Source organism: Sporothrix brasiliensis (assembly GCF_000820605.1).
Source record: "Sporothrix brasiliensis 5110 chromosome Unknown Cont22, whole genome shotgun sequence".
NCBI classification, from domain to species: Eukaryota; Fungi; Ascomycota; class Sordariomycetes; order Ophiostomatales; family Ophiostomataceae; genus Sporothrix; species Sporothrix brasiliensis.
The window spans coordinates 1,941,573-2,060,106 of NW_024467141.1; the positions used below are offsets into that span (position 1 = coordinate 1,941,573).

Below are 118,534 nucleotides of genomic sequence, written 5' to 3' on the forward strand. Positions count from 1 at the left end.
TGTCAGCAGTTGGTGACCATGACGAATCCTTAGGCGAGCAGCCGTGAGCTTGCGAGAGAGCGGCGACCAACGGGTGCTGGGAAGATTCGCGATCATTCCCATATTTCAATTAGCATCGGCACCCGGACACCGGACGACAAAAGCTTCTCCTGTGTTCTTTCTCGTCATTGCATACTTTCTGTCACTTCCTCAAGCGCTCCCTCCCTCATCTATAAAAACGATCACCACGATCCACCTTGGTCCGATGAAGCTTCTTTCGATCCTGCTCTCCATCCTCACAGGCATCTTCTCGATCTTCTTGTTCAGAAGCAACTTTCCAGACACTTTCGACACAACTCTCAACCACATTCACAGCCTGGTCCAGTCGCTCGTGAACAACAGCACCAGCAACACGACCACCTCCACCCACAACATCACTTCTTTCTACGACACCGCCGACACTCCCCTTCCCTCCACAATGACTTTCCCGCGTCACATCCGCAAAGTCTTCGTCGCTCTCGAGCAGGCAGAGGGTGCCGGTGCCCGCGTCCGCCGGTCTATTGGCACACCGGCGCTCCGCAACTTCTCGCCCTTCCTGATGCTTGACCACTTCTCGATCAAGCCCGGCGCAGGCTTCCCCGACCACCCGCACCGCGGCCAGGAGACCATTACCTACCTGCTGAACGGCGGCGTCGACCACGAGGACTTTGCCGGCAACGCGGGCACCATCAACTCGGGCGACCTGCAGTTCATGACCGCCGGCAGGGGCATCATGCACGCTGAGATGCCGCGGCAAAACCCGGACGGATCGGCCAACGTCGGCCTGCAGCTCTGGGTCGACCTGCCCCAGGACCTCAAGAACTGCGAGCCGCGGTACCGCGACTTGCGGGCCGCCGAGATCCCCACCGTGGACGTCGACGACAACAAGGTGCACATCAAGGTCATCTCGGGCGAGAGCCACGGCATCAACAGCGTCAAGGACCTGGCGTACACGCCCGTATGGATCCTGGACGTGACCGTCCAGCCGGGCGGCAAGGTCGCGCAGCCGCTGCCGGCCAACTGGAACGCCTTTGCCTACATCCTCGAGGGCAGCGCCACCATCTCCAACGGCGAGGAGGCGCCCACCAAGGTCGAGCAGTACAGCAACGTGGTGTTTGGCCCCGAGGGCGACGGCGTCACCGTGAGCGTGGACGCGTCGGCCACAGAGCCCGCGCGGCTGGTGCTCGTGGCCGGCACGCCGCTGGACCAGCCCATTGTGCAGTACGGCCCCTTTGTGGTCAACTCCAAGGAGGAGGTCTACAAGGCGCTGATGGACTACCAGACGCACACCAACGGCTTTGAGCGGGCCGAGGGCTGGCAGAGCGAGATTGGCAAGTCCATGGCGCACTGAACAACGGTGCGACAGCGACTGTGGCGCCGGGTCCGGCTGCCCATGGCTCCGATCGTGGCGGCCGCCGTCTTGGCTGCGGCCAGCTGCGGCGTTGTTCACGTTTTGTTTTCTCTTTTGGCATCGCGTCCTTTCTTTGCATCTTAAGACGGCAAACAATGATGGCATTTTCATTATGTATTTTTTTCTCTCTCACGATCGTTATGTATACTACCAATTTCTGGCGCCTCGGTTTTCAAGATATGCGGATTCTTTTGGGTACTTTTTTCGTTTCTTGTTTTTCTGGAGATATTTTTGTATCTAGACGGTTGACTACCAAATGCAGATATACCTTGGTAAACTCATTGTTCCAATGTTCATAATTTCCGTAGATCTAAGCTTCGCAATGGACAATTCGTACTGTGAGCAAATCGAATGAATTCGACGTCACGCTCCAGGCAAAGCAAATTGTTGGCGACAGCGAGATCGAGACCGAGCTTTGCATTGCCTCTTTTTTATTCTGGTGCCTAATACGCAGGGGCGCTAGCAAGTACAACTCCACACTGATTTGGTTGAGAGGTACATTATCAGCTCTGGCTTCACAAACGGTCTCAAACACAGCCCCTTTCTCCCCTAAAAGAAGACGTTAAGAAACGCGGCAATGGCACAGCGCTAGTGTGTAAGTCCCAGCCTCCACTTGTGGCCGTAGATGGAGTGACGTTGAACAGGACGCGTTGGCCATGCAAGGCACCGGGATAAAAGAAGTTGACAACCGAAACAGACGATCCATGATGAAAGATAAATAAAGGCGGTGCACGGCAGTTTGATGGAGTATAATTTGAAAAAAAGAAGGAAAAAACAACAACAAAATATACAGAGCATTAACACCTCCACTACAATCTTTCAGATATTTTCATAAACAGCTCGTCTACAGCACCGCAATTTCGGTTCATTTCACAATTCCCTGTCATCATGACCAAAGTCGAAATCACCGGCGAGCCGGCCGACCCCGAGTCGTATTACACACAGTACGCACAGCAGTACCAGACCGAGCCTCAGCGGCAGCAGAAAAGCACTTCTGTTCCGTACTATGATCCCCAAGTCAACGACAACGGCCATGGCGGCGACAACAAGAGCACCTCCGGCAGCACCTTGAAAATGACCAACGCCGCATACTATCGCTCCGGCCTCGCCAGCCGGCTGGCCGCCATCGGTGCCCGCGCCGCCTCGCCCATCAACATGCTTGCAAACCGAGTGGGCTCTGAAGGTTTCTTGCCGGAGACCATGTACAAGGAGTGCGAGAAAGCAGCGCGCATTCTGCAGGGATTTTCTGACCAGCCGACCCTGACCCGCATGTCGTCAGCCTCGTCGTCGGCATCTGCTCACTCCAAGAATGGAAAGAAGGAGCAGATCGTACCGCGCCGCTCCCTCATCTACATCCCCCCCTCGGTCCTTCAGCGTGCCGTTGGCCTTGCCGTCTTTACCACTGGCCGCATCGGCATGCACGTCTCCGGTGCCACTGGCTCGGGTGTCCTGATCGCCCGCCAGCCCGACGGCAGCTGGTCCCCGCCATCGGGCATCCAGGTCCACGCTGTGGGCGCCGGCTTTATCTTCGGCGCCGACATTTACGACTGTGTGCTCGTGCTCAACACGCAGGAGGCCCTCGACGCGTTTTGCAGAAACACGCGGCTGTCGCTGGGGTCGAGTCTGGGCGTGACAGCGGGGCCATACGGTGTCGGCGGTGGCTTCAATGTGGCGACGACGCCCTGCCCGCCCAAAGCAGGCGCTGCTGTCGAAGGTGGCCCGTCCGCTTCTGGTTCCTCTGGTGCCTCTGGTTACAACGGCGCCAAGAACACCCTCCGCCAAACCATGGACCGCGCCGCCTACTCGTACATCAAGTCCCGCGGCATCTACGCCGGCATCAAGGTCGACGGCACCGTCGTGACGTCGCGGCAATCGGCCAACGCGTCCTTTTACGGCGCGCCCGTGACCGTGCGCCAGATATTGCGCGGGGACGTTCCTGCTGGCCAGTGGCAGGCTGCGGCTCAGGTTCTGCTGGACGCTGTGCGGGTGGCCGAAATGCACGCCCAGCCGCCGGCCATGCCGCCCCGGCCGCAGCAGCCGCAGCAGCCGCAGCCCTATTACCCCCAACAGTACCCGCAACAGCCTGGCCAAGCGTACCCTCAACAGTGGTATGCCCCAGGGCCGTCGGCGTCGTGGGCCGCGCCGGCTGCCCAGCCGCCTACCGTGCTGTCGCCAGCTGCCCAGCCGAGCGAGGCCGCTGGTACTCCAGTCGTGTCGCCTGTTACAACGGCAACACCGGCAACACCAGTGGCACCGGATGCCCGTAACAAAGAGCACGAGGCGACCGATGAAGCGGCGGCGTCTGCGGGCGTTCCACCACCGACATACTCTACGGTTGACGAGCCGTCATCGCGGAACAACGTGTCGCCCGTGGCCGCCGATGAGGATGTGCCGCCTGCATATGCTGACAAAGGCCAGGTGCATCCTGGTACTGGTGACTCCAAAGGGGAGCATTAGTGTTGGTCGAGTGTGGATCGAGTATGGTGACTGGGCATAGCTGGCGTTCCTGGGACCTGCAGTTTTGTTAGTCTTTCGGTTTTCATAGTGACGCATTGTATTGATACATCTGATTGAAATAGACTGCGATGATTGGATTTGGAAAGAGAGCAGAAGTGACGTGATACAACATGTTGTAATAAAGTCGCGCCTTCCGTAAACAATTCTTCGCCCACCTTGTCACAAACAAGGAAAGTCCGTCGTGAGGCAAGTGCGTATCCACTTAGGAGCTCCTTCTCTTCTGCGGCAAAACAATCCCTTTGTTGCTGTAACTTCCCCAACAAAGCCCCTGAGTGTTTACCCTCTTAAAATGGGACTTTTGAACAAAAACATCATCGAAAACATAGTGATCACGACGACCGATCACTTCTTGCGCCTCATGTTCCCTAAAACTATGGGGCATTGTCCGTCAGCCCTGTGATGTACATTGCCGAGTGGGGCCACCCACAGCCCCAACGGCACACCGGACATATCGGCGGAATTTGCACTCAAGGTTGGGGAACGCTTCTAAGTCGGTCGTGCTTTGAGCAACGGTAGCTTTGCGTTGATAAGGTTCCTGCATATGAAACAACACGGCTTAATCTCTTTCTTATTTACGCGCCGGCCTACCATGGCGGACAGTGTTGCTCTCTTCCCAGATTGAGTGCGTCTCGCGACACAACAATCACATGCCGCCACGCACAAAGCGACCTTCACGGGCAACGGCCCCCGGAGAGGGAGAGGTGATTCGGGCGGGGCCTGCGAGGCCAGAAGCAAGAATGGCGACAGTGACCATAAATACGGCACCGAAGCGTGTGCAGGCCCGTGCTGCGGGCGGGAAACCGGGCGCGGCTGCAACAGTCGGGCGGGGGCCTATCTCGACGAACACCTCCAACAGCACGAACACGAGTCTACCACTACCCTCCGACGACAGCTCATATTCTGACACGCCAGCTGCCTCGCCCGTCAAGCGCCGCAAGCTGCGCAAAGGCACCTTTAGCTGCATCGAGTGCAAGCGGCGCAAAGTCCGGTGTCGGTTTGCTGAGAGTGAGGCTGCAGCTCCCGACAGCGGTGGTGGCCGCTCTTCTCATGCTGGCCCCTGCCTCTCATGCCAGCGACACGGCACATCGTGTGTCGGCCAAGAGTATGCTGCTCCCTCGCCGTCGCCTCGCCGCTCACCCGACCCCCTTCAGCAGCGGCAGTACAGCGATGTCGGCAAGCGTATCGCCCAGGTCGAGGCTATGGTCGGCGAGCTCGTCCGGCGGCGTGTCAATGCAGGCCACGCCACCAGCAACAGCGTTCTAGGAGATGGCGACGCCGCGGATGAGCCTGCGCGCAGTCCCTCTGATCCCACGGCCGATCTGCTGGACCAGGAGCTTGAGTCCGTCCTCCAGCAGGACGCCAGCTGCTTCTCGCTCTGGTTGCATGACCGCTTCATACCGGCTCAATCGCCACACTTCCGTGCGCGGTCTACGTCGAGGTCGCAGTCTCTCTCGCCCTCGCCGGCGACAGCCTCGCCACACCTACGCCAGCCTCCCGGTTATCTCGACTCGAATACTGACACCGACACCACCGGCTGCACCACCGACCTCTCTACCGATTTCCCTGCCGGCAGAGCCCCACCTGTCGACGTCGACTCCAAAGGGCAGCTGCGCATCCAGCTCCAACAACTCGAGCAGGAACTCATTTCCAACCATTTGTTGTTCCCCACGGGCCCGAGCATTTACATGGGACCTCTGGAACACCAAACGCTCAGCAAGCACCTACAATCCATACTGCCGACCGCCAACGATGCCCTGCGCATCATGGACGAAGGTGCCTTGTTTACGTTGCGCCGCTATCGCGCGTTTCTCGCCGCAGACGCCGAGGCCGGCCATGACATTCACCCCCTTGAGAAACGCGATACGGGCCACCCTGTGCTGCTAGCCCGCGAGCTCATTCAGCTCGCTGTCTGCCTACAATTGATGCACAAGGACAGCAAGCTGAGCGATTATGGTATGTCCGGCAGTGTGACGCCCTGGGAGACGGCCGACCGCTACTTTGAAGTCGCTTCAAGTCTCGTTACCTCGCACGACGCCATGGTCTCGTCCCAAGAGGGGCTCGAAAGTCTGCTGCTGCAAGCGTTTTTCGTGGTGAACAAGGGCGATCTTCGGGCTGGGTGGATGACGCTGCGCCGCGCCCTCGGCATTGCCACGATCATTGGCCTCCCTCCACGGCCCTGGCACAACCAGCCACTCTCTCTCCACTTTGTCTGGACCCGTTTGCTGTTCTCTGAACGCTTCTTGTCCCTCATGCTCGGCCTGCCGTCGTTCAACATCGAAAACCACCACCCCTCGTCCCTTGCGCGGCACGCCGCGACAAGGAAACTGTTGACCTCCCGCGACTGGTCCAATAACGTCGAGTACTTGGCCCTAGACCTCGAGAGACTGAACGCTCTCATCATCCCGCGAATCACCGCCCGCAACGAACGCCTCAACCAGCTCGCCAACGCGCACTATATCTATTCTCGCACTGACCATGCGCGTCATATGACGATACTGAAGGACGACTACCGCGACACGCGCGACATTGACTATACCTTCTGCCAGGCCGCTCAGAGCCTGCCCACGAAATGGTGGGCCATTCCCGATCTCCTGGGAGGCAACAGAATTGACGGTGGCCGTATGGAGAAGGCTGAGCAAATTGAGGAATCGATGCGCCTCATGGGCCAGGCCAAACACTATCACTTGTTGGTGTTGCTGCACCTCCCGTACCTTACGGACCGGCGACCAGGCATCATGCCGGCGAAAGCACCGCCTCCGTTGTTGGACACAGTTCTGCCGGACGGGGCTTCATATGCGGGTGCGCAGGGGCCGAAGGACGAGACGAGTAACGTCAATTTACGAGAGTACGGCATGGCGGCCGGCACGCAAGCTGCATCACGGCCAGTGACCGACGACATTGTCTTTGCAGAAGACACAAGCCGCAGCCAGAGACAGTACCCCTCACCGCCATCACCACCATCCAACTGGTCCCCCATACCGGCCGCCACGGCGCAGTGGACCGGCGAGGATATCAACACCACAACCACATCCATCCTGCTCACACCACCGGATACTACCTTTAGCCGCCTCGGCGCCTTGGGTGCCGCCCGTGAAGTCCTGTCACGTTTCATGGTCTTTCGGAAATTCACTAGTGCCAATCCCGGCTGCCACGCCTTTGACTTTGAAGGTTTTGTCGCAGCCGTGGCCATTCTGCTCGCCCATATGGACGCTCACGTCCGCGGCGGCGATAATGTCAACCACTACCAGCGACCCTCGGATATGAATACCGTCGACAAAGCCATGGCTCTCATGGATCAGCTGCAGGACATTGCACAGGAGCCCGTCAATGAGCCAAGGTTGGCCATACTGCGGCGACTGATGGCCATTGAAAACGACGCCGCGGCGGGCGGCAAGTATGAGGTCTGGACCGAAGACGGGACACTGGGCCGTGGCGACGGGCGGCTGGCGGCGGACCCGGACAGTGCGGTGCAAACCATGTCCGTGCCATACTATGGAACCATCCACATCAGGCGTTTGGTCGGGTCTAGCCAAGACAGGACAAATGGTATCATCACTCGCGGCGCCAATGAAGTGTTTTCTCATTAGGGCAGATGAAGAGGCTAACTGTGCTGCCTACTTGTTTTGATTTGATTCTTACTTTGGGACACACTTTTGGAATATTTTGGACTTTACAAGGGCATTGGACTTTGGATACTGGATCACATATTGGTAGACAGAATGCATACGGCTAGTCGGCCAGGTGCCTTTGTGTGAAATACCAGTTTCATTTTTGATACTGACTTCTTGGGTCTCCGGGGGTATCATCATCGTACAAAGGTGTGCTAACAAAAAGAAACACAGGGAAGAAAAGATAAAAGAGAAAACAAAGAGGACAAAAAAGACAAGAAGAGAAGCGACAAAAGGAGAAAAGTAGACAGCGGACCACCTCGTCGCATCACCGGCGCACCGCTACGTCTCGAACGCCGCATTACTCTTCCGCCCACCACCCCGCAGCAGCAGCGCATACTCGGACCGTTTGCGGATAATGAATGCCAGACTCAGCATATAGTCCGTGTGGTACTGCCCGCCGTCCAACTGCATCAGCGGCCGCAGCACACGGCCTGCCAGCCGCTCTGCCGTCATGTCGTTGCGGTCGGCCGCGTCGGCAATGTCGCCCCAGAGATTGAGGAGCAGCTTCAAGAGACTGCGCGCCGGTCCCCGTACACCGCCCAGTGCCTCTTCCCAAAAGTCAATGCACTGGTCCAACCGCTTGGAGTACGAACCGGTGATGGTGGCCTGACGCGACAACGTCACCCAGCGGCGCGCAACGGAGTCCGAGACGAGCGGCCGGGGCAGCGCCTCCAAGTATTGCAGGATCACCGCCGCCGCGTCGTGGCGGCTGTACTCGGCGGCCATGGAGGCATCGTCGAGGTCCACGCCGTAGAGGGGCCCCGTCGAAAAGCGCTCCCGCAGCGCCCGCACGCGGTCAAAGTTTACCACATCAAAGGAATCGACATCGACGCCAGGCACGCCGCCACCGAAAATATCGGGCGTCTCCAGGCCGCCGTCCGACCGGATGAACGTGTAGCACCGGAACACAGACAAGGGGAACTCGCGCCGCGACGCGCCGTGGCCGCCAGAGTGGTGCGTGCGCGCGGATGCACCGGCCATGTGGATGCTTTTGCGGAGGGAGACGCCAAAAACGGCATCGGGCTCGTCGTCCAATGCGGCGCCGCGCTTTCTGTCTTTCTTTGCAGGGGACGACGCTGGGGCAGCACCGCCTCCCTCAATGACAGTCGTCACGGCCCAGGGCGCACGGAACGAGGCGGAGAAGCGGCGGCTGGTTCGGCGCTCGATGCCGTTGCCGTTGCCATTGCCGTTGCCGTTGCCACCACCACTGCTGCTCCCGCTCTGCCCGCTGCTGCTGTTGCTGTTGCTGCTGACAATATTGGTGAGCGGCGTGGGGGCGATGGACAGGCTCGACAGGTCGACAGCGCCATTCAGGCCTGTGCGGCCGGCACTCGCACCCGCGCCTGTCGCCGTTGACGGCCGCTTGTTTATCTCGGCCGTCGTGGTCGCCGAGGTGCTGCGGATGTGCCGCAGGAAGCGTCCAAAGCGGTTGTTGGAGGTCGAGGGCGGGTAGGCCGTCGTGGAGGAGGAGGAGGTGGTCGTGGTCGTGGTCGTGGTCATGGCCGCAAAATTGCCGTTGCTGACGCTGTGGCTGAGTTGTGTTGGCGCAGCGGCCAAGTACCTGCCGCCGTTGGCGCCACCAAGATGGTCAGCCTCGCCAGGCCGGAAGCTCATGGCACTGCTCCCTCTGGCCACAGCTTTGGGTGGCGGCGTGGGCGGCCGACTGGGCAGCTCGTCGCGGAGCTCGTCCATCAGGTTGTCAATCTCGTTGGGCGGCAGTAACGCCGGGCCGCGGGCAGTGTCGCGCGGTGGAGGCGTTGGCGGCGGCGGCATGGACGGCGAGGACGGCCTCGACTGACGGGACGGAGATGGTTGCCGGGAGCTGTACACAGACGAGCCGACCCTGGGCGCATCGACGCCAAGGGTGCGGGGAATGGGCAGACTGCTGCTGCTTTGGCCCTTGTCGGCCGCCTCATCGTCGAGTATCTCCACGGCACTGTCGGGGGCTTTGCCAACGGGCGAGGCGACGGCTTCGTCGCGGAATTGGAGGGATGGCGGATCGAGGTGCAGATCGACGCTGTCGTGGTTGCGGAGGTCCAGGTCAGCAACAGGAGCATCGTTGAGAATGATGCTGTCCTCGCGTTCGCGCTCGGGTTCTGTTTCTGGTTCTAGCTCCAGTTTCTGTTCCGGTTCAGGGGTTCGTTTCGCCTCTTCTTCGGCCGATGTGGTATGCCGCCGCAAGACATTGAGGTAGTTGAGTAGGATGAAGGCGGCATCGCCGTCGTTCAGATCGCTGCGCACGCGCGTGCGCAGGTGGCTTATCTCGGCCTGTAGGCGGGCCATTTCCTTGGCGTTGGCGTCGGGAACATTGGAAACATTGGAGGTGTCGGCTGTGTCCGGGTCTGCGGTGTGTGTCTTTTGTGTTCTGCAGAGGTCAGTACTGTTACAAATTTAAAAGGGGCGGCCATTCCATCAAGGGCAGACTAACAATGCCACCAGGTCCAGAGCCAGCCCGAGGGCGAGGCGGTACACTTCTAGGACGGCGCCGGACTCCTCAATGTGCGAGCGCAGGGCCAGCCAGCGCGCTCGTTTCTCCTGGGGTGAGACAGACGACGACGGCATGGGATCGTCGTCGCTATCGCCGCTGCCACCGCCGCCGTCGGAAAAGATGGCATCCAAGTCTGCCACGACCGCGCCACTGCCGGCGACGACAGCTGGCGTCTGCAGGGCCAGGTCGGCCGGAAAGCTCACGGAGGCGGCATCGTCTTTGAGCAGGTCGAGCACACCGTCCAGGGCATGCAGCTCGGCGGACAACGGGGCGAGATCGGCACGGGACTCGCGGACGTCGCGCACGAAGCGGTGGAGATCGCTGGCGGTTTTGGCGAGGGCGTTGCTGACGGCGAAGCAGCCGGTCGTGGTGGATCTGTTCGGTGTGAGCGAGAGCGAGCGACGCGCGGGATTGCGATGCACCGGCAACTACTTACATCCAGTCCATGATGATTGGTACTGATCGGCGAGAAGCGATCGCAGACGCAGTTATCCCAGGAGCGGGCTATCTTTGACCGTTGACGGGAACTGGGACAGCTGAAATATTTGAGGCGTATTTTGGGTCTCTTTCCTGTACGTCGATGGCTCCTCCTCTCGTCTCACTCCGCTCGCTAATTTTCTGTTGACGGGTTCACTGTCGCTTCACTCGTTCACGGCCCGGCAAGCTGCACCCATGTGCCACTTATCTGTCGTTTTCTGGACCATACAAACAGGGGTCAGGCAACTTGTGTTGCGGTGTCGGTGTTGCAGCCGTTTCCTTCTGTCTAGCGCGTGGGTGTTAAGTTACTGGATCCCTTGTCGTTCCGAAAGGAAGCGGTTTAAGTTGAGCGAGCTGGCTTTCCGTCTTTGTCGTTCTGTTCCACATTCACTGCGACATGGGACATTGACATGCTCAGGGACTGAAGAAGAGAGGGCTGCAAGGAGCTGAAAAGCGAGGATAGCGACAAAAAATGCAGGGGAGGATGAGAGAAAAGGGAAAGGTGAATGACCGGAATCAACGACAAACCGGGTGGGAGGATTTTGGTGTTGAGGTGAGCTTCCTCTTCCCTCGTTTTGATTTTCTGTTCCTTTTTCTGATCCCACGAGTTAGAGCATGGAAGAAGTATGGACTACTTTTGATGCGACTAGGGCCTTTGAAGCGGAAAAGGTGTGAGGCGGCGGCGATGCGACTGGCTTACAATAGAGGGGAAAACAGGATTAAGAAGAAGGGGAAGAGAATGCGGAGAAGAGTCGGCCACCGCCGCGAGCGACGCACGAGCAACAATCGAGCGCCACCACAAGGTACACCACGAGCGATAAACCGGCCAAGCTGTGGAGCAGGTATCGAAACAATTGAGCAAGGATCGCGGGGGAGGAGTGGGAAATCGTCGAAAATCACCTTTATTTTTAGTTTCGTTCCCCATTGCGAGCCAGGAGCCAGCCATCTGAGTGCAAAAAGATCGTCGGGCAGCTCGTGGGGAGACTTTCCCTCGGCTTTCCCTGCTTATTTTCGTGAGTAAAAAAGCCCGCCAGCTGGTGTTTGACGAGAGGATTAACGGCCGGGGGGTCTTATTGGCCCAAAAATGCAGATCACGGTTGGACACCAATTTTCTGTTTGTTGGAAAGCTATCCAATATTCAAGAATTATTGGCACACTACGATGCACCGTATGTGTGCTAATTACGGGTTTCAGCTGATTCTTTGTGCCACTGGTAAGTGCGCGCAAGGGCTCGTCAACAGCGATACAGCGAGTGTGGGAAGAGAGTGGCAATACTCGGCGTGCATATACCAGCTGGGCAAGAGAGCAGAGGGAATGGACGAGTGACATTTGGCAGAATCCTCACGCATCGGTGACCAGATTTGACAACCAGCCACAGGCCAAACTAAGAGACGAGAAAAGGCTTTGCTTGGATTGAAATCCTGCAAGGGCCTGCCTTACAAGAGAACGCTCGGACGCAGACAAAGGTCTCGGACTACAAACTACGTAGGAGGTGGCTATGCCGCCGTGGGACGTCGAGCGCCTGCACTAACAAACGTGCCCAAGCTACATAGCTGCAGGATTTGGGCTGTTGATGACAGGCCCTGGAAAAGCGACTTCGAAAGACGACAAAACGACTAAAACGACACAAGAGCTGATAACGACGGGAACTGGGCCTGAGCATCGTCCATGCCGTGGGAGCAACCACACTCGTGAGCTCTGTGCGTTTCAACGTGACTGGTTTTTTTGGTCAACGGCAAGGTCTCGACTGATGGCCCTCAATCGCCTGTTTCTGATCACTTTTTCCTCTTCTCCGCATATGGTCCTGGACACAACTCGTAGCGCCTCTTCTGTCTTCCGAGGAGAGTAAAGATCGCTGGGCGCCGTCGCGTACTATTCCACCGTAGTGAGCTGGCGGGACGGTGGGATGGCGACGATTTCAAGCAAAACTGAACTCACCTCGGTCAGATATGAGGAAGGCTCATTCAAATCCCAAAAACTCAAAGTCAAATTGCCAACTACGCAAACTACTTCCTGCTCGTTTCAGGGCATCCAAAACAGCAAGATCTGTCAGACGGGTAAGGCCGTATGGAAGCCCGACAAGTGACAAGGCTCTGAGAAACAATACGAGAGCGGACAAAGGAGCGCAGGCGTGGACGGACCGTTACGTTTTGTGCTATTTATTTATTTTTTATTTTGTTTCTAATTTGTGATGAAACAATTAAGTAAGATTGGAGGTGAGGTGCAGGGGCCGTCACCTATTCTTACTCACTATATTACACTAGCGCGACGCACGCATGTAAAGCTGAGCAAAACAGTTCTCCGTACGATATAATTACACAGCGTGAGCTGCATGACCAGCACCCAACACGCCCGCATACGGCGGTGATGGACCGTCGTTTGTCGGCGGATGTTCTTGCCGTCATTATGGGCCGGCCACTCCCGCCGCACCTTCCCTCCGTGTGCTCGGAAATAGCCGTCATTGCCGCCGGGCCGGTTGCAGTACCAAACCGGAGCGTAAACAGAAAGCCAAAGGACCATCATTTGCATGTAACTCAGCCCCAACAACACATCGCTCCCTACAGCTCATCATGTGTTGCACGTCGTTCACCCGGTGTCCATGGCGGGATCGCACCCTGGATAATGTCTAGCAAGAAGCGCTCGACAACCGCTGCAGACGGCAGCCCGCCGCCGCCGGTGCCGGCGCCGCCGGTGCTGCTTCCCGTCGGTGGGAAAGGAAACACATCGCCGTTGCTCGGGTTCTGCACGGCCAGAAGTGGTCCTGACTTGTGGGCGACGCTCGCCTGCAAACCGAGGGCCGTGGCCATCTCGTCCCCATACTCGCCGAGGTCGACTGTCGTAAACGCCAAGTACTCGCCGTACGTCTTTGCCAGCGACTGAATGGTTTTTGTGTACTCACGTCGTTCGTGCACGGAGGCGTACAGGTAGTGCACCAGGCTCTTGCCCTGCCCCAGGTAGTGCAGCTCGTTGCGGCGGGTGAGGTCGACGACGAGGGGCGCCGTGCAGAGTTCCAGAAAGGCGTCGAGCGCGGTCGTCGATGCGGCGAGGTCAGCGGCCATTTTGGTAATCTCGCCGTGGGAGCGGTAGCAAGTCAATGACGATGACGACGATGACGACGATGGCGATGAGGCTTCGACCTCTGTCGAGACAGCAAAGGTGTGCCGGTCGGCATAGGTGTGGGCCAGCTGGCTGAAGCGAGAGGGGAGAGTATCGTCTTCACGACTTGCATCCTTTCCATACCGCGCGACAAAAACGACCTCGTCGTCGCCCAGTAGCGCCGTCACATTCGCATCGTCAACGACCGAGAGGATGGGTCGAGCCGAGCGGCGCAGGAACGCAAGCAGGTCTGGCGCCTCGCGAGCACCTCGGTAGCGCTGTACGCCACGAGACGGATCCCGGTGGAATAGGCGGATCGCCGGGTAGGAAGACACATGGAGCTCGTCGCAGAGCCGAATGTCCTGTGTACAGTCGATGCTGACGACTGTGGCGGCTGTGGCTTCGCGGACGACCAATGTCCACTCGGTGTCAAGTCGTTTACATGATTCTCTGTGTGGGGTTAGTTCGGCGGCGCGGTACGTACTCGAGGACTGGAAGTGCTCTTACAATGATGTCTAAGCTGTTAGTATGTGCGTAAACGGGTTTGAAGTCGACAGTAAAGAACATACCTCGACGACTGTGAACAAAGTAGAAACGCAGTCTATGTTAGCCCCACGGCCAGGCTCGTTTTCAAGCCACTCCTTCTCGTCTGTACTTACACGCAACAAGAGTGCGCTCCTTTGTTTCAAGGGTCTTCCGAAAGCCGGCTGCCGACATGTGACTCCATGCTGCGGCGGGCGATACAGCGACGGCAGCCATGAGAAATGATGTGTTGGCGAGTCTCATTTTGTCGAGGTGTGATGATGAAAGTCGACGATGTCGACGAGCGAAGAGAAGCGGATGACAAGACGAAGAGATTGGCCAAGATTCTAGAAATATTTGCGCGTCTCTGACGTCTCGCACATCTCTTGTCAGAAAACCTGGCAGAAGGCGTTGTCTGCAGTCTGATGTCTACAGTCGTCTGTCGGATCCACGGCTGGCCCCTGTGAATGGTGATCTGTGCACCCAATTCACAACTCAAGACGTTTCATGACGGCATATTGACGTACCGAGGGAATGAAGAGGGGGTAACCAAATCATACGAAGAAGAAAAGCGAAGAAAAGACAAGAAGACAAAAGAAGAAGAAAAAAGAAATCAGAAGAAAAGTCTAATTGATTTTAAATTGTGCGTCTCAAAAACCCAAAATTGATATCGATGTCAACACCATTGCTGACTGTCAAAATGCCGACTCGACGAAAACACTCAATTGCTGGCCTCTGCGCACTGCTTTCGTTGCTGCGCCTGTCCCGAGCCGCATCGCAATCGGTCCTCACAGACGCCACCAGCGACGCCGCCGCCTACGTCTGCCAACATCCACCATACGAGGTCCACCTCGTCTCCTCGTCGCCCCTCGTTGTCTACCTTGCCGGATTTGTCACGCCCGACGAGTGTGCCCACTTGACGGACGCAGCGCACGATACGTTTGCCCAATCGGCCGTGGCGGACAGAGAAAAGGCCAACGGCCGCGTCGTTCTCGACAAGGTGCGCACGTCGCAGTCCACGAATGTGCCGAGGGACCACGTTGTACGGTGCATTGAGGAGCGCGCATTGCGGTTTCAGGGTCTTCTCGACGGCCCCTCGTCATTGACGACATCGTCGGCGTCCTCCTCGTCCCGCCTTGAACCGTTGCAGCTGGTCAAGTACGGGCGCGGCGAGCACTATCACTACCACACAGACTGGTTTACCGACCCCGTGCACGCAACGGCGGCGCAGGGCGGCAACCGGGTGTCGAGCTTCTTTGCGTATGTGCATGTGTCAAACGGGACGACAGATGACGGGCCGGCACCTGCTGCCCTCCGCGGCGGCGGCACGAACTTCCCGCTCGTCAACGCGCCCCGACCCACCGACCAGTGGTGCGCATACACGGACTGCGACGAGCCATGGGAGCGCGGCGTGACGTTCCGCCCCGTGCAGGGCAACGCCGTCTACTGGGACAACCTGCTGCCGCGCACAGAAGGCCAAGACACGCGCACCGGAGATCCGCGGGCGCTGCACGCGGGGCTGCCGGTCGTGGCGGGCGAGAAGATTGGGATGAACATTTGGACGCGCGAAGGGACTGTGCCGGCAGCCATTCGTGGGGAGGAAGACAGATAACACAAATACCAGTAGTTTTCATGGGAAAATGCACTCTATTTAACTGCTTTTGATGTCGTGGTATCGTAACACGTTGGTACAGCGCCAACGACAGCCGCTGACGCCCCTGCTCTTTCTTATAAGAGGGCCGCTCCAACAACGGCGGCCACGGCCAGGTTCTTGATGACGTCGACGGCCCGCCCGACCGACGCGGCATTCGTGCTCGCCGAGGTCGACGCGGATGTAGTTGTGGTTGCTGCCAACGAACCGCCCTTGGCACCCGCATCGCTGCCAGTGTCGCTGTTGGACGACGACGGTGGCGTGGCTGCCGTCGCCGATGGTTTGGCCGAGTTCGAGGCCTTTGTTTGTGTCGCTTTGGATGTGGAACTCGGCTGGGCCGCCGTGTTCGACGGCAGCGCCTTGCCCTTCGCGCCGCCTGCCTTCTGATACGGCGCCAGTACGCACTCGCTAAAGAGCGTGTTGTCCTTGTAGCTGCCGTCCGGCTGCAGCGTGGGCGTCAGGCTGAGCACGTACGTCTCGTCAAATTGGCCGGCGGCCCACGATACGTAGCCAATGTAGACGTCGGCGTTCTCGTTGATAAAGGCGTTTTGTGCGCAAAAGTCCGTCATGCACGAGGGTTCACTCGACGCGCCCGTCTCGCTAATCAAGCCCTGGCGCTTCTTTTGGCGCAGGTAGGTCGCCAGCATCGTGAAATTGCCAATGTTGTTCGTCGTGCACTCGGCATTCTGGCCCGAGTTGTTGTTGTCGAGGTACTTGTGGATGTCCAGGTACAGTCCGTCGGTCGAGCCGTCCGGGTTCGTAATGGCCAGCAGGGCGTCAGCGCTGCCCGTCGAGATGAGCGTCGCGGCGCTGTCAAAGTTCGTGCCCGGCAGCAAGATCATCTGCGTCTTGGCGCCGGCATTGCGTATGCCGTTGACGACCTTTTGGCACGTGGCCGCCCATGTCTCCAGATCCAGGTCGTGCGGCTCGTTGGTGATTTCAAAGACGACCTTGGGCTCGTCGGCGTACATTTTTGCGAGAGCCGCCCAGATCGCAACAAACATGTCGTCTGACGGCCCGCCCTGTCCGACGATGCCGCCATTGAACCGAGCAAAATTGTGCACGTCAATCATGCAATACGCACCGGTCGCGAGGCATGCCTTCACGAACTGATCGTAGCGGCCGGCATTGGTCGGGTCAAACGTGTCGCTGACTTCTTTGTCGTTGTTGATGAGGAATTGCCATGATGTTGCTAGAGGACGAGCCGGTTAGTGCCATAGACCTTTGACAGCATGCCAAATAAGAGGCAAGGACAGAAAGACAAAAAGCCATAAAAACATACGCAGCCGGAACATGTTCACGCCGTCATCCTCGACGAAATGCTTCATCTGGCCGCCGCCGTCGGCATGGCCCAGCTCCGTCAACGGCAGGGTCGCCGTGGAGAGTGGACAGGAGCCCTACAGTCGTGTTAGTTTGATTTGCACTGTGGGCATGCTCGTATTCAGGGTCTCGTATATCCGTCTTAGTGCAATTTTGTTGGACAATAGTGACGGGCAATTTGATGGGTGGATTTGGCATTTGGCGGAATTGACGTTTAGCGAGTGTGCTTGGGCGGGGCGGCCCAGCAAATCGTGGCTTGGCCAGGCTTACATCGATATCACACCCAAAGTCGCCGCCAGCCATGGCAACGCCCTGAAAGGAGCGCAGCAAGTCAGTATTTTTGTCGAAGTGGAGGTCAAAGCGTGTCAAAGTAGACACGCTTCGAAATGGAAGAAAACTCACCAGGAACTGGACGGCAGCCTGAGCATAAGCGAGGAAGCCCAAAAGGACGAGGGAAGGAAAATAAGACAGAGACAGCATTGCGAACAGAGGAATGCAAAGAAAGACGAGATGGAAACGACAAGAATTGCAAAATAGAGAGAATAAGACCGCGGGAAGGACGAGCAAAGAAATATTAAAAATGATAGGGTATATAAATGCAGCCTCGAAGAGGAACGATCGTGGTGAAGAGAAGCGAGGAAGACGAGATAGATGAAAGACGAGATCGAGAAAGGCAAGGTCGAAAGAAAACAACGCAAAGCCGAGACGGAACGGCCGGACTGGCTGAAGAACGCCTTAGAATAAAAAAATGAGTGACTCGATGTGCTGGAAGTAGGACGACGATGTACGACGTAGGAGATGCGAAACAAACAAGGATGAAAAGGAAAAGAAAAAGAAAATGCTGAGCGCACTTCTGTATTGATAATGATGGCGAGAGGATAGAAAAAGGAACAAGATGGTACAAAACTAGAAATCAAATGGGCAAAAATAGAACATAGAATAGGATTTCCGAGAGGACCACAAAAAAAGGCAGACTCAACTTCGCAGACCCAAAATACGAGCATGAGGCGGCGTTCGAAATAGGAAAATAAAATAAAATAGGAAATCGTCCGTGTTCGAAGGACCCTGACTACCCAGCAAAACCTAAAACCAAACGGTTGCAACCAAGAAGGTCCCCACAAGAAACGGCGCACGGTTTAGGGGCGTAGGGGGGGCGAAATGAGGGCGTCAGGACACGAGCGCCTACACGAATGACAGGAGCAAGAGGATGCTAATTGGGTGTTGTAGCGTATCTGGTTAGTGGCGGGCGTCGACAAAGTCGACAGGTTGATGGCGCGGCTGAGACGCGCGTGCTAGGCACAACGGTCAGCACTCCATCGGAAACCAACTCAGGCCAACAGTGCGAGCCCATCTTTCCAAAGCAGCCAAGTAAAATTACCTGGCGAGATGAGCAGATTCACAATAACAGAGAAAATAAATACGAGCCGCAGAAGATGCAAAGCAGGAGAACACGAGGGAAGAAAACAGGGCACCGATACGACAGGACAACATGTCAACACAAGCAGACGAGCTCGACAAAAGGTCAAACGGCCTGGGACGGCCACTGGGCTGAGCCTCCAAATCGACCCCTATTCCGTCGCCAAGGCCTTGCCGTAGATCACTGGGCCCAGTGCGGTGAACCAGGAAAACAAAAGCGATTGTGGATATTGGCGAGAAATATATGTTGTGTGCGTCGTAGATGTAATACATGGCAAATACGACCAAATGCAACGATATGCAATAATAAAATGCGCGGGCGACGATCGAACAACACAGGTTTCAGACCTCTCTGCACACCTTACTCGTCCCGGAAAATGCGCACCTGCACCTCACCGGCATCGTCGACCCACGCGCGGAACATGCCGCCGCTGTTGTAGTCCTGGATCACGGCGGTGCGGACCTCCCGGACATGGCCACGGTCGTCGTGCACAACCACGGACTCAACACCAATGATGCCGCCTTCGCCCTCGCCGGCGCGGCCCCAGCGATCGCCTGCACTCTGCTGCAACAACCCGCCGGGACCAGCCACGGCCGAAAGCGCGGAAGCCAACGAGAGCGGCTTGTACTGCGCCATGGCCGCGACCGTGTGCGCAGCACTGATGCGCAAAAAGGAGTCGCCGTTGCCCGTGCCAGACAGGCCGATGGAGCGTGTTGTTTTTGTGGACGACGATGGCGTCGACGATAGTGGTTCATAGAAAAGGGGTGTCGGCGAGGGAATCGGAAGACAATCGGCCAGCAGGTTGCAGAGAGCCCGAGACAGCTCGACAACCGGGCGAGCCGTCTGCACACCCCCTGCTGTTCTCGCTGCCGCTGCTGCGGCCGCTGCCGCGGCCGCCCATCCCGTCGGATCGCCGTCCTCGGCCCACGTGCCCGCCCACGAGCCTGCACCCACCACCGGCGTGTCTCCCACGCGGCCCGTCACCTTGTTCGTCAGGCCGCCCGTGCTCGTCGCACAGCACACCACCCCGTCCGCGTCTAGGGCCACCGCGCCGCACGTGCCTTGTGGGAGGTACTCGCTGGCCGACCAGGAGCCCGTGGCCGCCCGCCCTTGTTTCTCGGCCTCGAGAGCACGTACATGCTCGTCCCACCGCTGCTGCGTGAAAAAGTAGGACGGATCGACGAGCGGCAGTCCGTAGCGCGTGGCCAACACCTCGGCGGCGGCACCATAAATCTGCGTATGGCCTTGGGCGCCCGAGTCAATGTTGGGTCCCTGCATGTCCTCACTGTTCTGGTCCTCGCTGTCCTCGCTGTCCCCGCGGCTTGTGCGGCTCGCTTGCCGGCCGGCCCTCCCACCCAAATCAACATCGCCGTGCTCGAGCATCCGTCGTGCCAGCCGAATCGGGTTCCGCACCCGGCGCAGTCCCATCACGCCCACCCCCGCTTGGCTCGGCCCCGTGATACCATAATGCCTGCCTCGAGCTCGTTGAGCCCGTCGCGTGTAAACACGGCGCCATGGCCGCTGTTGAAGAGCGGGCAGTCCTCGAGCAGAACGACGGCGAACGTGGCCGTCTCAAGTGCAGTCGGACCCGATGAGTCCGACGGCGCAGCCGTACCCGATGCCATGTATTCTTTGGTGCGCGTAATCTATCGGTCAGACTTGACAGCGTGGCATTAATAGAGGACGGACGTCCGAGTCTGGAGTAAGTCAACGTACAATCTCCTTCAGGGCTGCTCGGTAAGCGATCCGCCGTTCGGGCGTCAACGTCGTCTGCGAAATGTTGCCGGCGCCGCCATGGATGATGATGCGCGGTTGGATTGGCACGTGCTGTCGGTGGCTGGTCTTGTCCAAGAGGCCGTTCATGTTGGTGGTAGCAGATCGTTTGTTGTCGTAAGTGTTGTTGTATGCAAGATGGCTTCGTTTAAACTCAGGGGCTATCGTAAATTGTGGTCGTCGGCCCCTTCCCGCAGTGGACGTTTGGTTGGGAGCTTGAGTCGGTCGCAGCTTCCCTGTCGCCGATAAATCGGAGGGAAATGTCGTCAGTTGTTGTGTCGCTATCTTTCCCCTCGTGCAATGCGTCCATGCTAGGCGAATTAGGAAGGCGCCCAATTGAGGAAGGCGCCCGATTGGACCTCGGGGGCTAAACAGCGACCGTTACAGTGTGGTTTGGAGACAGCGCCCTCTAATTACCAAACAAGGTCACAACCGGCGTACCAAAGGCCGACTGGCAAGGCTGTCGTAGGCAGTTCTCTTCTCGCGATAGCAAACAAGAAGCACGACGTAGCAAACAAGACATACAGCACGACAGACTTGTTATCAGACGGAGGATCGCACTCATCGCATCTTCCTGACAAACATGACGACAATGCCATTGAATTCAAAAGCAGAAAATGGCTGCATTAGTTGACACAATTCCTGGCTTTCTCGTCGGAGAAAAGATAGCTAACCGAACTGGGCATACCTCCTCTGCTGGGTTCTTCTTAAGCTTTCTCCGTCGAACTTCTTCTGCCAATATACTACGTCCCTACGATCTCCTTTGAGCACCTGAATTTGCGCCGTCTCGACTCACTTTAACTAGTATGCACCATATCCAACACAGTACACACCCCGACACCAAGCGACGAGGACTACTCGACACAGCGCCACAAGCAGCGCTACCGCTTCGGCATTGTCGAGTTGGCCTTGGTGCATTTGGGAGTCTGTTCAGCGGCGAGGACCATGATGGGCATCCAGGATCGAAAACGGGACCGACGCCGTACGGCACTGCTGGGTATGAGCCTGGGCGGATACGTTGTGAGCTACAGTGCCGCTGTGCCGGACGCTCTCGGTCTTGCATGGGAGACGGGCATCACATCGCGTCCCGAGCCGGCGCAAAAGTGTTACGCCGTCAAAGTCAATCTTTCCGACGTGCAGGTGCCGTTCCCGTCGGTGCTCGGATTGCATGAGGGCGGTCTGTGGAAGACGCGGCCATCTGGTCGCCCAAGAAACCGAAAATTTCAGTCGACTCCGGGACGGACGCCGATGTGCACTGTCAAGTAAACGTAAACGACACGCTGTGTATGGTCCAAGAGGTGGACGTCTTTTTATAAGATACGCCGTGTGGTATGCGGCAGAACTATGGGTTGGGTTTGTTCGGTTTGAGGGTATCTATTTCACTTCTGGCGTTCTGTCGGTTGTTAGCGAATCCAACCATCTCCCACCCGACCCATCGATTGAGGCGCCCTTGGCGCACTTAGCGTCTGTGAAGACAAGCATGCCACGCCACACGAAGCTTTGAGGAGCGCAGGAGCATTCCCAAGCGGATGGAAGCCATGGAAGAGATGTGGAAAACGCCTCAAAGCTTCTTTAGAACTGGCACTCTGGGGCGAGTCTGGGCTTGCGGTTGCTGTCGCGGCTCCGGTCTCCGTGCGGCGTCCATGCTGTCTGTTGTGCGCGGATGGCCGCGTTTGCTTCGTAAGAGTACAGCCTCACAGCCTGCTGTAAAGTGTTTTGGTGCATGTTCATGACTTTCGACGTCATTCGATCGCCCCTGCTACGTGCGGAGAACACTGTCTCTCTTTCCGTTTGAAGCAGGCTGCCAAGTGCTCATATACTGGAGGAAGCAGCGACGAGCAGCAACAGCAACTGCAACTGCCTCTTTTGGACAATAGGAAGCCACACGTACATCCACGCCTTCGTTCCTTCCCTTCCTTGCCACTCCACAACGGCAACCACGTTTTTTGCAATTCTCAAAGGCGATCTCGTTCAAGTCGACCGGGAATGTTCGTCGACAAGTCGTTAATTTTGTTTTGACCCATTCGACGCCAACATACATACTACATCAGAAACGGTCGGGAACATGGGTCTGTCTGCTTACGACATACTCGTCAACGCCGCGGTCGGTCACTCAGTCGGGTGGACCCACATCAACCGACAATGGACCAATACGGCAACCGCACCAGCACCACGTGTAAGTCGCATTCACGAATTGGCACCAAAAGAAGAAGGCACGAGGGATCGGCAGCACCAAGGCCCAGGTACAGGACAAAAGCTCACTCAAAGTGTGCATCGCCAGTCTTTATTTCCTTACGCTTTTCCTGTACTATATCGGCCTAGGGTACATGGACTGTCGCTTACGACCTTCCGGGGTTTTCCAGGACCCGCTTGCCTAGCTGTCATCTCGCTTTTCGCTTTGCTCGTCTTCCTGCAGCCATATAGTCTTGACGTTATTTCCAGGCGTCTTCCATCACACTTCCTACTTTGGGAGACCGAACGACCTTTATGCTTGGCCTGGATGTTTGTTTCCTGCCCCCACACCTTGCCTTGACCATGTGGGCAACTCACAAGTCAAGGCCAAACGACGAAACGACGAAACGACGAAACGACGAAACGACGAAACGACGAAACGACGAAACGACGAAACGACGAAACGACGAAACGACGAAACGACAGAAGAAGAGAGGAGAAATCGAAGGACCAATAGTGTCAATCTAGGTACGACATAGTCAACAACGAATAGCTAACCCGGTATTGCAAAGCCCTCTGTCCACGCCCCACGTTCATGTTTCCAAAGACAAGCTCTCAGGGCCGCTTACCTACATTGTTATACGGAGTACGAAATACATCTGCTAGATGCTTCTACAGGGAAATATGCTTGGCACCCCTCAAACTACACCGTGACACATTCTCCCAATGTGCGTGCAGTTGTCGTGTTGTCTGAACTCAGTTTTTACCAAAACATGTTTCGGCCAGTCATGAAGAAAACTTCAGTCATGGCACGTCGTAAATGTCTTGATCGGTTTGGATAGGCTTCTGCGGAGGAATACCCGGTTAAGGCGACTTACAAGTGTCAAGGTGGAAATAAAAGAAATTGCCCCAGAGGCACTAAGACACCAATACGCGCATGGCCAAGGCGGACGAGTGAACGCTGCAACACCGCTGGCCAATGAGCCGCGTGCTTATTCCACATGCGCTGTCCTGTCCATTGACAACAAAATGGTACACAAAGCTAGACAAAAGCTTAGGAAGCTGAAGGAACAGGGCCACGCACAAAAAGGCTTGGCAGCGTGCCGGGAAACCACTCGCAAGGCGACGCATGCACGACAGGGCCTGGGGGCGTGGCCTTGTCCGTTCTGTGGAACCCACTTTTTGTCTTCCCGTCTTGCCTTTCTGTCTTCTCGGTCGGTGTCGATTCGAGCAAAACCCGTTTTCTGGGGACCCAATGTGCCAATATGCGATCGCAGCTGTTGTCGCCGAACCCAGGACACCGGACGATGGACGAACACGCTCTCGACAGAACCGGGGTCATCCTAGCACGACATGCGTACGTTGTGCTGAAGTAGCTAGCAGTCCACTTCTTCCTCGTTGAGGACCTGTTTTGTGATGTGCGGCGCGGGCGATCGGCACCCCAAAAGGTCCTGTTCCTTACCCATAGATTGCCCGTGCCTGTTCCACTGCTGCTGCGACTTTTGTATAAACTCGTGCCAGCCCGCTCAGAAGATCGGCACGCTCTTTTCACCTTTCCGCCTTTTCTCCCTCTCTTCACCACCCACCCTCGTTTTTCTTATCATCTTCTACATTCCCTTGTGTTGTTCGTCACCGTCGCATCCCGCACGACTTCAAGATGATGTACACGCCTGCCCTTCTCCTGGCGGCGGCCACGGCCGTCTCAGCCGCCGCCGTCTCCGTCTCCGTGGAGAACACCGCCACGGCCGCCAGCGATGTCTTTGCTGCCCAGGCCACGGCCGAGTCGCGCAGCCCCGTCACCCACGTCAAGGGCAAGGCCTTTGACCGTCTGGCCATCATCTGGCTCGAGAACACCGACTACACCCTTGCTGCCGGTGATCGTGAGTGGCCTCCTCTTCCGTCGACGACGACTGTGTCCCATGTCCCATGTCGCTAACCGTCCAGCCAACCTGGCCTTCTTTGCCGAGAAGGGTATCAAGCTGACCAACAACTTCGGCGTCACGCACCCGTCCGAGCCCAACTACGCCGCTGCCATTGGTGGCGACTACTTTGGCATGGACAACGACAACTTCAACTTCATCGACGCCAACGTCAGCTCCGTCATCGACCTGCTCGAGGGCGCCGGCATCAGCTGGGGCGAGTACCAGGAGGACATGCCGTATGCCGGCTTCGAGGGCTTTGCGTGGGTCAACCAGGAGACCAAGGCCAACGACTACGTCCGCAAGCACAACCCGGCCGTGCTGTACGACCAGAACACCAAGCAGCAGAAGCGCCTGGAGCAGATGAAGAACCTGACGGGCTTCTACGAGGACCTGGCGGCCGGCACCCTGCCCCAGTGGATGTTCATCACCCCCAACATGACCTCGGACGGCCACGACACGTCCGTCACCGTTGCCGGCACCTGGACCCGCACGTTCCTCGAGCCCCTGCTCTCCGACAGCCGCTTCATGGACAACACCCTGGTCCTCATCACCTTTGACGAGAACTCCAGCTACAGCATCCAGAACAAGATCCTCGGCATCCTGATTGGCGACGCCGTCCCCGCCGAGCTCGTCGGCACCGAGGACGACAGCTTCTACAACCACTACAGCGAGATCGCCACCGTCGAGGCCAACTGGGACCTGCCCACCCTGGGCCGCTGGGACGTCGGTGCCAACGTCTACAAGGTCGTGGCCGACAAGACCGGCGACAAGCTGCGCACCTTTGACGCCGACAACCTGGCCAAGCACTACTTCAACGCGTCGTACGACGGCGTCTTCAACAGCAAGCCCACCTTCCCCGTCTACCCCAAGCCCAACCTGTGCCTCGAGCACAACGGCCGCAAGGTCGCCCAGAGCGTCCAGCGCAAGTGGTACGGCAACAAGAACCCCTCCTACTACAAGAACACCGTCGAGGTCAACGACGGCCTCAACCCCCCTGCCCAGTACGGCTTCGGCAAGTAAATGTGCCGGGAGTGCCTTTTGGTGAGAAAATGGATGGTGGAGACGCGTGTGCCAGTGAAACGATGGAGAGTGGGATCGAGGTTGGAAGGTGGCATGTGACATGCAAAGGTCACGGTCCATTGTCGAGCAATATGCTCCGTACGTCCGTACCGAAAACATAATATATAATTCAAGTCGATGACCGCCTCCTTGGGTCGACTCTAAAACACGGTATTCAAACTGTCCGCTTCGGTCCATGTGAGATGAGGTGACCTCGATGGAGGACGAGTCGCGGCTGGTCACGAGTACAGTAGTATTCGTAGCCAATACCAACGTGTCAGCAGTGGACAAGGAAACAAGCTTTGGCATCAGGCTGCAAAGTGTTAGAAGTGGCCATCACGCGGTGCAAGACCTAACGTTGCCTGCTTGGCTTGTGAAGAGGCTTGTGTTCGTCCAATTTCGTGATTTATTAGCACGGATCGATGGATAGAAATTGAAAAGATAGAGAAGAAAAGGAAGAAAAGGACAAAATTGGTAAACAGAAGATTTAATTGAATTAAAGGAGAGAGTTGCGAGATGTTGTGACGAGGCAAGCACCGCCTTCAATGGTGACGAGGCGTGATCACTCACGTGATAGTGCACGGGCCAGCGCCTTCCGCCGCAACCACTCAACGCGTGCCTGCCCCGCCATGGACGCGACGCGATTTTGCGCATTTGCTGTTGCGAGTCTCCGGCGACTTTCCGACAGCGTCGTTTCAACCTCACAACGACAACGACCGCCCACGTCAAGCTGACCTCCCCGCGTCCATCCGCAACCTCGTCAGTCCGACCTCGCTTGACTCACCCTTCGACTCCTCCACCCACCCCTTCCATCCTTCCATCACATACATCTGCCCCCCGCTCAACCGCCACGATGTCAGACGTCGAAGACATGGACGTGGATCCGCCACGCAACGACATCAAGTTCTCCGCCGACAACAGCAGCAAGGGCAAGCGCAGCACGGCGGCCAACCTGCCCGTCGAGGCCGAGGACACGCTGCCGTGGGTCGAAAAGTACCGCCCCGTATCGCTCGCCGACGTGTCGGGCCACCAGGACATTCTGGCGACGATCAACAAGTTTGTCGACTCGAACCGGCTGCCGCATCTGTTGCTGTACGGACCGCCCGGCACGGGCAAGACGTCGACCATCCTGGCGCTGGCGCGGCGGATCTACGGCGCGGCCAATGTGCGGCAGATGGTGCTGGAGCTCAACGCGTCCGACGACCGCGGCATCGACGTGGTGCGGGAGCAGATCAAGACGTTTGCGTCGACGAAGCAGATTTTTGCCGCCAAGCCGGCGACGGCAGCAGCGACAGGTGCTGGCGCTGGCGCTGGTGCCGAAAGCGCCAGTGGCCGCGACGGCGGCGCCAGCCTCGCCACGTTCAAGCTCATCATCCTCGACGAGGCCGACGCCATGACCAACACGGCGCAAATGGCCCTGCGCCGCATCATGGAAAAGTACACGTCCAACACGCGGTTCTGCATCATTGCCAACTACGCGCACAAGCTGTCGCCGGCGCTGCTGTCGCGGTGCACGCGCTTCCGGTTCAGCCCGCTCAAGGAAGCCGACATTCGCTCGCTGGTCAACCGCGTCATCGACGAGGAGGGCGTGCAGATCATGCCCGCGGCGGCCGACGCGCTGGTGACGCTGAGCCGCGGCGACATGCGGCGCGCGCTCAACGTGCTGCAGGCGTGCCACGCGTCGAGCACGCCGCTGCGTGGCCAGGACGACGACAAGGACAAGGACAAAAACGCACCCGTGGTCCGCGAGATGATTACGACCGAGACCATTTACAACTGCATTGCGGCGCCGCCACCGGACGCGGTCCGCGAGATTCTGCAGACGCTGCTGACGACGACCGACGTCACGTCGTGCCTCAACACGATCCATGCGCTCAAGGTGGCGCGCGGTCTGGCGCTGGCGGACATCGTCACGGCGCTGGCCGAGGAGATTGTCAAGGTGGAGGCAAGCCCCAAGGTCATGGTGGCGTGGCTCAGCGGGCTGGCGGACATTGAGCACCGGGTCGCGAGCGGCGCGGGCGAGACTGTGCAAACAGGGGCACTGGTGGGCGTGATCCGGAGCGGATGCGAGATGATGAGCGCATAATGGGTGTTCTGGACAGCAGCACACGACACAAAGACGGGTTAGGTAACATATGCGGCATATACCAGCGAATATCATTTTCACGTTGCAACGAAACCGACACGAGGTCGAGTGTGTGTGTGTGTGTGTGGTGGGAAACGATTTGGTCTTGTGTCTCAGCAATTCAACCGGGCGCGACTGTCTGCTGTCTCTTTGACGAAGCCTAGTTAACTTGCTACAGACACAGCCTCGGATTCCCCATTTTGCCGCCCTGCGTTGGTCTTGCCTGACCCGCATTTTATAATACAACATCACCCGCAGCATCATTGCCGGTTTCATACGCACCGCACCAATGCTTTCCAGCGCGTTTAAAATACCCCAGAAATGTCAGAAGAAAGCAGAGCAGGATGGATTGCCCCAGTGGACTGTGGTAGGTATAAAATAAGGCAAAAAGCAAAAAATTACATAGGTGCCTCCGTGCGCCAAAATCGCCGCATCGACATTACCCAACAAGACAGACCGCAGTCCCTCAGTAGGTGTACTTTTCAGCGGGCAGCTCAGTGACGGGCATGGGGCTGGCCAGTTCAGCAGTGTTGGGTGCATTCCCATGTACACTGCTGTGTCCGTGCTGGGGCCCCTGTGAGCCTCCGGTCATGTTGTTGTCGACACTGTTGTGGCGAAACGTGCCCGTGTGGTTCCAAGTCGGTGTCCGCGGTGTTGTCGTGAAACTGAAGCCGTTGAGTTGCTGCTGAACGTATGGCTGGTTTTGGCTCTGGTATGGCTGTGGCTGCTGAGTGAACGGTGGCGGTGGCTGGTGAACGCTCGATGACGAGCTGCGACGAATACCGCCAGCACTGTACTGCTGCTGCTGCAAATGCTGCTGCTGCTGATGTTGTTGTTGTTGTTGTTGCTGTTGTTGTTGTTGCTGAAGATGATGCAACTGTTCGTGGGACATGGGCGAGACCGTCTCGTCCTGCATGGCACTGGGATGGGGTGCGCCTCCGTGGCCGGCCAGTCCTTGTGTGTTGATGCGGAGAGAACGTACGCGCGTGGAGAGTGGCGATGGCACAGCCGATGAGGGAGGCAGCGACGACGAGGCAATGAGGAGCGCCTCTTTTTCTTGTTGCTGCAGCCGATCGACCTGGCGGCGCAAGTGCCGTGCCCTGCTGTACGAGAAGCCCAGGGCGACCAGAGCCGCCAGCAGCAGGGCACCCAGCACGCCGGCGACAATGACCGTCACCAGCCGCTGGCTGCGGTCGAAGTTGAAGCGGCCGCCGCCCCCGTTGCCGTCATAGCGGCCCGTGGGGGATGACGCGGGGCCTGTCGTCGTCGACGAGTTGTCTGCCGTCGGCACGGCCGTAAACTGCCGCACCACGGCCCCCAGTCCCCGCGCCAGTGTAAAGTTCTTCTGCGCACAGCAGTCCGTCTTGTTGCAGGACTTGCCAAAGCTGTCAAAGCAACAGCACCAGGCGCTGCCCCCGCACGACATCACAGTGTACGTGGGCTGGATGGGCGTGCCGGCCGTCACGTAAATGTTGGGGCTCGCGGTGCCGCAGTACTGCGGGCAGGCCGGGTCGAGTCCGGTAGGGTCGGTGCAGCCCTCGGCCCAAAAGGTGTTGTTGTCGGAGCGCTGGGTGGCGAAGCAGACGCCCGTGGCCAGACAGGCTTCCTGTTTGCTCTCGTCGCAGCAGGCGGCATGCGATCCCGACTGGCCGGTGGCGGCGGCGTTGCAGGGCGTGCCGGAGCTTTTTTGGCCGTTGACGGCATAGCACTGAGCATCGGCGACGGCGTGGGGGAGGTTGATAAGAAATAGAAGGCAGGCCCAGGCGACAACGGCCCTCGGCCGGTGGTGCTGCAGCATGTTGATAATGTTGGCGAGGATGTCGTCTCCGTGTCCCTCCACAGCGGTGTCTGCGGTCAGTGTGGAGAACAAAGGCAGAGGAGAATAAAATCCAGAAAATCAGAAGATCGGAAACCAGGAAACTGATATACCTGTCGCTCAACGGTCCATGGATGAGAAACTAGCGAGTTGGGGCTTGCTGTTCCAGTTCCAGTCGTGTGTCCACTGCCAACTGCCGTGCCTTGGCGTGTTTGGATCTGGTACGAACTCCTGTTTCCAGTTCGCGGTCTACATGAAGGCCGGGGACTGCCAGAGATGCGGCTGTGCATACGTGACTTGATCTCTCACCAACCTGTTCCTTAGCTTTGACCTACACTCTATGATCGCCATCTGCATGATCAGGGGCTTTTCCATTTAGCCAGGCCGATCAGAAGACGATGGTCTGAGCCGACACGGAGCCGCGAGGGGAGGGGGAAAAGGGAAAGGGAAAGGGAAAGCAGAAGGATGGGAGAGTACTCGAGAATGTTAAAAGAGAGGGAGAGTCCTTCTTTTCTCAGTGAAGAATGAAACAACGCTCTGCTCGTCGTGGTCTTTCTCGCCTCATTTCGTCAACGTTCTGTGTCGACACAGGGCACGTCACCGTGCAAGCAAAGATGTCTTTTCAATGCGCCAATAATTGTGTGTAGCACTAGATGTGATTCGATGCTGCACCACATCTCCAGCTCTCAAATGTACAACACTTTACGTCTGCTTCGCACTTGTCGCATTTGTCGCGATGTAGCCCGATTAGGAAGTTTTCCTGTCTGACTTACACGCTGTAAGGCAGCCAAGACAAGCGATGATCCCTAGTGTGGTCCTCTCTAATAGGGCATTCGACGTTGCAGGACGGAGCCCTACAGTCAGTGGGTTCAGCGGGTGATTCAGTGGATTCAGCGATTCAGTGGATCATAGCGCGGGATATAAAGTCAGCCAAAAGCCAACAATTTACTTGGGATTAATTTACCCGCTTTTGTGCAGTGTTGTTTCCTAGTTCTGTTTTCTATATTTCTCATTGTCATATTTGTCTCAATCGTCCGTTCTTCCACTTGTTTCGGTTTTTTTCTCTCATCCTTCTCGTGTCTGTATATTTCTTTCTTTGTCGCTTTGTCGCTTTCTCCTTGTCCGTAGAATAAGCTCTTGCCAAAAGCCGCTAACACGGACAGCGCCGACGACCAGTAGCACCTGCTTCGGCGTCGTCGCCTTATTGTACCCAGCCGCACCAATAATGGGAAGGCACAACCTACACGTGCAAATGCCATTGTCCGCCGAAGCCGGCCGGCGCAAGAGGCGGCACTGTGCTATGTCGTCTTTTAAGTCTTCTTTTCTTTTCTACGAGTCCCAATACGATCATAAACGGCAAGCGTATCCAAGCAAGGTATGTTGTCTGGTTCAGAACGTTAGGCGGGCATACGACTGGCATTCCTCGTCGATAGCTCCCTCGGTGCAAAACTACGCACCGGTTCATCCGAGGCATCCCGGCTGAGCGTCGTAATTCGACAGAGTGAAGGACGGGGCACCATCTGGCCATCCATCTTCTCATAAACGCAAGTCGCTTCTCGGTCAATAAACGAGGCATTTCATGACAGCGGCGCTTGCAGCAGAGGTCTTTCCTAATCCGTTCGAGACACTCCTGCCTTGCATCTTTACATCCCACTGGAAATGCATCATCGTCTTTCCTCTTTTGGTATGCAGCACACCTTCTTCGTTCCTTCCTCCAGCCTGCAGTCATGTCCCATCGCCTTCCCTTCTCGCAAGATCGGCGCACGTGGGACCAGGACGGGATGAACTGGACGGGACGAACAAGACTTGAGAGGCGGGGAAGGCGCGAGAGGCTTTATGGAGAGAATCAATAGTCACGTTGAGGCCAAATGTCGAGATGCAGGTCAATCAATCTACGCTCACCGACCACGGCTAGCCTACAGCTGCAGAGTACTTTGTATGTGTACCGCCTCCGACATCAATTACCTCGCAAGGTAAGCACAGCCCAGCACAGCGGGGATCGGCACTGTGCAGGCGTATAAATAAGCTCCATCCTCTACTCTTTGGTCAATTTATTTTCTCGCGATCTGCAGAGCACACTTTCCATATCTTTTCCCCCTCTCGCACGCCCCGTCCTACACACTTCTATTTCCTCTTCATATTCAAAGCGCCTCGTCGTTCGCTCTCACCATGAAGTGCCAGGTCGGCCTCCTTTCTCTGGCCATGGCCGGCAGCGCCGTTGGCAGCTCGCTGGCCACAGACCTCAACGTCATCTCGCGCTACTGGGGCCAGCTGTCGCCCTACGCCGACAACGACGAGGACTACTTTGGTGTCAACGACGTCGGGGTGCCGGCCGGCTGCGCGCTCGAGCAGGCGCACCTGCTGCAGCGCCACGCCCAGCGCTTTGGCACGGGCGAGTTTGACGACGCGCCCAACGATGCGGCGTTTGCCGCCAAGCTCGCCGCCAGCTCAAAGACGACCAACAGCTCGTTCACGGGCCCGCTTGCCTTCCTCAACGACTACGAGTACCTGCTCACGGAGTCCTACCTGACCGGCATCGGCGCCCAGACCGAGTTTGCCCTCGGCGTCAGCTTCTGGAACCGCTACGGCCGTCTGCTGTACAACGCCACCGCCGGCCAGGTTGCCTACAACGCCAGCAGCCCTGCTGCGCTGGACGCGTCAAGCCAGCCCGTGCTGCGCACCACCAGCCAGAGCCGCATCTGGAACTCGCAGATCTCGTGGGCCCTGGGCTTCTTCGGCCCCTCCTTCCAGCCGGTCCGCGTGCCGGACCCGACGCTCTCGAACTGGACGGCGCCCTTCCGCGTCGTCGTCATCCCCGAGGGCGGCACCGAGAACAACACGCTGGCCTCCTACGACAGCTGCCACAACGACGGCCAGGAGCCCATTGTCGACCTGGGCGACCGGGAGATGTGGCCGTACGTCGCCTCGTACCTGAAGGCGGCCACGGCGCGCCTGCAAAAGTACGTCCCGGCCGGCTTCAACCTCACCACCAACGACACCTACGCCATGCAGAGCCTGTGCGCCTACGAGACGGCCGCGCTCGGCGACTCGGCCTTCTGCGGCCTGTTTACGCTCGACGAGTGGGCCGGCTTCGAGGTCACGCTGGACGCCGAGTACTACTACGACTACTCGTACGGCAACCCGACCGGCCGCGCCCAGGGCATTGGCTATCTCCAGGAGCTGCTGGCCCGTCTCACCAACCAGTATATTTCCGTGAGCAACTCGAGCGTCAACGCCACCATTACCGACAACGCCAAAGATTTCCCCCTTGGCGCCAAGTTCTATGCCGACTTCACCCACGACGACATTATCATCTCCGTCCTCACGGCCATGTCGCTCGACTACCTGCGCGACGCCCCGCCCCTCGGCGCGCACGCCTGGCCCCCAAACCCCAACCGCAACTTTGTCCTGTCCCACCTCACCCCCTTTGGCGGCCACCTCGTCACCGAAGTCTACGGCTGTGCCAGCGCCGACCCGGCGGCCGTGACGGAGCACACCACTGTCTACCGCAACCCTAGTGTCGCCGCCGCCGCTGCCAACGCCAGCGCCGGCGCGCCGCACAAATTCATTCGGCTGCGCCTCAACAACGGCATCCTGCCGCTCCACACCATCCGCGGCGGCGCCTGTGCCGGGCGGACGGACGGCCTGTGTGCGCTGGACGACTTTTTGCAGAGCCAGGCGAACGCGACGGCGCTCGCCAACTATGCCTATGCGTGCACGGGCAACTACACGCTGAGCGATCCGTTTGACGGCAAGGATTATGACGGAACCATTTTTGCGTAACTGGGGGCCCAATTAGCTGCGAGTCCAGTAGCGGAGGAGTGAGGAGTGAGGAGTGAGAGTGAACGCTGCCGAGCGATGGGGGAGCCTTGCGACAGTGCCATTAGGAGAGCGCAGAGCGCTTCGTGAAAAAGAAAACAAAACAAAGAAGAAGCCAAAAAAGCACACGATTACGTACATAATGACCCTGCGTGGGGAACCATAGAATCGATTCATGATTGATGATGACACCAAAGATGCAATATTCGGCAGATAAAGAGCACATAAAAGGCGGACTTCCAGTCCTTATTTGCCGACCCATTGCGCTTGCCTCAGATACAGCCGTCGTAGTCTGCACCTGCTCCTTCCGTCTCACGTCGGACGGGAGTACGTATTTTGGAAAGAACCGCCCGGCCTTCGCAGGGCTCGCAGACAACTGGTATTACGAGACACCGTCGCACTGAGTCGCCACTGCCTCGGACTACAAAGTACTTCGTTGCCCACGTACGAAGTACGGCGTCTTTGTCGCAAAGCACCTTCCGGAAAAGGATGAAGACGCGGGGAAGGTCGCAATCTAACCGTTCTGTCCTACATGATGACTACACGGAAAGCGCGACCCACCCAACTGGTTTTGTGAGGAGCTATTCACGCTCCCACCAAAACACTCCACTCTCTCTCCAGATTAACATGCAGACCTGTGGACGGCGTGACCACAAACCGGACCTTACCGCCAGCAAACTGGCGATAAACGACGTTCCGCGACGAGATACCTCGATATTTCCGCCTCATACGCACACGCATCCTACCCCCGTCCAGTCGTAAGGCAGGAACGTAGATCCTTGTGCGTCTTGCCCTCTCCTCAGTGGACCTCTTGCAAGGGCTCAATTCCTCCACAAATGGTACTTGCCGGCAGTTTGGCCCCAACGACGTCCCATCGCCCTTTCCTATTTGCTGTGTCTCTGTACATCTCCTGCTCCTTGCCTCCTTCCCCGACACTTGCCTCGCACTCGCCATATTAACGTTGCACATCTCCTTCCTCTTTTGCCTTTCTCGTCTGGCCCCCTCCTTTCGTCTGCTCCTTCCCCTCATTTTCATGCCAGATCCTTTCCACGGCGCGAAGCAGTGTCGGCGTAGTGTAAGTCAACACATGACAGCCAGTGCAGCAGCTTAGATGGCTATTCTTGATTGCCCACACTACCTTCCCGACCGCCTTTCTGGTCTTGTTCCGAGGCCAATATACTTACCCCAGTACAGACAGCAATGTTCCTGCCTGTCTATATATGTAGACGTAAATACCCACACGGGAAGGAGCGACGGGTGCAAATCAAAATCGGAAGGGGCCAGCACAAATAATAGTTGAGACCGAGGGAAAGAGCTCTCGTGCCACGCCACTTTCCATTCAGCGTGCCACCTAGTTCCTCAGACGGGAACCTCGATCGCCACTGCCGTGGCTTTTCGTCTCTGCTGCTCAACAAATCCACGCCTTGTTTATTTTGTCTCTTTCTCCCGCTTTGCAGCTCGCCGACCTCTTTTCCCCTCACCCATCATGGTCAACCCGGTTAGAGAAGCGGCCTCACCAGGCGACGGGCCCTCACCGCTGACACCGCAGGTAGATGTGCTCGGCGCCCCAGAGATCTCTGCCGTCGACGAAGAGAAGCAGCCGCCGCAAGTGTCCGCCCACGAGCAGATTGGCGACCAGATCCCGCCTGAGCTGCTCGCCGAGCTGGCACCCAATGGCGAAGGAGAGTACATCCGCCGTCTCGTCAGCGAGATGACCGAGGAAGAGGCCTACGCGATTGTCCAAGAGGGCCTGCGCTTTCACAGCGACGACTGGAACTTCCCGTCTGACATGCGCCAACGCATGGAGCGCCTCGTCACCGAGGGCCCCAAGCAGTACGGACCCTACTACGACCGAGATCTTCGAATCGACGCCGTCATGCTGCGCCACTCCTCGCCTTACCCAGGCGTCCGTGCCGTGGCCGACCCCCAGGACGACGACAGCACCCACGTCGAGACCATCCGCGCCTACTTTTTGGGCATCGGCTGGGCCGTCATCGGCACCTTTGTCTCAACCTTTTTCAACAGCCGTTTCCCGTCGATTGGCCTGAGCGGCTCCGTCATCCAGATCCTGCTCTACCCGTGCGCCAAATTTCTCGAGTTTGTCCTGCCCGACTGGGGCCTCACCATTGCCGGAACACGCCTCTCGCTCAACCCGGGTCCCTGGACGTTCAAGGAGCAAATGTTTGCGACCATCACCTACAATGTTGCCATCTACACCACCAACGCCTACACGATGATCCTGGTGCAGCGCTCGCCCGTGTACTACGGTGAAACATTCATCACGGTCGGCTACCAGCTGATGCTCACGTTCTTTGTGCAGCTCATGGGCATGGGCTTTGCCGGCTACCTGCGCCGCTTCAGCGTCTACCCCGTCAAGGCCCTGTGGCCCACCGTTCTGCCCATCATCGCCATGAACCGCGCTCTCACGCGGCCCGACCAGCACCAGGAGTCGGCCCATGGCTGGACCATCTCGCGCTACCGCTTCTTCTGCTACTGTGCCCTTGGCATGTTTTTCTACTACTGGCTGCCCGGCTATCTCTTCACGGCCCTGTCCACCTTCAACTGGATGACCTGGATCGCGCCCAACAACCTCACGCTGGCCATCCTGACCGGCTCGTCGCTCGGCCTTGGCCTGTTCAACCCCATCACGACGTTTGACTGGAACGTTGCCACGTCGTCGTACGCCGCACTCGCGCAGCCTTTTTTCAGCACGGCCACCATGTACGTCGGCAGCTTGCTGGGCGGCATGGTCATCCTGGGCATTTACTACAGCAACTCGTACAACACGGGCTACCTGCCCATCAACTCGTCCAACGCGTTTACCAACAACGCTACCGTCTTCGATGTCAAAAACGTGATTGTCAACAACACCTTTGTTGACTCGCTGTACCAGGAATACTCGCCGCCCTTTTACACGGCCGGCTATATCCTGACGGTGGGCGCCAATTTTGCGTTTTACCCCGTGTACTTCTTGTACATTATGGTCAACCAGTGGAAGACGGTGTCCGAAGCCTATGTCAACTTCTACAAGGGCTTGCGCTACGGCCGCGGCAACTACGAGGGCGCCAACGACGTCCACAGCCGCCTCATGGCCCGCTACAAAGAGGTCCCCGACTGGTGGTTCCTTCTCATTCTCGTGGCCGCCGTCGTCGTGTCCATTGTGTTCTTGCATATCTACCCGCTCAACACGCCCATCTGGCTCATTTTCTTGGTGCTCGGCATCAACTTGGTGTTTGCTGTCCCACTGTCGTTCTTGTCGGCCACCACCGGCACCAACCTGAGCCTCGGCTCCCTGATCCAGGTCATGACGGGCTACCTGCTCCCGGGCAACCCCAACGCCTTCTTGTTCGCTCAGACGCTCGGCTCGTGGGCCCTCGCTGGCTACGGCGACAACTACGTTCAGGACAACAAAATGGCCCACTATGTCAAGATTGCGCCCCGCGCCGTCTTCCGCTCGCAGATCGGAACCATTATCATTACCTGCTTTGTTGCCGTTGCCACCCAAAACTTCATTCTGGACCACGTCAAGGGTTTGTGTACTCCTAACCAGCCCAGCCGCTTTACGTGTGCCAACGACGGCAATCCCTTGTATGCCAGCTCGCTGATGTGGGGTCTTTTGGGCTCCAACCGCATGTTTGGCTCGCTCTACCCGCTGTTCAAGTGGTGTTTCTTGATCGGCTTCTTGATCGCCCTCGTGTTCCTCATCGGCCAAGGCTATGGCCCAGTCTACCTGCCCCGTGTGCGCGTCTGGTTGCGCGACCGCGTGCTGTCGGCCCGCGTGTTCCGTGTTCTTGACGCAACTCTCTTCCCCACGATCGGATCCTTGCTCTGGCTCAACCCGGTCCTGGTCATCCAGGGCGTCCAGCACTGGGCCCCGTCAAACATGTCGTACAAGACGCCCGGCATGATCTTGAGCTTCATCTTCATGTACTGGCTGCCCCGGCACCGCCTCGCCTGGTGGGAACGCTACAACTACACCTTGTCGGCGGCCCTGACGGCCGGCGTCGCCGTAAGTGCGCTCATCATGTTCTTTGCCATTGGCTACAACCCGGTCAGCCTGACTTGGTGGGGCAACACTGTCAGTGGCGCCGGCATCGATGGGAAGGGCGGTGCTATTCTTCCGTTGCCGGAGCGGGGCTACTTTGGTCCCGCAAAGGGCACGTTCCCGTAGGGAATGCTGCTACCTACAGAGGTATTCAAGCGACGAGCTGCGAAGGAGAGAGCGATGGTGATGGGGATGATGTTGAGGCTGACAAGATTATGAAGGACGTCAGTACGATCTGCTCTAATACGCGTTATTCTATGCAATGATCTATGAATATACGGCTGCTTGCTTTCTCTTCTGTGTTTACTGGACCGTTGCCGCTGCAGGAACTGCTGCCTCTTTCAAAACGACTCGCATGGGCGGCGTATCCCAGAGGACATATGCTTTCTGATCCAGCCAGTCGAGCGAGTCTGGCGTCTCAGGCTCGGCCAGCGTCAGGTCAAAGTTGTACAGCACCTGTGCCAGCACCAGACGTGCCTCGGCATAGGCCATGTTGCGCCCGATGCAGTTGCGCGGCCCGACAGAGAACGGCTGCAGCGCCTCTAGACGGTCTTTGGCATATTTTGCCTTGTTCTCGCCCAAGAACCGCTCAGGCCGAAACTCGTTTGGCGCTTCCCAGTATCCGTTGGCGTAGTTCATTGCCATCTGCCAACACGCCACCGTTGTGTTCCCCGGCACAAACACGCCGGCAATCATGGCCCCACCGGGTGGCGTTACCCGCGGCATTCCGGTGGCGGACGGTGGGTACCGCCGCAGCGTCTCGTTGATGCACGCCAAGACATAGGGAATCGTGGCTGATGTGGCCGTGACCAATGTGATCTCCTGGGCCGAGGCAAACGCGCCGCGCACTTCGGCCGTGGCACGGGCCATGGCCTCGGGGTTTTTGAGCAGCAAATACGTCGTGGCCGTGAGGAGTTTGGTTGTTGTCTCGGAACCGGCGATGACGAGAATGCCCGCGGTGCCCGCAATCTGCTGGATGGTGAGATGCGAGTGCCAGTCCTGCTCGTTCGTTTCCACGAGGCCCTGGATCAAGTCTGGGCGGCGGTCCACCAGGGCCATGCGGCGGCGGATCTTGTCGATGCCGCCCTGGCTGTGGGCTTTCATGGCCTTTGGGAACAGGCGGGCCAGCAGCGGGAACACATAGCCCGTGATGCTCGTGAGCTTGCAAAACAGGACGGCACGGCCCGTGTAGACGGCGGTCATGGCGTCGATCCAGGGCTGGCGGCCGTCGTTGTCGCCGGACGCCAGGTAGCCAAAGGGCTCGCCAAAGGCCAGGTCGCCGATAATGTCAAAGGTGGTCCAGCTGTACCAGCACAGCATGTCGGCGCTTTTCCCCGAGGGGTGGGTGGCGATGTCGCGCAGGCGCTGGACAAGCAAGGTCACGTACTTTTGGATCATGGGCGCCTGGTCGCGCATGGCACGTTCGCTGAAGCCGGGCAGCAGCTGGCGGCGCAGACGGGCGTGGTTGGCGCGCGACTCGGACATGATGTTCTTTTGCACGTTGGCGTTGCTGTACATGCGGGGGTCTTTGCTGAGCTCGTCGACGCCGCCATGCTGCTGCTGCTGCTGCTGCTGCTGCTGCTGCTGCTGTTGCCGTTGCTGTTGCTGTTGCTTCTGCATGCGAGCAATGTCCTCGTCGTCTCCGAGATCGCCCTTGGTAGCCTTGCCGCCCTTCAACAGGTCGTTTCGCCGTCCATAAATGTCCTTCCAGGCGGCAACATCCAGAAAGCTCAGCTGGTCGGGGGCGATGCGCACAACGGGCCCGTAGCGGTCGTGCATGGGCAGGACGTCAAAGGGCATCTTGCCGCGCATCGTGCGGTATATATACGTTGCACGCGTGGCTCGATGCAAGAAGGGGCCTGGAAAGTGCCGCAGCGGGTGGAAGTAGAGGTTGTAGACGACATTGTAGGCAAAGTAGAGCACGATCTGGGGCTTGTGAGCGAGAGCAGCAAATGGGCATGGGAATGAAACCGAAACTGAAAAGGAACATAAAAGGGACAAGGGAATCAGGAAAATGGATGCATACCAGAAACAAACTCGTGTTGGCCAGGCCAAAGGCGCTGAAAGGCTGAATCGCCATGTTGTCGTCGAGAAAGGGATGAAAGAAGCAAAGAAGAAAAAAAAGCAGAGAAGGTACAAAGCAAAGTAAATTACCAAGACCGCAGCTGGGTGTAAGTCCCACGAAGAAATAGAAAACGAAGGAGAGGTGGCCAGAAACAGGGAGCGTCTAATAGCGTACAGCGCCAAGACGTGGTTTGTTTACTTCTAGGGGGAGAAGGAATAGTGCGACATACGATGTACGCACAGGCCTCCAGAACCTCCCACCGTTTTGTTGTTTCTTTGTTCGTTTGTTCTTTGTTCTTTTTGCACCTTGCCACGTTGAAGTTGGACAATAGATATAGAAACAGGAGGGACTAAAGAGACTAAGAGAGAGCGATGAGACTGAAGATACTGGTAGATACGGAAACGCGAGGAAACGTGCGCTTTGGACTTTGTGGATGGACGGCGGCAACGATTGCGCGACATCAACCAACTTGAACGAATCAAACGAGAGGCATCCATGACAGGGATACGAGGTTCGTTTCGCAACACCGACCGGGGTTACTCGGCCAAATACTGCATTTGGAAATTGCAGCCCAAGAGGCCCATCAAAATATTCAAGGGTGGTCACATGGACGACGACTGCCTCCCGTTGGTCCAATTCCGGTAAGATAAACAAAAATAGTGAAGAAAGGGATATGCAGAGCAACGTGGGGGCAGAAATAGGGAACAGCAACCAAGGAATACAACTGTCTGTTGGCACAACGCCGGTGACAATTGTGAGGACGTCGGAGAGAACAGGGCTTACTCATTTGTTTTCGAGGCGGAATCAGCACTCGGGAGCGGCCCGTTGGTCTAGGGATATGTGGGGTCGGCTGTTAATACATTGTCAAACGGACAAGCCGGGGGGATTGTTGCCGGCTAGAGCAAGATGTGCCGGAATACACGAAGGTCCACAACAAAACGTAAGGAGAGACATCCTGCGAGGAGATAGCTGAACGGGAAATACGATGCCATTGCAAGCCCGGAGACATATTAAGTCACACGGAGTGGTGGGAGAGCAGAGTCGATGTGATGAAGACGGTGTTTCGTCTTTCATTTTTAAAAACAGTATTACTATTTTTAATAATAGTAATGATGAATATTGTTCATTCTTTATAGTTCCCGTCCATCTAAGTTAGAAATATTTGAACTAAAAAAGAAAATAAAACCAGCAACAAAAAGCAATTATATTCCCCACAAAAAAAGCGATTAACATCAAATACATGCAATTCACTTTTATGAGACCTTGCTATCCAGTAAGAACAAAAGTCCAAGTACGGCCGTAACAAAGAAAGTACAATGCAGCTCCAGCTTATGGTGTCATTGTACATCGTATTGCAGGGCCGTTCTCAAACAGCAACACCTTGTGCCAATACACCGTCACTATTCTATCCAAGAGATCCTCTCTCGCCCTACACCTCTCGTAGATGACGCATTATGTACGAGTACGGGGACAATAAATCTCCAAAGCCAATATGCCGTACCGCTTTTGTCATCTGGTGAGGCGGTATTGGGAACCCACGGTACGAATTAATTACTTCAGACCTGTTCTAGCCCTGGTGTTAGAGGGCTCTCTACTTTGCCAACTGGCCTAGCGGTAGCGGTCTAGTTCCTATAGACGGCTTATTCGCCAATTCACGTGACCAGGTGATCGCCGTGACGTGCGCCCCACTGTGCCGCAGGAAGGTCCGTGGCTCCTTGGCGCCTTCCCCCCAATCTTAATTGCCCTTGCGCACCTGGACGGCAGGAGCGACCCCCGACGATCTGCATCAGCTTTTGGGCTATCGACATTTACAGAGAACGAGGCAATAGTCGGAAGCTGTAGAGCGCACCAGCCAACAAAGGACAGCTCGCCGTCTTGCCCGACAGCCGCCTCCAACCGACACACGCCAGACACAATGGCGGGCCACGCCAAGGATGCTGGCTACGAGCCGGTTGCCGGGGTGGATGCCATCGACGGCATGGAGCTCGAGCAAAGAGACAAAGGGGCGCGACGCTCTGGCGACGGCAAAGACCCATTGGGCTACCGCAGCGTCTCCCACGAGGACGATGCCGCTGCCGACGACGGCGCCGACGACGAGACACGGGGCTTTCTTGCATCGGCATCCGGTGGGGCCGGCGCCGGGCCATCTGGAGCGACATTTGTTCCGGCGAACGTCCACCATCGATCGGGCGACGATGCACCGCCGAAGTGGCTGTCTCGGCGCACCGTCCGCGTGGTGGCCATCTCGTTTGTGACGTGTCTGGCCGTGTGCGTCGGCTTCAAGTTTGTCGCCGACAACACGGGCTTGGTGCTGTCGCTGGCGCATGCCCAGGAGGCGACCGGGGACGGCGGCAAGGACAGCAGCGGCAACGAGAACTGCCGCCCGACCACAGTGACTGTCCCGCAGTACTTCCAGACGACGCCGCAGCTGTTTGCGGGCCCTACCGCGACGGGGCGGCCGGCGTTTTTGGCGCAGACGGTGACCATTGACCCGACAGCGACGTACGTGGCCAACCAGCCGCTGCAGACCAACATTCTGGTCGACGGCGTGCCCTCGGACGGCAGCGGCCGGTCCATCTTCCACCACATGGGCTACCTGTCGCCCTACCAGCCCGCGCCCGGGTTTGGCGTGCAAGAGTATGCGCTGCCGCCCGGCGCCGAGATTGTGCAGCTGCAGATGCTGTCGCGCCACGGCTCGCGCTACCCGACCAGCGGCGTCAACGTCAAGGCGCTGGGCGAGAAGCTGGCCAAGTTCCGGGGCAAGTTCAAAGCGACGGGGGCGCTGGCGTTCTTGGAGGACTGGGCGTACAGTCTGGGTCACGAGATCCTGGTGCCCAAGGGCCGCCAGGAGCTGTTTGACTCGGGCGTGCTGCACTCGTACATGTACGGCAGCCTATACAACCCCAACAGCAAGATCATTGTGCGGACGACGACCCAGGACCGCATGCTCAAGTCGGCCGAGAACTTTATGGCGGGCTTCTTTGGTCTAGAGTGGTGAGCTTGCACATAACCCCCCGCCTTTCTTTTGCCCCTGAACATCAGGATGTCCCACAAATGTCGCTGACAGGTTAGGACCAACAATGCCACCATCGAGGTCATTATCGAGCAGGACGGCTTCAACAACTCGCTCGCCGGCTACCTCAACTGCCCCAACTCGCAAAAGGACACGGGCGGCAACGAGGCCAACGCCATCTGGGTCGAAAACTATCTGCGCAACGCCACCGCACGCTTCCAGGCCCTGCTCTCCGGCGCCAACGGCTTTGACTGGACCATCCAGGACACCTACGCCGCCCAGACCATGTGTCCCTACGAGACGGTCGCCTATGGCTTCAGCCGCTTCTGTGACCTGTTTACGTACGACGAGTGGGTCGGCTTTGGGTACTCGACCGACCTGGTGTTTGCCGGCGGCAGCGGCTTCCAGTCGGCCACGGGGCGGGCCGTCGGCATTGGCTACCAGCAAGAGCTGGTCGCACGCCTGCGCAACCACACGCTGGGCTACGCCGGCTCGCAGATCAACACCACCCTCGACAACAACACCGACACCTTCCCCCTCAACCAGAGCCTCTACCTCGACTTCTCGCACGACTCCAACATGGTCAGCGTCTTGACCGCCCTGGGCTTCACCCAGTTCGCCCAGTTCCTGCCGCCGTCGTCCTACCCGGGCCCCCACAACTTCACTCTCGCGCACGTCGTGCCCTTTGGCGCGCGGCTCGACGTGGAGGTGATCCGCGCACCGAAACCCGTCAAGGCCGACCGCAGCGGCTACGACGACGCCGGCCCCGAGACCAAGTACATCCATTTTGTGCTCAACCAGCGCACCCTGCCGCTGGGTGCCAGTTTCCCCGAGTGCGACGTGTCGCGCGTCGACGGGTGGTGCGAGCTCGAGACCTTCTTGCGCGTGCAGGACGCCATGGCGGGCCGCGCCAAATTCGACGAGGCCTGCTTCGGGCCCTTTACGGCGCAGCCGTACGGCACAATCACGGACGGCGCCCCAATCTAGGATGGCGGGGATGGATACCGTTTTCTGTACTTTTTAAATAGCCTTGGTCATGACACTCTTTCTTATTGGCGTTGGGGTATTGTCATACTGTCGTTACATTTTATTCTGTCTATCTAGCCTGTACGAACAAGCGTACTCTCTTTTAATTTGAGGGCAAAGAACCCACCGGTTGTAATTCCATGAAATCGTCGGCCTGCCCTATGTGTCCTTCCAGCCCATCTCTAGGGAGTAAATACAATCTACCTGTGGCACAGCCCAGAACACGCCTACTCTCTCTCCTTCACGACCAGACCCCACTCGTGCGCCTCGCGGCCGAACATGATGTCGCTGATCCACGACTTGATCTGCAGCGTGTACTTTCCGCCTGTGGACGACGCCATGGGGACGGGAATGTCCTCGCCGCGGTGGTGCACCATCGACACGGGCGCCACAAAGTACGCCGTGCCCGCGGCAAACGCCTCCACGAGGCGGCCCTCCTTCTGGGCCGTCTGCAGCTCGGCAATCGTGTAGCGCCGCTCCACCACCTCGACCTCGCCGGCCAGCCGCTCGCGCGCCAGCTGCACGATGCTGCGGCGCGTCACGCCGTCGAGGATCAGGCGGTCGTCGAGCGGCGCCGTCACCAGCTGGGTGGTGCCTGCGGGCGACCGGAGGACGACAAAGAAGTTGCTGGCGCCGGCCTCGGTGCAGTAGCCCTCGGGCCCGTACAGCCACAGGACCTGGTGGAACCCGCGCGCGCGCGCCTCCATGGTCGCCTGCAGGCTGGGGCCGTAGTTGGCGCCGACCTTGGCGTACCCGAAGCCGCCGACCCACGCGCGCACCATGTCCTCGGGGCTCGTGTGCAGGCGCAGGCCGCCGGCGACGGCGTTGAGCCGCGGCAGATAGGTCGCCGTGATGAACAGCAGGGCGGCCCGCGGCGGCTGCACGCCCAGCTGGGGCTGCGTGCCGATCATGGTCGGCCGCAGGTACAGATACTCGTCCGGGCCGCCGCCGCGCGGCAGCCACTTGGGCCCGTCGACGGCCATGAGGGCCACAATCAGCTTCTCAAACTCGACCGGGTCGAACGCGGGCAGCGAGATGCGCACCGCCGACGTCAGCATGCGCCGGGCGTTGCAGTCCGGGCGGAACAGGCGCAGCTTGTCGTCGACGCCGCGGTACGCTTTGAGGCCCTCGAAGCACTCCGTGGCGTAGTGCAGCACGGACGCCGTGGGCATGAGCGACAGCGGGCCGTAGGGCCGCAGTCGGGGCGCGGCCCAGCCGGTCTCGACGTTCCATTCGACCGTCACCATGTGGTCGGTGCAGATCGTCTCGGTGCCGGAGCAGGCGGCCTCGATGCTGGCGGGCACCGGGCGGGGGCTGGTGGTGAATTCGTAGGTGAGCTTGGAGGCGTCGAGCTCAGCTTTTGCGGAGCCGTTCTTCGACTTGGCGATCTCTGCCAGCTTGTGCTCCAAGGCCTGGCCGGTCAGGTCCACGGACTGCTCGTTCTTGTGCTCGGCCGCCGCCGCCTCGGAGGCAGGGCTGGTTCCGTAGGTATTCGCAGAGGGAGTCATTGTGAGAAATATATTGGGGGGATGTAGGAAAACAAGAACGAAGGTCGGGCTGAACGAATTGCAAAGCGAAAGGCGCTACGACGGCAAGAGCTGTGTGAGAGGACGAGCCCGCGTTTTGCCCGTCGAGGAAAGAGCTGCTATATACCAAAAGAGGAAAGAAGGAGCCTGTGAGTCAGCTCAAAAAACAACTTAGTTGTGAAGTTGGTGAGACTGGGGCAAAAATGGCCGAAAGGGTGCCAGGTTGGTACAAGTCCGAGAGCGGAGGCCAATATGCAGGGAGAATAGCAGCAAGAAACTTTTGTAAAGAGAGAGAGACAGACAGACAGAGAGAGAGAGGGTGACTCTTTTTATTTGGATCCAAGTAAATATAGGGACAGAGGACGTGGAGGCAGGAACAAAGGTGCCCGGCACAGCGCAAAGGCAAAAATAGAAAGGGGAGACCAACCGAACTAGAAGGAGTGGAGAGCCACAGAGAAGGAACGATTGACAGACAATGTGAGCAAGAAAAAAAGGAAAAAAGAAAACGAAAAAGGCCAGGAACGTAGACAAAAACAGGAAAGAACGAACTACCAACCGCGACCGAGTGCGCCTTCCTCCACGTAAGATATTCCACGCCAGAGGGAGTGGCCAAGGCCTAAAAAGTAAAGAGCCCCCACTCTCCCGCCGCCGACTAACACGAAAGCCGCACCAAAAATGCAAGCGCGAGGCCGAGGAGAGGGTGGAAGGAAGGCGGCCAAAAAAAAAAAAAAAAAAAAAAAAAACGTGGACACCATCTCTCGGACATGGACGCTCCTTGTTCGACCCGTATCCGATTTTGTGTCTTCTGGTATTGGTCAATGGCCGGGCAACCTCCAACGCCCAATTCTTGAGAGCGGACAGACGCCCCTCTTCCGTGCATTCTGCAGGCCGACATGGCCCGTGTCTGCAGTCGAATCCTGCAAAGTTCTGGGCATTGGGCAAGCCCGGCAGCCAGATGTTTCTCGAAGCGTTCCTGTCTAGGTCGGGCTTGTCAAGTAAAGGGCGTCTCGGCAGACGCGAGTGCGGGGAGCATTGTGTCGGTCTACGGGCTGTCAGATATGAGGATATGTGACCGAATGAGATCATCCCCCATGCACGATTGCATGATGGTCGTGAGAGACGAGATAAGGCCCGTGGGTAGTCGGCAAGGTCCGCTCTCATGCCTCTTTTATGACAGCAGACAAAGGCTGACGCGTAGAAGGGACAAAGAGGGTCGGCACAGCGAGAGCGGTCAAGGTTGCTGAGGGTAGAGTGTGATCCCAGCGAGTTCCTACGATATGTAAACAATGTTTGTTATGTAGCCTCCGATGTACTTTTTGGTTTTCTTTTCGTTTTCTTTTCCCCTTCTTCGTTTTTGGATGCTCTTTTCTTTCGCCATTTGTACTGTCATAAGACAAGACGTGCTAGTCTTAGTCGGGAAGGACGTGATAAAACATCAAAGTCCGAGATCCCAGGCTAGTGGATGCGCTTATATCTAGACTTTACGTATCTTCCGTACTTCCCTCCCTTCTGTCTTTTTCCAGACAAAAGTTAGTGCAGCAACAGTTTATTAGTGTCCATCTCTGCCTTTTCAAGCCGCTTCTTCGCCGTGCTCATGTTCGTCTTTCCCTGTTATCAATCCTGACGTTGGTGTCACCCATTTTGTTCCTGTCACTGCCCCTGGCTCAAGTGATCACCGCTATCCAGTGCCACTGTCACCGTGAGATCTTAGCAGGACCTCCCATTCTTGCGTCATTCACCTCCGATCTCGCCGGGAAGACACAAACCGAACGAGGCGCGTTCACAGGATCATGCAATGCAGACGTCAATCTGTACTTCACCATAGCCAATCATTTGATGGTTTCCTTTCCTTTTCTGGGCATACCCGGGGAAGCGGTTCTTTATCGCCGGCAGGTTAAGTCCTGAACCAGTGGTTGCTTCTCTGTATTTCCACCGCCGTGGCGTGCCGAAGTCACCCCAATTCCCGTTGCTAGCCGCAACTAGACGAGAAGCGCGTTAAAAGCAGCACACCGCCTAGCAATGAATGTTGTAGGATCAGGAGCTTTTTCCTTTGACCAAAATGTCGAAACGAAAGGGCCGCCAAACCAATTGGAACACCCCAACAATTTACAGGTCACCTGGATCAGAAGTTTAAAAGTGTCCGAGTAAAGGAGTCTCGGAAGAGGCAGATCTGCAGGGCAAACGGCCTCTAAGATGATGGTGTGAAGATGGCAATCCGTCCCAGCAGGCGATTCGACTCGGAACAGCATACGGCACACGTTCCGTACTCACGGCTCATGGGCATGCAAGCAACACCTTGGTGCAAGAGGCCAATGCACTCCATCCTTTTCGTAATGCAATAATGATATTCTCAACACAGGTTAGGCAGGTCTGTTGAAGACCGAAATGTGGTATTATCCCTTCTTTTTGTTTTTAGACGCCAAAGAATCGAGGAAGAACAAATCCCATGCGAAATAGAGATAAAATGACGTGACTAAGAAAAAAAAAAAAAAAAAAAAAAAAAAAAAAAAAGAAAGACAATAAAATGGTACATTAGGAAAGTCACTTGTTGGCGCAGTTGGCTGCAGGTGGCTACCTGCTCGCCTCCTTCTGCCGCTGCTCCTCTTCCATCTGCTCACGCCGCTTGTGCGCGGCCTCCACGTCTGCCTTGGCACCCTTGGCCCGCTGCCGTGCCTCGTACCGGTCCCGGCTGGCCAGGATCCGGTCCACAATCGTGCCGGCGTTTACGTCGGCGAACTCGTGCGGGCCCACCGGCTCGTAGATGCCCATGGCCTTGGGCTCCGTGTAGGGGTCGTACGTCAGCGGGATGAACGCCGTGGGGCCGTGGTAGACGGCGTCGGGGATGCCCCAGGGGAGCGACGACAGGTACTTGCGCGTCGGCGAGAAGGGCGCGCCAAACACAACGGCGTTGATGTACCGGCACTGCAGCACGCACAGGCCGCGCTCGTAAATGTTCATAATCGGGTAGTTGACGCCTTTCCACTCGTTGATGACCTCGTCGTCGTGCACGCCGGCCACCACAAACGCCGGCGGGTAGTCGCCCGCCGCCTTGCCCTGGCGCTCGGCCACGGCCTCGGGCGCATACCAGCCGTCGGCGCGCGCGCGGGCCTCCTCGGCCTCGTGCACCCGCTGCAAAAAGGAAATGTGTCCGCTCGAGAACAGATCGAAGCCGCCGTCGACGTACACCACGCGCTGGCCAATCTGCGGGCCGCGGCCCTGCACAAGGTCCGTCAGTGCGCCTTTTGCGTCGGGACCGGCATCCGGGGCGGGGTCCTTCCAGAACCACACGTCGACGCCCGGCTTCTTGGCCGTCTCGTCCGTCGCATACAGCCGCATCCGCTCCGCCATCGCCTGGCCCGTCGCTTTGCGTTCTGCGTCTGTGCCCGGGCCCTCGCGCCCCGCCAGCGTCTCCTCCAGCGACCGGATAAAGTGCGTCTTGGTGCACAGCAGCATGCGGCCCACCAGGTCCGTCGTCGAGATGCTCGGCGTCCGCTTCACCACCTTGAACCGGTGGGCCGCCTTGACGAACCGGTAGCAGTCCTCGCCCGACCCGTCCGATGTAATGTCGTCGCCGTGCACCACGTAGCGGCAGCCAAAGTGCGACACCCACTCGAGCGTCGTGACGTACGGCGCGTTGGGCACCGACTGCGTGACCCAGCGGCAGGCCTCGACGGCAATCAGTCGCTCTCGGAGGTTCATGACGGTGGGGCCTTTGTTCTCGAGGATGGCCTCGTCCGAGTGCACGCCAATGTAGAGCTCGTCGCCGAGCTGGCGGGCCTGGACAATGGCGCCGGCGTGGCCTGCACGGGCGGAGTTAGCCCGAGTCTGCAAGGAATTATTGAGTCGGCCGCACATACCATGGTGGAAGAAGTCAAAGCAGCCGTCGACCCAGAGCCGGCCGTCGAGCAGCTCCGGTGCCGGCTCGCCTGGCGGGGCACCGTCGGAAGACATAGTCAATGCGGTGGGTGGTGGTGTGTCGGTGAGAGAGGTAGACACAAGGATTGCCGCCTAGCGAGAATGGTACAGCTTGCCAACAGGGAGAGGTTGGTTGGGAGAAGGCTGGAGAGAGTCGTTTGACGGCCAAGGAGGTTGTTACGCCGTAAAGTTAAGGGACGTGGGACTTGCCCCTTCCGTTCTGCACTAATAAATTCACCCGTTGGTGGGTAGCTCCTCCCCCCTTGTGGGATGGCGGGACATTGTGTGGCCGAAGCCAAGCAAGAGCAAAGCAGCGGTAAACCGTGGCTGTTTTTTTCTTTCGCGATAAGACATGTCTCTTGTTGTGCACTGTCAGTGGCTGTTTTATCAGCTATTACTTTGGCATTTAACCGTTGTCATCATTGACAGCAGAATCGGTGCATTGGTCCAGCTCTCTTGCTCCCCGCCAGATTTTGAGCTCCAGGAGCTGCTCCAGTAGCGCCTTCCTTAGTTGTCGTTCCTGCCCGCGCCGTCCAATACAGGCCCCACGTTGGCTGCCAATACGGCAAGAGCATACGAGTGCGAAAGTGCGTCCCGTACATATCACGAAGCTGCAGCACGGCTGACTTGTAGGTCTCTCCATTGGGCAATTTCGGCCGACGTCGCGGTTGTGGTATTGCTGTACTTCTGATTGCAGCTATCTATGGTACGTGCATGTCATTCCAAAGTGCCAGTACGCCAATGGAAGTCAAGGCGCTCAAGTCAAAAAAATCATAATCAACCTGCAAAAAATGATGTAAATAAAACGCTACCTGCATCTTCCTTAAACATACAAGTGTGTCCTGCGTGGTCCCTATCAAACAAGAAAACAAGAGAAATATGAAGGGAGACAGAGACACTAAATCCTCCAAACAGCCATGAGAGTCCCTGGCCATCCCCTGTAGATAATACCTGCCCTTTTCCTGCAAGTCCTCCTCATTCTTCTATTTGTACAGCCCCTCTACCGCTTCTTCACGCTGGGCCGGGGCTTGCACTCGTCTGGCAGCACCGGGTGCAGCATGATCTTGGTCGGGTATTGCGCATTGTTGCCCTGATAGCCCTTGGCCCAGTCGTACGACACGGCGTACACAAATACCTTGCCGTCGCGGTTGAACTTGGCCGATGTGATGCTGCCGCCGACCGACGGGTAGCCCTTGAGCCGGTGCTTGGCGTCCTTGTCCCAGAAGTGGAACGTGCCGTCGGAGCCGGCCGTCGAGAAGGTGCCGTGTGCCGGGTTGAAGGAAATGTCGTTGACGGCGTACACCAGCGTGGTGTTGTTCTGCGGCGCGTCGCGGTGGCAGCGGAACGAGAAATTGGAGCTCGAGTCCTTCTCCTCGACGTACTGCATGGCACAGCGGCCTTCGATGCTGCCAATGGCAAAGCCGGCCGAGTCGTTGAAGCAGGTGACGACGCGCGTCTGCCACTTGAGCGGGCTCTGCAGCGTCTTGTAGAGCTTGGTGGGCTCCTTGAGGTTGATGACGTTGATGTAGCGGTCGGCCGTGCCGACGACGAGCAGGTTGTCCTTGACGTCCATGGTGTAGACGCGCTCCTGGCACTGCACGGCGGCCACGGGCTGCTGCTGCCGCAGGTCCCAGTACTTGATCGTCTTGTCCCACGAGCCCGTGACAATCATCTGCTGGCCGCCGTCAATCTCGAAAAACTTGACGGACCGAATCGGCTGGTCGTGCTGCGCGACAATGTCGTTCTTTCCCGACTCCAGGTCGCACAGGCGGGCCTGGTTGTCCGCGCCGGCCGACACGACGCGCTTGCCGTCCTTGGCAAAGTGGCAGCTGAACACGGGCGCGTTGTGCTCGTACATGAGGCGGCCCTCGGACGCGCCGGTGCTGGTGTTGACCTCGTAGATGCGGACCTTCTTGTCCCAGGAGGCCACGCTCATAAAGTCCTTTGGGTCGTTTGTGTTGGGGTTGAAGGACAGGTCCGAGATGCTGTCCTCGGGCGGGTTGGGGACCGCAACATCGCCCTTGAGGTCGCCGACCGTGGTGTTGGCCTGCGTCGTCGTCGCGGAGCCAAAGAGAGACATGATGGCGGTGTAGACGTAAAAACGGCAGAAGACGTGTCGTGTGACGCGTGGAAGTCGTGGAAAGAGAGGGTCGTCGCCAGTTCGCTCTCGTCGGCCAGAGACGACGTTGTCGTGCAGGACTGCTCGAGGGGGGGGGGGGGGGGGCGGAACCTCTGCGGAGGTTGACCAGGTCCTGAGGCAAAACAATCGGGAGCTGGTAAGGTAGCCCGGAGAGGTCTGGCTCGTCGTCAGTGAAAAGAGTCGCGAGGCAATAGGACGATCGTGGGTGGTGGAAAGAGGCGAAACAAGCAAAGAATTGAACGCAAGAGCCTTGTGGTCTTTGCGTGCCTTCCGTCTGTCTCACAGCGATATGCGTCGCACCTGTGGTTTTCCCACCCAATTTTTTTTTAGCGCGTCAAGGCTGCTTGCACAGGCGGTGGCTGGGCGGAAAGGCGCAATAAGCTTGAGCTTCAGCGGTGACACGCTACTGGCGGCGTAGGTAAGGTAGCTTTTGTACGTCGCAGGTTTGGCCACAAATGTGACGATGGCCAACACCATATGCGCAGTGGCGTGTCAGGCAAACATGCAACTTGGAAATAGCAAGAATCGTCCAATATAATTGTCGGAATGCAGAAGCTCTTCTCTGCCTACAAACCCGCCGTTACTGCCTTGGGTCGACTTGGTGCCTGGCAGGCCCAATCTGCTAGCTGCGAGTATTACATAATACACCCGACGCACTACCGGTGCTCACCGCCTTTTCGGCAGAATATGTCTCCACACAAAATTCTGCTAGAAAGCACATTTTTGAACCTTTCGTTTTTGGCTTCCCTCTTTCCTCTTCTTCTCTTTTCTGCTCAAGTCTCCTCGTCCGACCAAATCGCCGTCGAAGCATCAACGGAGACGGGAGGGCTCGTCTCGCTCGTCTCGACCATACTTTGGCTTTGGGAGAAAGTCCCCGGACAGTCTCTTTTTTCGAAAGAAGAAAAAGCGCTGCAGAAATGCGCCGCCGTAACGACACCTGCGGCTGATCTCTGCCCAGACGAGGCTCTCACTTGCTCTTCTCGTTTTGCTTCCCACACCCTTTTTCTCTTGGTTTTCTTCCTGCGACTCTTCTTCTTCCCGTTCCAGCCCTTCTTTTCCTGAGTCTGTTCCGTCGACTGGGGAGCCTTCCTCTTCCATTCCAAACCCTTCTGTCGTTTCCTCTTCATCTGCCCTTGCCACCCCGTTCGGCTTCCTTTTTTGCCTTGGACTGGATTCCCCCTTTCTACCTGTTGTCTTATTCCAAACTCGTTTTCTTTCTTGTTTTGTGTTTTTCGACTTTTCATTTCCCGTCAAGTCTCTTCTGGTGCGGGTTGTGTTGTATTCCGATTCTCGTTTCGGGTCTTCGAGGGAGTTGTCTTGGTGAACACCGTTCTTTTCTTTGTTTACTTTCTGTTTTTGGGCGGCTGCTGCCCTCTTTTGTTTTCGCTTGGCCACATGAAGGGCGGCCAGAGATGGTACGCGATCAAGGCATTGCTTCGGGCGTCTTGGTGCTGTCGCTTTCGTCTACTTGGTTCTTGGTATTTCTGTTACTTTTCGGCTTTTGCTCTGTGCAGTGGATGGCACCACCTATGGACGAAGATATGAGTCCGCTGTCATTCTGCCGTGGGGGCAGGACTGCGAGGTGGCAGTTATACCGGGCCTTGTGGGTGGGATGTCGGTATCTAGTCCGTTTTGTAATGCTGGCGTCCGTGCCGGAGGTCTCCTGGATTGGCCTTTGTTGAAAGGAGGAGGTACCAGCGGTTCTCAAGGCAAAGAGTGGACGAGGCAAAGTGGCGGTTACTAAGCTTGGCGGCGTTATTATCTCGGACGACCCAGAGGGGGTTTAGGGCGGCATTGCTCGTGTCGTTGAGATGGGATCCTTGAAGGCGATGATCTTTAACGAAGAAAGCGGGGAGATCTCAGAAGAAGGGGAAAGTACAGCCCTTTGCTGGAAATGGAGGCTGGGGAGACGAGGCGGTTGAAAAAGGAGGTGGGAGGGGGATGAGGCTGGGCAATGATCCTGTGGCGGAGCAGGAGAGGGACGAGGTGGGTGGGTTGAAGAGGATGAGGGGATACCGTTTTGCAGAGAAAGGATGGGCGGCGGAGGAGACGAGGGTCTCGGGCGGGGAGTGTTTCGTCCATTTTCATAGGCATGCGATTGCTCGCCAGATGCAGAAATGCCCCTCTGGCGAGTTACTCGATGGGGCTTATTCTCGGAGCGGGGAGGCTTCACACATTCTATCGACCTCTTCTGTCACTTGTCTGTTCTCTTGTTTCTTGAACTAGAAAACAGGATGCGAGGCCGATAACGATGGAGATCGCTGGCCGCCGACACATGAGACAAGCAGATGGAGGAAGCGAGACGCCAGACACTCTTCAGGAGTTGCTTTTTTTGTCTGAGAAAAGCTTCGCCGACTTGTCTTTTGCTTTCCTCCACTTCATTCGTCTTGGATGTCGGCGTGCTCTGAGGACTTTGTTCTTCTGGGACCGTCTGGGGGTTGTTTCTCGTGAGGGCTCTGTTATCTCGGGGGCTTGCTATCGGCGGAAGTTCAACATGATGATTCATACATAGAGTCAAGCCCTGATCTGGATAAACCCAGTGTGATGACTCAACGTACATGCGTTATGGTTTCTGAACGAACTTTCAGGCCGCGTCTTTGTCAAGTGGCGACGCGTTTTGTTTCCTGTTTCTGCCCCGACACTCAAGATCGTCAAGATTGGTGAAAATAATAAGATAATGAAATAATGGAATAGTATACTCTCCTATTTGTCCAAGCTGTCATGATATCTGACTGATATCTTGAAGCAACCGTACTTGCAAATGCCGATGGAAACGCCGTTGCTATAAACCTTCCAAAAAGATTCTAAACCAAAGTGACATGAAAAGGACACAACCGACTAATTACAGACCACCCTCCTCAACTCACATTAACCCACTCAGGACAACTTTGCCCACATTGGCGACCTCCATCTTGACGCCCCCGCGGCTGTGGTCCTCGAACTCCTTGACCACGTTCTGCACCAGCAGCTTGCGAACACGCGCGTCCGCCTTGCTGAACAGCTCCAAAACGAGCGGCGTGCAGTCGCGGGGCGACACCATGAGACTCAGGATACGCTGGTAGCTGTCAATGAGGACGTCGCAGAGCGTGGAAAAGGTCTCGAAAAAGTCTGGGTCAAAGGGCAGGCTGGGCGTGAGCAAAAACGTGTACTCCTCGCCAGGCAGCAGGTCGGTGTTGTTGTCGTAGTAGGTGGCAAACGCGGTCGAGGTGACGTAGCCGGTCATGGACGACGTGCCGATGCCGCCGCTCAGGCCACCCAGCCCGCCGACGCTGGAATTGCTCAGCGCAGCAGCGCCGCTCGGCAGCGGCGGCACGCCGCCGTTCCCGCCGTTGGCGCCGGCATGGACACTGCCGGCGCTCTCGCTGTTGACGAGGGTCAGGGCGCTGCCGCCAAGGCCGTCGGCCAACCCCGAACTGCTGCCGCCGCCCGACGACGAGGGAGGCACCATGTTGGCGGCCCCCGATGCGCCGCTGCTGGCACCAGCCGTCGACATGCTGCCGTCAAAACTGCTCCCGAAATCGTTGGACCCCGACGCCGCGCTGCTGCTCGTGCGCCGCACCTTGGACCCGGGCGTGCGCCGGAACATGTTGGGCAGGCGTGCGGCCCGGGACAGCGAGCCGGCGCCGCTGCCCGAGCCGGGTTCAGAGTGCAGCTGCTGGAACGACTCGAACTCGGTCATCAGGGCCCCCAGGCTTCGGAGCAGCTCAATGACGTTGGCCGAGTTGAGGTCGACGACGGCAGGCACCGACAGGCCGAGCAGCAAGTAGTTGGTGGCGCGGCGGCTGAGGCGGCGGGTGTCAAAGTAGGACATGCGGTTGATGTCGGGGCGGTCGAAACGCAGCGTGTTGAACCAGTAGACACGGCCCTCGTATCTATCAAGAGTTAGGCACTGTACACAGGCAGGGGGGAGGGAAGTAGAGGGGGGGAAAGGGGGGACTCACGCCTTCCGTAGATAGTCCAACGTGGAAATGCGCTTGTTAACCATCTCCTGGATGTGATGGTACAGCACTGCGCCGTCAGAGGACGCGGCCACGACGGCCGAGTTCGGACTGGAGCCGGTCGGAACGGAGAGACCCAGTCCAGTGGTGGCGGGCGTTGAGAGGACCCCGCTGAGCATTTTGTTTGGGGCCGAAGCAGATGGATGTGTAAAATTGTGCGTAAAATAAGAGGTTGTGACCGGGCTGGTCGGCACAATCGTGGTAGCAGTCGTCGAGGAGGACAAAGTGGCGGTCGTAAATGTGGACCAGGTCTTGACGGGCGACGCGTTTGGACTGCTCGACGGAACGACGTGGATGTTGGGCGACGCAGAGATGCGCTCTGTGGCCGATGCAGTGGCTGAGGCCCAGTCGGACGGTAGGGGTGGCGGCCAGGTGTCTGCGGTGTTGGTGCTGACGATGTAGCTGACGCCTTCAGCGTGTCCCACGTTCCCCTTTTTCGGATTGTCGTTGCTGCTGCCAAAAGCAATGCTGCTGGCGCTCTTGTGGCGCTGGTGGTGGAACAGGGAGCCGATGCCGGAGCTTCTGGTGCCGTTGGTAGTGGATGTGGAAGCAGACGTGGATGCGGACGTGGATGTAGAGTTGGTCGACGTCAAGGTCGAGCCGCGGCTGCGTGTGAACGAGGCCTTTTTGCTCAGGGATGGCCGGCGCTCCTTGGTCAGGACGTTGGGCTTGTGGCGCTCGCTGCTAGTGGTTCCGCTGCCGGTTGATACAGGCGGTACAAAGGGGACGGCCGGGAGTGGTGGTGGGGGAATTGAGGGCGGTTCCCGTTGAGGCACAAAGGATGAGGCGGAAGCGGAGGAAAAGGGGGAGAACGAGGATGACGGTTGGACGGTGCGGAAGGCTTCGCCGGCACTGGTCGTCGGCCGTGGTCGAGGCTGCGCAGAGGAGGATGCGTACGTATAAGCGGCGGTGGAGTTGGCGGACGGTGGTGCGTGGGACGGCACGTTGTCCGTGTACGTCGTGTATGTGGTCGTGGTCGAGTCCGTGGTTGACGTCGTGTTGAAGACGGTTGAGAATAGGGGACCCGCATTTTGGCTCGCCAGGGTCGTGCCTGCCGTCTCGCGACTGGCTGCAGCGGAAGCCATGCTGTATTACTGGATCCCTTTCTCTGGCCAGTCCCTCCTCCCTTTTTTGGTGCAGTTTTAGCTCCTTCCCTTCTTAGCGACCCCTCTGATCTGACCCCAGGCCTTCAGCTTTTCGTCTTCTCCCACTGCGTTTGTATGTCTGGATTCCGAGATCTTTGTGTCTTTCTTTCTGTTGTGCAATCGCTAGTGAATACTACCGGGATGGTATTTTTGCTGATTTTGGCGATCTCGTTACGCGACGCAAGCTGCCCGAGTGTCCAGAATTGTGCGAGCAGCCACACACCAAGCGCATCTTGGTTTGGCAGGCGCGACCGTGGTGACCACAACGATCGCGAGGCACGGGAGTACAGGCAAGCTGCGGCTCGCTACTGAGAAGAGCGAAACGCGGCACACGGCTGGAGATTGAGGGCTAATTGGCACTGCAAACAGTGTTGGAAACTGGTGTTGCTTGGAAAGGTGTTTGGAAAACGGCGAGATCATCCAGGTTGTCCAGGCTGGCGTCGATCGCGAGTGGAAGACACTGATGGCAGCAAAGTGGCGAAGAAACGAAAGAGAAAAGAGATAATAGAAAAGACAAATCATATGATAAACAAGAGAAAGTTTGGCATTCGCGACGGCGGCTCAAAAATGAAAGGCTAAAAGACAGAAGCAACGGGAAGAGAAGCAGGCAAAACACAAAAGGTAGATCAGAGAGAGGACGAGAAAGAGAGAGAGCATTAGACTGACGCAAGTGAAAAAAAGTGCTCCAACGGGTATATAAGCCAAGCTCTGTTTGCTCACCCAAGAAAACAAGCATACTCCTTGGCGTGTGGCTTGTCGAAGCGTGAGTGAGAGAAGAAACACAGTCCGGCTCGGACACGGATACTATGCAGCAAAGTCTTGTCATAACAAGTGACTTTGTTCCACGGGTGCAGGATGGTGTTCCCAGCTAGTCGCTACCAAAAACCAAAGAGACGGACCGTGGGCTCGAACTCTGGTTGCATGCCATATGGAAAATAATCGGGCGTGATGTTCAACGAGATGGGAGCGGCAAGTCGATAGGATGAAAAGGCTGCGTCCTTCATTGGCACGAATAATTTTCTGAAATCCAAAGGATACGATACGAGCAGACTCAATCGTCGTGCGGGCAGAGTTTTGACCTTGCCAAGAGCACGGAGCAAGAGTTTAACAAGAGCTGACCCAGGAGTCGTCGAGGTCTTCGAGTAGGAACAAGGATCACCGGTATCCTACATACTACTGCACATTCACCGTTACATCAGTGCCGGAAAATGTACGTGGGTGGCTCTGGCAGACAGGGAAGGGGTCCAGACGAGAACGTAACAGCTGCCGTCGATCATTCTGTATCAAGCCGAGAAGTGAAGACAATTCATACCGATGGGAGGAAAGACCAAGGGCCCAGGGCAACACTTAAACAGAAGACATAAAGTCTAGGAGAATCCAGAATTTCAGTAGGAAGCTCACAGATAGATACAAGGACACGCAAGACGTGCTTTCAATCACTTTACGCTAGAGTGGCAGTTGCAACCCTGTTTTTGACACTCAATCACACCCCGTGCTCGTGCGTTGTGTCCTTCCTGTCGTCCTCAGGTCAAAGCGACGAAAATGACAACGGGCAGCATCGAACGTGGGCGGCCAAGACGGGGAAGGGAGGGGCTTTGCCAGGTAAGGCTTTGCAGAGTCTCATCATGTCTCAATCACAGAAACCAGTCGTGTTTTGTAGGAAAGACGTTGTGACAAAGAGGCACAGTCAAAATTGATTACAAGAGTCGTAAGGTACATAGGCAGGGGAATAGACACGAATAGAAAAAGGACCATTGCCATTTTCTCCGTCTTCCTTGCCTGCTACTTTAGAAACCGTCCCGAAAACGAAACAAACTAAAATCAGGTCATAAGAGGACTTGTGCAAGGATGAAGAAAAAGAAAAGAGACGAGAAGAAAGAAGTCGGCTCGCTCGCCGAGAATGAGAAAATGAAAACCAAAGAAATAAAAGAAACAAAAAAAGGCCAAAGAGCAATCATAATCCGTTTCATAAAAAAAATTGGCGACTTTTTTTACGCCGCCTTGGGCACCGCGGGCGAGCCGGACAGGTCGTCCAAAAGGCCCTTCCACAGATCCCGTATCATACCACCTGATGCCTCGCTGTCAGAACTGCTGCTGCCGCCACTCGCCTCGGCACCGAGGTGGGCAAACTTGAGCTCCACACCGTCGACGCCCATGCCCTCAATCTCCGTCAGCGCCGACGCCGCCACCACATTCTCGGGATGGGCCGCCACCACCACAATCTCGGGCTGCGCCAGCGGGCCATCAGCCACCTCGGGAGCATGGCCATTGAGGGCCGTGCGGTCGGGCGAATAGTTGTCCGGCAGCAGAGGCACGCGCAGCGCCATGCGGCTGGCGGCAGCGGCAGCCTCGCGCTCGGCCTCGGCGCCCAGCGAGGGCATGACGGCGTAGTCAATGGTGCTGACGTCGAGACGGGCGTCGCGCGGGGCCGTGGTGCGGAAGTTGAAGGACTGCATAAGGGGCACAACACGGTTGCGCGAGGGCATAGGGCTGGGTGTCGGGCGGTGGGTCATGGTGAAGTGACGGCTGTTCTGAAGGGTGGGTCGCCGTGTTAGTCCAAAATGAATTCAAACATGCATGTGGTAGCCGAAAGTCGGGTTGCAGGGAAACTTGTCCAGCTCGTGGGGTCACTCCTTCAAGCAATCCAGTTGACGTACATCGTCCCGTTCAGCGGGCTCAGTGCGACCAGCACCGGTGCTGGCATTGGTCTGGTGACTGGACGTGGCGGCAATGTAGGCTGGTCTGGCCACGGACGGATGGGAGCCCAGAGACCGGGTGAGCTTGCTGATTGGTGCGGTCACGCGAGTCATGTTGAATGGGTGGAAGAAATAGGTGAAGGAGGCTGAGAGAAAGAATCGATCCACAGAGAGTACGTTAGAAGAGGGCGTATGAAGATTGTAGATGAAAAGATCGAGACGCTGGATGCTGGCGGTCAATGAAGAAGCAAGGTGTAGGACGCGGCCGGAAGTCCGTTACGTAGGAGATGTAGTGCTCTCGGGAGATGGAAGTGAGTAGACGTAGGAGACCGTAAAACGAGTCGTGCGAAAAGTCGAGATAAGAAAATGGCAGAACGTTTGGGAAATACGACGATGAGGGACGCGCAGGAAAGAGGGGGACGAACAGCACGCTTTATGGGTGTGCTATGAGGAAGGCGCAGGGGAGCGGAATTGGGGGGATGACCATTCTGGGTGGTGATATGATTAGCTCAGATCTGGCTGCTGGCTAGGAAAGAGCTATGGATTCTATTGCGGAGAGCGATGACCTCCGTGCATGTAGTCCTCCAGCCCACCTTCCAGATTACCATTTCCCAACCAATAGCCGGGACCCACTGGTGCTCTTCCACCAGCACAGGGGTTGGGAAGCCACGAACGAGTCCTACGGTGATGTCTTGCCTTTGTTCTGTCACTTGGGCGGCTTCCTCCGTTGGCGACGACTAAGACCACCGTTGCAGTTTTCTTTGACATTTCATGATCGCCAAACTACGACCACTACGACCACATCGAGCGCACAGCTGCAGAGTACTGAGTAGCTTCAGAGCTTAGACAGATGCGTGTCTGTTTTCCACCTACGGCGGCAGTTGCCCCTGTTCCTTTCTTTGTGGACTGCTTTTTTCTTCTTTATTGTGTCGTCCTCTGATTCGAAAATGGCGGTGTAAAGTTGCTACAGTTGCCACAGCTTAATACGTCGTTGCTTGACAGGCGACAATGCTGAGACGCGTACCTGAAAATGTTGCAGAACCAACAGACAGCCAATCGCACACCTCGCAAGTACCTGCCTGCCGTCTCTTCTACCTTTTGCTTCGAGCATACTCGGTACGTTTTCTCTGCCTCCCTTTACAGTCACCATATGTCTCTCTCAACAAACCTCGACCAAAACAGTGGTCGCTGGTCCGCCCTGTCCGGCACACCTTGACTCGGTTGACTCTTGGGATACTTGGATCCATGGGATCTCTTGGATCCAGCCCACAATTTTGGGCAACGATGTGCAGCCCCCTGGAATGAGCCCGCTTCGTGCTGAGAGAGGCCCAAGCTTTCGCGGTGCACAGTTACGGAAACTATTCCTCTTTTGTGTCCGTCCATCTAGAACATCGACGTGCCCGTTGTCACCGCCCCTCCCCCAACAGAAATAGCAAGATTAGCAACCGGGCAGGATCAACTGGTGCTCACCGCAGGGTGGGCATGGGTTCCAATCTGCAAGCTAGCCATTTCCATACCACGAACGCCAGCTCAGCGACACCGGCGACCGGCCCAGCATCCGGGACCTTGTCGGTGTGAGTGGAAAATTAAACATTTCTACGACGTACTCTGTTGTAGACACGGCAGTCCCAACCGCAGCGGTGTTTCGTAAGGTTCCTAAACATAGCGAGTAATTAATCTAGTACTCGGCGGCCGATGTCCGGGCTATCAGCCAAACTGCCAAGCTAGCTTTAAAGTGCTGATAAACAAAGAAACAGCGTGTGCGCCGAACGTCCCTCGATAAGATCAACCAGTGCATGGCGATGCCTGATTGAGTCCTACATGTGCAGTACGAAACGATGCAGCCGCCTCTCTCCATATGGACTGCGAGGGTTACAGCGGTCGCGTATGTTGTACTTTTCAGTATGATGAGCTGGCCCTGTTGCACGGATTTTATTTGGCGAATGGAGTAAGGGATAACTCACCGCCAAGTGCACATCTCGTCACATTTCTTATCGCCTATGTCAGATATTTGCAACTCTCAAAGGTATCACTTGTATCCAGCCCCAACTCCAAGAATGGAGACACAGCAGGTTCAGGAGAAGTGAAGATGGTATTTCATGTATCCCTTCTATCCACTATATGGACATCTATAGAACGACTAAAACACACACCGTATTCTGCATAGTCTATATCCCCAAGTCTAGTGAAAGATGACTTGACACGATTCGCTCGATTCTCGCTGTTGTCGTTGTCCGGAGAAGAGGGAATTCAACAGGAAAGAAATTTGAAAACAGCACCTCTGCTGGCTCGTCTCGTCTGTAATTCAATTTCTTATATTCATCCCCTTCGGTTGGTGCGAGGAGTGTGGGTATAGTGGAAAGTGGCCCGATGAGGGGTGAACAGAAAATGAATGGAAAAAGACAAAAATACAAACGAAGAAACAGTGTGTCCCGTATGCGCCCCAAAAACTCCGTACCAGGAAATACCAAACCCGTTTTGCCACTCGTAAACGAGAAAAGGAGAAGAGAGAAAAAAAAAATAACTTTTTGTAAACCCCCTTGACCCGTTTTGTATCCCATAGATTCAATTGCTCCAAAATATGCCGCAGAGGAAAAGGACGTAAAAATGCAACGCTCGTGTAAGAAAGGGAAGTAATGCTGTACGAGGAAGAAAATGTGTCGCTGAAAGACGGTCGGTTCGTGAGAGACGTGAGAGGAACAGAAAAAGGCAATAAGGAAGCCATGGGTGTGACAAGGCTTATGCTTATTGGGCCATCTTCATCGGCTCGCCTTGGCCGGCACCCACCGTGAACGGGTTGCCGGCGGCGGCCACGGCCGCAGCCGTCGCCGACGACATCAGCCGCTCCCGTTCCTTTTCCTCGGCAAACACGCGCCGGCTCATGGCCAGCACGGCCTCGAAGCCCTCGCGGCCCTTGACGGCGTTGTCGTGGAACCGCGACACCAGGCTGTCCTCAATTGCATTGCGGATTCGCTGCCAGCCGCCGCACAGCGCCGTGATCTTGGCGTCCTGCACAAACTTGGTCTGGTTGGCCGCCGCCTCCGAGGGCCGGTACACGACCGTCTCTTGCACGCTCAGCAGGTTGGACCAGGTCAGGTTCTGGCTGACCATGATGACGGAGCGGGCGTTGGGATCGACATAGGACGTCTCAAAGACCTGGCTCTCGCCGTTGTTGCAGATGGCGCTGCCAAACACCGTCTTCAGCCAGTCGGGCACGCTCTGCTTGCATGTGATGAGGCGCTCGGTGCGGAGGATGCCGGTGGCCGGGTCGACGGTGCGCGAGAGGGTGTCGACGGCAATGACGTGTGTGGACTTTTCGTTCCATGGGCAGTACTTGCGCCAGTTGGCCGTCGAGACTTCCTCCCAGGAGTAGTCGAACGTGCAGGTGTTGGAGAAGACCTTCATGGTGGCGGTTGTGAGAGATGGCGAGAGCTGGTGAGAGAAGAGGAAGAAGGCCGCGGACGCTTGGATGAGAACACGAGCGAGATGATGTTCCGCGAAGACGACGCCTATCTTGAGAGGGAGAGGAGGAGGAGGAGGAGGAGGAAGAAGAAGAGGAGGAGAGGTAGTCGGGGACTTCTGTCGAGAGCGGTCAGTCACAGGAAGTCGGTGGAGCGATATCTGAGTGTCGTTTTTCTTCCTAGTCAAATTGCGCTGAAGCAGTTGTCCGATGAGGTCGACTGGCTACTTTAGAGAAAGCGAGTGTAGATTCGAGAGAGAAACGGTGTCTCTTGTCGACGTATCGTAGGGTATCGAGATGAATGAGTGAAAATACAAATTCAAAATCGAAAGCAAAAAGCTCATGCTGGAAGTTGGCAGTCGGGTGGAAAAGGATGTGCGCGTCTTTTATTGTAACGGGCAGGAACAACCAAGGCTCGATCCCGTACTACAGGGGGGGCGGGCACCACAAAATTTTCGGCATGACTCCCCTCAGTGCCCCTAAAATTTTCAACCTGCCTCTCTATTTCCAATTTTTTAGCAAGACCCGCCCTCCCCGAGTTGCCCTCATCGAAGGTACGCGAAATCTTATCGGAAAGAGCATTGGATGTGGCGAGAAAACCAGGCCTCTTATTGGCTGGCCGTGGCTTAAGTATGGCCAGATATGGACTAGCGCAAAAACACATGAAAAAACTTCGGAATACACGCGGGGGAAGGAGGGACGCAAACGAGGCACTCTGGGGGTTTGGGTGATGTCTTAGCGTGTCTGTATCCAGTCTTACGAATACCTGAACGGAGAGGCCGTTCGCGCCCCTTCACGACGCCGAATTGCCGACTGCTAGAGATTGACGAAAGCAGTACGGTCAAGCCTGTAGTAGTCTCTTCGCACGCCACATTTGGAGACGTTGTTGCATGCCAGTAACGCCGTACAACATACTGTGTAATTACTCGTCAGTTGGAACATGCCCTAAAACCACTAAATTCCAGGCCGCCTCAGGCCGACAGTCAGCGGGGAACACGGCAGTTGGTGGCAGCGACCAGGAATGCACCATCGCCGCGTCTGGATACAATTGTGCCTATCACAAGACATACAGAATCAGGTCGCAATTGCTCTGGAGACTTTTCTGGAACCGTGTAAGATGACATAATTCCAAAATATCACATTGTTTCTTCTCCGTTTGATAGTCAACCTCTTTTTCTTGTATTTTCTTGTTCGTTCTTGCTACGATCCTTTCTTGTCCTGACTAATATATGTGCGTTGGTAAAAGTAATGGCAAAATGATGCTTTGCTGCGTGCCTCCATTTCCAGAAGACAAACAGCAAAGGGCAAACACAAGGGCGGCAGCTGACCTGTGCCTGAGCGCGAGAAGACGGCGGATACCGCCGGGCCCGCGGTATCCGTAATCTCCGTAGCTGCAGGACCACAGCGATTCAAATGCTCGCCCCGGCTGCCAAGTGGAAGATAAACGGCAGGACGTAATTCAACGAAACTAAACAAACGCAAGGCGCCAGGGTCCCACATCACAGAAGCTGGTTTCGCAGCTGTCGGGACATCTCCCTCGTTTAGTAGTCATCGCCGCGGCTGATGACCTCCTTCACATTGTGACGGAGAAGAATGGTCTGGGTTGTTAGAAAGCGGTTGGGCTGGCAAGAGACAGTCACGAAAACGAATCCCCATGAGAACTTACATGCTCGAACTGGGCAGTGTACGAGCCCTTCTTATCAACCAGGGGCGGGTAGGCCTCGACCACGCCGTTGCTGACGAGGTTGTTCAACTGATGGAGTTAGTATTTTGCTGGTCCCGATCGGATCACCAAAGATTCAAAAATGGCCTTGTCCACTCACCCCCAGGAGGTACTTGTCGTGACCCAGGCGGTCAATGTACCGGCGACAGAACGGCAGGGTGCCAAAGTTCTTGTTGATGACGTTGAGCACCGTCTTGGCCGACTGGATGCGCAGCGGCACGTTGGGCGCGTCCGACCGCTTGGCGTAGTGCGACACCTCGCCCTCGTCGCGCACGTAGCCGTTGCCCGTGCTGCCAAATGTTTCAATGGCATACACCTCGCCCTCTTCCATTTTCGTCGTGTCATTCGTCTTGACAATCGGCACGCTCTTGGTGCCGTGGATGCTGTAGTGCTCAATCGTGTGCCCGTTGAGGTTGCGGATCGACTTGATCGGGTACGTGGTGCCGTCGAGCTCAATCTCGTACGACTCCATCGTCTCCTGGATGGCCGCGCCAATCTCGCCCAGGCGCACGTCGATGCCCGCCTCGCGCACGCCCGTGTTGGTCGCCTCGCGCACCGCCTCCAGCAGGTTGTCGTACTTGGGATCAAAGGCCATCGTGAACGCGCTATCCACAATGTAGCCGTTGACGTGCACGCCAATGTCCACCTTCATGACATTGCTCTGCTGCAGGATCGTCTTGTTGCCCGCGTTGGGCGAGTAGTGCGCCGCAATGTGGTCTAGGTTCAGCCCCGTCGGGAAACCCATGCCGGCCACCATCGCGTCGCCCTCCTCCAGGCCCTGGTGGCCCACCAGGGCCCGCACGCTGTCCTCGATGCCGTTGGCAATCTCCGTGAGAGACTGCCCCGGCTTGATGTTCTTCTGCGCCCACTGACGCACCTGCCGGTGCGTCTCGGCCGCGTGACGGTAGTCCTTGAGGTAGTCCGACCGCAGGCTGTCCAGGTGGCGCTTCTCCTCGTCGGTCGTGCGGTAGGCGTTGTCGTTGACGTACGGCACCTCCTCGCCCTTGGGGTAGGCGCCCGAGGGGAAGAGCGTCGACATGAGAACCCGCGGCGGGTCCGACTGCTTGGTCGGCTTGGCCGACTTCTTCTTCTTCTTCTTGTTCTTCTTCTTCTTCTTGGCGGCCGCAGCGGCGCCCTCTCCGCCGGCGCCCTCTCCGCCGGCACCCCCATTCACACCCGTGGCTTCGTCGGCCTCATCCTCGGATCCCTCGCTGTCATCGGCCGCGTCGCCGTTGGTGGATTTACCTATAGCCGCGGTGGCTTTGGTGGAACCACCTTCCGCTGTAGAGATTGTCAGCATACAGTGGACAGGGACGGACAAGGACATGGGACCATCCACGTACCAGCGGGCTCACCGGTGGGTGGGGCTTGAGCAGCCATTGTAATTTTGATATTGGTGTTGGTTTTTTGTTGTTTTCGTGCCGTTTGAAAAAAAAAAAAAAACCAGGTGCTCGCTCGTTCAGTAAAGTAAAATTATGTCAAAACAGCCCACTGGCAGCGTCGGTGTGCTCTCTCTCGATGTGAATATAGTGTTCCCGTCAAGGGTGTGTCTGCAACTTATACGCAGTGCCGGCCTGGGAATGTCGTCTGCTGGTTTTCGTCAATCAAACAAAAAAAAGGTTTTAGGTAGAACGACATGGCCTTGTCAAAAGTAAGGCGTGGGTCTGCCCGAATAGGAAACGGCCCAATCAAAGAGGGCGCGGGGCACGAGACAATGCTGCAAGGCACTATGACATAGCACCTAGAAGTACGGCGCCACAGCACCCAGCCACACTATGTCAATGGCGGCCGACACCGCTGAGATGTCGTAGTCGTAATTACCCGTTACAGATCGCCCAAAGCGGGAAAGAGCGCTAATGCCAGCGGCAAAACGTCAACGCGGGTCATTCCAAAAGCCCGCTGCAAAGCAACCACTTTGATCGCATCTTGATCGCATCTTAACAATTTCTCTTTCGCCTCTCGTGATCGCAGTCAGAGACTCTATTGCCTGTCAACTCTTCTGTGCCCCTCCTGAAACCGCCTTGAAATTGCACAGCTCCAACCCGCCGCTGAGGAATGAACCCTCGTTCGCTGCCATCATGTCTCTCTTCCGCTGCTTTCGTATCGCCAATCCGTATCTATCCTCACAGCCTTGTCGCTTATAGCAGCCGGCCAGAATGCCACTGCTCCTCCAGGACGCTTCGCTCGACGCCTGCGGCGCGCCCGTTCCACAGCAGTCGACACCTTCTCCAAGATGCGACGGCGGGCAGCCAGAACCACTATGAGACGCTGAATGTGCCGTTTAGCGCAAACGCGTCCGACATCAAAAAGTACGTATCCGATCCTGCCAGTACCAGGCGTCCTCATGCCCTGTTGCTCTAACAGACAAGGTCCTTCTACAAGCTCTCCAAAGCCCACCATCCCGACCACAACCCCCAAGACCCCCATGCGCCCCGCCGCTTCATGCGCATCTCCGAAGCCTATGCCGTCCTCAGCCACACCGAAAAGCGCGCCGCCTACGACCGCGACGTGATGCGCCAACACAGCCACCGTCATCTCCGCGGCCAGCACCGGCCCAACGCTTCGTACTATTCGACAGGCCCCGCCGGCGGCCGTCCGGCCTCGGGCCTCAGCCGCCGGCGAAGCGCCTTTCGGGGCCCACCGCCCAGCTTCTACCGCAACACAGGGAGCGGCCAGAACACGGCTCACAATACAGCAGGACACGCTTCACAGTCGTCACGAACGGGCGGCTCGACGGCCAACGCCGGTCAGGACTACGGCCCCACCGGGTTTGGCCCGGGCAACGTCAACGCCGACGATGCCGGCACGCGCAGCAACCCCTCGACGCCGCATTTCAACTGGGACAAGACGGAGCGGACGCACCGCAACATCAGCGAGCGCGTCGCCGAACGGCGGGCAGCGGCAGCCCATTCCGCTGCCTACCATGACGAGACGAGCATGGTGGTGGGCTTCTTAATCATGACAGCGGCGCTGGCCGCCGGGATTCTCGTGCCAGTAATATTGTTCAACGACTGGCGACAAGAGAAGAAGACGTCACCAGCAAAGCCAAAGACATAGAACGACGGATGGGCTGTGCAACAGCTGGACGGCTGGGGCAACATGCCTGTTCTCGCCCTCCCGGAATCCAGACCGTTGTGAGATGTGACGATAGGATTCGTCTCGTCGTCTCTTCCCTATCAATTTATATAAAACAGAAGCCTGTCTTGTCCAGGATATGAGGTATGAACGTATATACAACCGAATCAAACTGCATACGACCAAATGCAATCGCACACAGGCACCAAATTGAAGTAGAGTGTGATTGTAAAGGGACAGACGGGATATCAAAAACAGTCACAGGGTTGCCCCCGGAAGGCTTAAAGAAGTGGCAAATACAGTCATCGCATTGTTGTCAACCCGTAGGAGACCGAAATTTAAGAAACGGATATATAAACCATCCAATGGGGATGTACGAGATGGGAAAAGATTTTATTGAATTGAAAAAAGTGCTTTTTGGGCCCCTTGCCGGGCAAGAAGACGTTTCCTTGCGGGCTTTTCTTTCGTCTTTGGTCGAGCGAGACGCTTAAGCCTCAAAGGTGAAGCTGGTGCCGACCTTGTGGGTGGCCTGGTCGAGCTTCTGGGTGTCGAACGAGGCGCCAATGCCAAAGGTGACGCCCTCGCGGAGCAGGACGTTGTAGGCGACGGCAGCGACACCGCGGTCGTTGATCTTGGCCTTGACGAACGACAGGGGGTCGAGGCGGTACTTGGTGGCGACCTCGAGGCCGACGGCATTGCCGCTCTTGGAGTTCCAGATGGCCTTGGCGGCGGCCTCGACCTGGCTGTTGACCTTGTGGTGGTAGCTGGCGGCGAAGATGCTCAGGTTGTCGCTGGCAGTGACAGCGGCAGAGTAGGTGGGGGCCTGGTAGCCGACGGCGGCGCTGTAGCTGGTCACGGCAGCCTTGTTGACGTCGTAGCCGGCCGAGGCACCAGCCAGGAAGCCGTCGTGGCCGATGACGGCATCGACGTTGGCGGTGGGGCCCTTGAGCAGGTCGAAGAAGGCGCGGCCGTGGAAGCTGCTCTGCTTGAAGTGCAGGTTGAACTTGGCACCGCGGGCCTGGGTGGCGGGCAGGAACGAGAAGACACCCTCGGCCTTGAGGCCCTTGGCCAGCGAGTCGGCAAGCTCGAGCTTGGACTCAAGGGCGTTGGCCGTGTTCCAGGTCTGGGTGACGGTCAGGCCTGTGCGACGGTAAAACATTAGCAAGGTCGAAACTTTTGGGGAGAGCGCAATCGCCGCCTCGACGGGCAGGCCGCTTGTGGACCCGCCAATGCGAGACAGGACGACGCTGAGATTTTGGAGGGACTTGGGGGATTTGGGGGATTTGTGGGATTTGGAGGAGGAGGAGGAGGAGGAGGAAGGGTGGCGGTGAGAAGAAGCAGGAGTGCGAGACGGAGAGGAGATGTCTGGAAAGGAGGAGTGAGAGGAAGAGGCTTCGGAAGAAGGCAACAACGGCAGCGACTTGGCTGTCCGTGTCTGGTCGGCAACATCCTTGCTGCCGGATGTGGAGGGAGGAGGTGATGAAGAAGGGTCCGGCGCTCCACGAGACGCATGTTCGTGGTTGCCACCATCTACAGATGCATTGTGGGATACATGGCGTGGGTGTCGTGACTTGTGGTGGTTGCTTTTGCTGGGTGATGCCGTACCAAGAGATCTGTCGGTGTATTTGCCCTCGATCTGCAAGAGAAGATGATGTGGTTAGCGTCATGCAGCCCAAGACAAGTCAGGAGACTGGACAAGGCCCAATGCGGGCACGCGGTACGAGAGCATCAGAGCATCGGGGGGTGAGGGCCGGAGAGGAAGTCAGGCAAGGCTGTACACGCATTGCCGGGCGAGGGCCACGCTTTGACAACACACCGAACGCTAGCCAGTCAGGCAGTTGCAGTCGTAAGGCCGGTATGTTTGTCCCATGCATCGCTCTCGCTTCTCGTCATCTGACGATGTTCTTCGCGGAAAGGGCCTCTCCCGACGCATACCCCCTGTGGCCTATGCCTATGCCTATGCCTATGCCTACCCCTCCCCCTCTCCCATGCCTCCTCGCCCCACCCCGGCTCATGTCTCCAGTAGCGTTGTGGGACGATGTGTTATTGTTGGGCTGGCGGGCAACGTGGAAACTTACGGTGCCGGTGGTGGTCTTCTCGTGGCTGTTCTTGCCGTTGACCTTGAAGGCGACGTTGTTGGGGGTGTTGCTCTTGACCTCGAGCGTGCCGGCGGACAGGTGGTAGAAGTCCTTGTTCAGCAGCTATAATTCAGAAGAACAGAAACGTCAGCAAGAGTCGCAAAATGCAATGCCACCCGAAGGCAGCATCGTCCGACATGGATTTGACCATCTCTCGACATCCCACCCAAATCCAATCCAAAACGGCGGTGATTGGGCGGTCTGTCGTCGGCAATTGGGCGCTTCGTGTCCCCCGTCTTCCTGTTGAGAGAAAGAGGACAGCAATCGGAGAGCAGGACTCACGTCGTTGGCCGGCTTGGCAATGTCAGAGAAGTTGGGGACCGACATCGTGACTGTAGGTTCAGGGGGATGTGTTTGGGTGAAGAAAGAAAAGAGGGAAAGAAATCAAGAAACTCAAGATTGCGCTTGCTGTGTAGGAAAGAGAGAGAAAGGAAGGAGCAGGAGGGAGGGGGGGCCGTTTGCGACAATAAAGAGAAGGAGCACCCCATACGAAGGAATTAAAATAAATGCAAAGAAAAGTCCGTAAATAAAATTACCTCCAACACTACCGCCTGCCTGCGCCCGAAAAAGGTGGTGAGAGACACTTTGTTGGGGCCCTACCAGCCAACATGCATTTTCAGCAATTACGATACATGCGGGTATGCGTCTGTGTGTGGCTGGCCCGCCCGTGGCGACGTATCGTTACGGATTCTTGTCCTGTTGTCGCAGACGCCCAATGCCTCTTTCCCCTTTCTGTTTGTATTTTCACCGTCGCCGTCACCTTGTCACTTTATCTCCCCCATCGCACCTTCCCGTCTTTGTCGTTCGTGTCTTACTTGTGCCTGCCGTTTTCTCTCTTTTTCTCTTTCTTTTTTTTTTTTTTTTTTTTAAACTTTTAGTGGGCTCTGTCTACAGGGTCCTCGGCTCAAACCGGACGTTGTTGCCAGGGCGCTCGACCGCCTGGTTGGTTGGCTGCAGGCGCCTTGTTCGGGTGGAACAGAAAAGAAACGGTAAAGAAAGGGAAGAAAGGGAACAGGGGACCGCACAATGGACAGGAAAAAGTGTTCGGGTTGGATGCGCTAGAAAACCCACGTGGGGCGCATGAATTGACTCACGGCAGAACGGGAGTTCATCACGTGATACCAACTGAATGCCAATCTGCTTCACATTGAATGAAATTTTGCTGAACGGCATTCACACGGCGCGATGTGCAAAGAGATAATTTGGTATGGTTCTCTGGATAGTTACGCCGTAAGAAAAAAAATGACAGTTTTTTTAATCTGGGCATAATCTATTGCAGCTTTTGTTCTGTCTACTTCTTGCAAGAATGACGACAAAATGATAAAAAAACCAAGAATGTTTCCCTGGTTGTCAACTCCCTGGTCGAAATGGTCCTAGATCCGAATCGCCGAATCGCAAACAACTACTTTTCACACATGCAAACAAACGAGACGAGCGTAACAGGCCGGCTGATGGTGTCTGTTTCGCAGGCCGCTTGGGTGTCTCGGGCATCTTAGGCGGCCTCGTCGTACTTGGCGTTGTGAGTGGAAATGGCGCTGCGATGGTTGTCAGGCAATGGTCAAATCAAACACGGGCTATCAATGGCATCATCGTTGACAAGGGGACTCACCGGCCGCTAGGGTCGGTCTGCTTCGACCACGTCGGCGTCCAGCGCATAACGGTCGAGGCGCAGGACTGGGGGAAGTGCTCGTCGAACATGAGGCGGTACCAGTAGCTGTTTGTGTTAGTCGTGTTTTAAAGAACGTGAGACGAAGAGTGACAAAAAATACAAAAAATACAAAAAATACAAAAAGTACAAAAAAAAACATACGCCTCCTTGGTGTCCGGGATGTCGTCGCCCCACTCGGGCTTGGGGTTCTTCATCATCTCGTCGGTGACCTGCAGCTCGGCGTTGTCCTTGAGGGCGTCGATCCACCCGTAGCCGACGCCGTCCGAGAACTGCTCCTTCTGGCGCCACAGGATGTTGTCCGGCAGGTACGGCGCGGCGCTCGGGTCGTCCGAGGTGTCAAAGGCCTTGCGCAGAATGTACTTTTCGATGCGCTCCTTGGTGATCATCTTCTCGGTGGGGTCAATGTTCATGGTGGTCTCGAGGAACTGCTTGTCCAGGAACGGCACGCGGGCCTCCAGCCCCCAGGCCGATGTCGACTTGTTGGCGCGCAGGCAGTCCGCCAGGTGCAGGTTCTTGACGCGGCGCACCGTCTCGTCGTGGAAGGCCTCGCGGTCGGGCGCGGCGTGGAAGTACAGGTAGCCACCAAAGATCTCGTCGCTGCCCTCGCCGGACAGGACCATCTTGATGCCCATGGCCTTGATCTTGCGCGACAGCAGGTACATGGGCGTCGATGCGCGGATGGTGGTGACGTCGTACGTCTCGAGGTGGTAGATGACGTCCGACAGGGCGTTGAGGCCGTCCTCGATGGTAAAGGTCATGACGTGGTGCTTGGTGCCGAGGAACTTGGCAACCTCGAGCGCGGCCTTGTTGTCGGGCGAGCCGGGCAGACCAATGGAGAAGGAGTTGAGCTGGGGCAGGTAGGTGACGGTGGACAGCTTGTTGTCGTCGTCAATGCCGACCAGGCCCTCACCGCGGTCCATGTTGTCGTGGTTGTCGGCCGACACGGCGCCAAAGGACGCCGGCTCCGTGCTGCCGTTGGCCGCAGCGAGCTCTCGCATGCGGAGCGTCTCGCGCTGGGCAATGGAGGCGACCAGGCTGGAGTCGAGACCGCCCGACAGCAAGACGCCGTAGGGCACCTCGGCCATGAGCCGTTTCCGGACGGAGCGCTCGAGGGTCTCGCGGATCAGGGTCAGGTCCAGGGGCGTGCTGGGCACGCGCTTGGGGTCCCACCAGGTGGGCTCGAAGTAGCGCGTGCGCTCGTTGGTCTGGCTGTCGAAGACGTGGCCGGGGGGGAAGGACTCGATCTTGTCGCAGACCGGGTGCAGGGACTTGAGCTCGGAGCCGAAGTAGGTGGTGCCGGGCTCCTTGGACGACCAGCCCTGGTAGAAAGTCGTGATGCCGATGGGGTCCCGGGCGGCTATTGTGCGGTCCAGCTTCTTGTCGTAGAGGACGAACGAGAACATGCCGTCGAGGAACTTGGGCGCGTCGATGCCATGCTCCATGTACAGCGGGATGATGACCTCGCAGTCGGAGGTGGTCTTGAAGTGGTACGGCGTCTTCAGGTTCTTGCGCAGAAGACGGTGGTTGTAGATCTCGCCGTTGACGGCAAGGACGATGCTCTCGTCGGCGTTGGTCAGGGGCTGGGCGCCGCTCTCTGGTCGGTTGTTAGTATACGCCGTTGCGTTGACGGGTGGGGGTTGGTAGGGTGCGACATACCGACGCCGACGATGCTGAGCCGCTCATGGCACAGAACTGGATACGTTAGCAACGAGCCAAAATGTAAAGTCAAAGCGAGAAACAGGGACATACTGGTCTGGTTGCTGATAACACTGCCGCCTGCAGTTCCATTTCCGTCAGTACAGTGCCTTCTTCCATCTCTTGCCCACCATAATAGGGGGGAAACAGCGCCGGCGCGCCAGTGTCGGGCGGCATAGACATACTCCAATCTGGGCCACGGTGGCGGATACTGCAAAGAAACATAGAGTCGTCAGCACATGGACGGCCATTGTGGACAGCATTGGAGCATCAGGGAGAGGTGGAGGGACTTACGCCTTGGACAGCCGGAGGGCCGTCGGCTTGAATTTCTGGACGTCGGGGTGACTATCGCGGGTCAGACATGCGACCAGGAAGCTCAATTGGAAGACACTGTGTCATTGGGAGGCTTGCGAGCGCTGTTGAGGCTTTGCTGAGCACGTCGTGTGCCGTGGTGGCTGCCAAAACGACCCCGCGCAAAGTGTGACTCAAGCGCGCCAATGCCCGCAAAGCGCCAAAGAATGAAGCCAAAACCGCATGCAGCGGCGATGCGTGACCTACCGGTGACAAGCGAAAATGCCACACATTTTGGTGGATTGTTTTTGCCTGGTATCTCGAGAGGTTCTCTGTTTTCTTTGACGCTGGAGCGCTGGAGTTGGATTCTGTCTGCGCAGGTGGACGTTTTGTGTCAGCACACGGAAGGGTGCTCGTGTCTATATAGGAAAGCGAAGGAGAGCCGCGACGGTGGCTTCAGAAGAAGAGAAGACGGAAAACAGCCGACAAAGACCTTACCTGAGAGATAAACGGTGCGTGGGATAAACTGTCGGCCACCCACGTCGGAAAACGAGTCGAGGGTCAGGGGGGCAAGGTCGCGTGTGCAGCGGCGGGTTCTGGTGATGTGTCGAGAGCAGGAGAAAAGGGACGCAAGCGGCCAGCAGAGACGAGGTCGTCGGCTTTGGAGAGGCAAAGAGGTGTGTGTCATAAAATGCTGGACGAGCGAAAATTGCCTGCAACGCTGTTTTCTAGGGCCTTTTTTTATAGTACTATTATTTTTCGTCTCTTTTTCTTCGTTCCTGCTACGGACGGACGGGCTACTACGCGCTTGGTATGCTCTTGCCTCCAGCCGCCGATAACAGCGACTATTGCAACTAGTGTAGCCTGCTCTGCACATGCTCTTTCCCACCGGCTATCGTCGTGGTTCCTTCCTCTTGCTATTATATTTCACGTTTTTTTTTTTTTTTTTTTTTTTTAATATCTGCACGTTAGACAGCGTCGAGCGCCGCTGTCGCCCCTCCTTTTTTGCGCTCGGTCGCCCCCGCTATTCTGGTCTTTGGTCCCCTGCGTTTTCTGCCGTGTCGTTCCTTCCATAAAGTTGGGACGACAGTCACAACAATGCTTTGTACGAAGTATTCCCTCCCGGTCGCTCTTGCCTTCCACTTCTGATAGATAGCCCTGGTGACTCTTTGGGTGGGTATCACTTGTGACGTACAATTGGAGAAATCGGAGCACAAAAACAAAGAGATCTGCTGGGAAACGGACGAAACTAGTCGTGGATTTCAATCTGTGGCCTCCTATTTGCTGCCGGTATCGGCTGAGCCGCTAATTGGCCCGCTCCGTCCTCCCTCTTTCCTATTACTCACATTTTACAGTATCAAAGTTGACGACAAAACTAGAAGGCACGGGCGGGTTCAGAACGCCAAACAACGCTTGTTAGATGGCAGTTTGTGGAAAGAAGGGTTGGGCAATACTTCGCGCGACAAGATGCCCCTGCGAACGATACGGGAAGGCGCACATGCCGCTGGAAAGACCCCGTTGCTGCGACAGTGAATATGAGGCACTCACCATCCTGCTGCACTTACATGCCACTTACACCACCAGATAAGGCTCTGCAGGGCCATTGGATTATGCACACCACTGGCGCAACGTACGTAAACACAGCACAGATCGGCCAATCGCCCGCAAAGATTGCAAATTGAGTCATGCAAACCCCCAGTCCGCTCCATCCTACCTTGTCCGTGGGATGGATCACAAGACGCGGCCAGCTTTTCACGAGTGTTGGCTGCTCGTGGGATCAAAACAAGTTGCAAACGCTCACCTGTGGTCTTTGTGAGTGCATTTACCAGTCCATTCGACATCGTCAACATGAGATATACGATATAAATATCTCGTGGGGGAAAGAACTCATCGTGTCTATGTCGTAAATTCCCTATCATGGCAGACTCGCTGCTTGTACAGCCTGTGACTACATTTCAAGTGTAAGAAGAACGCCGCAGTTCATCTTCTTACGTATACGTCCAACTCACGGATGTCGAAAGACGCTGATCTACTCAGATCTGTATTGGTATCTATCTCCTCCTTGTTGTTCCATGGCCGCGTGTCAGGCCGTGCTCATATCATCCATCCTGCCCACCATGGTCCCGAAATAACTCCCACATCGCCATGTGTCCTGGTGTTGTGCGGCTAAATATACAAATGCAGTGCCACTCAACGAAAGATGGCAAAAATTATAAAAACACCAGGCAAAAAAAAAAAAAAAAAAAAAAAAAAAAAAAAAAGAAAAAGAACAAAAGCAGAAGCAAGCAGAGAACAAATCAAAAACAACAAACCACGGTACATAAACCCCTTGCAAATGCTCCGTCGTTTTCAGACTCCTCGCAGGTAAAGAAACGTGTCAACGGAGGCGCTGGCCTCGCCCCCAAGAACCAACCGCCCATCCTCAGGGAGCCGGGTTCTCCTGGACAGTCCGGCGGACTCGCCTCTCGTAGTCGGCCTTGTCCTTCTTGAAGAGGTTGTAGGCCTCCGCCTGGGCGGGCGAGTCCGGGTTGGGGTCGTCGAGCAGGTCCTGGATGCCGAGCGCAATCTGCTTGATCGTGATGGCCGGCTTCCAGGCCTCGTCTTCGTTGAGGATCGACAGGCAGATGGTGCCCGACGGGTAGACATTGGGATGGAACAGCGGCGGCACGAACTTGCACTTTGGTGGCTTCGTGGGGTATTCTACACAGGTTAGCAAGGCCATCGGTCCCAACGAACAGTACGCAAGCAAGCAGCCCGCATCCGAAACGTACCATCTGGGAATGTCATTGTGAGCTTAAACATGCCGCCCTCCCAGATCGTCTTCTCCTTGCCCGGGATGCCGCACTCCCAGACCTTGAGGTCAAGGACGCCCTGTGCGTTGCGTACTGGCTTGGCATAGAAGCCGAACGGGTGGTCCTTGCGCCACAATTTCCTGTAGCAAACAAAGCATCAGCATGAGTGTGCTCCAAGTTGCAGTAGACTCTTCCACGCGAAGGGCGAGAGTTTGAAGGTCAACATACCTCTCCTCCTGGAGCCGGTTCTGGCAGAGAGACATGGCTTCGGATGGGGTTCTGTGAGAGGGTTGTTGCGGGAGTGGTTACGGTAGATTGAGGGAAATGGGCCGCAGAGATTGTTGAGATGCTGTAATAACGATAGGCGAAATATGATAAGAAGGAGTACGTCAACGCAGTCGTGTTGTCGGTGACACGGAGCTCGTTGGTCTTGCCGCTTGGCCTACTGGGAGTTGAGGGACGCTTGAGCAAGGCTGACGAAAGTTTTGCCGCAAATAAGGCAACTATAACGGACAAGAGAAGAGTTAGCTGGTTTCTCGCCAATGCACAGAGACAAGGAAACTGGCGGTGGAGGTCGGCGCGTGACAACGTGCAGGGCGAAAGGGCAAAAGAAGAAAACAAAGGGAGAGAGAGGACAAGAGCGAGACAGCAGCATGATGTGACAAAAAGCTCGTAAAGGGGAGGAGAAGCGTGACATACTGGAATATCACGGCGTAGGGCTCTGGCTGGCGCTGTGCGGTGCAGGTCGACAAAATAAGAGTGCCGCTCAGAAAACGGAAAAGGATTTTTGAGGGGTGACAATTTGCACGTCTTCCATTTCGCGATTTGCGATTCACGCCGGTGGTCGTTCCTTCCAGGGCCTTGCGGCAAACAGGCGCGCTAGGCGGGGCGAGCCCGGAAGAGAGACGCATGAGACTAAAAATGACTAATACTGCTTATGTCATATTGCCAAAGGCCAAGGCACTGAAAGCCGCATAGTCCACAGCGCCCACAGCGTAACCCACAGCGGGGTAAGAGCAAGAACAGTACTCCGTAGAGAGTAGCACTGGGGAAAGAGCCAGGGCGTGCCAGAGTGGAGAGACGACGGCGCTCTTTCCCAAATACAGAAGACAGGAGACCTTGGCTTGTGAAAGGGCCGAGGAACAAAAATACAGGAGCAAAACTGAAATTAAAATAAACAAGAACCCAACGACAAGCACGCCTCGGTTGGATACAAGCATTGTTACGTTCGTCATAGTCCGGACGTTTCAAAAACGCCTTCATTCGACGTGCTGGTTCTCTTGTTGGGCTCGGCATACACCCACCGAAGCGCATTTCGCAGAGAGGAAGAGCTTTGCCGGTCATTCACGGCCGTCTTGCTGCAACCGGCCAGCCGAATCGGCATCCTTTGGGCCGTCCACCGATTCGACATCGACATTAGTGGAGCAGGACAACCGCCATGGAGGAGACAAGGAAAGAGGAGGTTGCCCCTGTGCCGCCTGCCACAACGACAGAAGATGTGAAGCCGCAGACCCAGCCGGAGGTTGCGAAGGCAGAGAAGGTCAAGGCTGAGGAGCCCGAGACGGAGAAACCCAAGGCAGGAGAGGCAACAGCAGAAAAGACAAAAGAGTCGGTTGCAACACCGGCTGCTACTGCAGCTGCTGCTGCTCCCGCCGCTGCGCCAGCACGACCCGAGGCTGACGCCGAGATGGAGGATGTGCCCGACCCGGACGAGGACGACCTGGACGACCTGGATGGTACGTGAGACGCTGGAAGGCGCTTGGCATCTCTTCATAGATGGGCAAAATGCTAACGACATAGACCTGCTCGACGACTTCTCTGCAGCCAAGATCGAGACCAAGACGCCGGCTGCACCAGCGGCTGCCGCCCCATCCATTCCTGCACCGACACTGCCACCCGGCCTCGAAGGCGACGAGAACCTGGAGGAACTCCTGAACGACGATGATTTTGCAAAGCAGTTGCAAGCAGGCATGGCCGACTTGATTGGCGAGATTGAGAAATCGGTAGGTGGCCAACGGATACGAGTCGTTGTTCGGTCCTGAGGGACAGCAGAGCGACGACAGAACACATCTAACAATGCTCTAGCCCGACGTCCAGGCACAGTTTGAGAGCTTATTTAAGGAGTTTGGCATCCCACAGCCGACCGACGGCTCAGGCGGAAGCATTGATCTGGCCGCTGCAGCCGCCGCCGCCACCGGCGCTGCTGCTGCCGAGCACGTTGCCTCCCAACCGAAAGCGAGCGGCCCAGCGTCCACGTCAGCGACATCCAAACCGTCCGCCGGTCCCTCCTCGTCGTCCGCGTCCGCGTCCGCGTCCGCGTCTGCGTCTGCGTCTGCGTCTGCGTCTGCCTCCACGCCCGCGGCCGACGCCTCGTTCCAAGAAACCATCCGTCGCACGATGGAGCGCATGCAGGCCTCGGGCGACCAGGCGACTGCTGCGGCGGCGGCCGACTCGCAAAGCACCGACGACATGCTGTCTGAATTTATGAAGCAGATGCAGTCGGGCGGGCTCGGCGGGCCGGGCGGGGAAGAGGACCTGACCAAGATGCTGATGGGCATGATGGAGGAGCTGACGAACAAGGAGATTCTGTACGAGCCGATGAAGGAGCTCAACGACAAGTTCCCGGCGTGGATGGAGGCGAACCGCAGCACGACGAGCGCCGAGGACCTGAAGCGGTACGAGGAGCAGCAGGTGGTTGTGCGGGAGATTGTCGAGCGGTTCGAGCAGCCGTCCTACACGGACACGAACCCTGAGGACCGCGAGTACATTGTGGACCGCATGCAGAAGGTGAGGACGCCGCGCCCGGTGACGAATTTACTTTGGACAGCAACTAACCATTGTGGCCACAGATGCAAGCGGCAGGCTCTCCGCCACCCGATCTGGTAGGTGACATGCCGAGCGCGCAGGAGGCACTCTCCGTTCCGGACGATTCGTGCAACCAGCAATAAAAGCGCGAGAGAACGAGGTGAGGAGAGTTCGAACACAAGCACATTGATATTCTCGTATATGATTGTATTATTTTACCACACGCTGGACAATAGACACCTGCAGGTGACTTTGGGAAAGAAAGTAAAAAACGATTCACATATACCCAACCATGTCTCAAAACCCGCAGACAGACAAGCCAGTGAAAAGGTAAACTACAATAGTACAAAAAACAGAAGATGTATATCAAAAGCCAACCGTACGCCGAGCAAAACTCCGTACAACCGAAACCCCCAACTTGAAGTGATAAGCGTGTCCCAACGGTGGTTCCTTTCCTATAATGCCATGTCCATGCCGTCTTCAGCCTCTCCTGACAGCAGCTCGTTGAATATGGCGTCATAGTCGTCGTCGTCCGAGTAGGCAATCGACGCCGGCCGTTCTGGCGGTGTCCTTTGGCGTTGGCGAGGATCGGCCTCCATCGACGCAATCAGCGCCTCCATTTCGGCCTCTTCCTCCATTGCTAGCCGGTCCGCCATGTGCGCGTCCATGGCATCCGTGTCGTCCTCTTGCTCCTCGTCCTCGGCAGCGCGGTCGTAGTACATGCCGCCGCTGTCGTGCCGCCGCGCATGGTTCGAGGCCACCGTGGTAAAGCTGTCGCCATTGTCGCCATCTCCATGGTCAAAGAATGACGAAGACGGCATCGACGACGATGCCGACGAAGACGGCATCGACGACGATGCCGACGACGGCGACGGCTCGGCCATCCAGTTGGCCGCGTCTTCAATGTCTTGCTCCGTCAGCATGCTCATGACGTCCGTCTCGCGCGCCTGCCGGATTTCGCGCTCCAGCGACCACCACTCGAGCTTCTGCAGCTCCTGCTCAAAGTTGCGGCGGTCCCAGTTGCGGTCGTCGGCGCGCTGGCGGACATTCTTGAGAAAGAGGCTGCGGCGGGTCTGCTGGGCGGCGTCGCGGGTCTGCTGTCCACGCGGCACGGGCTTGGTTGGCCGCGAGGCGAAGCGGAACAATGGTGCTTTGTCTGTGGTGCTTGTACTTGTGCTTGTACTTGTACTTGTACTCAAAGCGTCTCCGCCAAAGTTGAATAAGGATGGTTGAGGTGGTGCTTGAGACGACAGTGAGGAAGACGGCTGAATGGGAGAGGACTGGGTGTCGAGCTGCGACGATAGCATGGGAGGAGGCGATGCGCGGATCGGCGAGGATGACAACGGCGACGGCCGCGATGGCCGGAAGGGCGATGACGCAAAGGCGGGCATCATCGGCAGGTGCTCAGGCGACGCGCTGCCCACGCCGAACGCAGGCGGCGTCATGACGGCAAACATGTTGGCGGCGGGCGGCTGGGATGTTGGCTGAGGAGACTTGTGGTGATGGTCCTCGGTGCCGATGTTGTTTTGGCTCGTCCTTTTTCCGTCCAGATTGACGGGTAGGGAGAAGATGAACAATACACGAAATGGTTACTGAATCGTGATGGCAAATTAGATGATGTACGTAACTGTGAGATTGGTAAGATGCGGTGGCGGTCGATGTATGGAATGCAAAGAATGCAGAGTGTGAAATGACGATTGTGTTCAGGGAGCGTGTAAAGTGGCCGTTGGGGATAGTGGCGATGGTGAGGCGAAGGAGAAGGCGCGGCGCGTTGTGTCTCACTGATTAATGGGATTGACACGGCAAGTGCGGCCAGAAACGCGGTTGCCCAGGACGCGTCAAGAGCGCTATCACGTGCAGTTATGGCCCCGGCAGAAGTGGCGAGAAACCCCGCTGTGCCCCGATCCTGCCCGGTGGCTACAAAAGCTGGAAGGAAACAAAAAAAAAAAAAAAAAAAAAAAAACTTAACAGCAGCAAGGCACGCTAGCAAGTTCAGTACAGGTGGCAGCTCCCACCAGTCAGTGGCCTGACGGCGCAGACAGGACCCCCAAATGCCCCAAATGCCCCAAAGTGCCCCAAAGTGCCCTGAAGCAGCTCAACAAATGGATCGCAATATCCACATGAAAAAAAAACAAGCCGACAACGACGTCAGTTGTTCATATGCCGCTTACCTCGTCTTCCACCCTCAACCTCACAATTCGATGGACACGATGAGGGCACGTTGCTAGATAATTCCCTCCCTCCATACCTTTCTTCTTCTCTCTTCTCCTTGCCAATCTCTCGGCTTCTCTTTCTTCTCGCCGCCTCCGCTCCGTTTCGTTTTCTTTTCCTTCGGCTCTCGATGCGAACTCTATTTCTGCGGCCGTCGGCCGTGTCGTCCATTGTGGGCTCTCTCGGCCGACAGCGTGCCAGCACGCAGCCGTCGTCGCAAGGCTGGGCCTGTGTCAAGTGCCGGCGGGGCCAACTGAACGGCCAGCGCACCACGGCCGGCGTCCGCTTCTCGTCAACGGCATCGACCGCAGCGAACCCAGCAAGCAGCGCCAGAGCAGGCGGCCGCACCGTTCCTCCACCACCGCCACGCTCGTCGCGCGGCCGGCGGGCCATCCTGCTCACGGCAAGCGGCGGTGCAGCCACGGCAACGATCCTGGCCTTCACCGACGACATCAAGCAGAGCTACGAGACGGTCGAGCGGACAGGCCGCGTGGCCGCGACGCTGGTGCTCTGCATCAACGAGTAAGCGAGCCCCCGGGATATGCAATGCACCAACAGCAAGGGGCCCGCGTGCTAACACAGACCAGTTACCGAAAGACTCTCCGCCAAAAAGACAAGATCGAGGACGAGGCCGAGCAGTCGGCTCTCATCAAAGCCTGCCACAAGCGCTGCGCCCTACGGACGCTGCATGTGCTCGAGAAGAACGGCGGCATCTTCATCAAGCTGGGCCAGCACCTTGTGAGTCGTGGACGTGTTGACGTGTTCTTGCCGTGCACAATCCGGGCGCTTGCTGACGGAAACAGAGCGCCATGAACTACCTTTTGCCCTCCGAATGGACGACGACCTTCATCCCCCTCCAGGACAAGTGCCCTGTCTCGTCCTTTGAATCGGTCCAGCAAATGTACCGCGACGACACCGGCACCGACCTGTGGGACTACTTCTCCGAGTTCTCCGCGGAGCCGATCGGTGCCGCGTCCCTCGCCCAGGTCCATGTGGCCACGATCCGCGAGACGGGCCAGAAGGTCGCCGTCAAGGTGCAGCATCCCAGCCTGGCGCAGTGGGCGCCGCTCGACATGGCCCTGACGACGTTTACGTTTTCGACGCTCAAGCGCTTCTTCCCCGAGTACGACCTGGACTGGCTGTCGTCGGAAATGGCCCTGTCGCTGCCGCAGGAGCTCGACTTCGCCCTCGAGGGCAAGAACGCCGAGCGCACCAAGGCGCACTTTGCCGCCATCCCCCAGCTGCCGCTGGTCGTGCCGGACGTCCTCTGGGGCCAGGAGCGCATCCTCGTCATGGCGCACGAGGTCGGCCACCGCCTCGACGACCTGGACTACCTCGACCAGAACGGCATCGACCGCGACGAGGTGTCCGCGGCGCTCGCGCACATCTTCAACGAGATGATCTTTGGCGACGGCGCGCCGCTGCACTGCGACCCGCACGGCGGCAACCTGGCCGTGCGCGCGCGTCCGCCCGCCGGCAATGTCGTCGCGCGCTGGCTGCGCCGCCTGCCGTGGCGCAACCACGACAACTTTGACATTATCTTGTACGACCACGGCCTGTACCGGGACATCCCGCTCGCGCTGCGGCGCTCGTATGCCAAGATGTGGCTCACCGTGCTCGACGGCGACATGGCGCGCATGCAGCGCTACGCCTACGAGGTAGCCGGCGTCGACGAGGCGTCGTTTCCGCTGTTTGCGTCGGCCATTACCGGCCGCGACTACCGCGTGCTCGCCTCCGGCTCCATCATCCAGCCGCGCACGACGGACGAAAAGGAGCACATTAGCGGCCAGCTGCAGGACGGCCTGCTGGCCGAGCTCGTGCAGCTGCTCGGCAAGGTGCCGCGCATCATTCTGCTGATTCTCAAAACAAACGACCTGACGCGCAGCCTCGACGACGCCCTGCAGACGAAGCAGGGCCCCATCCGCTCGTTCCTCATCATGGCGCAGTACTGCCTGCGCACCGTGTTTTACGAGCAGGTCGGCACCATCCGCGAGCAGCACGGCTCGCTCTGGTGGCCGACGAACCTGGCGCGCCTGCTGGGCGCGTGTCTGCAGTATCTCAAGGGCGAGGCCAAGCTCGAGGGCATTGACCTGTGGCTGCGGGCGCGGCGGCTGGCCGGCATGAAGAACCTGACTGTCGGCCCGCCGTCGGTGACGTGATGGCGTTGACGAACGTAGTCTTGTACGATTTCATGATGATAATTTTTCACACCGCGCTGAACATATACAAACGATAGATTTTATGGACATGGAGACTATTTGTGTCGGGTGATTTTTAACCTGCGGCGTACATAAAAAAGCGACTCTAATACAGCCCACAATCAAATACTAGGCAGAAACGATGGAAATGTGTAGCAAAGACCCTAGCTTTTAGCAAACAAAACGTCAAACATGGAATAACCAAGAACCCTAAACTCCTTTGGTGCTGCGGACCCCCAAAATACACTGGCATACACAAGATACACACCCACCACCCACCATGCCCCGTCTACTCCGCCGCCTTCTTGCCCAGAACACCGTCCGCGGCCGAGCCGCTGCGCCGCCGCCGCCGCTGCAGCACATCGTGCACCCAGTCGGACAGCGTGAAGCCCCAGTGGCCGGCCACCAGGGCGCCGCTGAGGACATTGACAATCTTGAGGGCAAACAGCAAGAAGCCGTCGCGCGACTCGACAATGTTGAGCAGGATGGGCTCAATGTCGTACTTGAAGAAGATGCCGGGGATGTTGCGGTCGTCAATCTCGGCGCTCTGCTCGGTGACGGCGTACTGGTTCGTGAAGATGGCGCGGGCGCCGCGGCGGCCGGGGCGCCCGACGCTGTAGACGGTGGGGACGACGGACATGAAGTACTGGAAGCGGTGGAGGTGCGCGGTGGCGCCGTTGACCGTCTGGTCGAGGGGGTTGACGAGGGACGGGTAAAAGGGCCCAAACGAGAGCTCGTTGATAATGTGCGAGAAGTTGAAGGCGTTGTGGTCGAGGTGGTTGAGGTGGTCGCCGACGCCCATGTAGCCGTGGCCGCGCGCCGTGATGTGGAAGTCCCCCTGCACCTTGTTGAGGTCGAGGCTGCCGTAGACGCGGCAGCTGTCGCCCTGCCCGTGGGCGCTCGACGGCAGCTTGGGCGTCTTGCCCCAGCGCGCGCGCCGCCGGCCCAGCGCCACAATGTCGTGCACGTGCTCCTCGCCGAAGCCCTCCTCGTGCGGCAGCGTCGTCCACCCCTCGCCCGTGACGAGGCGGCCCTGCGCGTCGCGGCCCAGCCGGTGGATGCCGCGCGCGTCCACCCACTGCTGCCACGTGGTGGCGTCGCGCTGCAGCAGCGACGCCGCCAGGATGCGGTCGCCGGCGGCGTCCTGGACGTTGATGTGGAGGTCGTCGCAGTGCATCTTGACGAGGATGTCCAGGTTGATCTGCATCGTGCGGCCGACGCCCTTTTCGACGGCAAACGTGTGCTCCTCGGCGCCCGTCCACCACCGCGCCAGCTCCGACCAGAAGAGGATCACGGACACCACGACCATGGCCACCGTCCACTTGCCGCCGCCCGATGTCCGCTGCACATACTGCGGTTTGGATTTGGCTGTTCGGTCAGCGCGGCCACGCACGACACTGGCTCGCCGTTTTGACAGCGAATGGTGAATACATACGGAATGCGTCAAAGGCGCTGACAATGCTGCTGCCCGCCTTGGGCCCAAACGCATCGTCGTCGACGCGCGCGTGCGGCTTCTGGTCCTGGGCCTGGGCCTGGTTCTGTTCGTAGCCCCCGTTGCTGTATCCGCCATTGTTGTGGCCTCCGTTATAGCCCTGCTTCTCGCCGTAGCCGCCGTTGTTGTATCCCTCGTAGCCGTTCATCGTGGCGGCGTCGGGGTTGTTGATCAAACTCGCCGTTCGCGGAGAGCCTTGCCCTTTCGAATTCTCTGCTTGTCGATTGGGGAAATCAGCTTCGTCCTTTGCCTGTTACCACATATCTCGGGCCGGTCTGGTCGTTGCTGGTGGACAACCGAAACGTGGCAGGTCGTGTCGAAGAGAGCAGCAGAAGCGGTTCTTTGCAAACGTCAATTCGGTGCCCTTGCTCGATCGGTCGTCGGTCGTCGATGAAGCTGGGATTCTCTGGGATGATGCCCGGCCGTCGTCGGTTGCTTTCTTTGCCGGGTTGAAAGGACAGCTCAGCGGAAAAAGGATGCATCCAATATGTGGCCCTATGGAGGTGCACTAACAAATTGGTCCCTGCCAAATTGGTGCCAAATGCGCCTTCCACTGAGCACAATGGCTCTTGCCCGTTTTGGGCGGCACGGCTGGCGTGCTCTTTCCCCCTGACTTGGCCAATGGGACACTGCCCTGGCGAGGCCGTTGTGCACTAGCGCATTGAAGACCCCTGACAGCATGCGGCTAATTTTGGGGGTCTTCTGGGTGAGACAGGACAGCGCTGCTCTCATTAATACGGGGGCAGTTTGGGCACTCTGTATGCAGAGCGGAGGGGAAAGCCACATGGTGTTGTTTTCGGGGCGTTTGCATTCTCTTCATACACAATTGACCACTGCCTTATATGTACAAGTTACAGAGTATTTCGCAATTCCACTCTAGAAGGGACAACGTGAAAATAGTGGACATGGTTTGCCGTTCATTCTGCTACCCGGGATAGTTGGAAGCGTCTTCTGCCGGTCTGGATGTTGTTTCTCCGCACATGGCGGTCCCGTTTTATTTGCTGCTTACCCTCAGAGGCTCATAATCCGTTTGTGTGCATCCATTATAAACATGCCCGGCTACTTGCTCTAGTATCGCTCGATAATGAATTCGCGCCGTATCGAGTCCATGGGTGGCCTGGAGTAATAGAGCGCGGTCTCGGCCGTCTTGACCGTCACATAGTGCTCGACCACGTCGCGGCCGATTAGGTGGACAAACGCCTCGTCCTTTTGCAGGGCCTGCAGCGCACTGCTCACGTCCGCCGGCAGCATACTCGTGATGCCCAGGTCGGTTCGCTCTGTCGGCGTCAGCGTGGCGGGGTCGACAGTGCAGTCGGCCCACGTGAGCTCCTGGTTGTAGACGACGCCCGACAGGCCGGCCAAGAGCACGGCCGTCAGAGCCAGGTACGGGTTGGCCAGGCCGTCGACACACTTGAGCTCCCAGTGGCTGTCCTCGATCTTGCGCAGCGGCGTCTCGCGGTTCTGCGTGCCCCACGTCACCCACCGCCCGCCGGCCCACGCGCTGTCGACGACGCGCTCGTAGCTCGAGGGGCTGCTGTACGTAAACGCCGCAATGGCCTGCAGGTGCTCGAGGATGCCGGCATAAAACTTCCCGTACAGGTTCTCGTCGTTGCCCCTACCGTCGGGCGTCACTAGGGACAGGTGCATGTGCGACGCGGTGCCACAGGCGTTGGCATACGGCTTGGGGTGCAGAGTGAACTTGTAGCCCGCCTCGGTGGCGCGGTGCGCAATCGTCTCCCGCGCGAGGAGGAGGCTGTCGACGGCCTCGAGCGGCGGCTTGGCTGGCAAGATGAGCTCGAATTGGCCTGGTGCGCTCTCTGCATGGATCTGCTCGACCTCGACGCCGGCTGCGTCCAGATCCTGGACAATGTCACGGATGAGCCGCGCGACGGCCGGGTTGTTGTAGAAGCGACTGGCAGACCAGGCGTGCCCGTCGTTGGAGAGCATGGCGAAGCGTTGGCCGGGCGTGTGCGATTCTGTTCTCTGCAACAAAACAAACTCGATCTCAAACCCGACCAGGTGCGAGATGCCTTCGGCGGCCGAGAGCTCGATTGCACGGATCAACTGCGACCGGGGACACAGTGGCACCCGCGACCCGTCCTTTTCGCGGAACACGCCGTTTACATTGATGTGGCCATCCATCGGGCCCACCGTCAATGACGAAAAGTCGGGATGGAGCCGATATTCGCCTGTTGGCGTCACCCCCGGCGCGGCCGTATCGTTCTGGAGAAGTCCGAGACATGCCTTGGTGATGCCAATGTCGAGCGAACTGTTTGACCGGACCAGTCGATCGAACCGCCGGAAGGGGATCATGCGCATGCGTGGCAGTGATGTGTAGTCGAGCCAGGAGACTCGCACAAAGTCCGGAGCGGGCTTTCCACGTGTGAAGGCGTCCCAGATCGTCAAGTCGGATGGTGCCGGTGCCTTTCCCACCTCGCCTTTCGCCTGGCGAATCGCTTCGTCTGCTTCGGGCACTGTGCCCGGAACCTCAAGTCCCAGCTGGTAGACTTTGTTCGCGTTCCGGAAGAGGATGTCTTGCACCAGTTGGACAGCCGCTTGCCATCCGATTTGTCCACTCCGAACAAAATCGCAGACCACCTGGTCCCCGTGTCAGTTTACACCTTTGTCTTCTTCTTCCCATGTCTCACATATCCTTAGTCCGAAAACCTTGGGGGATGAGGGACTGTCTTACCGTTTCAAGAACGTCCCGGGCTTGGAGAATGGCAAGAAGGTATGTTTCCGGGAACCAGTGTCCATCCGTGCTCAACATCACCTTAGACCACGGGCAGAGTTCAAGTATCTCCCGCAGCATAGATTCCTGCCCGTGGCGGGCAACGATGGGGAACACCTCGCCAATGTCTGCATAGACGTTGCTGTACACTGTGGCAAGGTATCCCGTGTCGCGAACGTAAGGGTATCCCGAATGCAACAGTACAATCGGCACGGTCGAATACGTGCGAATGAAATCTTGGAGATGCGCCGGCGACGATTTTGTCAAGGTGATGTCGTTGTCACCGAGCCCCGTGTGGAATTGAATCGGCTTGTTGAATCGGCCGGGAGAGGAGCGGCTATGAATCGCGGTACGATGGACAAACAGATCGTTCAGGCCAGCATGCTGCAGCCGGCGGAAGCGTTTGCCGGACGTCGAATGAGTGGTGACGATCTCGGAAAACGACTCTCGCGCGCCGGCAATGTCTACAACGCGAGGTATGGCAAGGCCAGTGCGGTAGCAGATGACGGACTTGAAGCCAACGACGTCTGGATCCGAGATGGCCTGTTTGATCTGGGTGTCAAACTCTTCGAGCATGTTGTCAAAAACATTGTCGAGAGGCTGCGCGTTGTCAAAGGCCACACAGTGACGGTCGATGATGTCAGCCGCCACTGCTTCAATACGGACGATTCGGCGGCATTTGGTGGGGGTGAACTTGTTGTGCCAGGTGTGGTCGTACGCGTCGTCCTCGCTGTCCAGTCCGTCGTCGAGCAAGATCGTTTCAAGGCCCTCGAGACACTGGGCAACCCAGGCATTGTAATCGCCGCCGCGGCGCTCTTCGATTGCTGCCACCACGGAGTCCCACGTCGCATGACACCCAAGGACACCCGATAGCTGCTGCACAGCACGGTGGTGAGACAATGCCGTGACAGAAGCACGGATGGCGTCTCCATGAGCCTCGCTGACGATGGAGAGAAGAGGATGCCGGCCGACAGCCTCGGGTTTCAGAAGCGGGTGTGCGTGGTTGTCGATAATGGGCATCGTCTTGATGACTTGGACGACTCGCCGGATCTGGTCTTCGGTCGCCACCGCGGGTTTTAGAGCACCTGGTAGCCCGGCCTGGCCACCTGGCGCAGAGGCTGCCATTGTTCAACAAGCGATATAGTGGTTATAGATGGGTGAAAGGTCGCGTGTCGTTAGGAGTACGTCGGCCGTTCTCGCCCTTTGCGCAATATCTCGTCAAGATCGCAAGTTGACGAGAAGAACGTCAAACTAAGCGCAATGCTAACCACTTAAAAACTGAAATGGCCGTCACCAGGTCAAGAAATATGGCGGTCAAGTACCCTTCGAAACTTCCCGACAGCAAACCACACCTGTCGCTCAGTTGATGTGACGGCCACAACGTGGCGACGAGGTAGGACGACCGGTGTGGGCTGGGTTAAGGCTCAACGTAGAGAAAGGGGGAGGGCGCTATTGTGTGCTTTTGGGCGCTTTCGGCATATGTCCCGGACGGCAATGTGTTCACACCACTGGGAAGAGAGGAGAGAGTCGTTGAAGGCGGCGCTTTCGTCTCCCGTCGGCCTTGTACAACGGTAGAGGTCCAATACTGGTGGGGATTTGCGATTGCGAATTTGAGACGTCGTGGGACAGAGTTGACAAAACAAGGTTGTCAAGAACACAGCCGGGTCTGGCGATCGCAATTTGCTTTCGTGATGAGATAAAATTACGGTATGAGCCGTAGCCCACTGGGCTCTGCCGGAAGCAAGGAAAAGGGATGTTGCAGCTGCCGATCGACGGCTGGTTCACTCATCCAACCGTGACAAGTAGTTTCTTGAACCTCGCTGACCCCTGTCCAGTCGGCCAAACGAGTCTTCGAAGACGGAAGCTGCACAAGCGAGATGCTACACTTGGAAAACCGCACGGCTGCAACAGAACATCAGCGGAAGGATCAGCGAAGCAGCTGCGGAGCAATAAAGCGCATACAGATATCACAGCTGCCAGTGCCAATGCTCTGTAACTAGACCAGCAGCTGTCAAAAGTGGAAAATGTGTATACGGGTGGTGAGGGCAGGCGGGTGGTTCCGCTGGGGAGTCGAAGTGGCGTTCCCTCGTTGTCTATCTTGACTGATGTTTCACGCTATCGCGGCGGCCCTGCGCGATCTGGTCTTTCGCATTAGCGTCTCAAGCGTCTGCAAGGGCTGGCGCTTTCGTGCTTCTGACCGTGATTGCGCGACATTAACAAATAACGGTGTGTGCCATGCGTCTCTGTCGGCGCGGTGAAGCCAATCTGGTGTTAGCTCCTCTCCGCGTATGGTGGCCCTCTGTCCGTGTCAATTTGTCGCTAATGCGATTGTTTGAGGGTATATGTTGTATTCGCAGTGACAGTGGAATATTCCAAGGGTCCAGCTGCCATATGGTTTGTGTTCGACGGTGTTCTAGACTTTGCGTTTCAGATTAGGTTGGGAGGCCCAAAACAGCTATCAGAGCGTCTCCAAAACGGCCAGAATCCACAGTCGCCAGCAACGCGGGGATGCCCGTTTGGTATTAGATGCAATCAGCAAGGCCGAGTGTGGTTTCGGCTCTGGATGCATCTTGTATGTTGTATATGTGTGTCGTACTCCGCTGCAAATTACGCGAGTAATGTTGGGTTTGATACTTGCCAATGAATTTGGGATTGGCACATCGTTCTCGCTTTGGAGCTATTGTTGTTCGTCGAGGTGAAAATGCCACGGATGCTTGACAAGAACTGTGATTGTAGACTCGAGGGTGAGGCACGAGAATTGTAAGAAAGGGGCACTGGGGATGGATTTGCTGTAGAGAAAATGCGGCAAGACCCCAGCAGAAAGCAGGATACAACTTGTCAACAGGAAGGGAAGTTGCGATGCGAAGCATATGAGCGTTGTTCCTGCCTTGCAAAGCAACCTCCAGTACAGCCTGTGTTGTACTTTCCGGCACGAGCAAGGAGCCGAAAGAGCCTTCCTTTGTGGGATGGTGGCCCATCGCGACTGCCCTGTACGTCGTACGAATGCAATGGCCACAACAACACCTTCTATTATTGTCGCGGCAGTGGACTTTCCGCACGTGGCCTCGTGGCTTGCACCTTCCCTCTCCACGATGCCTATTCGGCAGGAGGACAGAGCTCTGCGCTTGCCCATTCGGTCTGAACTTCCTATGATACCTTTCTCGTTCCCCTTCCCAATTCCTTCAGCTCCATACTCATATGCCGGCATCCGATCTTCAACCAACCACATGCTGCAACTATCTCCGGACCGCACTGAACGGAACGATCGCTTTGCAGAAAAGACACTATGGCTCACAATGGAGTACTTCTTGGAGCGAAGGCTGGTCAAGTACGCGTTGTCTACCCTTGCAAACCTCACAGCTAACAAATCAGTGTCAAAAAGAGTCATGTGCACGAGCATGTCATTCTCAAGAAATCCTAGGGCTTCCGTGTCGAGTCTCGTCGGGCCCGGCAGATGGGCCTGATCGATTGTCTCCGGGTCGCATCTTTTGGCGTGTCATCCCAGACGATGACTGTCCCGGCACCAAACTCTGTCTCCGCATTGATCTCGGCAGTGGCAGTCATCCTTCTGTATCCTGGCTGTTGGGTCGTTGGTCTCCCCTGTGCTCGAACTGTCGTCCTTTATCTCGAAGCATCGAAAACAAAAGGGGCTTGGAGGGGAGTCTTACTCCTGCCAAGTAGAGGACGCGTGGGCATTCAAGTGAAGAAAGTCTCCAAGTAGGGCCAAGGCTACAAAGGCAGTCGTGATTAGAGAGGCCACAGAAGACGCCTATATTGTGCTACGTGGGCATCTAGCAACGCATCACAGTGCAGGTGCCCAGCCTATCTTGTGATTTGATCGCCCGTGATGCGCGTCATTCCAAACAGTGTGGTCGGCCCTCTTACGATTTTCCATGTCGATTCGGCGCTCCGTCCCATTTCTACACTTTTCTTTTCTATTTTCGAAAGCATTGGCGCGCAGCAAAGTGTCTAGCCAGCGCCCAGCCATCTGCCCAGCCAACGCCCAGAGCGCCTGTCGTCTTGGCGGCGCGGCATAGTTGTACAGCCACGCCCTTGGCAGTATCGCCACCCGCCAGCGACAGACAAAAGACCGAGCAAAATCACAAAGAAAACACCTGCTAACAATGAAGAACACCTGAGAGTGGGTTACTACGCGAAAACGGAATCCAAACGCATTTGCCTCCATGCGCTGGTTATTTACATGGGGATCAACGTGCTGTATGCCACCTCTCGTATCCTTTGCAACAAGTTGTTGTTTTCGTATTGCATTTTCTGGACGTTCCATAAAGAAGTTGAGTGCTTGGGGGCGCGCGCGGAATCTCTCTCACCTTGGTTCCATTTCCGCGTGACGCTTGGCCCGAGCAATCCGGTGCAGAACAGGACGTGCATATGATCTTTGACTCCTGTTTGGTCCTTGCTTTCCTTTTTTCGTTCCAATCGTCATATTCGTACCATTCGTCCCAGTTGCCCTATTCTCTCGGCGCCGCTAAACAGTCCACATTGGCATTGGCAAGTTTCCTGCCAGCCCTTTCCAAGAGGAAGGGCAAAGAGAGCCCACGCTCGGTACTCTATTCAGTACGAGGATCTTACAAATGCCCTTGCTTGCCAAAAATATACAAGGCAACAAAATAAAAGCCCAGACCAAGAAGACCAAGACACAGTGACGAGAGAATGGAGTGACGAGAATAAAGAAACAAGGAGAAAAAGGCTGAGAGAAAGTAGTCAAGGTTAGTACAAGACGACACAAAGGCTTGGCCTCTTCTCTTGGCATACCAGCGGTGAAGCGCCGGTTGCCCAAACAAATGGCCACTGGTTCGTTGAGGTCCTTTCGGCTTCCTCTGGATCCTCTTGGTACGTGTGGAATCTCGGAAACTGTAAGCTGAAGTCAGCTGCAAGTGGCCTTCTTGTTAAATAGGGTTTGCCCGCCACCTTTCGTTTTGTTTTGTGGTCCTGTTGTGATGCTTTCTTGTTGATGTTGTTGATGTTCCTGATGCTTCTTTGATCCCATTATCCGATACACACTGATAACACTGGACGACGTTGTCCTCCACATTCGCTACTTTCTCGACGTTCTACACGGCAGACGTTCGTTTCCTTGACCCCCAGGCACACACACGGGTTGTGCCAGCCGACTCCCGACGCCCGCTGCGTCGTCCGTTCCAACCGTTTTATCATAAACGTCACATTGCACATTACACGATGTGGTCAACAGCAGCACAAGCGGTGGTGGCCGGCTTATTAGCGACAGGCACGGTCGTCGAGGCTGCCTCACAATTCAGCATTAGTTCATCAGGTACGTTTTGGAGCCCCGAACACAATGCGGCTTATTTGGTTTTGTATGACACTTTGTGCCTAACTCGCTTTGCCTCCCAGACGCCATTAAGAAAACCGCCAGCACAATCGCCCACGACCTCGTCAGCTACTATCACGGAAACGAGAGCGGCCAAACCCCGGGCATTCTGCCGGGCCCGCCACCGGCCGGAGACTACTACTGGTGGGAGGCCGGTGCGATGTGGGGCACACTGATCGATTACTGGCACCTGACCGGCGACGACACATACAACGAACTGGTGACGGAGGCGATGCTGTTTCAGACAGGGCCGCATGAGGACTACATGCCGCCCAACGTGACGGCGTCGTTGGGCAACGACGACCAAGGGTTCTGGGGCATGTCGGCGATGCTGGCGGCGGAGGTCAACTTCCCGAACCCGCCGGCCGACAAGCCGCAGTGGCTCGCGCTGGCGCAGGCCGTGTTCAACACGCAGGCGGAGCCGGGCCGGCACGACGCGACGTGCAACGGCGGCCTGCGGTGGCAGATCCCGGTGCTGAACAACGGCTACAACTACAAGAACAGCATTGCCAACGGGTGCTTTTTCAACATCGGGGCGCGGCTCGCGCGGTACACGGACAACGCGACGTACGCCGACTGGGCGGAGCGCACGTGGGACTGGATCGAGGGCGTCGGGTACATGGACGCGGAGTACAACATCTACGACGGCGCGCACGTGGAGACGAACTGCACGGACATCAACAAGGCGCAGTTCTCGTACAACAGCGCGGTGTGGCTGCTGGGCGCGGCGTACATGTGGAACCACACGGAGGAGGCCAAGTGGCAGACGCGCGTCGAGGGCCTGCTGAACCGGACCATCACCTTCTTCTTCCCGGACGGCGTCGCCTACGAGGTGGCGTGCGAGACGCACATGACGTGCACGACGGACATGCTGACGTACAAGGGCTTCCTGCACCGGTGGATGGCGTCGACGGCGCAGGTTGCGCCGTTTACGCACGACCGGATCATGGCGGTCCTGCAGACGTCGACGCAGGCGGCCGTGGACCAGTGCACGGGCGGCGACAACGGCCGGACGTGCGGGTTCCAGTGGAGCTCGCGGGCGTTTGATGGGAGCGTCGGTGCGGGGCAGACGATGAACGTGCTGGCGGCGGTGTCGTCGCTGCTGGTGGACGAAGTGCACGCCCCGTTGACGAACCAGACGGGCGGCACGAGCGTGGGCAACCCGAACGCGGGCAGTGGCAGCGTCGACAACCCGACGGAGTTTGCGCCGATCACGGCGGCCGACCGTGCGGGTGCGGGCATTCTGACGGTGTTTGTGCTGGCGGGCATCACGGGGCTGTTTACCATGATGAGTTTTGGGGAGTGATTTTATTTTTACCAATTCTGGTTTTGTTTTCATTCTTTTCATTTTCTTTTGTGTTGGGCGTCTTGGGATTGGATATGGGACGGCATGTCTCTTTGGCGTTTTTGCTGTTTGGCCACGGCCAATGTATGTACTAGCATACTTCTCTTAGGTCTTTTGTTGTACATGGATATCAACATAGCATCACACTTTATTTATTTATTATTATTTTATTTTCGTCATCGTCATGAAGTGTCCTCTTTTCCTCTTTACCTCCCATATTGCTCCCTTTTTCTTTTGCTCCTCGTACGGCCCGCAAAAAAGGGGCTGAAATGACGGCCGTGCGTTTCAAAAGTCCGACAACGAAGCAAGCTCTTCAGCTGATGTATGTTTCGTAAACTACGAACTCCAAAGCAAACGCATGCAGGATCAGAACGCCGCATTACGGCTCTCTTTCATGGTGTTCTCTGTTTTCGCTTAAAACACATATTCTTGTCATCTCTCTTACCTCGCTCAGTATGCCCGTCCCGGATCTCGCTGACCGCAGCCTCTTTCCTCCGTTTCTGGAGCTCCCCGAAGATGGCAAGCCGTCCAACACAGAGTCGGCGGCTGTCACCCTTCTCGCCCAGGTCAAGGACAACATGACCATCACCAAGCCGACACTCGTCCTCACCGACCGCGACGGCACGGGCTTCGCGCTTGTCTTTGACGGCCTGGAGCGCGACGGCCTGGACCTTGCCAAGCTTGGCTTGAAGAAGGGGGCGACGGCGGTAGTCCAGGGGGCACGGCAGACAGTGCCTGTCCAGAGCGGCGACGCCGCGTCGTTGACGGCAAAAGCGGCGCGCCGGCCGTTTCTGCGGGTCGCGCCCGGGCAGGCGCACACTGTGCGGGCTGTGCCTGCCCCGCTCGACCAGACCGTGGCGGTCGCCAGCAAGATGCGGGCATGGCAAGAGCGGGCCCAGCAGGAGGGGCACCAGCACTGCGAGGCGTGCGGCGCGGCAGGCGCGGCAGGCGCGGCCACGCAAGGCAAGACGCTGCTCAAATGCACAGGCTGCAGCCAGGCCTGGTATTGCGATCGGGTAGGCGCAGACGTAGTCTATTTGATGTTTTGGCCGCTGAAAAGCAACTAACATCGACAGACATGCCAGACAAAAGGCTGGAACAGCGGCCACAAATCAGAGTGCAAAGCTCTCAAGGCGTTGTCTGCCATCTGGAGCGAGTAGCACGATGTCTACATCGGCAAATGAGGCAGATGCGGCGGGAGAGTTCGCCGACGGATTTCCTTTTCCGGGTTTGCTGGCATCCTCTGCAATATCACTGCGTACAGGGCCGACAGGCTTGCTCTGCCTATGGCTCCAGGGCACCACACCCCCGCAGCCAGGCCTTCGCCTTCTACGCCTCCGGGTCACCGTTATCCGGCCAAACGGCCAGCATTATCCGGCCACGAATCAGTGCTATGAAAGGCCGCTAACAGCGCCCAAATCAGCACCCGGCCGTCAAAACAGCACTCCTCACACGAGGTCTCCCGCTTACGATGTATACGATTGAATACCGGCGTACAAACAGCGGAAGATCAGATACAATGGCGGCAGGCACTGCATCGAACTACTGTGGAAGTCGAAGAATTTTAACGGGTCATTCGGAGTGGTAGTGGGTGATAGGCAAAGAACATCGACACGCTGATCGATTGGGGTCTACGAGACTGGCCGCTGGATGCTGGCGTACGGCCATGGTACAAAATAGTAGGCTCCCGGTACTTTTCTTTCTCTGGTTTGGTTTTATTGGCACTAAAGTTACTAGCAAAGTCTGAGGTTCAAGATGAAGTTTATGTATCGTTTTGTATCTCGTCCTACCACCTATGTCCGTATTTTCCGGGTCGAACAGTGACCCAAAGGGACCACATGAGAAGGATTCCGAGCAGTACGATGCTGACGGCCGAAACGACTGCTACGAAGAGGAGGTCAATAAAAGATAAAAGGCAGGAGGAATCTCGGTGCTCTGTGGGAACCATTTGTAGTACATTGTCCGTCTGCGTCGTGCCATTTGTTTACGAGCATTTTTACAGTTGACTTCTCTAAGTAATACATACTCCCTGTAAGACCGCTGTACGCACAGCATCGTCGCCTGTATCTCACTTACACCAAAAGCGGCCAGTCTAGCGGCGTCACGCGACGCCTCCTCCACGGCCGCGCAATGAAGTTCAAGGATGCCCCCGAGTACGTCCCTACCGACCCCAACAGCAAGGGCGGTCCCCGCAACGGCCACTATGCCGCGCTCGACCCCAACTTTGCGGCGGCCCGCGCGGGCGCCGAGGCCATCATGGACACGCTGTGGAAGGCCGACGACTGGGAGACGTTCCGCAACAACTGGAAGGGCGAGAGTCCGCTGCCCGAGGGGACACCGAAACCAGGCGTCGATGTCGAGGCATCGTACATCAAGGTCCCCGCGCGGGACGGCCACGAGATTGAGCTCAAGATTCTGAAATCCGCCAAATCCGCCAAATCCGCCGCCACCGCCGACGACACCATTGTTGTCCTGCGCATGCACGGCGGCGGCTGGGCCATTGGCTGGCACGACACCGAGGTGATTGAGAACCTGCACGCCGCCAGCCACCCCAACGTCGTGCTGGCGAGCATCGACTACCGCCTGGCGCCCGAGCACCCGTTCCCGACGCCGCTCCACGACTGCATCGACGCCTTCCAGTGGGTCAAGGCCAACGCCCGCGAGGCGCTGCACGCCAACCCCGAAAAGATTGTGCTGCTGGGCGGCAGTGCCGGGTCGGGCCTGTCGCTGGCGCTGGCGCTGCATGCGCGCGACCACAACATCTCCGGCATCATTGCGCTGGCCCTGGACTGGCCCACCGGCGCCCACCCCAAGTTCTTCCCCGAGCTGCGCGAGCGCTTCGGCTACGAGCTCGAGAGCTACGTGCAGGTCCCCAACGGCGTCGTGACCGGCGCTCTCGTCATGGAGTTCTTTTTGGACGCCTACACCCCCAACGTCCAGCACGACGTGCGCCACTCGCCGCTGCTGGCCGACACCTTTGCCGGCCTGCCGCCCGCCTTCTTGCAGATCGCCGGATTCGACACGCTGCGTGACGAGGGCGTGGCCGTTGCCGAAAAGCTGCAGCGCGGCGGTGTGCCGACTGAAGTCCACATCTACCAGGGCCTGCCGCACTGCTTCTCCATGCTCTTCACTGACCTGCCCCAGGCCAACGACTATCAGGCCCGCCAAAACGCCTTCTTGGAGAAGACCATCAAGCTGGCCAATGCGACGTAAATGGTGGCGACACAGGAGTTGAAAAATAGAGAAAAAAACAAACCCAGAATAAACAGAATGCTCATACCGTATGTTTATACTAAAAATATACCCATGTAAACTCACGACAAATACGCAATGCCGCCAACAATGCAGCAATGTGATGTGCTATGCTGTGTTGTGCTGTGCTCTATCCCAAGCAGCAGCGGATGGACCAACAATGTATACACTCGCCTGGTACCTTCGTCCAACGTTAAACATGCTTGTAATAAAAATAAGAACAGAAAGTAAAGCAAACAGATGGTGGAGCATGACATAAGAAAAACAAGGGCTGCTTGAACGTCAAAGCCACATGCTTAAATATAGTCGCTATGATGGCAGCGTCAAAGGTCATCGGTCGTCGTCGTGCGATGAGTCTTTGTACCATGCGTCTTCGTACCATCCGTCATCGTCGTCGTCGTCGTCGCCGTCGTCGTACTCTGCGTATGCGTCCTTGTCCACCACCGGGGGCCACTATTCTGGCAGCGCCAGGAGCGCAAAGAGCCCGCCCTGCACGGGCCGGTTGATAAACATCGGTCCACCCGTCGGGAACTCGCCTGTCGTCGCGTCGTACAAATCCGAGAGGGGCCGGGTGGTGGGCGTTCCCTCAACGTAGCGGATAAGACGGTCGTGCATCAGGCTGCGCACATCGGGTGCCGCCACTGCCGCCGCAAACGCCTGCCAGTCCGACTTGGCCCAGGTGTGTCGCGTGTCCAGCGGCACGCCAAACTCTTGGATGACGCTGCCGTAGAAATTGCTTTGCATCGAGTATACCCAGTCCGGCACAAAGTTCAGCCCCAGCAGCTTATCGGCGTAGATGTTGTACAGGAGGCCGTGCGAGTCGGGCTCGTTGTACGCAAGCGTCGTATGCGGCGGGTTGGCATTCTTATTGACACCGAGACCCGACCAGGTCTGTATATACTGGGTCGACGTGTGCAGATACTGCTGGCTGATCTCGTTGGCATTGACGACGCCGCTGAGACCAGCGATCTCGGCCATTGCGCGCACGCCGATGATGCCCTTGAGCGCCAGGTTTGTCTGGTTCGCGAGTGCGCCGGCAAAGTCGTCCGTCGACAGCTGGTAGTCGGGAATCAGCGAGTCGTTGACCAGGAACTGCGCCCACTGGTCCAGCAGCTGCCAATGTTGCTTCAGGTAGTCTGAATTCTTTGTTCGAAGCGCATATGCCAGTGTCATGATGATCATGTTACCGCACTCTTCGACCGGCATAGCCTCATCGTTGCCACTAGGATAGCCGAGAGCATTGGGGAAAAGGCCCAGATCGTGAGTCGACCACGGATTCGGGTAATGGCCGCTTTCCTGGTTTTCAAACAGGGGGTCCAGCAGCAACCTGAGCAGCTCCGGGTTGAGGTACAACAATATCGGGTGCGCCGGGAAGATTACATCCACCGTCTGGATGTCGCCGTCGGAGCTAATTTCTTTGAGAAAGATGTAGTCCTGCCGCGAGCCGTGTGCGACCTGCAGCGAGCCAAACACCTGGCGAACGACCAGCGTCGTCAACGAAGCGTAGTCATCGCCCCCGGCATCAAACGCGTCATTGTGGATCTTCGAGTCGAGCAGCCTGGCGTCGTGGGATTCGGAGTCCCAGTCGGAGTGGAAGGCCGCCACGCAATCTTCGTCGGAGGTGTAAACGGTCGACCACAGCGAACGGAGAGCCTCGGGGCTGGTATTGTTGCCCTGGAAATTGATGACCTCGTCCTGGGCGAGGCCGATGGTAAACAGAACGTCTTGTTCTGAGAGAATAGAGCCGAAATCACGGGAGAAAGCAAACACGGGCCTGGAAAGGGGCAAGAGGCGTTAGATGAAATGCTACAGCAAAGGTTACGAGCCATGAGCTCTTGTGCGACCAGCAGGGAGGACACTAGGACGGGTACTATCCACGGAAAGTAAGACCATACCAGTTGTCACCAATGGACCTGAAAGTAGTGTCGATTTTGTTGTCGAGGCTGCCATTGTTGATGAACAAGCCTCTGGTGTCGGTATCTGGGTAGCCAGTGCGATACGACACCTAATGGTGAGCTGGTCAGCAACGTGCACCAAAAGAGGAAATAAGGCATGGTAATACGACAGCTTAGCTTGCGGAAGCCACTTACACCGGCATTTGCGTCTGTGCCGTAGTACCAGTTACCCCATAATGCCATGTCCGATGCTTCAGAAAAGACCGTGTTTGTGGTCAGCGTGAGCTTGTGGAATGCGAGGCCATCGCGGAGGCCGTTGGACCAGTTGATCAGTCTGCTGGTGTCTGCGCCAGCCCATTCTAGAACACGAGAGGGCAAAGAAAGGTCTACATTAGTCAACGGTCCCAGGGCTCAAAATGGTCCAATTGTCGAACCTCAAAGGGGAAGCTAGCTCACCGCCTGAAATATCCGTATAGACTTGCACCTCGTGATGGCTGCCATCGGAAGATTTGACAGAGACTTGTAGGTAGGAGAATTGCATCGATTGTTGTAGGAGGTCGGTGGGATGAACAGGCGAGAGGAATGTGGCAGTCAGGGTGACTTTGCTGTCCACATCAAAGGTAAACGTGCTCGTGGTCGCGGTGTATTCGAAGTCGGTCTGGGCCACGGCTTTGGGACCAGGGGCGTTGCCCATCCAGTTATACGTGACATTGTCGACACGGATGAAGCCTTGCCATCCTGTGGTCTGGCCACTACCGGGCGATGTGGTCAGCTTTGCACACCAGCACAATGAATAAACAAAAACCCCAAAAAAGAACGAATAGACAAACGCACGCCCAGAATTGCGGCCACGAGCCGGGGAGAATTCCGCCCGAGTCGCCGTTCAGCCAGGTGCTCAAGTAGGGAGACCGGACGGCAAGCGGAATTGCAGGCGGCCGTAGCGGTGAGAATGTTGAGGCCGATGCAGCTGGGGCAACGGCAACCAGCACATATAGGAGGGTGTGTATGAGGGTTCTAGCCGCCATGGTGTAGATCTATTTCAGCGACTGTGCATCTCAAGTCGACTGAAAGGAGCGGCAGATCCGTGGAGGCCAACAGATGGGGAGAGACGAGAATAACAATAAAGGTGCAAACCGGACAAAACAGTCAGGAACGGGGCGGCTAGGAAGGGCCAGGACAAGTTAAGAAGGAAGCTTCGGCTTGGCCTGAGGCCAGGATATATAACTGACAAGAAGGGCAAGAGCGAACGAGCAAATGCACAATGGGCGAGCGGAAGGCACGGAGAAGTAGAAAAAGGGGGGTTCAAACAAGAGGAAAGAAGGCAGGACAGATCGGCCATATATGGCCGTCGACGCCGGTCGAGACTGCCCTGGACAGCTTCCCATGCTCGCCTTCCTCTTGGCCCTCTCCTACGTTTCCTGGTCACAATATCTCAACTTGGAAGGAGGCAGCGACGGCTGCTAGCCAAGAACCGTTGCGGAAACATGCTGTCGCAGATGCTGCAGTTACGACCCACGTGCGAGGCCCGGTGATGCATCGCACAGTCGGTGATGTTGTGAGGCAGGTTTCTCAATGCTGGGCCACAGGTGCTGCACAAGCGCAATTACAACGAGGACGAGGGGCGCAGGATGGCACAACAGGCAAGCAGGACAGAATCAGGAACATTGGCTGACAAGACGAAGCAAAACGGTAATCGAAAGAGTCACCTTCCACAACTGGACTGTCGTACGTCGAAGACAGTATGCAGTGCAAGATGCGGCCGATCCCATCTCTCGACCGCTCATGTGAGCCCCCCTCGAGAACTAGGGCAGAGACCGCCGCGAACCGGGGTGAGACGGCCGACAAGAATCACGGCCAAAGCATCCTGGGACAGAAACAGAGGGCTCTCATGATGGGCGGCCGAAAGTGTAATTACCTTGGGGAAGGAGCACGCCATGGGCGGAGCACGCGAGATCGTCTCGACACTTCTGTGCGCATATCTCTGAGAGGGTGGCCAACGTGGGGATAGATCAGGGAGCAGGAGACAAAAAGGAACAAAACGCGGAGAGACCCCATGACCTGTCCACAGAATTCTCAAGGTCACCGCATCACAACCGACTGCAGATCTGGATCGGAGTGTTGCTTCTAAATTAGAGTTGGAGACTACCCGGCGCAACGTTTCCTGTCATGGCGCCGAATCTGGCCATTTAAGGAGATTTTGGACCGTGCACACAACTCAATCCGACCACATATCGGCCCGGGGCCGGGGTCCCCAGACAGGTGCTAGATCTGCACGCGCCGGGATCGTCCAGTGCGGAGAATCGGCTTGTGATATCAAGTTGAAAAAAAGAAGGTTAATTTTCCGGGTGGCTGGGTTCCTGTTGACGTTTTCTGCTTCATAGGATGATCTGGACATTGCCGTCGTCTCTTTTCTGCGACGGAAGTGGTGTCACTGGCCTCTGGTTGGTGAGTTCAGAAAACCACCCAAAATTGCCAATGCAACCTTGTGGATGACAGAGACGCGTGCCGCTGTGCCGCAAAAAAAAAAGCTTCCTCTTTCTGTGCCGTTCGTGAGCCTCTTGAAGTCTGCTGGACTGACCCGGTGCCTTGTCCTTCCCACTTGATCTGGTGGCCTGCTGCCCTCTTTGTCCTCGTCACCCAAGACCCGAGGCTGCATTACGTGCATGGCCTGGATGGTCTCGAATGCCGGCGCACCCCTCTTTCAACGATGATCTTCTCGCTCACACAGCATCATCGACGCATCGGGCGTCGTCCCGTTCTGGTTAAAAGCTTTCGCCCGGGACTTTTCTCGTCTCCTATGGGCAAATTGTGACCCTTGCATCCATGTATATATGCACCTGTTGCATCTCAATTTTGTGTGCTTTAGTTCTCATATTTTCCCACCGTAGCCGAATTTCCTGATTGATGTTTCGTTAAGCCATTTCGTGCTGTCATTGATGTTGTCCCGCACGGGAATAGAGGGACAAAAGAGACAGAATACCCTGGGTTCGTCTGTGCCGCACGACCTGGTCGATCCTAGATCATCTCACCAAGTCGATCGCCGAGGGGGGCGCTCGCGATAGGAGAAAAACCGGCGTCGTCGGGGAACGTCCCCGAATCATGAAAGCCAGTGATCTGAAATTGTGTGTTTCTTCGTCAGTATATTTTTCTCCTTTTTTTCACGATGCGCACACTTCGACAGTTCACCTGCGACCGAATCGTGTTCATCATCACACTCCCATGCAACATGACCCCCTGCCGCCAATCACTTTTACGGAAGGTCGCTTTGGAGGGGTTCGATGGTCGAGTGAAACACAAGTGACTGACTGGGATTGAAGCGAGTGCGTGCCTGGTGACATTGACAAAGGCCAAGCAGAAGGGCAGGACATATGACCGATTTGCAAATTGCGTATCTCTCGTCGTCCTTGTCGCACTCGGTGAGCTTGGCGCACGACCATTGTAGAGTTGGCCTCGAGAGTCGATGCGGCTGTGCCGTGCTGGAAAGAGTAGGATGGAAGGACTTGGCGGCTCGATGCCTCGATATGTCAAAAACAACAGTATTTCTTAGATCCCGAAATAGCACTGCAGAACGGCCATCTCAGGAGTTGCCAACTGTGTCCGTCGGTCCTGCCTTCCTGCAGCAACGGCCATGTAACCTGACAAAAGAAGAAAGAGGTAGTTTGTGCTTCTCATCACGACTTCCCGAATGAGAAGTTATGCACCTACATCGTGCCTTCCTTTCCCATGTCCGTTCTATTCTAGGAAGAGGGGCAGGTACTATCCGCCTGCCACACCACAAGCAAGCACAGCTCCGTGGTGTCACCCCTTTTTCCCGCCATGGTGAACAGCATATGCGGCACACGCATCGCAACAACGCTGCACTCGCACGGCCAGAACAACACAGCAGAAAAGCCACATAGTTCACACCTTGATGGTCTCGTGGGCTGAGTGACAGAGAACCGGACGTATAGGTAAATATGGAGACGAGACACTGAGACACGGAGACAAGGAGAGAGGTGATGCACAAAGCTTCTGTCGTGATAACAAACAACAAAAGGAGATCTCCTTAGACCGACCGCAAAAAGAGCACCACCCAGGCATATGTGTTAGCCAAGAATTCATCAAGGTTCCTCCCTCCGGGTCTTCATAGCCGGGCTGCCACTAAACGGCGCGCCCGTTACGTCGCGTACGTCACACTCCTACAGTCTCAGTCGTCGCGATGCTGACCGGCCGCCGACTGTCGTTGCTTTCGCCTCTCGATAACGCTGCATCTGTGGCCAGAATCACGCCGAACATCAGCCGAAACCCAGCGGCAGAGTTGCTAGACTAGAGGTGCTGCTCTGGACGTGATGGTGTGCTGCCAGTCAGAGATCATTGGTACCCTCCGTTGAGCCTCCGCTCTCGCTCACGAAACCCGTCATGTATGAATTTTAAACAGACATGCAAGTATCGGAGGACGGGATAGATATGTCAACAAGAGCCTTGGGCGTGTGATGATCGGCCTCGAGCTGTCTGTCGGTGCTTCAAACCCAGACGGACTTGTTCAGTTCGGCACACTTCTGGCTCCTTTGTTCAGGTCTCTGGGCATAGTCTAGAGTCGGATGGTCCTGGACGAAGGTGTTCTACATACCGCCCGCTATCGTTTCTTCCATTTTCGGGCCGGGCCACAGCGAAAGTAATAGACACAGGTACCAAGAACGAGTGCTAGGATAGGATGCAACGCACAATGACCTACCATCAGTGGCGTGGTTCGTTACCGTGATGCCTCCATCGTGAACCATGCAGGCACAATCGCGGGTAAGACTGCCAAACGCAACTCTGGCGAATTCATGTCCCTTTCTTTCCAATCGTCTGCCTAACAACATGTCGGATGGGGAACGGGCAAGCTCCGAATCTGATTCTAATCGGTATGTTGACATTAATATATATATACCGGTGGGGCAGCATCCAACGGACACACATATCGTGATGTGGACTCAGTGTTGCAAAGCAGCACTCGGGCCTCACACTCTCTCCATGCCAGATTCCAGAATATTATGAGCTAACATTCGAAAGTATGTGCAACTGGATATGGTTCCGGACCACGGGCCTTTACACCTCAATAGCATCATGACGGCTCAAGAACGAGCATGATAATTTTGCTTTAGTTGGCGAACAACAAACATCAGCGCCGACTAGGTGACATCATAGCATCGTCAACTCCTATTCGTTGAACTATTAATCCGGCGGGTCGATGCCATGCTTCCTTCCACAAAACCAGCACGGAGCCTTCGGAGCGTCGATTTTCTGAGACGCCGCACGAGTTTCGCCTTTTTCGCAGGCATATCCCCACGAGTTACAATGACACAAAGCCACTCCCACGTTCTGCTTTCTCCCCTCTCGGCTGCAACTCACCCAACGGCGTCGTACAAGCTTGTAACCAACCGCATCAAAGAGAAAGCCGACTCTGTTTCCAACAGTGTCATGTGAAATTCGCGTGTCGGAGCATGAGAATCTGGCTTCGTCAAAGGAGGCTGTGCGACATAGGGATGCGCGCCTGTCCTTAGACCTGATGTCGCAAATAGAAACAAGGCATGTGTCACGCTCGCATCCCTCTTCGTTCACATCGACCACACACCAACCACGCAAGTCACACCAGTACCACGCAAGTCCCTACTTTCAAAGTCAAGAGGCGGTAGTAATTCGTAAGACCGGATACGATTGATGAACTCAAGGTCCGAGGTCCGAGGACACTTTCTGAAGACTGTTGCAATCCAGGTCTTTCGCCTACTCTGTCGGAAGAAAGGCCGTACAAGATTTCACCCCGGACGTTAGCTGGATCAACGGCCGATGATAACCAAAAACGGAGATCGGTAGTTGGCCCTTTCGTGTACCTGTACGGACTCCGCACTCTGTCAGACTTGCCTGTGAGTGCAATTACGCCACCAATTTCGGCTCAGAGAAAGCCAAAGAAACCGGCCTGGCGTGGGTCAGATGTTTGGCGCGACAGCTTGGCGCTTTTGTCACAGCGCAGTGCCGGAAAAGGGGGCCCCGTTTCGATGCGTTGAGCTCAGCTCACTTGGGGAGCCTACACTAGACCCTTCTTTTTCTTTGCTCTGTAATTAGCAGACGAGATGCCGCCGTTGAACAAAAGTCGTCTTAGCAAGGCACACTTCCAACGACGGATACTGAAACAAAACCCAATTTGTCGTTGAGAACTCCAGATCTAACTTTTTTTCCCCTTCGTTTTTAGATCCCATTTTCTGCAGACAGGGCACCCTTCGTTGATTCCATTCGGCGGCCTGACAACTCTGGCAATGAGACATCATTGGTGTTGCAAGGTTGTTAGATATCTTCGCCTTCCCAAGTCGGAAACTTAGTTTGCAGCCATAGAGACTGAAATGACGTCGTCGCACGCGGGTTTACAATACGGGGAAAGGCACTCGCCACGCCATTATGCCCTCAGTCCCCGCGATCCTTGGGTAAGGTGTCGAATGTCTTTCTTTAGCAACATCCCGCCACAGCCCTGCAGCAGTCGTGTGTCGTGCTAATCGGAATACGAGGTCCCAACCAATCGTCTCGTTTCGAGAACGGCTGGGTTAGGTAGACAAGCTGCGGCGCCGATATTAGTAAAGAAGGAAGAGATTCCGGCAAAACGGAAACCACAACGCGAATCCTGGCTACTGGGAAAATGAAGAGGACGAGAGGCTCATATTTATCGCCTTACCGCGCAAGAGAAACTGCCTCGCATGTGCCCGCGGGCCAGTACGATGCAAGAAACACAATTGTTTAGACGTCATGCCATCTTACAGTGTCGCTTTTGGCGAACATTTTACAACATGCTTTGCGCCACTGTGCTGTTTTCTACAGCCCCAAAGCTACATGACGGCTTCGGCTCGTCCAAACCATCTTCGCTGTGCGTTTGTTGCGGGGAGGTATGGTATTCAAGAAAAAGGCCCTGCGGGAGGAGGCTGCGGCCTGGTGCGGAAGGGGGATCTTGGCATGCGACGGCTGTGAGATGAGCAAGTCTAGTCTTTCTCTCTTCTTCTACGATATTTCTTCACCTGTGTCAAACCCATTGTCTTCGACAGATCGCGACGGAGAACTAGGCATTCGCACATTGAAACAGCTATCCAAAACGGGACAGCAGGGACAGGTATTGCAATCAGCGAAACTGTTGACCTGGGAGACCCTGACTATCACAACTCAAAATGCGAGAGTACTCAGGAGGTGGTGATCCATACAGCCAATACAGATGTACCTGCGTGGTCCGCGGGAAACCCTCAAGTCTAACCCCTATTCACTAGTCTCCACGGGAATACAGCATACGTCGTGCTCATCTAACATACCCACGTTGTGGCACAAGGGACACGCGTCCCTGACGGAGAAGACGACGCTTGACGGCCGCGACAACGGCCAATATGCAACGCGAGCATACTTCTCGCCTCGCCAGCGGGTGAGGATGCAGAATGACGTGCCGACAAACTACATGAGGCAAACTAAGCGTTGCGCTAGATGCTCTTGTAGCTTTCCAGAAGGGAGGCGGGTGACGCGAGGGATTCCGGCTTTTGAAGCGCACATCAAGAAAAGGATGGCGGCAGGACCCGATGTGCAATGCGACAAAACCTGCTGAACTCTTCCTTACCATCCCTGGCGCTCTGGCCCTGCATTCACGCAATCACCAATCATGACGACGATGACCGCCGCTTCAAGTCGCTATGTCAGATTGTCATACTGTTCATCGCTTGGAGATTTCTCCCCCGGGCGGATATTACTGAATACTGGAGCCTCTCAGCCCCCTCTCGCTCGCCGTGGTCTAACGCGTTTGCTGTATGAGGAGTGGCAAGCCAAGAAATTGCAGGATGAAAATTAGTGCGACCCCTGGTCTCTAGTTGTCTTGGCGTGCATTCGAACCACTTTGCATGATCTCAAAGAACGGGAGAACGGCCCAAAACAAGGCATCAGAGCACAGCCAGCCCAGCTGGACACAACGGGCCTGGGAAGCGAGGATCTATGCGAAATGCGAAATGGCCACCGAAATGGCTGCCCCCAACGGCCAGCAAACGACGCTCTCATTTTCGTGTCTTTCTTTTTGTGTCCTGTCTCATTTCACTTACACTCTTGTGAGCCACAATGCCAAGACCACTATCACCCCAAACTCCACCACCACGACAGCACGGCACGCTCTCAATGTCCCAGCACACAGTCAGGAGACGGGCCAGGGTTTTAGGTCGCCTTACGCCTGGCAGCATTCAGGAGGTCAGAATTGGAGATTGGATTTTGTCTGTCGTCGTTCAGGCCAGCTCACGAGGCTGTGTCAATTGCTGGAGAAAGGGCACAATAACATCAGTGGCCCTAGAAGCCTAGTTGTCCCAGGGCCTCCAGATGGCCTAGGCCTTGGTATCCCGGCCCCAAGGTTGGTACAATGGGGCAACAAAAGCGTGGGGCGATCCCGATGCAGGTCCATCTGCCAGAAAACGCTAAAGGCGATGTTTTGCCGGCGTGTTTGACGGCGGTGGACCAGAAGCCAAGAAGGTGTCTGGGTGTACGACAAGATGAAAAAGTCAAGTGGCGGGCATGAAATGGACAACGATAAGAAAGACAACAGGGACTTGTTGCCTGTAGCGGCCCCGAAAGCCATGACAGGCCACTATGGCCGACACAAGACGCCGGCAAACAGACCAATCGTCTGCCCAAAGCCAGAAATGTAGGCATCAGAGGCGCCGACAACGCCCGCTAACTGGCACCTGTGATTCGAACCAGACAAACAAATGCCCCATAGGCTGAAAAGGTTGGACGTTAGCGGCTGGGCATGGAGCTTAGAACAGGGGAGACGTCGAGGAGTGGCCATTCTCCTTAGTGGCAGCGCGGCCGCCAGGACGACATATACGGCCAAAACGCACCGAAACACATGTCGCCTCTTTGACACCGACTCGACAGACGACGCTGTAGGAGAGGAGATAAATTGAATTGTATTCTGTACATCGCATCTTACTCCTGCACATGGTTGCTCGACAAAGGAAGTCACGATAGGACAAAGAAAGAGGAAAGAGCATATGGCGTAGGCTGATGTGGCTACAAACGCAGATGTTAAAGTTACGCGGACACAGTAAGATACCCGCCCACGGAAAGCGCTTGCGCGGCAAGAGCAGACCGTTGTATCTTAGGACCCTCTCTTGCCTCTTTCAGGTCGCTCTCTGACGACCGTCTTCACTGGGGCCCCAGTGTCCAGTTGCATGTCACTTGCCCCCTAGCCAAGCCTGCCACTGCCAATCAATCTATTCAGTCTCCTTTCCCTTGGTTTTTTTTTTTTTTTTTTTTATTTTTTTTAATTGTTGTTCATCTTGGTGTTCTGCCGATTGTCCCACCGTCATAGCTCTAGGTAGACTGGCAGGGGCGACCCGCAATGTATTTCGTAGACTTGGTCTCTTGCTCTTGCCTCTTTTGCTTTTACGGAGCACGCTTTCTCTTCTTCACACTTATCTGTCGACGTCCCGTCACTCCTTCCTGCCTGCTTCTTCTGTTCTTTCCTCTGTTCCCTTCTTCGTCGCCTCGTGCTTTCCCTCCTCCGCCTTTGTTCCTTCCCCGGTTTCCCCTCCATCTTCTTCTCCTTCCCCGACAGTCACTCGTTTCTGGTGTTGTTCTTGTCTTTCTCTTCATCCTTCTCTTCTTCTTCTTCTTCTTCTTCTTCTTCTTCTTCTTCTTCTTCTTCTTCTTCTTTCTCCTCGTCCCGTCACTTCTTCGCAGGCAGGTTTCTTTTTATGTGTTTTCTCGCCATTCCGATTTTATTTTCTAGCTTGGACTCGTATACGACACGCTCTCTTATTACGCCCAGTATCATCTCGCAAACACGACTTTACCTCTCTCACTCTATTGCTCGTTCGCTCTCTTTCGTGTCGACATCAGCTGGACGTCTTCTCTTGGCTTCTTGGTTCGACGTCATATCGACTGCATACGAGCATATGATACTCAAAGTGAAGCCGAACCGCCTTTGTATCTCCGGACCGACTAGCAGGCTTGTTCGCGTTTCGTATTCACCGTGTTACACTCTGTTTTCTCGACGAGTCAAGAAGGGCCGGAAGCGGATACGCACCTCTCTTTCTTTGCGGCCAGACCGGTTTCGAGTACCTTTTAACGACTACTTTGCGAACGGACACTGGGAGACGACTTTCTATTTTATTTTAGTTTTTTTGTTTTTGACAACCGTCGAATCAGCCCATCATGCCGATCGGAAAAGAAGGAAACGTAAAATGGGTGGACGTAAGTATCTCCGGCTCGTGGGCAAAGGAACAAACAGAAGAAACAAAGGAACAAAGAATCAAAAGCCATGACCAAGGGAGGACGCTCTGCTAACGACTACGCAAGGGCTTCCGTGGCTTGGCCTCGTCACTCGTGGTGCTCACACACTTGAGCCGCTCATTCGACCTGCTGCTCTTCGACATTACAGACAACGACAATGCAGCACCAAGAGTTGTGCAGTACCCCTTCATCCGCGTGCTCTTCCAGGGCCGCATCGGTGTCGCCGTCTTCGCCATGGTCACCGGCTACGTCTGCGCCCTCAAGCCCATCCGCCTCAGCCACCAGGGCCAGCAGGCCGCCGCCTTCAAGTCCATGGGCAAGTCCGCCCTGCGTCGTGTGCCCCGGCTGATCCTGCCGGCCGCCTTTGCCACCTTCTTGACCTGGCTCGCCTGCGAGCTGGGCGCCTACCACACCGCCGCCCACTGCGACAGCTGGTGGATCCGCGCGACGGGTCCTACGCCGATCCCGGACTTCTGGCGCGCCCTCCGGAGCTTGCTCAATAGCGTCATCGCAACCTGGACGCACGGCGGCAACGAGTACGACGCCAACCAGTGGACCCTGCTTCCGTTGCTCCTGGGCAGCTTCTGGGTCTACGTCTTTATGCTGGCCACGGCTCATGTGCGCCCGCGCTACCGCATGATGATGGCCATGGCCATGTGGTTGTACTTTATCCTGGCCAACGACCCGACCTTTGGCATGCAGTTCTTCTTCGGCGTCTTCTTGTCGGATCTCCAGAACCTCCCAAGTGCTAACAAGTTCTTGAACGACCATCCGCGTGCCACCCGCGTGCTCTCCCCCGCTTTCCTTGTCCTCGGCACCTTTGTCGCCTCGTACCCGGAGACGAACCCCGAACGCGTCGGCTGGTCGCGTAATCTCCACGCGGTCCTCGCCTTCGTCCTGCCCTACGGCTCCGACTACCCGCGCTATGCCTCTGGCCTCGGTGTCCAGCTCATTGCCCTTGGCCTGCACTTCTCCCCCAAGATGCGCGACGTTCTGTCGAACCGGGCCTTCCTGTGGCTGGGCAAGCAGTCCTTTGCCGTCTACCTGTTGCACGGCCCGCTCCTGCGCAGCGTCCTTGCCTGGATGCTGTACGGCTTCAAGACGCTGCCTGACACGCTCGATGCCGAGGGCCAGCCGCAGCACCACGAAACGCCCTTCCCGGGCATGATGCACCTCTATGTTTCGCTTGTTATGTGGATCCCGCTGAACTACTTTGCTGCTCATCTGTGGACGACCTACGTCGACCCGTACTGCGGCGAACTGACGGAGAGGTTTGTCCGCTACGTCCTTAACGAGGAGCAAGAGAAGCCGCAACCGCTCCTGCCGGCGTAGAGGCGCGGCAGCCGAGACGGGCGCGAGCCATACGAAGATGGAGACGGCGGTGCCGGACCAAACGCGGACCTCGACTGCCGGTCTTACACAACGGGTGAAGATGCCATTGAGCTGGACCGGTTGGACATCTTCTCCGACGCGGACAACGCGGACAGCGCGAACGATGTGGGCATGAGCAGCGCAAGAGAATAAGCTGCCACCATATACCCAGTACATTGACACCGCACACACCACACACCGAAACCACCCTCACCCTCCACACTACTCGACAGCATTATTGGTTCTCTCGCATTGGGGCGATAAAGAAGCATATGGCGTTTGGGTCTGCTTTTTCTCAATGGGCATTTTCTTTTCTCGTTTGTACTTTATCCCTTCCTGTTCTCTTTTGTTTCATTTCTGTCGTCACTTTTTCTTGTCATTTTCATTGGCGGCATTTGTTCATATTCATTTTTCTTCTTCCACTTCTTATTTTCTCGTTTCTTATTTAAGAGGTACTCTTTTCCTACTCTCACCCTTACCTTACCCATAGCTTATTGCTTGCTATACTGTTTACGCCGGATGCATGTCATACTCTCATGCAAAAATACATACCCAAAATATTTATTGTCTGTGCAACATTCAACAGAAAACAAGTAAGAATATTTGTACGCCGTGTTACAGAGACAAGTCAGTGCACATGGAGAGTATGTGGCTTTACGACTTTACGGCCTGTTTGTGTCATGTGATGTAGAAAGAGTAAAAAGAGTAAAAAGAGTAAAAGAGTAAAAGAGTAAAAGCGAGCGTGGCCCGACCTACCGTGCAAGGTACAATGCTCCAGACATTGGTGGAAGACATCTAGCGTCACGATACCACATCCCATTCTTGTCCATCCTCTGGCAGATTGCACGACGCGCGTCTCAATTTTTTTTTTTTTTTTTTTTTTTGGACCTTTCACTTGACCCCGTTTTGTGGGCAGAACCACCTGCCGAAGTCCACAGGTTGTCTTTTCGTCTTGGTAGTCTCCATTTTTCGGCTGCTTTTGATGCAAAAATAAGGGAAGGACCCGGTATCCACAGTATTGTCTTGGCACCCTCCAAGTTTTCCGTACAGAAGAGTTCAACACACACTGAGACCCCTTTACTCCTCAACCTGCAGAACCCATTGCCAGCAGCATTCGATGGGTTTGATTTGGCTGTCCAGCTTGCTCGTGTCATTATAACTTGCCTTTTCGCCTGTTTGGATGTGTTCAGTTCCCCATTTGGGCGAAACGGTCCTTCGCAGCGCATCCAATCAGTAGCCGACTCTCCGCAGGCTGTCTTGTCTCGTTTCTGAAATTGGCCACAAGAGACCGCAGTACCAAGAAAAGGGTCCAGGGCCATATGTGTGCCGGGGCTTGCTGCTATTTGTCTTGGCGTAGGCTCAATAAGCCTTTGATCAGCGCTCCTTGACAAGTCTTGGCCTGCCAGGTCCTTTTTCGTTCTTGTCGCTGCGGTGCGCTTCGTGTCCCTATCTCGTCTATTTATGCAAACTTTTGTTCCTGGCCTAACCCAGTGGTTTCGTGCTATCGCCAGACGAGTTGAAGGTTCACACTGACATGGAGCTTGGGAATCTCGGGGTCACACAGTCGTACACATACAGAGAAAGCCAACTCTCCCAAGTAGTAAACAAGTGGGTACCGTTCTGTCTACAGCGGCTCTGACTAACCAAAATAGGAAAATCCACAGATGTTCGCAGCGTTCGTACAAAGATTCCCAAAAAGCCGCGATACAAATGTGAGATGAAAGTGGTTCTAGTGACTTGGCCATCTGGGTGCGATATACCAGGCGGCAGGAGACAATATCAAGATCACAATCCACAAAGACGAGGACATCTAGAAATCGAGACAACTGATCCGATTATCGTAACCCGTGCTCCATACTGAAATCCAGAAAACGAGCTGAAGATTTCCCAACAGAAAAAGCTAGCGACTATTTTATCCATAAGAGTTTAAAGTCAACATCGTCCACAGGAGTATTGTGACATGCTGAACAAAATAACGCCAGAACATAGAGTCACAGCGGTGCCAGACCTCCTTCTGCTTATGGAAGGTGTGTAAATGTGCATCAGATATGCATGTGAGAGGCTCCGGGGGTCGTACGAGCAGAGATAAGATGTGAGAGATAAACTTGCTGAAGATAACCTGTAAAGGCGACGACTCGAGAACTGTAACGATGTTTAAATTCGATATTGCTCTCTTTATCATGTAAGCTTCTCGTTTCTTTGATTTCTGTTGTGGCCCAGCTGTCTCGTCGAGTTATGAACACCAGTGATGTATGCAAGGCCTGGCTGGATACGCTTTGATTTGCTTTATACCACGAGTCGTTGAGTCGAATTTTTGGACGGTGCAAAACAAGAAGGCAACAGCATCTAAGAAAACACCAACGTGCAAAAGTGAAATGGCAACGCAAAAAAGGGATTGGACGCGAAACGCAGACCTAAAATATACACCCCATATCTCCATAAATCGTAGTGCATCAGCGTGAATAAACAAGACGAACAAAGCATGTCATCATCAACTGGTATATAACCACACAGCCAGGTAAACAAAAACCGATGAAATAGAAATAGGTTACCGGCTCGAAAATGTAGAGGACGTCTATGTTGCCGAAGCGGGTCACCAGCATCGCCAAGAGCGCCACAGTCGTCTCAATCACCAGGAAAACTGTTCGCAGTGCAGCTCGACGCTCGGCCCGTCGCTGGTGATGCATTTGGCCGTCGCACTGCGCACCGTCTTCATCAGTGTCGGCGGGCCGCACGCTGCGACCAAGACACGTTGTATTCGCGCCGTCGATGATACGGCAGTGCGGATCACTGTCTCCGCGTCGGGGCGGCCCGGCGAGAAGGAGTGGCGCAGAGGCTGTGACTCGGTTCCGTTGGCCTCGCTGTTGGCGGCAGCGGCGGCGGCGTCGGCTGCTGCCGTTGCCTTTTCCAGGTCCGCCGCTACGTTGGCACCCGCACTGGGACTGCCAATGTCATCACTGTTTCGGCTCGTAGCATGTTCCTTCTGCACGACATGCACCTTCTCCTTCTCCTCAGCCATCTCCTTGTCGCTGTCGTGGTGCAGGTCTGACGTCGTCGTCTCGCTTGCGAGTGTTGTCGGCCCAGCTCGTCCTGCTGTCGATGCGGTGGCTCCGCCTGCAATAAAACGTGTCGTCGTTCGACCGACTCGGTGCCCGGTTGTATGTCTAATATCCTCGTCAGACGACGACGATCCCGGAACACGCGTGACGTACAACGACACATGCACTTTCGGTGCGTTTGGATGCGACCGAAGTGTATCGAGGTGTCCGGAAAACCAGCTGAGTGTTTCTGTTGGGTGACGTATTAGCGTTTCGATTTCAGGACAAGAAAAAAAAAGATAGAAACGCAAAAAAGAGACCGAAGAGAATGTACCTTGTGTTTTCGCCGTCCAAATAAACACAATGTTCTTGGCAGACTGGGCATCCATCCGCTCCAGCATGTTGCCCACCAAACCAAAGGTGTAGCTGGCACCGCTTCCACCGGCAATCAGAATAATCTTGTCGTATTCCATGGGATCGGGGAAGGTGCCGTAGGGGCCCTCGGCAGCAGCCCATAGCTTTTGGCCAGGATTTGCCGTTGCCTGGGCATGAAGCTTTCGTGTGAAACCGTTGTAGGACTTGACGACAAATTCAGTCGAGCCGTTGGCAGCTTCTGTGTCGATGATTGTAAAGGGATGCATCTCAAACGTGCGGACGGCTGGAATCCACATCAAGACATGCTTTCCAGGGACAGCCCGTGGGGGTTTCTTAGCGAGAAGGATCCGCGTACCTCCGTTCGGCAAAGGGTAGATGGTCGCTTCATTGCTTGTGCTGTTCAGCAAGAGACGGCTGACGCGGATGAGACGATCGGTGGCGAACAAGGCTGCCGTCAGAGACAAGACAACCGGGATGCGCGTGTGAATATCCGGGCGGTGGAACCCGATGCAGACAATGGCCACGCAAAAGGCTGTCAAGTGCATGACATAAAAGGCTTCGTAGGCATAGCGGCGCAGCAGAAGAGCGGCCGTGACCATGATGAGGAACATGAAGCCCGCGATCATGCCCGCAATCTGCGCATGTTCGCGCAGGACCTCTAGCTTGCCAAGATGAAAGAAGAAGGCCGTGTACGAGGACGCGTGGATGACCATGAGCAGAAACGTTGTGCAGCCTGCAATCTGATGCAGGCAGTTAAGCCGTTCGTAGGAATACGACGTCAGGTAGGCCAATGGGGTATTTTTCAGAGCGAGAAATACAACGAAGCACAAGTTGGTCACAAGGAGCCTGCCAGGAGTCAGAAAAGAGTACAGAAGGGAGTAGAGGCGAGGAGAAAGTTCACTGGGAAATAAAATACACTCACCAACCAAACCGAGACGCTTCGGGACTGAGACTCGAGTTGTCGACGTTGGTGAGCATGAGGGTAAGGTTAATGGCCACATAAACCGCAACGAGAAGGCCGTGGCCAGAGGAATTCAGGCCAGGCGCCGGGCGGACAAGGAGGTTCCGTAGACGTCGGGAGATGACAACAAAGGGCCGAGCCAATGGGGCTGGAATGAACGGCGATCGGCTCGCGAGTTTTCGAGACCAGTGCAGGAATGTGAATACGGCAATGAGACCACAAATGGCGGCCGCATAATACGTCGCTGTCCTCTCGTTATATGCCTGCCGAGCGGCAAACATCGCTGCTTGGGCCGGGCTGAAGGGACTGCCACCTCCGCCGCCGTGGCCTCCATGGCCGCCGTGGTCTCCCATCGGGTGACTGCTGTTTTGGGCGGTCTCATTGCTCGGCAGCAAGCCGGAAGTCCCTCCACCAGAAGTTCCGTTGCCGTCCATATGTGAAGATTGTGACATTTATTTTTCAAGTTCTGCCAAGACCGCACGAGGAGGAAACGTGGTTGCAAGCTCGGGGAGCGAAGTTGACCAGTGTCACCCAAGACAAAGACAGTAACTCGACGAGCAATAACCTAGCCTCCCACTGATATAAGCAACAACAGCAACGAGGAGAATGGGATGAAGGGCCGAGGGGAAAGCGAAGAAGGAGCTATGATTAGAAAAGGAGGGAGGGAGGGCAATAGAAACGTCTTGTATAAGTAAGGACAGAAAGTAAGGACACAATGTGAGAACCGAGTGAGAGAAATGTGATTAGTGTTGCGGAAACAACAAATAAAAGTAAACACCTCCAAAACCACGCGACGGACAGAACAACCAACCATTCTTTGACTTTAAGGGTTGGCACGCGAGGTTCTGACCAGGAGAATATATACGATGTCCCTTGCTCACTGTCTCGACCTCGACTAACGGTGGTGCCACTTTGGAAGGCAATATAAAGTGTCGTCTCGTTTGCAGCCGACATATTCTGAGAGTTTCATATCTCTTCGATGCGGACGAGTATACGCCAGGATACAAAACACTTACAGACGTGGTTGGGGGTGTGGAAAGACAGATGGAGGGGAAGGAGGGGGTGTATCACTTGAAGGTCTGGATCTGAAAATCGAGTGACGCTCATTGAGTTGGTTCATTAGTGCCCGACTTCGGGAGGCCAAAGGACAGCGCAACGAAGGCATGTGGAATATACAACAATGGATTAATAGTAGAGTAAACCTGGACCGGTGCGTAGGCAAGGGAATGGTACTTTCGATGATATGAATGACGAGCGATGGAAGGACCAACATCGCCAACATTCGAGGGACTACTCCACATGCCGCTGCCTTGGTCATCCGTATGTCAAGTTTGGAGTAAAACGCACGACAGGGAAGGTAGACTCATGACGCACCTGCAACAAACATGGGTAATAAATAAAACAAACATGGGGTGCTTAGGCGTGCCCGGGGAACAGTGGATCTGGCAATAGCCTTTTGGACTCGCTTCAGTATGTCGCAAGAAAACGCGGAAGCAAAGCCTTGTTTCCACAGACTGTGACGCAGAGACGGCTCTGCGGGAGGGCACAGGCATGGCGCTGGGCGGGCATGCCGGTGCCGTTCCCGTGTGCTTTCTTGAAAAGCCCTGGATTTGAGCTCCGAGATTCCAAGACAGTCACGGATCACTGATCCAGGCCGCGAGTTGCTTTGCAGCTTGCCATTCCTTTCCATGGCGATCTCCGTCCTGGAGGATCATAACACGTCAAAGCTACACTAGAGTGGTCTCGATGTCGGATCGATTTCCTAGACATATACCACGTCCGTTAGCAAAACACTACCATTCACCATTCACCATCCACGGCCCATGCAGATCACCACACCCTTGCCACGCTTCCTCACCATATTGGTTTTGCTTTTAGGCGGCATGAGAATATTCTCCGCGCCCAGATGCTGTTCCCATGCTCGATGTTCATCCTCAGTTGGTTCGCGCGGAATGGCATCTTCCCTGTTTCGATGGACTCCCAATCTGGTCATCACAGCAGAAGGCGGTGGGTATACTTCAGAAATCTCTGCGGTTGGAAGCTAAAGAAAACAAGAGACAGGAACAGCAATCAATGAAAGGGCACAGGTGTCGAAATGAAGACGGAGAGAATGAGAGAAGAGTGGTACGAGGTAGGGAGGGCAATCAAAGCAATACCGTAGGGTCTTGGCTAACGTTGATAGTGTCAGCGATGACAACGACGGCAAGATATAGTGGTAAATAAATGGAAATGGACAAACGAAGACGACAAAACAGACGGTAGCAGAGCCGATGGGAGGCTCATTGTGACAGGTTGTTGACAAGGTCAGGATGTTGCAACAAAGCGGAGAGATCAGGGAAATCATTGGTCGGCATCGCGCCTGCCATTGCGCAGGTGCTTTGATTGGCTGGGTAAGGAAAGAACGTCGTATTCTTGATTGGAAAGAGCAATATGGATAAAACCCCCTAAAATGGAATTGCCAATACCATGTTGAGGAAGGAGCAACAGACAGGTGCGAACTACAAACAGCATGCAGCAATGAGAAGTAGCCCCTTTTACATAAACGGCAAGAAGACGAGTGGAAGAGGAAAGTGCGACACAGACGCTGGAGAACTTGAGCCCTTCGCCCCTTCCTTGCATGCATGCATCTGGCACCGTGACATGCTCACCTGATCTTGAGACAGTAAGCGACGACGAGCCTGCAGCAGTCAGTTAACCGAGTGAAAACGAAAAGAATTGCACATGAGGCGTGAGAAGCTCAAAATGGAAGGAGCGCTGCTCAGTCCAGATGTGGTATGTATCTGTCGTACAGGCAAGTGCAGCTTGTGCCCGAGAAGGAAGCCATGAGACGGACGTGCTTTCCGCCTCTTGCAACAACCATATACTCTTGCGGAAGGCACACCCAGCGGCCCCATTACTGTACTCCGTATGTTCCTGCTCTCTCTACATCAGATATGCCACTTTCTGTGCTTCTCCGGTTTTCTAGAGGAGTTCTCAACTCCCGTTCTTCCTCCATTCTTCCACCTCTCACATCACAACAATACACTCGCCCCGAGATATTCCCACCCCCCTTTATCTACATACGAGTTACTTCTTCGCCTCCTTTGCTTGGTATAGATAGCTTGTTCGCATCTCTCTCTCTACGCACATAGTCGACGTGGTGGTTGGTTTTCAAGGTTGTTTACTATTATTTTGGAACTCTGACCTAAAACACGATTGACGATCCCTTTGTCGGCACTTCTCTTCGTTCGTCTTTTGCCGTCGGATCATCTACGCCACACTCGAGTTTAGAGGTTCCTCCAGGTTTGCTCCTCCTCACGCCTTTGCCACCACCGTGGCCCCCTGGGTCATGAAATCCTATCAACCAGTGATTCCATTGTGTGCCGCAAACAGCCTTGCTCGCCCCTACATTGCCAATTCCCCCCCGCAAAATGGACAGATTAACAAATAAAAATGGTCACACTTAATTATGTTGACCAAAAACAAACGGCATGTGCAGAGATACAGCTCGCTGCAAGCTGCAAGTTGCAAGGCCGGCATCGATATTGAGACCTGCTGGCTAGGAAAGGCAAGTCAACCTCGCTTGGG

General features: G+C 56.4%; 38 protein-coding genes across 38 annotated transcripts; 16 read left to right on the forward strand and 22 right to left on the reverse strand.

Annotated features, from left to right (window-relative positions):
* Positions 1-457: 457 nt before the first annotated feature.
* Positions 458-1,369, forward strand: SPBR_08609 (uncharacterized protein; the record flags this gene model as incomplete). Its single annotated transcript, XM_040766847.1, has 1 exon — positions 458-1,369. One exon carries the CDS (start codon positions 458-460, stop codon positions 1,367-1,369), a length of 912 nt encoding a protein of 303 aa, XP_040614824.1.
* A 948-nt stretch (positions 1,370-2,317) lies between these two features.
* On the forward strand, positions 2,318-3,886 carry SPBR_08403 (uncharacterized protein; the record flags this gene model as incomplete). The annotated part of the gene is made up of 1 exon (XM_040766641.1): positions 2,318-3,886. One exon carries the CDS (start codon positions 2,318-2,320, stop codon positions 3,884-3,886), a length of 1,569 nt encoding a protein of 522 aa, XP_040614825.1.
* Positions 3,887-4,683: 797 nt separating this feature from the next.
* On the forward strand, positions 4,684-7,533 carry SPBR_08133 (uncharacterized protein; the record flags this gene model as incomplete). Its single annotated transcript, XM_040766371.1, has 1 exon — positions 4,684-7,533. The coding sequence occupies one exon, from the start codon at positions 4,684-4,686 to the stop codon at positions 7,531-7,533; it is 2,850 nt and encodes a 949-aa protein (XP_040614826.1).
* A 363-nt stretch (positions 7,534-7,896) lies between these two features.
* SPBR_08153 (uncharacterized protein) lies at positions 7,897-10,552 on the reverse strand (the record flags this gene model as incomplete). Its single annotated transcript, XM_040766391.1, has 3 exons — positions 7,897-9,982; positions 10,046-10,480; positions 10,542-10,552. The coding sequence occupies 3 exons, from the start codon at positions 10,550-10,552 to the stop codon at positions 7,897-7,899; spliced, it is 2,532 nt and encodes an 843-aa protein (XP_040614827.1).
* A 2,588-nt stretch (positions 10,553-13,140) lies between these two features.
* On the reverse strand, positions 13,141-15,253 carry SPBR_08241 (uncharacterized protein; the record flags this gene model as incomplete). Its single annotated transcript, XM_040766479.1, has 2 exons — positions 13,141-14,128; positions 15,081-15,253. The coding sequence occupies 2 exons, from the start codon at positions 15,251-15,253 to the stop codon at positions 13,141-13,143; spliced, it is 1,161 nt and encodes a 386-aa protein (XP_040614828.1).
* Positions 15,254-15,274: 21 nt separating this feature from the next.
* On the reverse strand, positions 15,275-15,790 carry SPBR_08732 (uncharacterized protein; the record flags this gene model as incomplete). Its single annotated transcript, XM_040766970.1, has 3 exons — positions 15,275-15,350; positions 15,408-15,643; positions 15,692-15,790. 3 exons carry the CDS (start codon positions 15,788-15,790, stop codon positions 15,275-15,277), a joined length of 411 nt encoding a protein of 136 aa, XP_040614829.1.
* Positions 15,791-15,928: 138 nt separating this feature from the next.
* On the reverse strand, positions 15,929-17,651 carry SPBR_08341 (endoglucanase 2; the record flags this gene model as incomplete). Its single annotated transcript, XM_040766579.1, has 4 exons — positions 15,929-17,043; positions 17,134-17,248; positions 17,442-17,483; positions 17,574-17,651. 4 exons carry the CDS (start codon positions 17,649-17,651, stop codon positions 15,929-15,931), a joined length of 1,350 nt encoding a protein of 449 aa, XP_040614830.1.
* A 1,297-nt stretch (positions 17,652-18,948) lies between these two features.
* SPBR_08561 (L-asparaginase) lies at positions 18,949-20,016 on the reverse strand (the record flags this gene model as incomplete). The annotated part of the gene is made up of 1 exon (XM_040766799.1): positions 18,949-20,016. The coding sequence occupies one exon, from the start codon at positions 20,014-20,016 to the stop codon at positions 18,949-18,951; it is 1,068 nt and encodes a 355-aa protein (XP_040614831.1).
* A 1,290-nt stretch (positions 20,017-21,306) lies between these two features.
* SPBR_08762 (uncharacterized protein) lies at positions 21,307-21,627 on the forward strand (the record flags this gene model as incomplete). The annotated part of the gene is made up of 1 exon (XM_040767000.1): positions 21,307-21,627. One exon carries the CDS (start codon positions 21,307-21,309, stop codon positions 21,625-21,627), a length of 321 nt encoding a protein of 106 aa, XP_040614832.1.
* Positions 21,628-24,190: 2,563 nt separating this feature from the next.
* Positions 24,191-25,475, forward strand: SPBR_08492 (acid phosphatase; the record flags this gene model as incomplete). The annotated part of the gene is made up of 2 exons (XM_040766730.1): positions 24,191-24,413; positions 24,478-25,475. The coding sequence occupies 2 exons, from the start codon at positions 24,191-24,193 to the stop codon at positions 25,473-25,475; spliced, it is 1,221 nt and encodes a 406-aa protein (XP_040614833.1).
* Positions 25,476-26,367: 892 nt separating this feature from the next.
* Positions 26,368-27,600, forward strand: SPBR_08508 (replication factor C subunit 3/5; the record flags this gene model as incomplete). Its single annotated transcript, XM_040766746.1, has 1 exon — positions 26,368-27,600. One exon carries the CDS (start codon positions 26,368-26,370, stop codon positions 27,598-27,600), a length of 1,233 nt encoding a protein of 410 aa, XP_040614834.1.
* A 505-nt stretch (positions 27,601-28,105) lies between these two features.
* On the reverse strand, positions 28,106-29,437 carry SPBR_08478 (uncharacterized protein; the record flags this gene model as incomplete). The annotated part of the gene is made up of 1 exon (XM_040766716.1): positions 28,106-29,437. The coding sequence occupies one exon, from the start codon at positions 29,435-29,437 to the stop codon at positions 28,106-28,108; it is 1,332 nt and encodes a 443-aa protein (XP_040614835.1).
* A 2,187-nt stretch (positions 29,438-31,624) lies between these two features.
* SPBR_08380 (histidine phosphatase) lies at positions 31,625-33,238 on the forward strand (the record flags this gene model as incomplete). The annotated part of the gene is made up of 1 exon (XM_040766618.1): positions 31,625-33,238. One exon carries the CDS (start codon positions 31,625-31,627, stop codon positions 33,236-33,238), a length of 1,614 nt encoding a protein of 537 aa, XP_040614836.1.
* A 1,522-nt stretch (positions 33,239-34,760) lies between these two features.
* SPBR_08148 (uncharacterized protein) lies at positions 34,761-37,445 on the forward strand (the record flags this gene model as incomplete). Its single annotated transcript, XM_040766386.1, has 1 exon — positions 34,761-37,445. The coding sequence occupies one exon, from the start codon at positions 34,761-34,763 to the stop codon at positions 37,443-37,445; it is 2,685 nt and encodes an 894-aa protein (XP_040614837.1).
* Positions 37,446-37,622: 177 nt separating this feature from the next.
* SPBR_08322 (cytochrome p450 monooxygenase) lies at positions 37,623-39,399 on the reverse strand (the record flags this gene model as incomplete). Its single annotated transcript, XM_040766560.1, has 2 exons — positions 37,623-39,245; positions 39,346-39,399. The coding sequence occupies 2 exons, from the start codon at positions 39,397-39,399 to the stop codon at positions 37,623-37,625; spliced, it is 1,677 nt and encodes a 558-aa protein (XP_040614838.1).
* A 1,900-nt stretch (positions 39,400-41,299) lies between these two features.
* SPBR_08248 (acid phosphatase) lies at positions 41,300-43,384 on the forward strand (the record flags this gene model as incomplete). The annotated part of the gene is made up of 2 exons (XM_040766486.1): positions 41,300-42,378; positions 42,457-43,384. 2 exons carry the CDS (start codon positions 41,300-41,302, stop codon positions 43,382-43,384), a joined length of 2,007 nt encoding a protein of 668 aa, XP_040614839.1.
* Positions 43,385-43,650: 266 nt separating this feature from the next.
* SPBR_08493 (branched-chain amino acid aminotransferase) lies at positions 43,651-44,931 on the reverse strand (the record flags this gene model as incomplete). The annotated part of the gene is made up of 1 exon (XM_040766731.1): positions 43,651-44,931. One exon carries the CDS (start codon positions 44,929-44,931, stop codon positions 43,651-43,653), a length of 1,281 nt encoding a protein of 426 aa, XP_040614840.1.
* Positions 44,932-47,520: 2,589 nt separating this feature from the next.
* SPBR_08458 (ethanolamine-phosphate cytidylyltransferase) lies at positions 47,521-48,900 on the reverse strand (the record flags this gene model as incomplete). Its single annotated transcript, XM_040766696.1, has 2 exons — positions 47,521-48,749; positions 48,807-48,900. 2 exons carry the CDS (start codon positions 48,898-48,900, stop codon positions 47,521-47,523), a joined length of 1,323 nt encoding a protein of 440 aa, XP_040614841.1.
* A 964-nt stretch (positions 48,901-49,864) lies between these two features.
* On the reverse strand, positions 49,865-50,944 carry SPBR_08560 (mRNA export factor; the record flags this gene model as incomplete). The annotated part of the gene is made up of 1 exon (XM_040766798.1): positions 49,865-50,944. One exon carries the CDS (start codon positions 50,942-50,944, stop codon positions 49,865-49,867), a length of 1,080 nt encoding a protein of 359 aa, XP_040614842.1.
* A 2,923-nt stretch (positions 50,945-53,867) lies between these two features.
* SPBR_08226 (uncharacterized protein) lies at positions 53,868-56,087 on the reverse strand (the record flags this gene model as incomplete). Its single annotated transcript, XM_040766464.1, has 2 exons — positions 53,868-54,876; positions 54,946-56,087. 2 exons carry the CDS (start codon positions 56,085-56,087, stop codon positions 53,868-53,870), a joined length of 2,151 nt encoding a protein of 716 aa, XP_040614843.1.
* Positions 56,088-58,138: 2,051 nt separating this feature from the next.
* SPBR_08643 (uncharacterized protein) lies at positions 58,139-58,957 on the reverse strand (the record flags this gene model as incomplete). Its single annotated transcript, XM_040766881.1, has 2 exons — positions 58,139-58,678; positions 58,805-58,957. 2 exons carry the CDS (start codon positions 58,955-58,957, stop codon positions 58,139-58,141), a joined length of 693 nt encoding a protein of 230 aa, XP_040614844.1.
* Positions 58,958-61,588: 2,631 nt separating this feature from the next.
* SPBR_08690 (protein MSF1) lies at positions 61,589-62,248 on the reverse strand (the record flags this gene model as incomplete). The annotated part of the gene is made up of 1 exon (XM_040766928.1): positions 61,589-62,248. One exon carries the CDS (start codon positions 62,246-62,248, stop codon positions 61,589-61,591), a length of 660 nt encoding a protein of 219 aa, XP_040614845.1.
* Positions 62,249-63,844: 1,596 nt separating this feature from the next.
* Positions 63,845-65,406, reverse strand: SPBR_08406 (methionyl aminopeptidase; the record flags this gene model as incomplete). Its single annotated transcript, XM_040766644.1, has 4 exons — positions 63,845-63,901; positions 63,970-64,056; positions 64,127-65,307; positions 65,370-65,406. The coding sequence occupies 4 exons, from the start codon at positions 65,404-65,406 to the stop codon at positions 63,845-63,847; spliced, it is 1,362 nt and encodes a 453-aa protein (XP_040614846.1).
* Positions 65,407-66,081: 675 nt separating this feature from the next.
* Positions 66,082-67,083, forward strand: SPBR_08579 (heat shock protein DNAj; the record flags this gene model as incomplete). Its single annotated transcript, XM_040766817.1, has 2 exons — positions 66,082-66,335; positions 66,396-67,083. The coding sequence occupies 2 exons, from the start codon at positions 66,082-66,084 to the stop codon at positions 67,081-67,083; spliced, it is 942 nt and encodes a 313-aa protein (XP_040614847.1).
* A 505-nt stretch (positions 67,084-67,588) lies between these two features.
* Positions 67,589-69,566, reverse strand: SPBR_08269 (voltage-dependent anion channel protein 2; the record flags this gene model as incomplete). The annotated part of the gene is made up of 3 exons (XM_040766507.1): positions 67,589-68,365; positions 69,180-69,302; positions 69,522-69,566. 3 exons carry the CDS (start codon positions 69,564-69,566, stop codon positions 67,589-67,591), a joined length of 945 nt encoding a protein of 314 aa, XP_040614848.1.
* Positions 69,567-70,731: 1,165 nt separating this feature from the next.
* SPBR_08182 (asparagine synthase (glutamine-hydrolyzing)) lies at positions 70,732-73,187 on the reverse strand (the record flags this gene model as incomplete). Its single annotated transcript, XM_040766420.1, has 7 exons — positions 70,732-70,774; positions 70,849-70,953; positions 71,050-72,500; positions 72,565-72,600; positions 72,658-72,814; positions 72,898-72,948; positions 73,162-73,187. The coding sequence occupies 7 exons, from the start codon at positions 73,185-73,187 to the stop codon at positions 70,732-70,734; spliced, it is 1,869 nt and encodes a 622-aa protein (XP_040614849.1).
* A 2,129-nt stretch (positions 73,188-75,316) lies between these two features.
* On the reverse strand, positions 75,317-75,949 carry SPBR_08696 (ubiquitin-conjugating enzyme E2 I; the record flags this gene model as incomplete). Its single annotated transcript, XM_040766934.1, has 3 exons — positions 75,317-75,594; positions 75,666-75,826; positions 75,915-75,949. The coding sequence occupies 3 exons, from the start codon at positions 75,947-75,949 to the stop codon at positions 75,317-75,319; spliced, it is 474 nt and encodes a 157-aa protein (XP_040614850.1).
* Positions 75,950-77,124: 1,175 nt separating this feature from the next.
* Positions 77,125-78,634, forward strand: SPBR_08421 (peroxin-19; the record flags this gene model as incomplete). Its single annotated transcript, XM_040766659.1, has 4 exons — positions 77,125-77,422; positions 77,487-77,689; positions 77,772-78,473; positions 78,536-78,634. 4 exons carry the CDS (start codon positions 77,125-77,127, stop codon positions 78,632-78,634), a joined length of 1,302 nt encoding a protein of 433 aa, XP_040614851.1.
* Positions 78,635-78,946: 312 nt separating this feature from the next.
* Positions 78,947-79,948, reverse strand: SPBR_08580 (uncharacterized protein; the record flags this gene model as incomplete). The annotated part of the gene is made up of 1 exon (XM_040766818.1): positions 78,947-79,948. The coding sequence occupies one exon, from the start codon at positions 79,946-79,948 to the stop codon at positions 78,947-78,949; it is 1,002 nt and encodes a 333-aa protein (XP_040614852.1).
* Positions 79,949-80,832: 884 nt separating this feature from the next.
* Positions 80,833-82,861, forward strand: SPBR_08261 (aarF domain-containing kinase; the record flags this gene model as incomplete). Its single annotated transcript, XM_040766499.1, has 3 exons — positions 80,833-81,224; positions 81,290-81,440; positions 81,506-82,861. 3 exons carry the CDS (start codon positions 80,833-80,835, stop codon positions 82,859-82,861), a joined length of 1,899 nt encoding a protein of 632 aa, XP_040614853.1.
* Positions 82,862-83,189: 328 nt separating this feature from the next.
* Positions 83,190-84,540, reverse strand: SPBR_08470 (COPII-coated vesicle protein (Erv41); the record flags this gene model as incomplete). Its single annotated transcript, XM_040766708.1, has 2 exons — positions 83,190-84,268; positions 84,336-84,540. 2 exons carry the CDS (start codon positions 84,538-84,540, stop codon positions 83,190-83,192), a joined length of 1,284 nt encoding a protein of 427 aa, XP_040614854.1.
* Positions 84,541-85,460: 920 nt separating this feature from the next.
* On the reverse strand, positions 85,461-88,248 carry SPBR_08140 (extracellular developmental signal biosynthesis protein; the record flags this gene model as incomplete). Its single annotated transcript, XM_040766378.1, has 2 exons — positions 85,461-86,990; positions 87,085-88,248. The coding sequence occupies 2 exons, from the start codon at positions 88,246-88,248 to the stop codon at positions 85,461-85,463; spliced, it is 2,694 nt and encodes an 897-aa protein (XP_040614855.1).
* Positions 88,249-92,322: 4,074 nt separating this feature from the next.
* On the forward strand, positions 92,323-93,779 carry SPBR_08432 (mannan endo-1,6-alpha-mannosidase; the record flags this gene model as incomplete). Its single annotated transcript, XM_040766670.1, has 2 exons — positions 92,323-92,416; positions 92,497-93,779. The coding sequence occupies 2 exons, from the start codon at positions 92,323-92,325 to the stop codon at positions 93,777-93,779; spliced, it is 1,377 nt and encodes a 458-aa protein (XP_040614856.1).
* Positions 93,780-94,273: 494 nt separating this feature from the next.
* Positions 94,274-94,978, forward strand: SPBR_08679 (zinc finger, mynd-type domain containing protein; the record flags this gene model as incomplete). The annotated part of the gene is made up of 2 exons (XM_040766917.1): positions 94,274-94,834; positions 94,895-94,978. The coding sequence occupies 2 exons, from the start codon at positions 94,274-94,276 to the stop codon at positions 94,976-94,978; spliced, it is 645 nt and encodes a 214-aa protein (XP_040614857.1).
* Positions 94,979-95,948: 970 nt separating this feature from the next.
* SPBR_08558 (uncharacterized protein) lies at positions 95,949-97,031 on the forward strand (the record flags this gene model as incomplete). The annotated part of the gene is made up of 1 exon (XM_040766796.1): positions 95,949-97,031. The coding sequence occupies one exon, from the start codon at positions 95,949-95,951 to the stop codon at positions 97,029-97,031; it is 1,083 nt and encodes a 360-aa protein (XP_040614858.1).
* A 492-nt stretch (positions 97,032-97,523) lies between these two features.
* SPBR_08180 (glutaminase GtaA) lies at positions 97,524-99,990 on the reverse strand (the record flags this gene model as incomplete). Its single annotated transcript, XM_040766418.1, has 5 exons — positions 97,524-98,844; positions 98,966-99,075; positions 99,161-99,351; positions 99,422-99,717; positions 99,800-99,990. 5 exons carry the CDS (start codon positions 99,988-99,990, stop codon positions 97,524-97,526), a joined length of 2,109 nt encoding a protein of 702 aa, XP_040614859.1.
* A 9,154-nt stretch (positions 99,991-109,144) lies between these two features.
* SPBR_08387 (Acyltransferase family protein) lies at positions 109,145-110,746 on the forward strand (the record flags this gene model as incomplete). Its single annotated transcript, XM_040766625.1, has 3 exons — positions 109,145-109,183; positions 109,289-110,493; positions 110,566-110,746. 3 exons carry the CDS (start codon positions 109,145-109,147, stop codon positions 110,744-110,746), a joined length of 1,425 nt encoding a protein of 474 aa, XP_040614860.1.
* Positions 110,747-113,222: 2,476 nt separating this feature from the next.
* On the reverse strand, positions 113,223-115,401 carry SPBR_08230 (uncharacterized protein; the record flags this gene model as incomplete). Its single annotated transcript, XM_040766468.1, has 3 exons — positions 113,223-113,881; positions 113,966-114,852; positions 114,929-115,401. 3 exons carry the CDS (start codon positions 115,399-115,401, stop codon positions 113,223-113,225), a joined length of 2,019 nt encoding a protein of 672 aa, XP_040614861.1.
* Positions 115,402-118,534: the final 3,133 nt, after the last annotated feature.